At 42.7% G+C, this 144,179-nt stretch overlaps 2 protein-coding genes across 2 annotated transcripts; both read right to left on the reverse strand.

The window, feature by feature from the left end:
- Nucleotides 1-718: 718 nt before the first annotated feature.
- MCUR1 (mitochondrial calcium uniporter regulator 1) lies at nucleotides 719-40,086 on the reverse strand. Its single transcript, XM_065398331.1, has 11 exons — nucleotides 39,979-40,086; nucleotides 32,007-32,189; nucleotides 29,917-30,217; nucleotides 27,744-27,866; nucleotides 26,611-26,714; nucleotides 18,239-18,340; nucleotides 15,446-15,487; nucleotides 12,713-12,784; nucleotides 6,793-6,846; nucleotides 3,132-3,246; nucleotides 719-795 (listed from the first exon to the last, which is right to left on the reverse strand). Exons 1-11 carry the CDS (start codon nucleotides 40,084-40,086, stop codon nucleotides 740-742), a joined length of 1,260 nt encoding a protein of 419 aa, XP_065254403.1. The 3' UTR covers nucleotides 719-739.
- Nucleotides 40,087-89,151: 49,065 nt separating this feature from the next.
- Nucleotides 89,152-89,889, reverse strand: RNF182 (ring finger protein 182). Its single transcript, XM_065400128.1, has one exon. It carries the CDS (start codon nucleotides 89,887-89,889, stop codon nucleotides 89,152-89,154), a length of 738 nt encoding a protein of 245 aa, XP_065256200.1.
- Between the last annotated feature and the right edge of the window lie 54,290 nt (nucleotides 89,890-144,179).

The raw sequence follows: 144,179 nt of genomic DNA on the forward strand, positions 1-144,179 counted from the left end.
AAATGTGAGTTCTTAAAATGCTACGTAAAAAACCAAAAGGTCTTAGAGACACTGCTTCATTACACAACACTTTTTCATGAAACATAATTGTTTGTTTGGACGGCAATTTGGAAAATAAACTATGATGCAAACAACACTTTAAAAATTAGTATAACAGATAGAAAAAATATTTCTTTACAATATATGAATACATTTTATTAACAGAGAGGAATAGTGTGGGCTGTACGTTAATCCAGTAGCGTTTCACTCCAAAGGCCTAGGTCCAAAATTGCCATAAGGTCACTAATGAAATACATTTGGCGATTTTAAATGTATGACCAAATTCTGTTCTGATACATACAACTGGTATTGCACATGCGTATCTCAGCAGAGTCTGGCATAATTCCTAGTGGATTCTTTGACACATCACACAGTCACTACACCATTTAGTGTAACTTGCAGTCTGCTTAACTGAGGCTCTAAAACTACAATAGGAAAAGGATGTTGCAGGTCAGGATTGAGGGGAATTGGCAGAGCTGTGTAGACTATGCCTGGTTTGTGCCAGAGGTAATCTTGTCTCTATATTTATTCCCAGGCACATTTTGGTTACATTTTCAATATAGATTATTTTAACAAATAAATATAAATAAAATAGTATCGACTCGCTTTAAAGTGAAGACTGAATTCTTGAAGCTAGGAGAAAACATTCTTGATTTTCATAAGGCAAGAAAGGCACAAGTCCTTTTAAACAGATGCTTTATTATATCCACAGACGATAAAATCCCAGTGCTACAGTAAGACATGTAAATACTGAACCTGAAAGAAAACACAAGAGTTAGTGTGAAAATGAGAAAAGGCGAGAATACATTGTTAGTTCTTGTATTGCTCCCTCAGGAAGTAGTATTCCAACAGTTAATTGCAAATACAATGAATTTTTACAAGTTATGGCTATATTCTTTATTTTTTATTTAAGAAAACAAGCTATTCATCTCCAGAGTACAAACACAATTTCAATAGGGAGATGACCACAAAATGATAAAACAGAAGAAAGGAAGGAAAGAGGGAGTGAAGGAAAAATGGGCCGGAAAGCTATCAGTAGTATTGAAAAATCCTATCATTGCTTACCATTCCAAATAAGTAAGATCAACATGGCAAGTTATGGTTACGAAATGAGGAAATAAAGATAATATAAATATTAGTAGCAAAGTCCAATATCTTGCAAATGTTATAGTTTTTTAAACCTCATTTATAAAGAGTAGATATGATCAATTTAATTTGTTGAAAAGTTTATCCTTTAACAAGTTTGCCATTCTGTCTTTGTGAGCCCTCATCTCCTTCTCACAGTCACCCTCCAAAAAGTAAAGAGTGTTTTACCTTTGTCTTTAATAAGAGTAGTTACGCAATGCTAAGTGATCACACAAACATAAGAACGGCCATACTGGGTCAGACCAATGGTTCATCTAGTCCAGCATCCTGTCTTCAGACAGTGGCCAATGCCAGATGCTTCAAAGGGAATTAACAGAACAGGGCAAATATCAAGTGATCCATCCCCTACGGTCCAGTTCCAGCTTCCGGCCGTCAGAGGCTTAGGAACATCCAGAGCATGAGGATGCATGCCTGACCATCTTGGTTAATAGCCACTGATGGACCTATCCTCAATGAACTTACCTAATTCTTTTTTGAGCCCAGTTATAGTTTTGGCAATGTGTGTTGAGTGAAGTAGTAATTATTTTTCTTTGTTTTAACTGTGCTGCCTATTAATTTCATTGGGTGACCCCCTGGTTCTGTTATGTGAAGGGGTAAATAATACTTCCTTATTTATTTTCTCCACACCATTCATGATCTTATAGATGTCTATCATACCTCCCCTCCCCCCTTAGTTGTTTCTTTTCCAACCTGAACAGTCCCAGTCTTTTTAATCTCTCCTCATATGGAAGCTGTTCTATTCCCTTAATCGGGTTGCAATCACTTTGGAGGACAGGACTAGAATTCAAAATAACCTTGACAAATTAGAGAACTATTCTGAAATCAACAAGATGAAATTCAATAAAGACAAGTATTAAGTACTTCACTTAGGAAGTGCAATCAAATGCACAACTACAGAATTGACTAGATGGTAGCACTGCTGAAAAGGATCTGGAGGTAACAGAGGTTCACAAATTGAATACGAGTCAACAATGTAATGCAATTGTGAAAAAAAGGCTAATATCATCCTGGGGTATATTAACAGGAATATTGTATGTAAGATGTGGGAAGTAAATATCCCCACTCTGGTCAGCACTGGTGAGGCCTCAACTGGAGTTCTGTGTCCAATTTGGGTGCTAGGCTTTAGGAAATATGTGTATAAACTGAAGAGTGTCAAAAGGAGAGCAACAAAAATGATAAAAGGTTTAGAAAACCTGACCTATGAGGAAAGGTTAAAAAAACTAGGCATGTTTAGTTTTGAGAAAAGAAGCCTGAGGGGTGAATTGATAACAGTCTTCAAAAATGTTAAGGGCTGTTGTAAAGAAGACAGTGATCAATTGTTCTCCATGTCCACTGAAGATAGGAAAAGAAGTCATGGGCTTAAGCTGCAGCAAGGGAGATTTAGGTTAGCTATTAGGAAAATTTTGCTAACTATAAGGGGAGTTAAGCTCTGGAATAGGCTTCCAAAGGAGGTTGTGGAATCCCCATCACTGGAAGTTTTCAATAACATGTTGGAAAAACATCTTCAGGGATGGTTTATGTTTATTTGGCCCTATCTCTGCGCAGGGGGCTGGATCTGATGACCTCTCAAGGTCCCTTCCAGCCTTACATGTCTATGAAAGTGTTCTTTACATACAAATGCCCGAAAGCTGAAAAACTTCAGCACAAGGCATGTATAAATACACAGGACAGTAATCGTACAAACTGAACTGTTCCAATTAATGGATAAGGTTTCCATTACATCACTAACCACTCTTGACAGTTAATCAGATCATTTCTCTTTTAATGTAAATAAATTTAAGCACGATTCAACGAGTAAGCATGTGCCTAACTTTAAGCACACAAATAATCCCACTAAAGTCAAAGAGTCTACTCAATGTGCTTAAGTACCTTGCAGAATCAGGCCTTTAATAAGAGAGCTGAACACAACTCTAACATGAGTGCATATATTTGTCAGAATTCCTTACCTGCTAAGTATTTAATATTATCAAGTTTGTGCGATTCCAACATTGTTTTCAGTCCTGCAACTTCTGTGTCTATTTTCCTATCTGTTCGAGTTAGAGCTCGGTCTTGTTGTGCATGCTAGAAACAAAGCAGAGTATTAAGTTATTTGAACACAATTGAACCTTAAAATAAAACTAAATCTGTTTCCTTTCTGAATTACTTTTTTTGGCTCTCCCTTCACTCTTGCAGATTTAGTACTTTAACAATGTATTAAAAACTAAGAATAAGCCTTTCTCAGGAGGCTTCTGTAGTTATACTCCTCCCTCTAAGAAGTATTACATAATGTTATATTTCTTAAGAAGCCAGAGGTTTCCCTTAGTACTGAAAATTCATACCACCACATTTAGGTGAACACAAGTATAAAACTTACTGCTCTGCTGTAATGTTTTTTTAAAAAAGCTTATAAAACATATTTCCTGACGGATTTATTACAATGGTGACTTCATATCGAATTTACAATTAGCTGTAAATTCCATCATAAAACCCTATTCATAGGGTTTGTCTTTAAAAATTCATGCTGACTATACTTGACCTACAGCTTTTGTGCCTGATCCTACAATCCTTACTCAAGCAAATTTCCAACAAAATAAAATGGGAGTTTTGCCAGAATAAATATATAATCTGGCCCCATTTTTATCTCACTCATCTGTCCACTTCCTTCCCAGCACTAGTTAAGGATGCAACATCAGCATTCCCTTCTTTGCTGTTGGTGATTTGTATCACAACTTGAAGAGGTGCAGATGAACAAGGTGCTGAGAAACTGGCAATATAAATGAATGGTGGACATACTGAATATGTACCAGTCTGGGAAAACAAAGGAGCCTGGGCTACTAAGGGATGATCTGGCTTTATTGAGGCTTGATCCTGGCTGATCTTTCTGATCACTTTGTTTCTGAGGAGAAAAGGCATGCCCCTGGAAGCTTAATCAGGGAAATGAGATGGTGTCCATTCTCCAGGCCTGCGGGAGCTAATGCTAGGAGCAGAATCTCACTATTCCTGTTGGTTTGGTTTGTAAACATGTCCACCATGGAAAGAACTACCTTGATATAATCTGATCAAGTTTTTGTTTGGTTAGCTCCCACTGTTCTACCATTCGCTTAAGACAACTAAGCAAATCAACATGACTGTTGGGCTTGCCACAGATGTACGTGGCTTTGTTGGGCAGACTCAGGTGTTCCAATTATGGAAGAATTTTCTGGAGTTTCTTTTTAGACTTTCACTTTCTGGTCCATCTTGGCAGTTGATATGAGCCTAGTAGTTCTGCTGTCACCTTCCAAGCGAATAGTTGCAGTTCCCAGAAGGCCCCTTGGGAGGAAGCTATTTCATTTCCTGCTTCCCACAGCTCCAGGAGGTTGATGCTGAGCTGGGATTCCTGGGGAGATCACTTGCCATGACTCATGTCCCATCTAAGCTCTCCTTCCTGAAAGTTGGTGTTGGTTGCCATGCACACTACTGGTGCATCTGCCAAAGCTGTGTCCTTGTGATCACTACTGAAGGGACTGGACATCTGAAGGGACTATCAACACGTGGTCCATATCCTGAACCAGGTACCTCCAGGCCTGATTGGGAAGCTCTGAAGGAGATGAAAGTTGGAGTACTCAAAGTACTTTTCCCTTCCTCACAGGCCTTTATCATATGGATCAGCTGAATGCACTAATGTGCTGAGGAATTGCAGCTTGTGTTATGTCAAATTTCTCCTCCGACAGTACCAAAAGACCCAGGTTGGTTTGGAATTCCTAAGGTTGGGTAAGAGAGCTCTTCTGATGATTCACTATGCATCTATTATGTTCCAGGAACTGGATGATTTGGTGAACATGGCAAGCTCATATGATTGCACCTTTGCTAGCAGGTTATCCAGAAAGTGGTAGAACTGGATGCCCTCTTATCTCAGAATAGCAGAAAAATCATTAACTTTGTGAACACCCCAGGGCTGGGCAACAGACTAAAGTACACTGCTTGACTATGATAATTGTTATTCCTGAATGTAAAATATAGGAACCATTAGTGGCAGGAATGTTTTGGAATGTGATTATTCTTGAGATCTATGAAATTTAAGAAATAATTCCCAAGATTTCTTATGCCAGATCTTTAAATCTCCATCCTGAAATGAGTTCTGCACACAGAGAGGTTGAAGATTGACAAGTCCAGTTTTTGGGTTTTTTTTTGCTCAAGGAGCGGGCTGACAGTTCAAAGAGGTGAACATCTGAACAAGAGCCATTTGATATAGTTGTCTGGGTACCACTCTACAGCTGAAGCAGCTGAGGATCTACTGTTAGGCTTGGAGTCCCCTACCTTCCTCAAGGTGATCTCCCAAAGAGTCTCTCTGCCAATACAAACCACACTGGGAGAAGATAGCAAAAACTCCTGAGGAAAGGAATTCTCAGAGAGCTGTTGAGGAAATCTCTGTTTCTGAGTACAGAAGCAGAAGACTGGGGAGTCACATTAATGCAGTTGACTAGTTGTACCTGTTGAGGATGCCAACAGACAAATTGCATGTGGAGGGGGGAGCAAAGAGGCTAGAGAGGATCCTTTTGTTAGGCTCAGATTTAGAAAGGGTAGAAAAACCCAGCAGTTTCAAGCAGTTTCCATGATAGAGACAATGTCACACACAAAAGTTCTCAAAATAACTCAAACATATAAAATATGATAATTGAATTGAATATATTATTTATATATGTTCAGGGTTTTGAGAACATAAAACTCCATGTGAGCTTTGCTTTCATGTGTTTCATGTATTCCTGGGGGAATTCTGCTCCACTGCGTGATGCAAAAGTCACACAGTAATTAATGTTATGCGCAGAATTTCCTTTTCCTCCCACAGAAATGGGCTGCTGAGCTAGGGGGTACTGGACCCAGCAGAGCCCAGCTCACAAATAGACGACACTACCGGGGGAAGGGGAGGGAGCTGGAGGGTTCCCAGCAGCTCCTGTTCTCAGCATGCCCTGAAGGAAGGAGGCGGTGTGCAGGAAACTCCGTACTAGCTTGGGACCCAGCATTGGGCTGTTTCTCCCTCTGGATCTCTGGAGGGTAAGGGGTGTGGGTATCTGGGCTGGGGGGTGCCCCGTGGCTGGGATCTGGGGGGTAGGGAGTATGTGCGAGTGTCTGTGCTGGGGAAGGGGGAGGGGGGCGCAGGTGGGCTCTGGGGAAAAGGGGCAGAGAAACAGGAACTGAGTTGTCGTAGGGGTTTCTTTAATTCTCTACTCCTGGGGGAATTTATTTTGTGTCTGTATTGTTACAGACATAGTTGCTGCCAGGTATTTCGAAATAAATTAATTGAAACTGGCATGATTATGTTGTGTTATTTTGACAAATAAAATACGCAGAATTTTACAATATTGTGCACAGAATTTTACAATATTGTGCGCAGAATTCCCCCAGGAGTATTCATGTATGTACAGCATTATATTTCAGTTACCTGTGTAGTAATGTCATAGTACTATATATAAGTACACAACAAACTATTTAAAACTAGCTAAAAACTGAGTTTTGTACATTTAGGATACCTGAAATATGGACATTTAAATACTACTCATGTTAAAGATTTTTGTGCCTGCTTACAGTACACAAATACAATAAGCCTTATTATATCATTCAACAATCCATTCTTAAATTCTAAATTCTTACCAATGCCACGATTTCTGTCCTTATTTCCAGCAGTTTTTTTTCATTAACTGAATACTGAAGAAAAAAGCAAACAAAAAAAGCATTATTCTCTCTTCTGAATTTCTTCCCAGCTTCACATTAGTACTTTTGCTTAGTTTCCAACATCATTGTTATAATTCATAAGCTGGAATTCAGTATTCTTCTGTGTTTGCCAACAATATTTAGAGTTACCATTGTAGAACAGATGTTGCTCTTTGGAAGAAAAGAAAGTTTAAGCCAAATGTTTCAGCAAATCTCAGAGTTATAAGGGCAGCAGATCTTCTACCAGAAACTGCCCTTTAATTATGGCAATATGTTTGCTGATTGGCAATGGGAAAGGATTGCAGATCTGCATTTAAAAACACACACACACACACACACACACACACACACACACACACACACATAAATACTAGTCTCATAACTGAGGCTAGATTTAAATATTCTGCTGTGTTCACTTATGCATGTCTTAAAGAGGACAAGGTTAGACTTTAGCCACTTTTCTCACCCCTCCACCCCCCAGTACGAAGTTTTAAAAGATAAAAGCAGATTTAATTGTCATATACAGTTGTTTAATCAGGATTAGATTTGTTCCCCACTTGAAATTTTGGAGTGACAATGAAAGAAAAGATGGGTAGCCCTTCTTTTAATTTGAAATTAACACTATTAAAAATTATTGTATTTGTCAAATATACTATGTTTATGTCTCGTGGTAATCCATTAACTGGTTTATGAAACCAGAAGGATGCATCACAAATCCACATAATGTTTTTGAGTTCTATCTGCGTCTTTGATTGAACTAACAGATCATATAAAATGGGGGACGGGGGGGGAGAATATCACATGTTGCAAAGAAAAAGATTACTGCATGCTTGCAATAACTGAAACACATCAGTATCATTCAAGTTCGGAGAGACTCTGGTGAATGGAGAGGGGGACAAAAATACCACAAACAAACATCTTCACTCAATATTTCTTTTTAAACAAGTGATAAAAGGGCAGATTATCTACATCAGAACCTAATTTAAAAGTGCAATGTTTTTCAATCAAAGTTACAAACCATCATGACAGGAGATTGAACATTACAATAGTAAGTAATAGCTGATCATCACTACCTGGTGCCATGCTCAAAAGAACAATTACATTTAAAATGATTCCATAATTTAAGAGTGAAATTATGCACAATACATATTTTAGTAGCTTTAGCTATGTTTAAGGTTGCTAGAACTTCCATTCTAATGGCCCCTTTTTAGTAGTTTATATTTTTTAACTTTTTTGGATGAAATTTTCCAGGTCTGGCCTCTGTTCAAAGTTTTGTTGTTGTTTGAAATTATTCAGATATTTTAAAAAAGAATAAAGACAGAGAAATGCACACTTTCAGCAGTAAAGAAGTCAACAACTACTTGTAACAGCTCTAGCACCTAAGTAGATGGGGGACAGAAAACTAAAAGTTGGCAGGGAGATGGCCCGTAGGTTTGATATGTGTTTTCAGTGGTTGAGTAACAAGCCATAAAAGTTAAAAGTAAAAGTCCAATAACAATAATATTCTTTTAACGTTTTATGGCATTTCCTAGAATTTTAAAAAGTAATAGAAAAAAATCCATAATGTGGATTAATTTGCTAAGCAGCAAGGGCTGGGCTAATGGAGTAACTGGTAGCAGAAGATAACAGCCTACTACTATGTTGATCAGCACTAGAGGCAGGTGGTGCACAAATTTTATCCAGGAGTTTTACAGATATTTGCTGACAAGAGAATTCTTGGTTCCGGAAGGGAGTCTGCTGCAGTGGTTCTGCCCCTGTCCCCCTCAAACCTATGTCTATCCTCCAACCCTTGTCTCTTACAAGCCCCACTCCTCCTAATGCCCCCACCACCCTGACTCATTCTCTCCTTGGCTCCTGCCTGACCCCCTCATTCTCTGCTCCTTCACATCCCTCAGCTTCTTCCCACCATCCTCTTATTGTCCCTCCCCATCCCCATCTTCTACCCACCCTCTGCCTCTGCTCCTATAAATCCCCCTGCCTGTCCCATCCAATTCCCCCCTCTGGTTCCTGCCGCCTCTCCCCCTCCATCTACCCCCCACATTTCCCAGCTTGTGCTCCCCACATGCCTCCCCTAATACTCCCTCTGTTCCTATTCAACTCCGATTCCTGGCTCTTATCTCTCACTCTTTCCCCCATGGATACTGTCCCCCTAGCCTTCTGCTTCTCCCCACCCTCTGGCTCCTGCAACCCCCCTTTTCCCTTATCTCTTCCCCATTCTTTAGCCCTCTGCAGTCTAAATCAGGCTGCTCCTCCTCCTCACTGTCTGGGTACCAGCAGGGGGTACACAGAGCACAGGGGAGAGAGTCTCCCTGCTCTCAGTTCTGCTGCCACAGTATCCTGGAGCAACATTTGCAAGAAAAGTTCTTCTCAGTCTCTGCAGCACTGGACTAGAGCATTCCCCATATTTTTTTCCATGGGACCAGCATTTTTGACACAAAGACCACCCCTTTGCCAAATTTCAAGTCCCCGCTTCAAAACATGGAGGCACTACAACATCTTAAAAAGTCTTATAAGCATTTGTTAACAGGGCAAAACATTGTATTTTTCCCTAATTTTGTCCACAGAAACCGCTGATCCTATTTTTTTAAAGGAGGAGGTTCACTCTGAGGCAGACACCCAGTATGGAAAAATTCAGCCCAAATGGTTAGTTTGGCAGGGTTACCAGCAAAACAGAGTCTTACAATGTGTTGGGCAATCTTAACTAAAGACATCACTCCTGTGAGGTCTATAAATATATTGAATACTACAGTAAATTTAAGCAAGCTGTAAGATTCATTTGAACTAGTTTTATATAAATTGCCAGGATTTTCAATTCAATTATATGAAAGAGAAAAGATCATTCTATTCTACAATACTCATGGCTCCACCTCTTTCGTTACACAGACTTGAGATATTTTCTTGTGCGATAAGAGCAGGTAAAGCAAACTGCCAGAATGTTCCTGGCAGATGCCCTAGTACCAGCGGTTCCCAAACTGTGGGTTGTGGCCTCAAATGGAGCACGCCATCAGCAGGTGAGATTCTGGTGATCCCTACTACATGGAGGGTGCCATTTTGCTCTGCACAGCATGACCTTGCATACACCATACATACGAGGTCACGCCGTGTGGAGAATGCTTTTTTGTAGAGCAAAATGGTGTTGTCCATGCGGGGTGACCTCGCACATATGGTGCATGTGAGGTAATGCTGTGCAGAGGACACGCTTTCTCTCTACAAAATGGCATCCTCCATGCTGTCTGGGGTCCTGGCAGGAAATACGTCATTAAAATGGGATTGTGCCAGCAAAAAATTTGGGAACCTCTGCCCTAGTCCTAGGCTCAGAGCAATGAAAAGCTCCCCATTTGCTCATTTCTCAGCAGCCTTAGTTTGCCCATTCAACTCTGAGTCTTTCTGGTTATATTTGTGACTGTCCCTCCCAACTTCTTTGTGTGGGCTTTTGCCCCACATTTCAGTCAGCCTCTCCTCTTCCCAAACTGGATTCTTGGATGCAGCAGAAGGAAACATTGACTAGCTATTGCAATGTCATAACCTAAATAATGCCCTTCTGCTTCCTATCTTATCACTAGAGAAACTTTCCTAGCTTGCCTTTAAATGCAGAAGTTGAAACCAGATAAATAATAACTGTAATACAAGTACTGTATATATATTTATATTTTAAACCACATGCAGATGGAATATTAGCTCACCATGCTTTGGAAATATTTTAGGAGTAAAGCCACTGGCTAAGCCTTTACTAATTTAAGTTACCTCAGGTATCTTCCTAGGTAAGTGTGCTTTATTTTTCTCTACAGCTTTTATAGGACTCTGGGCATTCAAGTATAGGTCTCACCTGTGTCCAAGTGCATATGCCAATAATGCTTTCACTAATGCAGAAGAAACAACATCTAGACATAAGCACAGGTTGAAGAGAGGTCACAGAACTTTCACCCAGCCCTTTATTTTGGGTTCTCCTCTTTCCTATTATGTACAAATAAACCTTATTTTGTATGTAGCATCATGTTCTCCATTCACCTCCCTCTTTCCCCATTCTATGCCAGAGTTCTGGCCATGCATGATGTCTGCTGACAACAACTAGCAAGCAAGCAGTCTCCTTGAAAGATACAATGCCCTGTATAACAACAGACTGCAATGGAATACATGACTGTAGTTTATAGTTGTCTACTTCTTCACATAAAGGTTGGGGTTTCATCTAGAAAAGCAATGTAGTCTAGTGCTTTAAGCAAGAGACAGAGTCCAGATTCCTGGGCTCTATTCCTGTCATCTTAGGCACAAAGAGTTTGTGATGTGTCCAAGTTAACTGATCTGTAAAATGCATACAATAATGCTTACCTACCCATAGAGATATTGTGAGGCTTGCTATTTAAGTAGTTAAAAGAACTTCAGAGGAAAGGTGCTATGTTAGTGCAAAGCATTATTTTTGCAACATCTGAAAAATCTACGAGTTCAAAAGTTTGAAGGCCTCAGTTTGTTCTTCAACCCAATTCTCTCATGGTGCAGCACAGAGGGCTACTCACAGTACTAAGTCATTGACCCAACCCAGGATAGCTCGTTTGACAACCATTATGAGTACAGGTCTGTCTCATCTTACGCGGGGGTTCCGTTCCGCGGTTAGTGCCTAAAGCGAAAACCGTGTATAGCCAAAACCCCATTGAGTTCAATGGCGGGCGAAATTGCCCGCACTACAGGTATAGTATTAAAATTGTTGTTTTTCTCTCTCTCTCTTTTTTTTTGTTGCCGACAGCGTAAAGTTGAAATCGCGCGTAAGATGCGACAGACCTGTAATCACTTTCAGGGGCACATCTACCAGTTTTGAAAGACTAAAGATTAGCAGTATCTAAAGAAAATAAAGCTTACTGCCCAGAGTAATGGTCAATATTATTCCCTCACTACACATCTATGAAATATAAATGTTAAATGTGATGACTAGGGAAAATAAAATCTGTAGAAAAATGTCATTCAAAAAAGACTATTCACATTAGGCAATATAATTTTCTTTGATTTGCTGAAATACATTTTGGTAACGGCATTTACAGGAGCTTAAAACAGAGTTACATATAATACTCTAAAAGAGTATTATAATAATACTCTAAAACTTGCCAATTTACTGTAACCTTTATTACTCCAGTTTAAGATCATAAAGATTTTCAGTTCTACCAGACACTTGAAAGTCAGAAGTCACTGGATCCATACCAGTTAGGACGAGATAGTGTGAAAATCACTTCAATCAAACTGTTAGCTGACATACTGGCTACGATGTAATTAGTCCCCTATTGGGGCAAGGAGAGGCTTTCAATTTAGGTAATTTAACAAAGTATTTAAACTTAATTTGACTAGATAAATTTACAAAAAAAACATTATTTCCTCATTAATCTTGATATTAAAAACAATGTCAAAATATGATAAAATATTACAAGCGAATGGTGTCATATTATACTACAGCATGTAGTTCACACTATCTTCTGGCCAAAAGACTTCATTGACAACCATGAAAATTACATTCTTGACCAAACAATTTCAAATGGTATTCACATTTTACATACTTCTAGAACAGGGCTAGACAACCTGCGGCAAGCTGATTTTCAGTGGCACTCTCACTGCCTGGGTCCTGGCCACCGGTCCGGGGGGCTCTGCATTTTAATTTAATTTTAAATGAAGCTTCTTAAACATTTTAAAAAGCTTATTTACTTTACATACAACAATAGTTTAGTTATATATTATAGACTTATAGAAAGAGACTTTCTAAAAACGTTAAAATGTATGACTGGCACGCGAAACCTTAAATTAGAGTGAATAAATGAAGACTCGGCACACCACTTCTGAAAGGTTGCCGACCACTGTTCTAGAAGAAATCCATAAAACTTACCAGTTCTTTTACTCTGCTCTTCTCCAGATTGAAGCCTAATTTGTTATCTGCACGAACTTTGATAACTTCGTCCTAGAGAAAAATTATGCAAAATATATCAGGAAATTAAAAAAACCAACAACATTTTCCTTGTTCAATTCATGAGCTAAGTAATGGAACAAATATATTGTGCCTTCCTACTGCAAACCTCAATAAAAGGACTTTTTTCCTGATAGGCTGCATCAGTTTCACAGTATGTGGGGACCTACTTTGCCCCTTCAATCAATGGAAGATACTCATGACTTCTGGGGTGAATAGGATTCCTGAAAGCCACGACAACTAGCAGCTGCTTTTGAGACTAAAACACTGACATAGCAGATCCAGGACTATGTAACATGTCCATCCAATGAAGCTGAGAACATTTCTTGTGTCCCAGGTACTACAAACTTACACGTTTGGAGGCCAGGTCTGGGTATGTGTAAAATTTTGATGTCCCATAGAGATATACTACTGCTCTAATCCATTCAAGGCAGCATATGAAAATATGCTTGCAAAGAGGACACTAGTAATGGTCATCTCTCTAATAACTGTTCGGCTTAAAAGAAAACTACAGATAACTTAAGACAGCTCATGGAATATTTACTGGAAGTTATATAACAGACATATTATATTTTTAAAACTTTATAGAGCTACTTGTCAATGTTTTACTCGCAGGATAGCAGTAAATGGTTCTGCTGCTTCTCAATGACAGCTACCATTTTACTGCTACTTCCCAGAGGAATTCCAGTCTCCAGACTGTGGGTCATAGAGCAAGCTGCTAACCAGACTGGTGCATAGGATAAATGTGAAGACTGATGAATATTCCAAGAAATTCTATGTATCAGAGACATTCAAGCATTTTTACAAGCCACTATATTAAGCTAATAAAAAACATTTAATTATCTTAGTATGAACACCACTTACAGACTGATTTCTGTTTTAGTAATTTTTAATTCTGCTAAATAACTTTAAAATTAGTGACAGATATTTTACAATTATCAATTCTTAATTATAAAATTTTAAGTTACGATATTCTTTTAACAAACCTATCTCACATACTGTGAGAATTTCTACTTGTTTTATATAAGAACAAATAAATGATTTTAACCTTGACTGTTACCCAGAATAAATTTTCATTACATGACTAAGGAAAAATGTAACTAAATAATTAAATTTTATGTAAAAACAAATTATGATGACCTCAAACCTCTATAAAACCTACTAATGAAAAGTACCAGTTTTAGGAAGAATGATTTGGGATAGAGATATTAACGTCTATGTAAAAGGAAATAAATATCAAATGCAACTAATTATGATAGATCTAGTCTAAAAAACAGGGATTAATTAGAAATATTTAAAACTGTATTTTAGAGTGTTCAAAAGTGCACAATACAAATACACAATCGGAGCCTTATTTTAGACATGATGTAATATTATGGAAATCAAGACAACAGGAAGGGGATGGGGTGATGAAAGCAATAATTACAAGATCACATAGTTACTAAGCCTAGATATGTCAACAGCTTGATGGTTTAGTGGAGAAGCATTAGGAGATCAGCAACCTGGGATTGGAAGGGTGTGTCCTCTCTCCAGCTGAGAGGAGCAAAGTAGGGAAGAGTGGTGAATAGGAACCCTGAGACTACGTTCTCAGGGGGCAACCATTTTTCCTAAGTCTGGCTTCATTAACACTGGGAACAATGGGAAGTGGTGTCCATTTTGAAAGAGGGCATTTTTTTTATTAAGGGCATCCCGTAGCTTCACACCCATTGAAAATTGGAGACAGCAATCATTTTGAAAGAGGCCAGTTACTAATGGAATTCTCTGAAGGAGAAAAATTTTCATAGCATCTTCTGAAGCAGCATCAGCTGTCAGTTAAGAAGAACAGCACTAAAAGGACCATTAACCCTGAAAAAACAAACAAACAAAAAAAACCTTTTCATGTAGTCTGTATACTCAACTTCAGTAAAATTTAATTATATGGGAAGTTTGAAGAGAGTTTTCATTTTTCTGTTATTACAATCATTTGGACAAAAACATGGTCTGGCACATGGGGTTAAATTTCGTAAAAAAACTATTTTTAAATTAAAATTAACTCAAATACACCAATTTACTTGCAGATTCTCAGAAAACCAATTCTGTGCCCAAAGAGTAAATGCCGTAAATTTGGGGATGATGCCATGCATTTTCATAGGTAACAAAGTGGCCTTAAGAGCAGAACTCAATTCAGCCTTAACTAGGATGACCAGATGTCCCAATTTTATAGGGACAGTCCCGATTTTTGGGTCTTTTTCTTATATAGGCTCCTATTACCCCCCGCCCCCTGTCCCGATTTTTCACATTTGCTGTCTGGTCACTTTAGCCTTAACCATGGAACTGCAACCGACACTGTCTTAATTCAATCAATGAAATGCAAATAAAGGAAAACAGCTAAGACAGTGAAAAATAAATCCGATTTAAAACATATTTTTAGGTTTTAATAGTTTCAGGTACCACTAAGAATACATACATGAAGCTGCCTTTGCTGCAGTCTCCAGGATTTGGAGATTTCAGTCCCCCATACAAGGTACCTGCAGCACAACTAAGCACTTTAGTAGCAGAGATGAGTAAAAACCTTTTAAAAGCGAACAAGATAGATATTTAAAATGGCTCTCTAAATTCTTCATATTCATTATAGTCATATTGCATCTAAGTAGTAATATAAATAATGTATCTTACCATTACTTGCTTCTTTAGCAGCTGGAGTTCAAGTTTTATTTTCTTAAAAAAAAATAAAAAAAAAATAGAAGTACATATAAATAAAAGTCCTAAGAGTACTGGTGAATCTGCATTACAGCTACTAGCACTGTATTAATGATCAATAAACTATGAATATTTCTAATTTCCTTTTCATTTTATAGATTGTCTAGTCCTAGCAAATGTGAGACAGGTTACAGTATCAATTAGTTATTTCTGCAAAAACACTTTTTAAGAAGCATGTGTATCTACAGCTTCTTTCTGCTATTAACACTCCAGAATTGTTTTTTTAAGGGTTCCAGTTTAATAAATTGTAAGGCTGTCAAGCGATTAAAAAAGTTAATTGCGATTAAGTGCACTGTTAAACAATAATAGAATACCATTTATTTAAATAGTTTTGGCTGCTTTCTACATTTTCAAATATATTGATTTCAATTACAACACAGAATACAAAGTGTACAGTGCTTACTTTATTTTTTATTACAAGTATTTGCACTGTAAAAAAAGAAATAGTATTTCAATTCACCTAATACAAGTATACTGTACGGCAATCTCTATCATGAAAGTTGAATTTACAAATGTAGAATTATGTACAAAAAAACTGCATTCAAAAATAAAACAATGTAAAATTTTAGAGCCTGTAAGTCCACTCAGTCCTATTTTTTGTTCAGCCAATCGCTCAGACAAACAAGTTTGTTTACATTTGCAGGAAATAATGGTGCCCACTTCTTGTTTCCAATGTCACCTGAAAATGAGAACAGGCATTCTCATGGCACTGTTGTAGTCGGAATTGCAAGGTATTTACTAATACCAATGCTAAACATTCATATGCCCCTTCATGCTTCAGCCACCATTCCAGAGGACATGATTCCATGCTGATGACACTTGTTAAAAAAATAATGCATTAATTAAATTTGTGACAACTCCTTGGGGGGAGAATTGTATATCCCCTGCTCTGTTTTACCCGCATTCTGCCATATATTTCATGTTATAGCAGTCTAGCATGATGACCCAGCCCATGTTGTTCATTTTAAGAACACTTTCACTGCAGATTTCACAAAACAGAAAGAAGGTACCAATGTGAGATTTCTAAAGATAGCTACAGCACTCGATCCAAGGTTTAAGAATCTTAAGTGCCTTCCAAAATCTGAGAGGGACGAGGTGCGGAGCATGCTTTCAGAAGTCTTAAAAGAGCAACACTCCAGTGCGGAAACTACAGAACCCGAACCACCAAAAAAGAAAATCAACCTTCTGCTGGTGGCATCTGACTCAGAAAATAATAATGAACATGCGTCAGTCTGCACTGCTTTGGATTGTTATCGAGCAGAACTTGTCATCAGCATGGACAAATGCCCCCTGGAATGGTGTTGAAGCATGAAGTGATATATGAATCTTTAGCGCATCTGGCACATAAATATCTTACGACACTGGCTACAACAGTGCCATGAGAACACCTGTTCTCACTTTCAGGTGACATTTTAAACAAGAGGGCAGCATTAGCTCCTGAAAATGTAAACAACTTGTTTGTCTTAGCAATTGGTTGAACAAAAGTAGGACTGAGTGGACTGGTAGGCTCTGATGTTTTACATTGTTTTGTTTTTGAGTGCAGTTATATAACAAAAAATCTCTACATTTGTAAATTTCACTTTCACGACAAAGATTGCACTACAGTACTTGTACAAGGTGAATTGAAAAATACAATTTCTTTTGTTTATAATTTTTACTGTGCAAATATTTGTAATCTAAAATAATGTACACTGAATACAATATATATGAAAGTGTAGAAAAACATCCAAAATATTTAATACATTTCAATTGGTATTCTATTGTTTAACAGTGCAATTAAAACTGCGATTAATCACGATTAATTTTTTTTGAGTTAATTGTGTGAGTTAACTGCGATTAATCAACAGCCCTAATAAATTGTGTTTCCAATTTATGTATGTTAAACACAGTTCAGAAGCACCTTAAGTTAACAGTCCCATTATTTTTTCCTTGTTCATTCACCTCTAAATATATGAGATTAAGGACAAACAAATCTTCCCTTCTCAACAGCCAACAGAACATCTTCTATTTTGTTTCCTTTAATTGTGACCTTTGGCATAATTGTTAACAACCTACCATGCTCTACAAGGTTTCTTTCAACATCTTTTTGCTCGCTGTAAATATGTTAAACCGCATCTGCCAACCAGATGGTAAAGATTCCTCCTCTTCAGCAGACTAATTTCACTTCTTTGGGCTGACTGACAGGGTCCCTATACAGCAAAAGGATATGCTCAGCTTCTAGGAAGAGGAGCAATGGATATCTGAAATATGCCAGGAGTGTTTTAATTCTGTCCCCAAAGGAGCCTAAAAATCTTATAAGACATGGATTCAACTACAGATTGTATAACTACTACTGGATCAAATTTTTTAATGCTGTAAATGATTAATTATATTATATTACTACTTCTTCAGGTTACTGGGAGCTCTGCAAGCAAATCTCCACACTTGATACTATGATTCCTCTACTCTTGGCTTTCCCTCCCCTCCTCCCAACACAGAGAAGTTTTAAAACACAATAACAAAGCTTGATGCATGGCTTTCCTCTAAGCTATGTGTTCTCAACCTGGGGCTCATGACCACCTTCCCTTACTTTATGGCAAATTGGGAGGGGCATCTCAAAGCTTTTTTCTGTTGTAACATGAAGTCATGGTATGGAAAAAGTTGAGAACCACTTCTCTATGCGGTATACAAAAAAACAGTGCTACTGTAGTTTGCATATGTGTTTTTTACCTCATTTTCAGCTCGGAGTGCTGAAAATTCACTCTTTTCTAAAATAATCATATCCTTTTTCACACCACCAATATGAGACATTATTTGCTGAAGAGTGATTTCCTTTGAAAGAAGAAAGAAAAATTCAGCTCATACCATAACAATTGCAACATCCTAAAAAAGTTCTCACTTGTGTACAAATATAGTATTTAAAATGCTATTATTTCAGTGTCTGTGTCACTTAATTGAGACTTCAGATCCAGCCATCTTAGACTGACCAATTTTCATCCTGGATATGGAACACACATTTTTTAAATGAATGTGGTAACGTAAGATGGCTAATTTAAGCTCAGCAGCTAGCTAAATTTTAGAGCTAGCACAAAACTCTAGCTATTTCTGAAACATCTACAGGTTGGTGGAATTGTAATATCACTGGTAGTTCCTCTCTTCACATTTTCGGCTTTTCTTTCTCTTCCTGCTGCAGCTGTATGTGTGGTGTTGTAACATTAAAGCAACTAGTGGCTCCAGTGATGCAAAGAGCTGGAGAGGATATGGGGAAAGAAGTGCATTCAGACCATATCAGTCATATTGCACCTGCCAGCCGTAATGTCTGCAGACTAATGAATACATGTAATACTACATACTGTACCAAGTCAAATAAGAGAGGGCATTTTATTGTAGGGATGTATTTAACCTAGAATACGAATAAGAACTTGCAACAAACTGCTCTTTTCCTCTTACAACAACATAAAAAAAGATGCACACAACAGCATATGAAGACAGCACTTCAGTAAAATGTTCTTTCCTACTTCAGCCAAATTCAAGATACCAGTTTCAAGAATGCTTACTTCAACACTCCAGAGAATGCAATTTAGGTGCTGTAACTACTCAGGAGTGCTCAACAGGTCCATTAGTCACACCAATACAAAGCAATGATAACTTGTGTTTTTCTTTTTTTTATTGTTACAGCCAATGATGACCATCAACTGGCTCTGGTTATGAAGACGTGTCAATAACAGTAGTACTTCAAAGTTTAATCTAAGTGAAATATTAAACAATGCCTAAATCCTGATGTCTTCCCTGTGTTTATTTTAAATAAGCAGTATTATCTTATACATATTTTCAATTTCACTGAGGACAGCAAACAGGACAGAGAACACAAAAAGTGGAGAAAGGTGGCCTGCTCCCACCTGTTTTACCCTATCTTTCATCCTCTCCAGTTCTTTCTGTAATTGTAGGCATTTTTCTATAACTATACTAACATTAGTTTTTACACCATCCAGGTAGTAATGGAGGTAAATATTTTCCCCCATGCTATATATGAGGATGCTAAGGAAGAGAGGCTATATGACATGACCAAGGCCACAGAGGAAGTCAGCATCAGAGCCATAATTTGAACACAAAAATTCCTTGCTCTCAGACATTCATATAATTTACTAGAACAAACTTTCTTATGCTATTGAGTCACCCCTTGTGACCAAAGGCTAGAGATGAGCTAGCTTCTATAAGCCATTTGCTGGTGGCTGGGAGGGTGCTTTGAGCAACCCTAGCACTACTGATCTACTTCCAGCTGCAAATAGGTCTGGGGTCTTCCCAGAACCTCCCTCCAAAAAAATTCAAGACACATAGAGCTGCCCTGGGTAGCTGTGGAGGACATCAAGAATAATCCATGAGTTTCAGGAAAAAATCATAGTGACAAATAATCATATCCTGTATATGATGGAAAACACTTCAAGCCAGGGGGTACTACCGCACCTCCAGCAACACTGATTCAGGGTCTATTTGAACAGGTACTGGAGGACTTCTTGTCCAAATTTAGCATGGTTTCTAGATTGCTGAGAGACTGCTTAGCAAGAAGCAAAAGCGTGACATGATGACCAGGTCGCCACCTTGCAAATGTGCATGTTAGCCAGAAATGTCACAGAAGTTGCTTGAGATCTAGTCAATGTCTCAGTACTCTATGTGGGGCTAGCCAACTCATAACGCAGGTGAATACAACTGGATATCCATGACAGACTCCTTTGCATGGAAACAGGACTGCCTTTCATTCTGACTGCAAAAGCAATAAACAATTTAAACAAAGAATGGAAAAGTTTAGTCTGTTCTAGATAAAATACTACAGCTTTTCTGAGATCTAGGGTGTGCAATCTCTCCTCTCCCTTATTACGGTGAGGCTTTGGGAAGAAGGTTGGTAAGAAAACTGCTTGGTTGATCTGAAAAGTGGAGACCACTTTTGTACACAAGCTTAGATGGGGACAAAGGTAGACTTTATCTGTGTAAGAAACCATAAATGGAGAATCTGATACTAGTGCTTTCAACTCTCCCGGCTGATGTAATGGCTACGAAAAACACTACCTTCACTGAAAGGTGCAACAGAAAGCAGGACACTAATGGCTCAAAGGGGGGATCCATCAGCTTTGTTAAAGACTAGATTCAGGCTCCATGGTAGAACAGCCTGTCCAAACCCTTTAAAAATCTTATAGTCATCGGTTTGGAAAAAAGGGAGTGGTTATCCACATGAGAGTGGAATGCCGATACAGCCACTAGGCGTAATGTGATTGAGCTAATTGCCAATCCTTGATATTTCAGATATAAAAGATCTATTCAGCATAGGCTGGACTAAGCAAGAATAGGGGAGATCCCTTTCAGCTTCAACCAGACGGAAAACCTCTCCCATTTAGCAAGATAAATTGTAGGCTGGACTAAGCAAGAATAGGGGAGATCCCTTTCAGCTTCAACCAGACGGAAAACCTCTCCCATTTAGCAAGATAAATTGTCCTAGTTGATGGTTTTCTACTACAATTCAGCAGTACCTCCTGCATCTCTCTAGAGTAGGACACCTCCACTGAAGTTAACCACGAAGTCTCCAGGCTTTCAGGCGAAGGGCCTGAAGATTGGGGTGGAGGAGGCAGCCATACTTCTGAGAAATCAGGTCTGTGTGAAGTGGGAGTAATACTGAGGGACTGATTGGGAGGTCCAAGAGATGTGAAAACCAATGTTGATGGGGCCATGCCAAGGCAATCGCTGTGAGACAGGCCTTATCCTGGTTGGCCGTGTACAGAACTTTGGAACAAGAGAGAGAGAGAGGGAGAAAAGCGTACAGCAGACCCTCTGATCCAGTAGTAGAAAAGCATCTGTTAATGAACTCAGCTCAGTTCTGCTCTGAAGCAGAACGGATGAAATTTTATGTTGTGCTTTGTTGCAAAGGGATCCATTTGGGGAGTTCCCCAGAGCTGGAAAATGGACCTTGTTACATCTGGGCAAAGGGACTACACATGGTGATTATTAAAAAACCTGCTCAGGTGATCTGCTAGCATATTCCAAATCCTCAGGTGGTGGGCTGTTTTTGGAAGCATAAAGGTGTCGTTGCAGAAGTCCTAGAGGAGCATTGCTTCCCAACAAAGTAGTGGAGATGGGGCTAGGGTAACCAGATATCCCGATTTTATAGGGACAGTCCCAATTTTGGGGTCTTTTTCTTATATAGGCTCCTATTACCCCCCACCCCGTCCCGATTTTTCACATTTGCTGTCTGGTCACCCTAGATGGGGCTCCCCCCCATTTGTTTATATAAAACATGGCGGTCGTATTGTTGGTTGGCACCAATATTCCCCTTCCCCTAATGAGAGGAAGGAATGTCATACAAGGTAAGCAAAACTCCTTGATGTTTACATGTAGGCTGAGATCTTGGGGAGACCAGAGACTTGCATCTGCAGGGGTCCCACATGAGCCCTCGCCCCAGCCCAGGTCTGACTAAAGTAAGAGATTGTTGAGGCGGGGTGAAAGGAACTTCCTTGCAGATGTTGATTGGGTCTTTCTACCAATCTAGGGAAGATAAGCCGTGACTTGGTATGTGCATTAACATATCTATGTGGTGCTTTTTTAGAGAATACACCTCTGCCAACCAGCCTTGAAGGAGTCTGAGACAGAGTCTGAAGTACTGGACCACATAAGGGAACTCTGCCTTGTGCCTAAACTTCCACCCCGGGGTGAGAGGATAAGCCCTTAAATCCAGAATGAGGTTCTGCATTGCCTGAAACCTTGTTTGCGATAGTAAGGTCCTGGCTGCTGTAGAGTCCACGACTTCACTCCAATGAATTCTGTACCACAGATAGGACTGACTTTTCTGAGTTGATCAGTAGGCCAAGTGCATTGAAGGTAGATCAGATTATGCTTATACTGGACAGCATCTGCGACCTGGATTGACCTCTCATCAGGCAGTCATCCAAGTAAGGGACTATATGACCACGACCTCCAGAGGAAAGCTTCTTCTACTGCCATGCACTTTGAAAAACAAGTGGTGCAGCCAAGAGACTAAAGGGAACCATTGTAAACTAAGGGCTGGTCTACACGGGGGGAAGGGGGGAATCGATCTAAGATATGCAACTTCAGCTACGTCGAAGCATCTTAGTTCGACTTACCTGGCCGTCCTCATAGCGGCAAGTCGACCGCCGCGGCTCCCCCGTCGACTCCGCTTACACTCCTCCTGCCGAGGTGGAGTACGGGCGTCGATTCGGGGATCGATTTATCGCGTCTAGACGAGACACGATAAATCAATCTCCGATAGATCGATTACTACCCGCCAATCCGATCCGGCAACTGCTGACAATTAATCTCAGAAATTTTCTGTGGCTCTGATGAATCGCCATGTGAAAGTAGGTGTCCTTTAAGTCAAGAGCAGCATATCAGTCCCCCAGCTCCAGGGAAGGGATTATGGAAGCTAGAGTGACCATCTGGAATTGTGATTTTTGTAAAAACTTGTTTAACTGCCTTAGATCTAGACTCCCTTTTGCCTTTGGGATCAGGAAATATTGGGAGTAAAGTCCCTTTCCCCTGAACAAAGGAGGGACCACCTCTATAGCTTCTACAAAGAAAAGTGATTGTATTTCTTGTAATAATTCTGCTTCATGAGAGGGGTCCCTGAAGAGGGACGGGGAAGGGGGATGGAGAGGAAGAAATAAATTGGAGCCTATATCCCACTGCCACCATGCTTAGAACCCACCAATCTGTTGTGATGTGGGCCCAATGACAACAGAAGTGGGACAGGCAGTTTGAAAAAATTGTAAAAGAAAAAGAAGGCACTCTTAGAACCCGTAGCATGCTCTTGACCTGCCCATCAAAGTGAGCTCTTGGAAGATGCTGCCTGCTTTGATGAACTGGTGGCTGCTAAAGCAGAGGGCAGTGGTGGGCGCCTTTTGTAACCTCTGCTCCTTTTCCTTGACAGATCTTGGGCTTGAGAGGCAACCCCCGCAAAAATTCTGGACTGATGAGAACAAAAGGTCTCCCGCTTCACTGCTGAGGTGCAAATGCCCAGGGATTTCAGGGTTGATCTAGAGCCCGTGAGAGTATGCAGAGAGTCTTGTCCATCTTTTGTGAGAAGTGCTATAGCCCTTCAAAAGATAATTCCTGGATTGTCTGTTGTACTTCTGTAGGGAGGCCAGAAGAGTGTAACCAGGATGAGTGCCTCATCATGATAGCGGAGGCCATGCCGCAAGCTAGAGAATCTGCTGCATCAAGACCTGCCTGCAGAGCCATTCTGGCAACCAACTTGCCCTCCTCTATCAAACACTGGAACTCCTGTTTCACCTTGTCTGGGAGCTTGTCTTTGAAACTCTGAAACTATATCCCACAGGATGAAATTGTAGCACCCCAGCAAAGCTTGCTGGTTTGCAATATGAAGCTGTAATCCTTCTCTGGAATAAATCTTCCTCCCAAGTAAGTCCAGCTTCTTCTCCTCAATTTTTGGGAGTTGTTGCCTTGTGTCCTGTCTGTCTCTCTTTCTCATTGGCTGATGCCACAACAAGGGAATCTGGAGGGGGGTGATTACACAGTGCTTGAACCCCCTGAAAGGGAACACAGTACCTCCTCTTTGTTCTTTCTGCAGTCAGAGGCAGGGAAGCTGGGGTCTGCCAGAGGACCTTGGTAGGCTCTAAGACAGCTCTCCCTATAAATGAGGCTATTCTGGTTGGAGATGCAGATGTCAAAATGTCCACTAGCTTATATGATTTTTCCCAGGCCTCCTCTGGGTGGATGTCTAAGTCCATAGCCATCCTCCTCAACAGTTCCTGATGGGTCTTAAAATAATCAGAAGGCAGATAAATAGGCTCCACCACAACTGCCTCATCAGGAGACGAAGAAGAGGATGCCAGCAGTATTGGGGGCTGGTCATGAGAGGGATCCCGAATCTGTTCAGAGCAAGGCTCAGTACTGACGATAGGGTGCTTTTGGCACTGATGCACCCAATGACCAATAGATGGAGCCTGCTAAGGTGGCTGTAGAAACACTCTCGAATGAGGGAGGAAGCCCCACAGGCTCCAGAAGGGCTACTGCTATGGCTCCAGCCCCCAACTGTGTGCAGCCCAAGAGTCCCTTCTATAAACCCCTTTCTGGAACTAAGGCTGAACCCATGTCAGGCAGGTGACATACTCCTGATGGTGGGACTGGTTAGGTTGGGCTACACAGGATCCCACTTCAGAGTCTGATGAAGGAGATGCCTCTTCTTGTGACCATGGCAGTGTCACACCCATTGGTACCAGTGAAGAAGGTTCAGAGTCTGAAGAAAGGGGAGCAGAGAAGATCATCTGTGGCTGTCCCCTAGACAGTACCCCTTTAATCGATACTCTGATGGTTGAACCCAATGGAATTGCCTGGTGCAGAGGTTAAGGCACTGACGGTGGCACATTGGGCACTGGTGCCAGGTGAGTCTCTTGAACTGATGATGATGACAGCACTGAGAGATTTAGCAACTCTCTTGCAGCCTCAAATGCTCAGGAGTAGATGGCACCAGGAAGACACTCTGTGGTACCGTGGTGCGAGGAGATGCCAATGAAGGTGCTTTGGGAGCTGGTCTCAGCAGGCCGATACTAGGCTCTGGAGTCAGTAAATTCCCGTTTAGAGGCATGCTCTGGGGAGCGGTTCCTCCTTGAACACACTCCTGTGTCTTTAGAAGAACTCAACCTCTTCACATCTTCCAGTGAACCTGGCACACAGTCTGATTTCCAATGCCTCTTCCTCAGTATCAGCAACACCAATCTGCCTTTCAGTACTGGTAGTGCCAGAGGTGTGCTACTGGCCAACACCAAGGTGCTCGGTACTTAGACCAAGATAGACAGCTCAAATGGAGGATATAGTGCCAATTCGAGCAGCAAATGTTTTAGTCTGGTTGCCCTGCCTTTTTTAGAATGGGACTTAAAGGCTTTGCAAATGGCACACTGGTCACTCATGCACTTAAGGCAGCTGGGATGAGGGTTACTATTAGGCACTGCCTCACGATAAGAATGGCAGGGCTTGAAACCCAGAAAGTATGGTATAGCTCCAGTACCAAGGCCGGTACAGAGACAGGACGCCAGAACCACACAAAACAACATTTTTTTTTTTTTTAAACTGACTACCTATTAAACTACACTAACTATACAACGATTACTATAGTACACCCTCACTATAATGCCCTTCATAATAATGAACCTTCAGCTATAATGAAGCTGGACCCTGGATTCCACTTCGAGGCCTGCTGCAGCTGCAGGAGCTGTCAGCCACCCCCGCTCACCGGCACTCTTTTGCTATAACAACCCCCTGGCTATAATGAACAAATGGCTTGGATCCCAACGTGTTTATTATAGCGAGGGTGTACTGTATTTATAGGATTTGACTAAAAATTGAAGAAGCAAGAACAGGAAACTAATAACCATCATGGGTGATGGGAAGGAAATGAGGGGGGTCGGGGCAGCTTGACCCTTATGCCTATGCATAGGTGTGAGGCAGCAAACAGAACTTGTGATGCCCCAATGGATACCACTAAGGGAAAATCTCTCTGAGAACTGTGCACTGGAGTGCACGAATGCCTACAGTGGAATGGACAAGTGCAATCACTCAAAGAAGAACTGAGAAAACACTTACTTCTTTGTGATAGCAAATGGGTTTGTCCTTCTTGGGAAGACTTGCACTATTCTCTATACCTCATATGCCAGTCAATTTGTGTGTGTCACATACCTCATCTATCTCAGTCTCTTACCTAAAAATTCTCTAGTTAATTACCATTTCAACCCAAAAATGAGGGCATGTATTGCACTTGAGCTTGAAAAGTCTGCATCTGGCCTGTGCACTGAATCACAACAATAGTTGAAATTCAAAATCCATAGCAACACTTGTTTGTGTATTTGAGAATAGGGGGAAAAAATCAGGCCTCAAAACTAAATATAAATCAAGTATCCAGTCTGAAAACACCCAGAAGATATATAGGGATGCTTACATTGTATTTTTAAACCCAAATTTCTTTGCTGTTGAAAATGTAAGGTACAATTTGAAGCACAGTCATTCCTTAAACACCAGGTTATGTTTTACTAGTAGAAACATTAAATTTTGGTTTTCTTTAACTCCAACACCTTCTTGTATCTCACCTGCTGTACTTTGGTGACCATGTCCTTGTAAATCACATCCATGTTGGTGTTCATAATTTTCACTAACGCAGATACAATGATCTCTGATTGCTGAGTAGTGAACCCTAAGCAAAACAAAATACAGCAAAACATAGCAAAATTATGCCTGAACCATTTTTTCAGAGATGTCTCTTTCAAATACTATTCAAAGATTTTTAATAAATTATGGCCATGGCAGAGGCTACAAACATATTCCTCCCCCCATTCGGAACTAATAACGGAACACAATGTTACTGTTCAATTAATTAAATTTAAAACACATGAACATCCAAGGTTTCTCCACCATAAAATGACAACTGCAGTGTAGCTAAATGGCAACTTCTACTGTTCAGCACTATCCCTCAACAACAATATAGGATGCTGGTATTTTATTTATTAAAAACAGATGTGGGTACAGATGAGAATGTCATATTCTCTCTCTCATGCCTGCTTAGTTTTTTTTGAACAAGCATGTTATTGAAAGTTACAACCTTGCTCTTCAAGAGCAGGAACCTGATTTTAGTACACTACTTGTTCAGAAAAATGTAAAAGGTATGCACAATCCAATAAATCAGAACAAAGCTAGTTGGTCTGTTTTAGGTCTACCAGTCTTTGAGACTCTGTAAAATATAACAATATGTAAAGTGAAGTGTATTATGATTTAACTCACTACTGCAGATTTTTATAACAGTTGCAACATTCTACTAAGATATTTTGCAAAACAATAATCCCCCAAGAAGTACTTTCAACATTTGCAGGTTCATAATAAAGGCAGTGATACAATATTATGGATGAGAATTAAAAAAAAATACAGAAGAAGGGCAATTACAAGGTATGTAAGAGTTAATTAAGTGTTATATAGCAGGCCTGGCCAGTTTCTGACCTCAGTTACACAGATGTAAAGCCAAAATAACAAAGGTCAAAATTTGATCTTAATAATGTCCTTTTAAGCAATCTTTATAAAAGCTATCTCACTAAGAATGACACTTTTAAATTAAGTGAGACAGGGAAATAATTGCACAAGTTTAGTACTCTTAAATGATAATGAAATCATACAGCAGAAATAAGTTATAGATCACTCTACATATCTGAATAATTTGTAACAGAAAAGTTACCATTTTCTTCCAACAGGCACACTAAAGCATGGGTGTCAAAGAATAGCTTTCTACTCCCCGATAAGGAAAATTTCCCCTTGACACTGTGAGTTTGTAAAGATGATGCCACAGAGATGCTTAAGTCTACAAAAAACACATACAAGTTAGTGTCAATATGAAATGGAAGTACATTCACTAAGACACTTTTATTCCTGTAAGAAGTTCACTACATGCTTCCAATAACTAAAAATTAGCATTACTTTAATTTGCTATAAAATTTAATAATCTCCCCCAACATACATTATTGCAACTTGCTCAGGATTCTGGAGTTAGACTGCAAAGCACCTCGCAGTCAGCTATTCTGTTCACCTTTTTAATACAGTTGTACGCCATCACCATGGTATCTGAGCACTTTCTAGTAGCGTATTACCCTTCTGAGTAATCTTGCTGAACTCAGTGGGACTACTCATGCATAAAGCCACATTACAAGTAGTACAGCAACGTAACTGCTCTGCCACTGTAGTGTAGACATTTACTACAGCAACAGAGAGCACACCCCCTTAAGACGCAGTAGCTGACAGAATTCCTTCATTGACCTAGCGGTGTCTACACTGGGGCTTAGGTCAGCTTAACTACATCTCTCACACGGTGTGAATTTTTTACGTTCCTAAGTGACGTAGCTAGGTCAACCTAAATTTTAGGTGTAAATGAGGTCTTACTCACACACACAGATGTCTGCTGGATTAGGGTTTAAATAATGCCATCAGCACCTACTCAAGTCAGTGGGAGTGAAGGGCACTTGGTATCTTTGAGGACTAGGTTCACAATCTTAGGCCAGACCTACACTATAAATTTACATTGGTGTAACTATGTCACTCAAGAGTGTGAAAAACCCACATCCCCTGAGCGACACAGTTATTCCAACGTAACCCCAGGTGTAGACAATGCTATGTTTATGAGGGCTTCTCCTGTTAATATAGCTACCACCTCTTGCGGAAGTGGATTACTACGCTCATGTGAAAAGTTCTCCCCTCAGTGTAGTAGTGTCTTCACTGAAGTGCTACAGTGACGCTGCTGCACTGGTACAGTTGCATCACTGCAGTGTTTTAAGCAGAGATCTGCCCTTACTTCATTAGCAGTTAGTTCCTATTATTTATTGAAGTACAGTAGGACCTCAGAGTTATAAACTGACTGGTCAACCACACACCTCATTTGGAACTGGAACTATGCAATCAGGCAGTGGGAAGGAGGGGGAGCAAATACTGTACAATACTGTGTTAAACAAACTACTAACTCTGAGGTTCTACTGTACTTGATGACCCTTCAAACTGAAAATATTTATTCACAATCAGATATTTACCATTGTAAACAAAACTTAAAAACAAACACAGCAGCTATTGTTGCGGTTTGTTTTTTTCGAATGGGGTGTGAGGAGATGGGATTGTCCTGGGAACGGGAGATAGGCTGGAGTGCTGTGGCTACTGAAGAGTTATGAGGTTGACTTGTGATAAAGACGACACCCATTTTATTATATGTAACGACTCCCACCAAAACTGTAGAGAATATATAGTTATGTTCAATTCAAAACTCCTGTAGAAGTGTTTAAAGTGTAATAGGGTTAGTTTTCTGGATTAAGAATAACTGGAAAAAAAGTAAACATTTATTCCTACAACTGGCAGAAAACAGCATTTCCGCAGGAGGGTGCATTGTGTCGTGTGAAGCAACAGCTGAGACCCTCCAGCTCAGTTTTACTAAACGCGGCTTGTCACAACATCACAGGCAGCCGGATGAAGGCGCCTGTACAGTTGCACTGCGTTTGGAAACGAGCAGGCCCAGCCCAGCAGAGCTCGGGCTCCTGTCCTAGGTCTCCTTCGCTAGATCAGACCGGAAGCCGCCTTTGCCGTCAGGGTGGGGTGAGGGCAGCCCGTGCGCGGAGAGCGCCCCGGCCGGGGGCAGAGACCTCCAGCCCGCAGCGCGCACACGGGCTCCCGGCTCAGCTGGCGGAGGGGGGGCAGACGGGGCGGCCTCCCGGCTCCCAGGACAGGCCCATCCCGCCGCTCCCCCAGGGGCACGGGGGTAACTGCTAGAGCCAGGCGGCGGGCAGGGAGCGACACGGGGTGACCCCCCGGCCCGGAGAAGTCCCGCTCCCCCTCCCACAGCCGGGCTGCGGCGCCCGCGAGACCCCCGTTCTCACCCCGCTCCCCGCGCGGGCCGCAATGGCGCAGGCAGCCGGTCCCCGCGGCGGCGGCAGCGCCGAGCCCGCTGATGCCTTTACTCCAGAGCATGGCGCCGGGGGCCGCATCCCCTGGCGGCGCGGCGGAGGCGGTTACTAGCGGGCGCGCGTGGGCCCGGAGCGTGTGGAGGAAGCCCGGCAGCTTCCAGTCTCCAAGGCGACGGCGCGGGCGCGTGGATGTCACGTGAGGTGGCGGAGCGGCCGCCTCCCCGCCCTGGCGGCTGGAGCAGGAGGACCAAGCACAGCGGAAGTCTGACCCCCGCTCGCATCACCCTCCGCCTGAGGGCGGTACTAGGGCTGTCTCCTCAAATCCTGCGCCCCGGCTTCCTAATTCCGGCACCAACCCATTTGGGCATCCAATGCGCATGCCAGCCACGCGGAGGCGTTTCCAGATGACGCTCGGTGATGTCATGGTCTCCCCTTGACTAACTCAGAGGTGTAGGCGTGGCTGAGTCCTGGGGAGTCCCTGGGAGCTGGCCAAGGGAGAAGGCTGCAGGCGGTCCGGGCTACGCCTCCGCTGCATTGGATCACCCCACACAAGGGCGAGCAGAAGAGCCAGCCACGGGGCTGTATGTTAACAGGCGCCCACGTGGGCATTTATGAGCTAATGCAGGGGTGGCCAACCTGAGCCTGAGAAGGAGCCAGAATATACCAATGTATATTGCCAAAGAGCCACAGTAATATGTCAGCAGCCCCCATCTGCTCCCCCCTTCTCCCAGCGCCTCCCACCCACCGGCAGCCCCCGCCGATCAGCGCCTCTCCTCCCTCCCCCCTGCACCTCCCGATCAGCTGTTTTGTGGTGTGCAGGAGGCTCTGGGGGAAAGGGGGGGGGGAGCGAGGGCATGGTAGGCTCGGGAGGGGGCTGGAAGGGGTGGAATGGGGGCAGGGCCTGTGGCAGAGCCAGGGGTTGAGCAGTGAGCACCCCTCAGCACATTGGAAAGTTGGCACCTGTAGCTCCAGCCCCGGAGTTGGTGTAGGGTGACCAGATGTCCCGATTTTATAGGGACAGTCCCGATTTTGGGGTATTTTTCTTATATAGGCTCCTATTATTCCCCCACCCCCGTCCCGATTTTTCACACTTGCTGTCTGGTGACTCTAAGTTGGTGCCTATACAAGGAGCCACATATTAACTTCTGAAGAGCCGCATGTGGCTCTGGAGCCGCAGGTTGGCCACCCCTGAGCTGATGGGTGGGGGAGTTTTGGCACCTGCTATGAATGCTGCCTTGCTTGGTGCAAACCACTAAGGATACTCTGAATTAGACCTTTGTTGTGGGCAAAAAAGCCAGCAACAAAAGTAAGGTGTAACCACCCACCCACACAAAAAGCAGGTTAGTGACACTGTAACAAAGTACTCAGGGAAGGTTAACTGAACTGACTACATTGCAGTGAGTTGCATTGGATCCTGTGGCTTTCATAGGTCTGTCTGTGTGTAGCTATGGTTCTCCTAGTACACCCTGCTGCCACCTGTTACTTACATTGGAAGGTATAGGGAGCAGTGACCATGGAGTTCTAACATTGGAAAGGCTGCTGAGCCTGGGATCTTTGGTCATGTAGGTTAATAATGCTTTGCAACATATAAGCTTGTTGCCTGAATAAACCTGTGATGTTCTGGTGCATTTCCCAATGCACTTCCTGACCCTATTCTCTCCTGCTGCAACCAATCCCTCCATTCTCAGGCCTTCTCCATGGTCATATGGCCGCTCCATATGTGTTCACTGTCAGCAGCCATAGAGGATTGGAGTATCTTGCCTAACATATCCACCCTAGTCCACTTTCTCCTCCTGATACAGGTCAGACATTCAGCAGGAGCGGAAGGGGGACATCTGAAGGCCAACATGCCAGTCTACAGATTACAACATGCAGATATACCATTAGATTTTTAGTCAGAATGGAAAAGGAAAAATATGTTTCAAAAATCCCTTATAGTATTCCCATAAAGACCTTTAATAAGAAATGTGGGGTGATGGCTCCCATCAAGTATAGCATAGTTTGTTGTAAAAGCAGCAGGTGTGTTGGGGGGCAGCACCAGATTTCTTCTTGTTCTCCCTCACCTTTTGGTATCCCTGGAGAAGTTTGTTTGCTTTCATGCAGTACCGCTGCTGATCTCCATCATGCCCCAGTTTCAGCATCCCCTCTGCTATCAACTTGCAGATGTCAATATTTTTATGGTTATTTGGTAACTGTGTTTGCACAGACTCTTCTCCCTCCAGGCCGAGGAGATCCAAGGCTTCTTCCTAGCTCCAGGCAGGAGCACATCTAGTAGTTCTCTGTCTGCATGGAACTGGCATGGTTGGATGCACACAGGAAAGGTCAGCTGGTAGGCATGCTGACCAAGGTTGGGGAGTGGGGGGCAGTCTTCCAATCTCTTTGGCTCCTGAGCAAGGGAATTCAAAACTGTGAGTGGCACAGCCACTTTTGCCAGGACAGGGCCAGTGTGGGACAGCTGCTTGAGGACTGTTAGGGTTGACACCGATAATGCAGTGTCTACACTCACCACGTTATCCTAAGTAGGTTTGTGTCATTTGAGAAAGTGGTGCTATTGCATTGCTGTAAGGGGGTGCTTACAGTGGTATGGGACAAATTTAAGTGTAGATACGTCTCAACCTAGTTGTGCACACGTTGATTTAAGTTAACCTAACTTTTTAGTGTAGACCAGGCTTCACTCACTGGCTGGGTGGGATGGGAAGAGGATTTGGTCTCATAGGGTAAATCTACACTGCAATTAAAAACTGGGACTGTCCTGTGCCATCTGACTTGGGCTCACAGGGTTTGAGCTAAGGGACTGTTTAATTGCGGTGTAGACATTTGGGTTTGGGCTGGAGCCTGTGCTCTAGGACCCTGCGAGGTGGGAGGGTCCCAGAGCTTGGGCTGTAGCCCGAGCCCAAACATCTACATTGTAATTAAACAGCCGTCGGAGCCTGAGCTCAACGAGCCTGAGTCAGCTAGTGTGGGCCAGCCACGGGTGTCTAACTGCAGTGTAGATGTACCCATAATGATCATCCCAGAGGTTTTATAAAAATAGGATTTTACAAAACCTAAGATCAGTATAAATGTAGCCATTTATAGCATGGATTTTAAAGGAAACAATTTATTTTAAACATTTCCCTGCCATTTACAACCCAAGCATTTGGTACTAACATTGTGTGAATATATAAGAATTTGAAAGTTGAACTGGCTATGGCAAAAGTCTAACTGACTTGTCCATTTCACTGTCGAAGCTGACAAACAGTAAACAAATAGGCCAAAATGTATTTTTCCACTATATTGACTTGCCCAAAGTTACACAGCAAGATGATGGCAGAGCTGGGAAATAAATGCAGGTCTCCTGACCCCTCATCTAGTGCCCTGTACAATAACAGCTTGGCTCAAAGATGGAGATTCCCTTTAGATCAACTGAAGCAGTGGCACAGACAAGTAGAGCCGATTGAGACATTTTCCTGAGAAGAATTTTCTGATGAAAAAATACCGTTTTTGCCAAACAAATTTTCTTGCAGAAAATTTCAGCCAGCTCTATGGGAAAGCTCTAGGGAGAAGTGAGTCTAAACCTACTTCCTAAAGAGAGGACATCTGTGTTCTTATACTGAACGGACTTCCCCCTCTATCCCCTACATTTCTATACATTATACAGTTAATGGGCCAAATTCATCCCCCGTATAACTAATTAAGTCAATGAGATAGTTTTTAAACAGGTATATTCTGCCAATTCCCCTTTGAGTCCAAGTATTTTTTCAACAATATCTTCATTGTTCCAATGCTGGGTGAAGATAGCCTCGTAAAAGAGAAATTTATATTCTAGAGCTGCAGAACTGTCTGATCCACGCTGAGACTGGTGCAGACTTAGTTACTAAAGTAGACAGAGAGCCATAATTATTCTAATCTGTAAGCAGTATTTCACTTGCAAACTTTGGTTGGGAATGTATGTCTCATTCTGTTAAATGTTCAGTTTTAAACACAAATGCGGTTAAATATCCAGAAAGAGCGAGAATTACAATCTGAAGGAACCTGTTAAATCCAGTGTCATTTCATTTCTGCTGGCATTCCGCATTTTATAGTAGCTTTGTCTTTTCAGTTGTGCATAGTTACACACAAAATATTGTAAAGTCTTTAATTAGATAGTCTTCTTATGGAGGTGCTGTTCATCATGCAAAGCATCCCCACAACACTACTAACGCTGGACAGCCTGTCAATGGAACTGGAATCCTCTAAACATCTTTGTTTCCTTCTACAGAGGAGAAAAACTGGAGTATCTAGGGGAATACATTGAATGATGACCTTTAATTGTCATTTTGCTAAAGCAATGCTGCACAAGCAGTCACTAAATAAATAGTTTACTTTGTAATTACTTTAACTTACTTTTACAGAATATAATAGTCCACAAAAGTGCTGTTAAATGAAGAGAGCAAACAATTGTGTTAATACATCATATATGTTTTCATTTAAAGGGATGCAAACAGGATTAATACACCTGTTTCACTGGATGCATGGCATTGCATTGTCTGTGCAATTTAAAAAAAAGGAACTTTTAATTGAAAAGAGCTTATCCATCACTTAGGGCAGTGGTTCTCAACCAGGGATCCCTGGGGGGCCGCGAGCAGGTTTCAGGGCGTCCGCCAAGCAGGGCTAATATTAGAGTCGCTGGGGTCCCGGGCAGAAAGCCGAAGCCCCACCACATGGGGCTGACGCCTGGGGCCCTGAACCCCACCACCCGGGGGTTGAAGCTGAAGCCTGAGCAATGTAGGTTTGCAGTTGCAATTGCCCTGCTTGCTACCCCCAAATGCTGGCCCTGGCTTTTATATGCAAAAAAACCAACAGTGATTATGGCACAGCTGGGCTATTGAGTTTTTATAGCATGTTAGGGGGAGGGCCTCAGAAAGAAAAAGGTTGAGAACCCCTAAGGGCAAACATATAAAACATTTATTTTAAAGGGCTATACCCATTGTCCGTATCAAGAATACTCTTCAGAATACATTTCCTTTCTTGAACCTAAAAATATCCCAGAGGTAGCTACATTTCAGTGCTGAATGAAGGGACCCCTGTCGGCATAGGGCCTCATTTTGGCTTCACTTGCATCTGCAAAAGTTCAGTGACATCAATGGGCTTACACAGACAAATGTGTTTGCAGGGCTATAGGTGAGGTGAGAATTCAGCTAATTGTATGTACAGCACATTTGAATCATTGTATGAATCCCACAGTATTAGCAGCGGTAGTAACTTTTGATATTTATGAGTCCGCAGACAGTTGTCTTTTCATCCTGAAGTGTTCAGTAGCTGCAGCATGATATTTTCTTTGATATTTATTCTTCAAAGATCTCTTTCAAAACCCTTACGGTGATCAAAAAGCAAATGTGCAATTATTGAAGCATCTCCTTTCATGTCATCTGCCTGTTTCTAGTGGGTTTCAGAACTTGTATTTGTCAGCAGAAAATGTATGCAAGAACCACTACACAGATGGAGATTGATTCTGAGTGGGTTGGGTTGTGGCTGCAAATACACAAGCATCTGCTGTCTGTCTCAGCAGTGTCCCTTTTTGTCCCCTTCTAGGGCAAGCAAGGTCTTAGATGATGCTTCACTGCTTACTGCCTCATCTTACATTACTTCTAGCCTTCACAGATTACCTGAGGCTACTGACTTTCATCTCCATGTCAGAGATCATCTTATTCACTTCTTCCCCCACTTTGTTCTTCCAGGTCCACTTTTTCCATCATACGATGAAACAACCTTCAGCATAGATAATTGGCATTTTAGGTGTTCAGATCTCTGAAGGCTGTTTCAGAAATTGTACCTGTAGATCCAAATATTTCAGACCTATCTGTTCTACTAGCTGGAGACTAAGGGCTAGCTTCTCTGTTGGACTACCTCAGGGGTGTAGCACAGCAACAGGCGTAGACAGAGGGAAGGGGGCAAAGGTAGCTTTATGCCAATCTTGTGCCCTCTAGATTCTGCATGGCAATAGTGCTGAAATGGCTTCCAGCATAAATTAGAGCAGCCCTGGGTGCTCAGCTTACTGCAGCTGTTGCTTGGCTGTAGAGTAGCCCAGAATTATTGTAGTTCTCATTGCTATGGGCTCATTCCCTTCACTAATGTCCACTGTACACTACTCCTGCACTGGGAGAATTCTCCTCAACTTCTTGACGCTCATATGTGGCATATAAGAGCTGGATTTGGGTCCAGAATCAGCCCCCAAAAGAGACTTCAGAGCAGTTTGCCCTAATATAGTCTGCTTGATAGTGGGTATCCAGGCAAACAATTGGAAGGTACCATACATCACACAATCTATAAAACAGATATTTCTATTATGCATCACCAACCATGACAGCTGGTGAATAGTTTCATCAGTAGCTCAGCTGATCCTAATCATGGCCATATTGTCCTTTCCTGGGACAATCCTCTCCAGCCTGGGCTCTCTCTCACAATGCCTTGCTTGTGACCAGCAGAAAACCCCTCCAGGTGCTGTTATCACTTAGCACAACCACATGTGGAGACCCCACACCCAGCTAGATTGCATGAATGCTCCCAGAGCCACTCATGAATCATAGAGAAAGACACCAGAGCCAAATCCCCCAGTTCCCAGGAATATACCATCTTGCACTGCTCAAGATGAGCAATGCAGATTTATTAATTGGTTCACCACTTCATCAATGGAAAGTGGATAAACACCAGCCTTTGTACCCTGAGCAGATTTGCCACACACTTCATACAAACTCACTGGTAAAGATACATTTGTTTTACTGTTTATTGACTATAAAAGACAGATTTTAAGTGATATTAAGTAATAGGCAAAAAGTCAGAGTGAGTTACCAACAGAAATAAAATATAAGCACAAAGTCTAAACTCTCAACCCTGTTAGACTGAGCAACAACTAGACTAAGTAGTTTCTACCCCCACTGGATATTGCAGTTCATAGTACACAGATTTCTCCCTTTGAATCTGGGCCAGTCCCCTCAGTTGGAGTCTTCAGAGTGTCCTTGTTGCTTGCAGCGTAGATGAGTGAAGGAGAAAGGCCCAGCATGTGGCCACTGTCTGTTTTATACCCTAAGTCCTCACCCAGGCATGTCTGGGTGCATTGCTGAGTCTCCAGGCAAGGTTGAGCAATTCCCCTGGTGTGGCCTCATGCAGGGGAGTCATTGCATTGTAGCTCCCTTGCTGGACAATGGTTGTTGATGGGTTGATTGACATCCCGCCCGGCCGTTGCTTACTTTCCTTGCTGTTGTTGCCTCTGGGGAGCTATCTGGCTGATTCCCCAACTTACTGCATGTTTTAGTGACCACCATACAACACAATTCTCATAACTTCATGTGCATTAATGATATGCATAAATGGATAGAGAAATGGCTTTCATCAGATCATAACCTCTCCCCTGATACCTTACAAAGCATACTTTATATGTAAGATCATGATTATATAAAAATTAGGAATATGGGGGTTCCAGGACGCTCCCCCAAGGTATAAAATGTCACAACCTGTACGGGGCCCCACTGAAGTCAATGGAGACCACCTGCATGGTTCTTAGTACAAGGTCAAGATTTAAACTGTTTAGACAGGCTGTAAAGAAAACAAGATCCATCTTTCTGTTCCTCCTCTAGTCTGTTAAGTGTCACTTTCATAGCTGTTGCACTGAAAGCCTTGAGATTTTGAGACAGGCCTGTGATATTCCACAAAAGCCTGATTCTTAGGTCAAAAAGCCTGACGTTAGGGAGGTATGGCTATGGGACTGCAAGATCAGGGAATTATTTTATTTCACCATCCCTTTTTAGGTCATCCTTTCCTAGTAGTCTAAAAAGTTTACTGCCCATATCCCCTCCGCCCTCCATCCTGGATATAAATAGCAGTGTAGACATTGAGACACTGCTTAGGGGAGTAAAGACACACCAGAACCTTAGACTATGCACCCTACACAGTTATGTACATGCCCAATCAGTGCCTCCCATGTCTACAATGCTATTTTTAGCTGCATAGTAGCCCCTTGCTGGAGCCTTTTCCTGCTGCAATGAAAGGCTCAGCATCCCGCCGCCTGAACCTTTTGCTGCTGCGTGTAGCTACACACTGGAGTGTACATGTACTCTGCTTGTTTTCACTATCGCATGTTGCTCCATGTACCCTATACACTGCCTCAAATGTAGACAAGGCCAAAGGGTTTAAGTTATGCACATGCTTAAGTGCTTTGCTGTTTTAGGGCTAGAGTGTTCAGCACCTTGCAAGATCGCGCCCCAGAGGCATAAGCCAACTATTGACACCTGGGGTTAGGAGGGAACTTCCCCCATAGGCAGGTTATTACATAACTGCACATTGTAGGCGTCTTACGCTTTCTTCTGAAGCTGCTGGTATTAGCCACGGTCAGAGACAAGATACTGGACTAGATGGACCAATGGTGATCTGGTATGGATTCTTATATTCCAAGATATTAAAGAAAAAGTAAATCCTTGTGGGTTTAGTCCTATCATGTAGCCAGACAGACATTTGAATTGTTCAAAGTCTTTCCCCCACTGTGACACACAGGGCCCTTTGCAAAGATTCCCGTTCTTTGCAAACAACTCTCGTCTCAGACCTGACAAATTCACTACATCAGATACACGGCTTACAGGGTATTTGTCTATAAAGGGTAACAAGGTCTCTATTGAAAGCTTGCAATTTATTGATGTTCATAATCATGGTGTGATATATGTATTGGTAATATTTAAAGAATAATGTCACTATATTGAACTATATTCAGCTGCTACTCTGAAAACTATATTGAATATATATGGTCTTAAGTTTAAAAGGAGTCACTAGGGAGTATTATTACTTGGTGACAGCCTGTTCAGACAAGAAGGAGTTGCCACCCCTCCTTGGTTAGGTGGTGATGTAATGCAAGGCAAAGACAGGGCTGGCATAGCCCACAGGAGAGTGCTAACACCAAGTTACCACAAGCAAGACTATCTCAAGCCTGAGGCAGAAGGAACAAGGTGACACATAGTCCTGGGCACCCAGAGAACCATCACACCTCACCTTCCTCAAAAGAGCTGTTTAGATAAAAATGTTGCCATGGACAGGGGAAACAGGTGCAGTTATCCTGAAAGAGAGACACTTTGCACTGTTTTTTCCCCTCCCTTTTTCACTGGAGAAATAGAAGTCAACGCCTCCAATGCCCTTTTCCCCGATCATATTCATTTATGTATGATGTGGGTGTTATTTTGAATGAACAAATGCTGGGATAGTTCCTAACAAAATAAGATACAGTTTTATTACAGAGGCAAGGTGGGTGAAGTAATATCTTTTATTGGACCAACTTCTGCTAGTGAGAGAATCAAAAGCTTTCAACCCACACGGAGCTCTTCTTCAGGTCTGGGAAAGGTACTCGAAGTCACAGCTAAATGCAAGGTGGAACAGATTGTTTAGCATAAGTAATTAGCACATACTGTAAGGGACCAGTCCAGGTAGAGTGGCCAGTTAACACTTTCTGCAGTCATAGGACAAAAAGGAGGGGAGGTGGGTTAGTGGGTTACAGATTGTTGTAAGCCATAAATGCAGTGTCACTGTTCAGTCCATGATTTTTAGTGTCTAGCAGAGGAATGAATTTAAAACTCCCAGGCTCATCTTCTGAAAGCGTTGTGTGCAGGTTTCCTTTGAGGATGAGGACTGATAGGACCATTCAAGGTAGAGTGGCCCCTTAGAATATGTGTTTAGCATAAGTAGTTAGCAATCTGTTCCACCTTGCATTTAGCTTTGATGCTCGGAGTATTTTTCCCAGACCTGAAGAAGAGCTCACCCATCTGGTCTCTAATATCCTGGGGCCAACACGGTTACTATACTGCATGCAGTTTTATGTAATTCTACCCATAGATGGCAGTAATAAACTGCAAAGCTAGGTGAGAATCATAACTGCCTTAATGATCACTAACTCCTACCAACAAATGATTCTCTATGTTTAAAAAAACCCAGAGGAAATTAAATGGCAAAAAACTTCATGAATGCAGAGTTAAGGTTGCCCTTCCAGAACATTGAGTTCAGCAGAACTCAAACTTTTTAAAAGAGGAGGTTACTTACCTGTAACTCGAGTTTCTTCAAGATGTGTGGTTCCTGTCTGTATTCCACTGAGAGGTTACGTTTGCGTGCTGTGCATCCGGAGTTGGAGAATTTGAAAGTAGTGTCCATTGGTCCACGTGTGCTTCCAGACGAGGCAATAAAAAGCGGGGTGGACTGACAGGCTGGGGACCGACTATCTAAGCAGCAGTTCTGCAGAAAAGGACATGGGGATTACAGTGGACGAGAAGCTGGATTGAGTCAGCAGTGTGCCCTTGTTGCCAAGAAAGCCAATGGCATATTGGGCTGTATTAGTAGGAGCATTGCCAGCAGATCGAGGGAAGTGATTATTCCTCTCTATTCAGCACTGGTGAGGCCACACCTGGAGTACCGTGTCCAGTTTTGGTCCCCCTACTACAGAAGGGATGTGGGCAAATTGGAGAGAGTCCACGAGAGGGCAACGAAAATGATTAGGTGGGTGGGGCACATGATTTACCAGGAGAGGCTGAGGGAACTGGGGTTATTTAGTCTGCAGAAGAGAAGAGTGAGGGGGGATTTGATAGCAGCCTTCAACTACCTGAAGTGGGGTTCCATAGAGGATGGAGCTAGGCTGTTCTCAGTGGTGGCAGATGACAGAACAAGGAGCAATGGTCTCAAGTTGCAGTGGGGGAGGTCTAGGTTGGATATTAGAAACACTATTTCACTAGGAGGGTGGTGAAGCACTGGAATGGGTTACCTAGGGAGGTTTTTAAGGCCCTGCTTGACAAAGCCATGGCTGGGATGATTTAGTTAGTGTTGGTCCTGCTTTGAGCAGGGGATTGGACTAGATGACCTCCTGAGGTCTCTTCCAACCCTAATATTCTATGATTCTCTGACAGTCTTCAGTTCTTTCTCTACCGTGAAGTGACCAATCCACAGCAGAGGGGAAGCAGGTGGGAAGTGTAATACAGATAGGGACCACACATCTTGAACAACCTCCCGTTACAGGTAAGTAACCTCCTCCTCTTCTTTGCGTAATGGTCCCTATTGTATTCCCCTAATGGTCGTGTGAAGAACTGCTGTGCTGAAGGAGGCATCTGCCGCCAAGTCCTGCACTAAGATGTAGTGCACTGCAAAAGTGTGCGCCAAACTCCGTGTGACTGCTCTACATATGTCTACAAGCAGAATGGTGGAAGCTTGAGCTCTGTTGGAGTAAGCCCATACCCCTGTGGGGGTAGGTAGGCCTGATAGTTGGTAGCAAAAGTTTAATGCAACCAGAATCCATTTGGAGATTTTCTGGGCAGACAGGGCTTGTCCCCTGAGTCCCTGCAACAAACAGTCTAGGGGACTTCCTGATTGGTTTCATTCTCTGGAAGTAGAAAGTCAGAGTTCACCATACGTCGAGGGAATGGAGTAGACGTTCCTCGGCAGAAGTGGGTGGTTTCGAGACGGAACCAGATAAGTGAATGGCTTGGTTGATGTGAAACTGGAAGACGATCTTGGGCGAATTTTGGGGTGTAGATGTAGGAAGACTTTATCCTTGTGGAACACCGTGAAAGGTGGGTCTGCTATCATAGCTCCGAGCTCACCGACCCGTCTCGCAGAAGTAATTGAACCAGGAAGGCGATTTTCATGGAAAGAAGGGACATGAAGCATGAAGCTAATGGCTCAAAGGGTGGCTTCGTCAGCATGGAGGAAAGCACCAGAAGCATGTCTATGATGCAGTGGAGAAGGGGGAGCCAATGGAGGGACTCAAAGGGGGCTGGGTATTACTAGATCAGAATGAGATGTTAGGAAGATAATCTTAGCAGCAGCATTTTGAATGGATCTGAGAGGCAAAGTGAGTGTCAGGAAGGCCACAGGGGAGAGTTGTTTGGGAAGGAGGATGATAGAAGGGACCGGTCCAGAGTAGGGAAGTGGAGGGAGTGGCAGGTGAGAAGTGGCTGTCAAAGGGCTGGTCTACACCGGGGGGGGGGGGGGGGGGGGGGGAATCGATCTAAGATACGCAACTTCAGCTATGAGAATAGCGTAGCTGAAGTCGATGTATTTTAGATCGATTTACCTTGGGTCCTCACGGCGCGGGATCGACGGCCGTGGCTCCCCCGTCGACTCCGCTTCCGCCTCTCGCTCTGGTGGAGTTCAGGAGTCAACGGGGAGCGCGTTCAGGGATCGATTTATTGCATCTAGACGAGACGCGATAAATCGATCCCCGATAGATCGATTACTACCCGCCGATCCGGCGGGTAGTGAAGTCATACCCAAAGACTAGCAGTTAATTAGCCTATGAGATTGTTCAGCTCTTCAACTGATTCTCTGCTTAACTATTGTGTAGACTAGAGAATGAGTTAAGCAGCTATACAGAAAATCTATTAGATAAAATGGGGGAGAATCAACAGCAATAAGTCAATTATGCAGAAAACTAGTACCAGAGAGAGAGAGAGAGAGAGAGAGAGAGAGAGAGAGAGAGAAGGTAGGTGAGGTAATATCTTTTATTGGATCAATTTCTGTTGGTGAGAGAGACAAGCCTTTGAGCTTAAGCTCACAAGCTTGTCTCTCTCACCAACAGAAGTTGGTCCAATAAAAGAAATATTACCTCACCCATCTTGTTTCTCTAATATTCTGGGACAGACATGGTTACAACACTGCATAGTACCAAAGTGAGTCCGTTAAGTAGAGAAACAGCTATACAGTGAATTGGTGAGTGAACAAATTAGTGAACTAATTATGCAGTGCATTAATTATTCAGAGACTCCCTTTGTGATAAGAGGCATGCTTGAGGGAAATTCATGTACAGCAAATAAACTCCAAAATCATAACATTAATTGGAGAACTAACAAAGACATGAGTGAAACTCCATTGCCCAATCACTGTGTGCTTGTGGCATGCCTCCTGCATCTTTTGCACTGGCTTCATCCCTTTGCCAGTGCTAGGGACTGAAGGAAGGAAGTTTGACCCAGATCCTCAAAAGGTATTTATGTGTCTAACTCCTATTGATTTCAGTTATGTGCCTTTAAATACCTTTGAGGATCTGGACCTTTGTATCTCCCTATTCTGGGGCTGCTGGGGCTGTTTCAGGGATACTGCAAGGATGCAGAATTGCTGGGGTATCACTGCCAAGCCACAGGCCCCTCTCACTGCTTGCTCTGGAATTTCACCTGCTTTTGGGCCTCCTGCATGGGCAAGGAGGAAGTGGCGGGACATAGGCAAGGATCGGTCAGAGCTGGCTCTGTCTCCTGCAGTGGGCCTCCTGCATTAGGAATATTCTGAGGTGTGTATAAGAGAGAATTGTGGTCTTGTGCCAGTTTAAAGTGTGCAAGAAAGCTGAAGCATAGGGTTGAATTCCTCTGTGTGTCTGTCCCCCACCACCTTGCAACCATTCACACTTGTGCAAAGTGGGTGTAAAATGCATTCCAATTGGGTAGTACATTACGCTCACTTTGCACAGGTGTAAATGACAACACAGCATGCAAGGGAGTGGAGAATCTGGCCCCAAGACTTCATTCTTATCTGTAAAGCACCTGTGGGAGTAATATAAATAACTAGAAATGCTGTATATTATGGACAAGTTGTGTAGGATTTTTGCTCTCATTTTTTTCCTGCTGAGGAGTGATTAAAGAGAATTTTAAAAAAAATCTGCAGCATTACATGAAACCACCACATTGGGTTTGTTCTCTCACACCATACCCAGGCAAGACTGCCACTGAGTTCAGTGAGAGTTTTGTCTGAGTAAGGACTGCAAGATCAAACCCATAACAAGCACTGAACTAGAATGCCTTATAGTCATCACAAAGTCCTTTCCAAAGCTTTGACACTAATTAGACTCTTCAGACTGAATGTGACAAAGTCCTTATGCTAAAAAAGTTCAGGTCAACTGGAGCTAAGCAATGCCTACATAAAGAAGAATCTAGCCAAGCAACTAGGGACTTATCCAGACATAATACAACAGGAATGTAAAGAATTTCACATTACAAAAAATTCAGACTGACACAGACAAGAAATATAATTTCAGATGCACGTAGCGTAGCTGAAATTCCTGTTTTTGAAGGCACACAATAGGGCAAAACTGTGTCACTATTAAATCTTTCAGAACTGTTGTGTGTGGCATCATCAGGGATACTGTTCCTGACAGTGCATCATCAGTGATCTACAACTCATCCTGGACAACAATCCCTCGCTTTCACAGGCCTTGGGAGGCAGGCCAGTCCTCGCCCACAGACAACCCGCCAACCTTAAACATATTCTCACCAGCAACCACACACTGCACCATAGTAACTCTAACTCAGGAAGCAACCCATGCAACAAACCTCGATGCCAACTCTGCCCACATATCTACACCAGCAACACCATCACAGGACCTAACCAGATCAGCCACAACATCACCGGTTCATTCACCTGCACGTCCACCAATGTAATATATGCCATCATGTGCCAGCAATGCCCCTCTGCTATGTACATTGGCCAAACTGGACAGTCACTACGCAAGAGGATAAATGGACACAAGTCAGATATCAGGAATGGCAATATACAAAAACCTGTAGGAGAACACTTCAACCTCCCTGGACACACAAAAGCAGATTTAAAGGTAGCCATCCTGCAGCAAAAAAACTTCAGGACCAGACTCCAAAGAGAAACTGCTGAACTTCAGTTCATTTGCAAATTTGACACCATCAGCTCAGGATTAAACAAAGACTGTGAATGGCTAGCCAAGTACAAAAGCAGTTTCTCCTCCCTTGGTGTTCACACCTCAACTGCTAAAAGAGGGCCTCATCCTCCCTGATTGAACTAACCTCATTATTGCTAGACTGATTCTTGCCTGCATATTTATACCTGCCTCTGGAAAATTTCTACCACATGCGTCTGACGAAGTGGGTATTCACACATGAAAGCTTATGCTCCAATACATCTGTTAATCTATAAGGTGCCACAGGACTCTTTATCGCTTTTTATAGATCCAGACTAACACGGCTACCCCTCTGATACTTGACTACAAGTGGACTGATTTTCAAAGGTGCTGAGCACCTGCAGTTCACTAGGACTTGTGGGAGCATGTATGAATGTCAGGCCACTATTATTTAGGTTTAAAAGGCTATCATTAGGCACTCAGGTTTGAAAAGCTTTTGCTTATGTAATTTTCCAGAAGTACAGGAACTATCTGGCACGTCCAGGAACTGAAATTTCCTGAGCCCCAGTCCCTTAAATCACAGGATCAACCTTCCTTTTACAAATAAGAGGGTGACATGGAGGAGGGAAGTGTGTAGACATCACCAGAACTGACTGTCTGCTTGAGCTTTTGACTCCAGGTTGAAGTTGGCATAATCTCTGTGGACATCACTGCTCCTCTGCCCCCTTGCGACTTGCCCAAAAGCTACTCCTATCTCTTAGATGGGTACTCCTCATAAAGACACCAATCTGAAGAAATGTTTCCAGAAAAGGAACTCACAAGGCAGCAAGAGCAGGCTGAGCTGGAACAATCCAAAATGGTGGCCACTGAGCCCAGGTCCCTTGGGGGAAGAAGGAGCAGGAGAGAGGGATCCGTGTCACTAAAGATTTGAGTTTAGATCCTTAAAAGTCCTCTCTAGATGCCAAATTGGATTAAATGAAGGCGAAATGGAGATATGCAGGGTTGCCACCTCTGAGGTACAAAAAACCCCAACCCAACACCCACCCCCCCACATATCCAGGATGATCCTGAGCCCATAAAACTGGACAGTTGGCGATTTCCTGGGACAGATTGCTCAAAAAAAAAAAAAAAAAAAAAAGGGAGGGGGGGAACAATCCTGGGTAAACCTAGACAGGTTGCAACCCTAGGCAAGAGGGACTAACCTGGAAACAGGCATATGGGAGCGAATGGAGGTAGAGGCTTTGCTGCAGAATAGAATTCAAATGCTAGAAAAAGAGAGAGAGACCTGAGGGTGGGGGGGGGGAGAGGAGGAGGAGGGGAGAGAGAATAGCTGAAGTCCCAGCAGTATTAAGGGAAGCTTGTATTAGAGAGAGATGGGCCTTGCCCTTTAATTCCTCTTCACCCATAAGGAACAGACATCTGATTCAAGAATAGAAAAAGAGGGGGCATTAGGAGGACCCTCACAAGAAGACAGTCCAGACTCCCATGAAGAGACAGACATTGAACCAGCAAGCCAAAATGAAGACTGATAATTCGTCAAAATCGAGAAGAGAGATCACCAAAAAATAGTAACAGTAAAATCAAGAAAAAGACTCATAAGGAGATGGACATCCAAGATAAATCTGAGGAAGAGGAAAGAAAGTAGCAAGAGAGCAAGAAACAGAGTATCCATTTTGCTTATGAAGTACTCTGAACTATTTCATAAGGGTATTATTTAAATACCAGAATATAATGGGGAATGGAAATAAGGATTACAAATATGTGCTAGCTGTATGATGGGGGGGGGGGGCAGAGAGAAGAAAGGGCTCTGTAACCACATGCTAAAAATAGGATATAAATGGGGGAGGGGGAAGGGCTGAAATATTGCTTACTGCAACTCCCCTCCCCTCGCCCCCCACTCACATATTGGTCCTTCTAAAAAAAAAAAATACAGTGCCTTGGCTTCACATGGGGTGGATGTTGAGGTCTCCCCAGAGGGAGTTCACCATACCAGTGGAGAAGGCAGGTTAGCCAGATCCATCTAGGACTTTGGTGAATCTCACATTATAAAGGGGGAAGGGAATTTTTATTTTTTATGGTGTCAGTATACATTGGAGGCTTGAGGGGTTTAGGGTGGGGGGGGGAATATGGGGGAAGGGATTGGGGAAATTAAGAATAATGTTCTAATGTTTAACTTGATATGTATATTGAATTTCTTAATTTTACATGATCTTAGAATGAGGGGAAGGGTGGACAGGCTGGTTGGTAACTAGTCTCAAGGAAAAGGTGGGAGGGGAGATAAAGTTAAAAAAATGTAGGGTTTGGGGAGGAAAGTTGGGTAGGGATAATTAAAATAAAAGTCTTCAAATTCAAACAAAAATTTTAGATTAAAGAATGAAAATGGATATTTAATGCTGAATAATATTTTTTGTTCAATGAGTGGAGAGACCGACCAATGGCATAAATACACTTATTTTTTTTAATTTTTTAAAATTTAATCAGATAAAAATCCAATCATTAGAATTAGGGCATTAGATATTTGGCTTTACTTTTTCTTCATACAGTCTTATCTACCAGCTAACAGTCTACATCTCTTATCATGACTTATACAATTACATTCTATACCAGGAATGGCCAAACTTACTGATCCTCTGAGCCACATACAATAATCTTCAGAAGTTCAAGAACCTCAAGACACGCACAACCTGCCCCGCGGGGCAGCGCATGCTGTGGTGTGGGGCTAAAGCCCTTAGACCCCCCCTCCCTGCAGGGCAGAAGCCCCTAGTCCCACCACCCATAGGCGCCGACTCCGTGGGTGCTCTAGGGCTGGAGCACCCACAGGAAAAAAATGGTAGGTGCTTAGTACCCACTGGCAGCCCCCCATCAATGCCTCTCCCTCCCCCCAGTGCAGAAAATTTCCCCCTTTTTAGAGGCACATGCCAAGGATGCCTGTAACAGGGTGGGGCTTGCCCTTTATAGGCTGGAGGGCCTGAGGCCAGTCAACCTTGTTTACTGAAGAAGCCACAATGGGGAAAGATTAGGTGATTTCCCTATAAAGAGGGGAAGGAAGATGGACAGAGAGGGGAGATACTTAGTCACTACGCAAGAGGATAAATGGACACAAGTCAGATATCAAGAATGGCAATACACAAAAACCTGTAGGAGAACACTTCAGCCTCCCTGGCCACACAATAGCAGATGTAAAGGTAGCCATCTTACAGCAAAAAAACGTCAGGACCAGACTCCAAAGAGAAACTGCTGAGCTCCAGTTCATTTGCAAATTTGACACCATCAGATCAGGATTAAACAAAGACTGTGAATGGCTAGCCAACTACAAAAGCAGTTTCTCCTCCCTTGGTGTTCACACCTCAACTGCTAGCAGAGCACCTCACCCTCCCTGATTGAACTAACCTCATTATCTCCATACTGATTTATACCTGCCTCTGGAAATTTCCATTACTTGCGTCTGATGAAGTGGGCATTCTCCCACGAAAGCTTATGCTGCAATACTTCTGTTAGTCTTAAAGGTGCCACAGGACCCTCTGTTGCTTTTTAGGGAGATCAGAGACTGCTAGGAATGAGCAGGCTCCAGAGTCCTGGGATATGAGAGAGACTAGAGGCAGGAAATGCCTAAGAGCGATCCCACAAGAGAGTAAGCTGGGTGGATTTTGTTTTGGGACATTGAGTGTTACTTGAGTTTATTTTATCTGGATAAACCCAGACCCCAAGAGGGGGTGTTGTGAGTTCACAGAAAGGGTGTGTGGAGTTTAAAGAGCCCCTGGATGGGGAAATTGAGGCAGGCTGCCTGCACCGTGACACCAGGCCATGAGGGAATGCTTAGGAGGTGGCCAGCCCAGTGACTCTGCCAATTATCATCTCTTCCTTTTGCCATAGTATTTGAGTCATTTGTCCAATCAATCAGAAATAATCCTAATAATAAATGGAATTACAATAGGCAACAGGGAACACAAATTAGCCTCATATGCAGATGATGTTATGGTATTTGTTGTGAATCCAACTCACATGCTACTAGAATTACAAGGGGAAATCTTAAAATCTGGCCAAGTATCAAGATTTAATGTAAACTACAATAGGTCAGAAACTCCTGGATGTAGGTGCGGGCTCCCATCTACAGAAAGATATAAATGGGTAATTACTTCAATAAGATACCTGGAAATACACATTTCTAAAAGATGTCAAATTCTATATTAATTATACTCCTTTGATTAAGAAGATCAAAACAGATTTGGAAAATTGGCCAAAATACAAAGCTTCATGGTTAGGCGATATTACAGCAATTAAAATGAATCTCTTAGCCCAAAATTAACCCACTTTTCCAAAACACTCCTGGTTTAAATCCTTGGAAATCTCTTATATCAATGGCAATCCATGATAAATTCATCTGGGGAAATAGAACCCAGGGTTAAGCAATGTATTTTAAGGCCATGGCAAAAGGGAGGATTGGCTTTACCAAACATTAAGTGTTATTATCACTTAGTCATTTCAGAAGCCTGATGTATTGGATAACAACAAACCCTAATAAGCACTGGTTAGAGACAGAACAAGCTCATTGTTGTGAAATCAAACTCCACATGAAATTCTGGTTAAAGAAATCCTATAGGACGAAAACCAATAGATAAGCCATCCTTTTTTGAAAGCAACAGTAGAAACTTGGGGTAATTTATCTAGAAAGCTAAGCCCATTCCCATCACCTCTAATGCTCACAGCAAATAATACAAAATTTAACCCCAATATAAATCTGGCAAGTTTTGACATTTGGGAATTTATAAGTGTATCTCAATTTTGCCGGTTGTTTAGAGACAGACAATACATTTAAATTACTTGATGAAATGCAACAACTTGCAAAAGACCATGATATCAATACCTACAGATAGGGTTGCAAACTTTCTACTCTCACAAAACCGAACACCTTTGCCCTGCCCTCCCTCTTAGGCCCTGCTCCCGCTCACTCCATTGCCCCCCGTCGCTCACTCTCCCCACTCTCACTCACTCGCTCATTTTCACCGGGCTGGCTTAGGGGGCAGGAGTGGCGCCAGGGTTTTTGCCACCCTAGGCAGCAGCTCCTCCTCTGAGCATTCGGCGGCGGGGGTCCTTCCGCTCCGCGTCTTCGGGGCACTTCGGTGGCGGGTCCCGGAGTGAGTGAAGGACCTGTTGCCGAATTTCCGCTGAAGACCCGGAGTGGAAGGACCCCTCCACTGCCGAATTTCCGCCAAGAGCGGCAAAATGCCGCCCCCCAAATCCTGCCGCCCTAGGCGGCCGCCTAGGGTCGCCTAGTGGAAGCGCCGGCCCTGTTAGGGGGTTGGGGTTTGGGGGTGTGTGAGGACTCTGGGGTGGGGCTGAGGATGAGGGGTTTGAGGTGCAGAAGGGGGCTCTGAGCTGGGACTGAGGAGTTCAGAGTGTGGGAGAGGGCTCAGGGCTGGGGCAGGGGGGTGGGTCATGGGGGGAGTTGAGGGCTCTGGCTGGGGGTGCGGGATCTGGGATGGGGAACCTTTTTTCTGTCACTGGCCATTGACCCACAGTTAAAAATCAATCGCAGGTCACTCACCCATAGGGGGGAGGGGGACACGGAGGCTCAGGGCTTTCCCCCCACAGCAGGATGAACCAGCGCAGCGGTTCCAGCCCTGCGGGGGACGCTGAGACTCAGGGCTTCCTCCCCGCAACGGGGCGAGCCTGCGCTCGCAGCTCCAGCCCCATGGCGTGCGCCGCTGGCCAGATTAAATTAACCATGGGGTCAGATCTGGCCCATGTGTTATACCAATAAAAACTAGCAGGATCTTATTAAAGGGGACAAGATAAAGATGCCACATTTATTATGATAACAATAGATTTATGACCAATAACTAATATCTTAATCCTTATACACACACACATTATACCTAATACCTATACACACACACACATTTACACACACACACATCCATCAGATGTTCTGCAGCTGCTGCATAGTTACCAGTCCTGCTTGAGTCTGTGGCTTGAGTTTGCAGCTTGGGTTCGTAGCTTGTGGCGGCTAACTGGCCAGGGCACAAGGACTAGCTGGGTCTCTGTTGGGCATGCACCAATGCCCTTCCATGTTGGCAGCAGAATGTTACCCTCCTCCAAAGTTTTCCATCTCACCCATCCTTTTTGTAGGCTTTAGTTTGAATCCAGTCTATATAGGTCTTGCTGTGTCAAGCTGCCTCTGGGTTTGGTGATTGATCACCCGTCAATTGCAGACATGACTTTCAGCCTCCGACCGGGCTTTGATCTTCCTTTTATTGTACCTTTTCTTTTTAGGGTGGATTCTTCTTACTTTGTTAGGGCTCTTGTCTGCATCTTCAGCCGTTGGTGTTTGAACTCTATTTAATCAGGACAGGCTGGGGCTGGAGGTTGATTCCATCATCCATACATACCTCATTCACACATCTAAACTAAACTAATAATATTACAGCAGGGTTTGCAAAAGTGAAGGTTGCAGCAAGCCCTTACAAAATGGAGTAAGCGTTTTAAAATGGGGTTTGAATTACAATATTGCAAACAGTGAACAGAAGTTACAATATAGACATGTATAATGGATGGCAAACAGTGAACAGAAGTTACACTGTAGGCAAGTGTAATAAATGGTGAACAGAAATTACAATACTGAAACAGTGCAAGTCTCAGTGATTTAAGCAAGAATTGGATTGATAGTGAAACTTACAAAGGCAGCTGACTGAACAGCTATGGCTCTTAACAAGCATCTTAATTGTTAATTAGCCAGTTATTGGGGTAACCGGTTTTATGAATGAATATTGTTTCATTCATAAAACTTTACTTATGAAGTTACATTAATAAAGTGAACAATTAAAAACAATTTCATTCATCAGTTCTACACGTGTTCCCTAGGTTCCCCACCCTGATTTACGCATAGGAGCTAGAGGGGGAACATGCCAACTGCTTCCCGGGAGCTGCAGGGAGTGGAGGCTAGCAGGGAGCCTGCCTGCCCCACTGTGCTGCACCGCCAACCAGACAGTCAACACCTGGTCCCCCTACTTACAGATGAGACATTTTTCAAGCCCACCTCCACAAAGAGGCAAGAATCTTGGGGGGGACAGGGACTCCAAAAAAGCTATTCACTACATCCATAAAGTACCAAGGCTTACTCTCCGTTCTATACAAAATAATTGCTACTGTTACTTAGAGGAATAGACTATGTTCATGAACAGATGGAAAGCTGATGTAGGCATATACACCAGAATTAAGAAATGGGAGAATAAATGGAGCAATGGTGCCCACGTCTTGACACACAATAATAAAAGAAAACTACGTTCAAATTCTTTTTAACACCTTAAAATTAACTCAATTTATGGTATAGGGATGGGCAAATGCTGGAGAAAAATATAATGAAATGGGAGGATTTCTCAATATATATAATGGCCTAAAAATTAAGACATTTTAGAAAGCCACTGGAGACACTTTAGGGGAGATAGAAGTTATTTGACAGCTGACACGTGGTATTTTTATTAAGTCGTCTCAAAAACTCAGCATCTTATAAAAGCCAAAAAGAATTGATCACTCATCTCCTAGTTGCTGCTAGAATTACTATAGACAAGTGTGACAGGTGCCTCCACCCACCTCTAATGATGCCTCCTCCTGGTTGCTCTGGGGATTAGCTCTTTCCAGGTGATGCACCCTTCTCTCACAGTTGCATGCTGTCACTTCATCTCTCTCTCACTGGTGTGCAGCCCCACTCTTGCTCTAGGAACCGCAGCATCCTCTTTGTGACTTGGCCCTCCAACTAGGTCACTCAGCATTCCCCCCTTCCAGAGTATAGTCTTTCAAAGTCTGTCACTCCCACAGTGACCCAGGCAGTCTTGCAGTTCACTGCCCCACCCGTGGTTAGGGGAACCCAGGACCACCCTCTTCTCTGGATTCCAGCTCAGGGACCCTCTGATCAGCAGTTAAGGTCTGCACTATCCTATATCTTGCTGTTTTTTCCCCTGAGTCTTTCCTACCTTTCTGACTCCCCCAACTCCTGGGTTTGCCAGCCCAAACTCCCTCCTCTCAGGGAGTAACTGTAGACTACCCTCTAATACAGGGGTAGGCAACCTATGGCATGCATGCCAAAGGCAGCAGGCAAGCTGATTTTCAGTGGCACTCACACTGCCCGGGTCCTGGCCACCAGTCCGGGGGGCTCTGCATTTTAATTTAATTTTAAATGAAGCTTCTTAAACATTTTAAAAACCTTATTTACTTTACATACAACAATAGTTTAGTTATATATTATAGATTTATAGAAAGAGACCTTCTAAAAACATTAAAATGTATTACTGGCACGCAAAACCGTAAATCAGAGTGAATAAATGAAGACGCGGCACCACACTTCTGAAAGGTTGCCGACCCCTGCCCTAATATATACCTAAGCACACCTCCCTTCTCCCAGGAGGTGACTACAGACTACTTTCCTGCAGCCCTACTTTCCTTTGCCTGTTGTTCTCCTGACATATAAGATGGCTGTATGTACCCCTGCAGCCTTCGTGCTCGCTTAGAAGCTTGAGAGTGCTTGAAAACCAGAGGTTGAAAAGGCAGCTAAGTTGCCGGTGAGGTGAGAACTGCATGAGGCCTTTGTAACACTTAAGTCTAACAGTGTTCCTAGAGACTACCGCTAGGCTGGCTTTATAGAAATCCTGCCTGTTCCCACACAGGTGAGCTTCCTCCTTGATTAAGGCTTTCCTCTAAGCCTTCAGCCTAATAGGTTAATTGGCCCATCTGGACACCCCATCACACCAAGTAGTGGAAGAGGAGTGATTCCCTTAAATCTATTGACTGATATGAAAAAAAGGTGTGGGAAATTCTGGTACTAGAAAAATTAATTAATCAAGTCAGATGTTTACAGAGAGAAAGAAACAAAAAGATCACTATTTAGAAATCTGATGGAACTTTCTGGAGTTTGCTGGAAGAGGATCATCTTCCTCCACCAAAACTGGTAGTTTGAGAACTCTTTGAATACTAAAGAAGGGAAAAACACCTTCAATAATAGTCAAAGTTAAACTCAAACTGAAGATATTAAAATAGGAAGAAGGAGAAAAGCTTAATACGGTGTAAAGTTTTGATAGGACAACTAATAAACAGGATACACATCTAAATGTAAGAACAAAACAAAACAGACCTTTGAACCTAAACATGAGAAGAAAGACTAACTGATACTGTCAACTGAAAAGACAGGAGAGGAAGAGTAAAAAAGCATCAACTGCAGTATGTGATCAATATCAGAAGGCTGAAGAAAGTGACTGGTAGCAGGTCTTGTCACTACAGTTTTAGGTACTTCTACAGGTCAGTTTACAATTGTGTAGAACAGTGGTTCTCAAATTTTTGTCCCGGTGACCCCTTTCACACAGCAAGCCTCTGAGTGCGACCCCCCCCCTTATAAATTAAAAACACTTTTAAATGTATTTAATACCATTATAAATGCTGGAGGCAAAGCGGGATTTGGGGTGGAGGCTGACAGCTCGCGACACCCCCCCCATGTAATAACCTCACAACCCCTGAGGGGTTCTGACCCCCAGTTTGAGAACCCCTGGTGTATAATAAGTTTATATCTATTTAAGTTGTAAACTGAGTTTTATAAGATTTCTGTTATAAAAGAATTGATCTGTTAATAAAAATATAATGGTAAGATGATACACCAACAATATGATGTGACCTAGCACCCTTCTTAGGCACTGATTCAGTATTAATTCAGGTCCCAGCCAATCCTGTGAGTTTCTGCATGCTATCTGTATGTTGCTAAGTGCTCAACTTCCAATGCGAACTGAAGGCATTCTCAGCACTTACCTGTCAGGATCTGGCTTTAGAGATTGCAATGGCACCCAATACATCACTAACACCACTTTGTGTATTTTCCTTTTGGGTGCCTTTTCCAAATATTGATTGGACCCATGCTTGTTTAACTCAAGAGTTCTGATGAGAGCACATTGTGAAATGATACATATGTATGTGGGTTTTTTTTTAAACCAAGATAGAAAGGTCACTCCAGAGTTAAAATAAAACAAAAACACACCTAAGGAAGATGACTAATTTTGTCAGGCATTACAACAGAAGTAACTATGGGGCTTGCATAACTGAACCAATATATCTTTTCAAAGTACAGTGTTGTGTTCATGAACAGAAAATTACCCTGAAAATAATTTAATCTTTCAGCAGCACCAATTCCATAAACGATTTAAATTTATTTTTAAAATTATAATCCGTGAAATACTTCAGGATGCAACAAGGAGGGGCAGCACATTATTTCCATCTCAGCAGAGAGCAGAATCTATGACCAAATACAAAAGGCACACAGATAGGATTTATAGCAACAATTTCAAGTGTTGCATCTTTACTTTCATACAGAGTCATCAATGGGAGCATGATATAAATATTTTATATATGCCTTGATTCTAGTCTGTTTATTGCAGTATAATATTATCTCTAATATTGTATATAAATAGACACAGAATGAAAGGTAGGTAAAGTCTATTCGAGACCCAGAAAATCCTGCCTTGTAACCCCAGCTCTGACACAGATTCCCTCTGTAGCCTCAAGAAAGTCACTTGAGATCCTACAAAGAGAACCACACAGATGGACTCCTGCCCTCATACAAAACTCTAGTGAAGTTTGCAGATGGCCCCAATGCTCTGAAATCCACCCTCCTCCTGCTTCTTGGTCTGAGATAGCCCGAATCTGATGACCTTCAGGGCCAGCTGCAATGTACATCTTTTTTTCCAGTCATCTGAACACAGGGGAGAATTATGAGGGTGGTAAATTGTTGGCCTGGAAGGGAAGCTTTAGCTTTTAGTTTGCCTAGTGTGTTTGTTATGGGTTACATTGAATGTTCTCTGCAGCACTTTAGTTATGTTGGAGAGTTACATAATTTAAAAACACGCACATCAAAAGTAAGAGGTGCATAGAGTACATTGTATACACCCTTTTGTGTGTCTAAATCCAATAAATAAACAGTGTTCCTTCCACATGAGACAGTCGTAAGCAAAATCAAGAAAAAAAAGTCAGCTTAGCAGGATTTTTATAATCGGCTCTATGAATTGTAAGCATTTATGAGTTAAAGAATAACAACACATTCTGTACCTTGAAGAGGCCATTTAAAACTAAATGCTGATTAGCCAGATATGCAGAGCTAAACCTAATCTTGAGCCGAGCCAATCAGTTCAGGTCTTTAATTTTGAACTCCCTGACAATTCTGCTTGTGTAAATATTTGTGATCATGCTTTGCGTGTGTATGACCATTGGAAATTTTGCATAGCTGCAGACTGAACATCTGCATACATCCGAATGAAAGATTTAGAGAACAATACTAAGCTTGCAGCAAAATTGTATCTTCGCTGCAGTGTTCGAGAGCTCAGAAAAATCAAATAAAAATTATATGAAGCGAACAATATCAGATTGTGTCTTCAATGGATACCATCAATTTGGACATCTGCTGTTATAAAGTGTTGCTTATTACTGAAGACTTAGAGTCTTATTATTGGGCTCATAGTAGCACACGGATGGAATAAGCGATAACATTATGCACTATGAGGCAGTGGAACAGCTACGTATCTGCTACTGCAGCTTTTGGGCTTCAGTAGCCTTTGAGGTTGCTGTGCCCCTGTCAAGGCTGTATCCCTACTTTGAACGTTAGGGTACAAATGTAGGGGCCTGCATGAAAACTGCTAAGCTTATCTACCAGCTTAGCTCTGGTCCCGCTGCCACCATTCTCAATGGATTCCCTCCCTGGGAAGCCTTGAGAAACCTTTCACCAATTCCCTGGTGAATACAGATCCAAACTGCTTGGATCTTAAACAAGGAGAGATTGACCCTTCCCCCCTCCTTCCTTTCACCAACTTCTGGTGAATACAGATCCAAACCCCCTTTGGATCTTAAAACAAGGAGAAATCAATCAGGTTCTTAAAAAGAAGGCTTTTAATTAAAGCAAAAGGTAAAAATCATCTCTGCAAAATCAGTATGGAAAATAACTTTACAGGGTAATCAAACTTAAAGAGCTCAGAGGAATCCCCTCTGTCTTAGGTTCAAAGTATAGCAAACAAGATAAGCACTCTGGTAAAAGGTACATTTACAAGTTGAGAAAACAAAGTAAATCTAAGACGCCTTGCCTGGCTTTTACTTACAATTTTGAAATAAGAGAGACTTGTTTAGAAAGATGGGGAGAACCTGGATTGATGTCTGGTCCCTCTCAGCCCCAAGAGCGAACAACCCCTTAAACAAAGGACACACACAAAAGCCTTTCCCCCCCCAAGATTTGAAAGTATCTTGTCCCCTTATTGGTCCTTGGGGTCAGGTGTCAGCCAGGTTACCCGAGCTTCTTAACCCTTTACAGGTAAAAGGATTTGGAGTCTCTGGCTAGGAGGGATTCCATAGCACTGTACACAGGAGAGCTGTCACCCTTCCCTTTATAGTTATGACAGCCCCTCATTGAGGGAGAAGTATTTGGCCAGTGGAGTCACGCAGTCATGTAATTACTGGCCAAACCACATACTCCAAAACCCACCAGGTGCAGGGCAAAGGGAGACTCCATGAGCACAGCTCTGTGCTAAGCAAGGAAGTATAATCCCCTATGTTTGCATGTCCTCTCCAACCTATAGTTTCACTGTGGTCAATGTCTTTTGGAGGAGAGGATTTGCATCATATGAATGTCTTGTTTGCAACTGTAGCCCCTTCCTGACATCCATAAGCTCAATATAAAAACACCATGTTTCACCTTGTGACAAATGCTGGGCTTACCAGTGGTGCCACCTAGTGGTTAATTCACTGGGTCCCAGCTCTCCCCAGTCTCTGGCATCCCTCACCTGTAATCTAATCACTTCAACACTGTGGCAGTCTATCTTTGGCTAGACAGCAACTCAGGCCTCCACCCCTCCAGTCACCAATTAGGTTTGCTGTCTTCTGGGGTAACAGAGGGCATGATAGCAAGCACCCTGGAGTGCTTTGGGCTGGCCCTGGCCCCAGCTTCACAGTGGGGCAAGTTCCTGGGTTGCACAACCCTCCTCCCAACCTGGAGGGTATTAGACTCTCCCTCTATCCAGGGTTAAAGGAAGGCTTCAGTTCTGGATCAGCCCCCACCTCCAATCAGGTTCCCAGCTCAGCACTCAGCCTCCCAGGCTTTTCTCAGCCCTCAGCCCAAGAGAAAAAGCTCCTAGTTGCCTCTTGCTTGGGTCTCCTCCCTCGACTCTCTTTTAGGGCAGCTGCTGCTTGCAGGCCCCTCGCTTACAGGAAGGACTTCTGCTGTGCTCTTACTTAAAGTCTCTCAAGGATAGGTCAGTTCCCGCATCCTGTCTGTCCCCTTTTGGAGCTGTCCCGCTCCCTTTTAAGCTCCTCCTCTGGAGGGTGCAGGCTCTACAGGTGCGATGGGGCAGAGTCACCTGGTCCCAGAACTGCTCCATACCTCATTCTGAAATGGATGAACCTTCACTTTTGTAAACTGTTTTGTTTTTCCAAATATGATCAAAAATATATTTGATCAGTGCCCCGTATTTTCTGCTCTGCCACAACTGAAATCTTTGAAGAGTAACTGCAAAGCCAAAATGAAAAGTGACTAAATCTCAGATCAATGTGCTGGACGCTTCCACTGAGCAGCACAGAAATAAGACTCAGCTAAGCTTTGCTAATATTCTTTCTCTTTTGTCAAATTCTCCGACACTTTCTGGTTTGCGAACTCAAACACCCAGAAGGCATCATTATAGGACATTAATGATAACAGAAGTTTCACCTAACCCATGAGGATTCTGGTATATGGGACATCAAAGAAAGATGCACTTGGGGACATCTTTACCAAGCTAGAAAGTGCCTGGGAATTTTACAGAAGATACAATTATTATTTTTTTAGCAAAGTGTAGCTAAATCTTGTTTCTGTGCCGATTGCTCCCCACAGCTTAGTTAGTGATGAAACTCAGCTGATATACTTCAATGTCCAGCTGAAATATATCCAAGGTAGTGCTGGATTCACACTCCAATGTCTGTTACCATTACTTGCCAAATGACTGAGTGCTTCCCATAAAAAACAATTGCACAAAACTATTTTTCATATATATGCAAAATATCCAGTAATTGTATTCTGCTGCTATGTGCACATTATAGATTTTAAGGCCAGAAGGCACCATGAGATCACCCAGTCTGACCTCCTGTATATCACAGGCCATTCAATTGTGTCTGATTATCCCTATATTGAGCCCAGTAACTTGTATTTGACTGAAGCATATATTTCAGGAAGGCATCTAGTCTTGATTTTAAGTCACCACTTCCCTTGACAGTTTAACCACTGGAACAATCACTTTCACCGTTCAAAATTTGTAATGTATTTCTAATTTGAATTTGTTTGGCTTCAGCTTCCAGCCGTTGACTCTTGTTGTGTCTTTCTTTACTAGATTAGAAAGCCTCTTAGTACCTGGTATTTTCTCCCTGTGAAGGTACTTACCAAGTCTCTTATCATTCTTCTTTTTGATAAACAAAACAGACTGAGCTCTTGGAGTTTCTCATTATACAGTATTTGTTTTAGTGCTCAAATCATTTTTGTGGCACTTTTCTGCATCCTCTCCAATTTTTCAAAATCCTTTTACAAATGTGCACAGAAGTACTATACATAGTATTCCAGTATTGATCTCACTAATGCTGTATACTGAGGTAATCACCTGACTATTCCTACTTGCTTATACACCCAAGGATCCAAGCATGAGTCTTTTTTTTGCCACAGCACTGGGAGCTCATGATGAGTTGCTTGTTCACTGTGGTCTCTAAATCCTTTTCAGAGTCACTGCTTTCCCTAATCCTGTAAGTCTGGTCTACATTCATTGTTCCTAGATATATGACCTTACGTTTGACTGTATTAAAACACATTGTTTGAATGGGCCCACCTTATCAAGCAATACAAATCGTGCTATATGACTGCTCTTTCCTCATTATTTACCACTTTGCCACTCTTTGTGTCATCCGTAAATTTTCCACTGCTGATAAAAATGTCGAATATTATCAGGCCCAGACCAGTCCCTGTGGAACTCCACTAAAAACTCCCCCATTCGATGATGATTCCCTATTGACAACAACTTTTTGAGATCTGTCAGTTAACTAGTTCTTAATCCATTTAATTTATGATTTATTAATAAGATATAATGCTAATCTTTAAATCAAAATGTTGTGTTGTGCTATGTCAAACGTCTTACAAAAGTCTAAGTATATAGAGTCTAAGTGTATATCTATTCACTTACCTTTATCAACCAAATATGTAATCTCATCAAAGAATGAAATCAGGGTCATTTGACAAGACCTGTTTTCCATAAAAGCATGTTGACTGGCCTTAATTATCTTCACTGTTTAATTCTTTATTGATTGAATCTATTATCAGCTTTTCCATTATTTTGTCCAGCACTGATTCAGGCTAACCAGCCTATAGTTACCCAGGCCATCCCACTTGTCCTTTTTGCATATTGGCACAACACTAGCAATATTCCATTCTCCTGGAATTTCACTGGATTTAGTCAAAGGTTTGTTAAAAGTTAATGTCAGCGGAACTCTTGGGTGCAAGTTCTCTGGGCCTGCTGATTTAAAAACTTTTATCCATTGTTGATACTGTTTAACATCCTCTTTAGTTACTAATGGGCTGGAAAGAATTTCACCATCCTTCCTCTTTTCAAATGCAGAACAGAAATATTTACTGAACGCTTCTGCCTTTTCTTCATCACTATTAACAGTTTTACTATCTCCAGCTAGTAATGGGCCTATAACATTGGTAGTATTTCTTTTGTTACTAATATACTTAAAAATCTCTTTATTATTGTCCTTGGCCTTGCTAGCCATATTATTTTTAACTTTTTATTCATGTGAATGTGCATTACTCGTTGAATTTTACTTTACAGAGAAAGAAAAAAGGTTTACTTGCACAGCTTAGACGGGAGAACAGACACTTTTGTTATAATACATAACATTAGACAAATGCTCTAGAAACTGTATAGCTTTGCAATAGGGCTACCATATGTCTGGATTTCCCTGGACATGTCCGGCTTTTCAATCTATAAATAGCCGTCCGGGGGGGATTTCTAAAAATCTAAAAATGTCCGGGATTTCTCCCCGGTCGGCTATTTATAGATCGAAAAGCGGCGCCGCTCAGCAGCCAAAGCCCCTTCTCGGCTCCCCCCATCCCCTGCAGCCTTAGCACGCCCCTAGCCCCGCAGCTGTCTTCCCCCTCCTCCCCTCCCCTGAACGCTCCTCCCCCCTGCTCCTCCCCCTCCCCTGCTTCCCACGAATCAGATCTTCGCGGGAAGTCTGAAAAGAAGCAGGGGCAGGCAGGCAGCAGCAGGTAAGCTGGGGCGGGGGGGACGCGAGGAGGAGGGCTCCGGGGAGGCGCGGTGCGGCCCAGTCCGGCCCCGGTCGAGTGGCTCCATCCCCGGCTGGCCCCAACGGCTCCGTCCCGGCCCGGCTCAGGCCCCGGGGCACCGGCCCCAGTTCCGGCCGAGCGCACCGGCCTGGCCCCGGCCCCAGGGTGGCGACCCCGGTTCCGGCCGAGCACGCCGGCCCTGGCCCCAGCGGCTCCGGCCCGGCTCAGGCCTCAGGGCGGTCAGCCCGGCCCTGGCCGAGCACCTCCGGCCCCGGCCGGCCCCAGTGGCTCCGGCCTGGCCTGGCTCAGGCCCCGGGGCACCGGTCCCAGTTCCGGCCGAGCGGCACCGGCCGAGCACCCCTGGCCCTGGCCCCAGTGGCTCCGGTTCCGGCCGAGCGCGCTGGCCCCGACCCCAGCGGCTCCGGCCCGGCTCGGGCCCCAGGGCGGCGGCCCCGCTTCCGGCCGAGCGTGCCGGCCTCAGCGGCTCCAGCCCGGCTCGGGCCCCAGGGTGGGCGGCCTGGCCCCGGCCGAGCACCTCCGGCCCGGCCCCAAGCCCTGCGACTCCGGCCGGAGCGCAACCCGATTCCTGGGCTCTTGTTAAAGCCGACCCTGGTCAGGGGACGGGGGGGGACGGGGGTTGGATGGGTCGGGAGTTCGGGGGGGGCTGTCAGGGGGGCAGGGGTGTGGAGAGGGGTTGGGACAATCAGGGACAGGGAGCGGGGATTTTAGATGGGTCAGGGGTTCTGGGGGGGGCTGTCAGGGGGACAGGGGTGTGGAGAGGGGTCGAGGCAGGCAGGGAGCAGAGGGGGTTGGATGGGTTAGGAGTTCTGGGGGTCCTGTCAGTGGGCGGGGAGCAGTTGGATAGGGCATGGGAGTCCTGGGGGTCTGTCTGGGGGCGGGAGGTGTGAATATGGGGTGGGGGTGTGGATAAGGGTCGGGGCAGTCAGGGGACAGGTAGGGTCCTAGGGGGGCAGTTAGGGTGGGGGGTTCTCAGGAGGGGGCAGTCAGGGGACAAGAAGCAGGGTGGGTTGGGGGTTCTGAGGGGGGCAGTCAGGGGGTGGGAAGTGGGAGGGAGTGGATGGGGGTGGGGCAGGGCAGGGGCGGGGCTAGAGCAGGGCTCCTCCCCCCGTGTCCTCTTTTTTGATTGTGCAAATATGGTAACCCTAGCTTTGCAAAGAAGAAGAAATGCCCAAAGATCCTATACACAGCAGCCTTTCCATTCCATGGAAAACGCCCTGATCACTGCTTCCTACACCTCCCTACATAACAGGCAGCAACATGGTGTACATCCTCACCACCTACTCCTCCATGCTGGGGGCAAACCATAGCTACACATACACCAGCCTGTGTAAACCACAAGATCAGACACAACTGACTAGATTGTAGTAAGTTAATATTCACTGTTTACTTTGTAACAGTGTTGCTAAACTGTTTTTACCTTATGCGTTTGTTTGCTCGTTATTTTTGCTGCCTTTTTTTGCACACCATAAAGTTCTATTTTTGGAAACTCAGAATAATCTTTATTGATTTACACCAACCATTACAGAATTCATAATGGGAGGCAATAACTCACCCACAGACACTCTGTCATAAAAGCACCAGACAACAATAATGTGTCTGACTGTTACAATGGTCTTTTGAGGCCTCCCTCAGCCACATGGTTGGTTCTTCTCTTCTCATAGATTCATACACTTAAAGGTCAGAAGGGAACATCATGATCATCTAGTCTGATCTTCTGCATATTGCAGGCCACAGAACCTCACCCGCCCACCTCTAACCTCTGGCTGAGTTACTGAAGTCCTCAAATCATGGTTTAAAGACTTCAAGTTACAGAGACTTCACCATTTACACTAGTTTAAATCTGCAAGTGACCTGTGCCCCATGTTGCAGAGGAAGGCGAAAAACTCACAGGGTCTCTGCCAATCTGGCCCAGAGGAAAATTCCTACCTGACCCAAGTATGGCTCTTGAATACGTCTTCTGTCTGGCTGTTCAAATTTAGCAAAAAGCTGGTCCACCTTGCCCCTCCGCCCTGGCAGTAGCTTTTCCCCTTTGCCTCACAGATATTATGTAGTACACACAACATGCAGCTATAACCATGCGAACGTTTGCCTCGCTGAGATCCAATCTTGTGCATAAACAGTGAGTGCAACCCGTTAATCTACCAAAAGCTCATTCAACAGTCACTCTGCACTTGCTGAGCCAGTAGTCAAATCTTTCTGTGATGCTGTCAAGGTGGCTGGTATTCAGCTTCATGAGCAAGGGGTACGTTCAGAGCCGGCTCCAGGTTTTTTGTCGCCGCCGAAGCAAAAAAAAAAAAAAAAAAAGGGCCGGAGTGCTGCCCCTTGAAAAGTGCCTAGAGTTGGCCCTGGGTACGTTGGGTCCCTCAGAATCACTACTGGCACTTCAACATCACCAATGGGAATGCAACTGGTTGGGGAAGAATGTCCCTGCTTGCAGCTTTGGAAAAGTCCTGCATTCTTAAAGATGTGAGAATCATACACCTTCCCTGACTAGCCCACACTGATGTCCCCGAAGCGTCCCCAGTGATCCACCAGCACTTGAATCACCATGGGAAAATACCCCTTTTGGTTTATGTACTTGCTGGCAAGATGGGCTGGTGCCAGAATAGGAATATGTGTCCCATCTATCACCCAGCCACAGTTCAGGAACCCCATTGCTTCAAATCCATCCATTATTTCCTGCACATTGCTGAGAGTCACAATCCTGTTTAGAAGCATATACTTAATGGCCTTGTACCGCTGGATCACAATGGTTCCTACTGTGGATTTTCCAAATCCAAACTGATTGCCCACTGACCAATAGCAATCCGGCAAGCTTCCAGAGCAACATGCCACTTGCTTTTGCATTGTCACTGCTGCTCTCATTCTGGTGTCCCTGCACTGGAGGTCTGGGGCGAGCTTGGCACACAGATCCAGGAACAGGGCCGTCCTTAGGATTTATGGGGTCCTATGCAGTATTATTAAACTGGTGCCCCTGGGCTTGCAGCTGGGGAGGGGCGGAGGGGAGGGATGAGGCAGCAAAGGATACCGAACCGCCCGGCCCACCTCACGGAGGTGGAAAGTCACAGTTCCCTGCAGAAACCCCTGTAGCCTCTCCCTCACACAGAATGTGCAGCGCCGGCTCTGTGAATACGGCCCCTGCCTAAGGAGACTGCATTGCGCGCTGGGTGTGCGGGAGCCGACCCGCTCTTACCTGCTGTCATGGGCGGTGGGTGAAGCTGCCGCTTGGGGAGGCTAGCTCCCCAGCCTGCCTGTGGCCCCACCCATACTCCACCCCTGCTCTGCCCCAGGCTCCCCCCCTCTGTCCAGGCCCTGCCCCTCCCCACTGTCTCCCTCCTCTCTTCCCTCCCCCTCCCTGATCACCCCTTTCCAGCCAAATCCCTGAACCTAAATGAAAAAAAATGACATTTGAAAAAACCACTCTTCTGCAATTTCTTTCTAAAGAAAATGGAGCATGTTTTCCACTGCATGCCAGAAGGTCAAGACTGGACATGCAGAAGGTACCTAATTAAAAGCACTAAACTTGGGAATAAAAAATGTCAGTCACAGGTTTTTTGATATACCCTGAAGTTTGTCAGAGATTTATTTGCAAAAGCTTTGTAGTAAGGGCAAGTCAGCGGTCCTGCTGAATACAACATTAAATATTATGGAATACATGATGCAGCTCATCTCTGTTTTACATTTTCTTAATCAGTATTTCTAAGCTGATTTTATATTTTAAATGTACTCTTAAGACTTCATAAAGTAATCATTCCAGATTACTACATATTTTAAAGACATTATTTTAAATTAATCAGTCACAGAGGTTTAGTATGTTCATAACAATGTGCATTGCTTTTAGAAAAAGGGAACACTAATTTACTTTGTGTGATCTCCATAACAATAGACATGTTTATGAAATTTCACCAACGTTAAAAAATATGTTTCCAAAAATTTAGGCATAACAAAGGATTTTATATCTTACTAAGGTGCTGATTTTGCTAGTGGGTTCTCTTAAAACTAGTTCATCAAATAGTCAAAGGAAAGAAAGGGAAACTTGTTTGTCCAGCTATCTGGCTGGAAAGGGCTGTTGTCCCTTTAAGGGTTCTCTTCAACAGGGGCGTGAAGGGAGAAAGGGATGGATGGAAAGGACAGGAAGACTTTGGAAGCAAGTTTTTTGTACTCTAGTAATTAAAATTAAAATGTGTATTGTAGATAAGGGTGGTCCTTTGAAGGATTTATTTAAAAAACTATATGTCTGAAGATCCAAGCATTTAAGGATAAAGATGAATACTCAGATTGTGCAAATCTATGCAAGGATTTTTTAGAGATGTGATTTTATCATCTTCAGCAACACACCAATGAAATATTTTTAAAGCAATTTTTAAACTAAGGTCCTGTAGACTAACATGTTCTGAGTAAATACTACAGTAATGCACAACTGTTTTTGTCAGTAAATACAGAAACTGACAGTATATACCTGGGGGTTGGCAAATGCCTGTTAAATGGCTTCATTACCACTTGAATGGCTCTTTAACAGTTTCAATGTTGTGCTAATAGGTCTGGCAGGCTGGAAGGCTTTTTCACTTTTAAGTTACTAGATCCCCTCTGGAGGAAGACTCACCAGGCTGCAGCAGCTAGCTGTGGGAGCCTGCAGAAAGGATCAGAACAGGGATAGGAAGAGGCCTGAGGGTGCAGGGCTTTAGCAAGAGCGGGGCCCGATTCCTGGGGGCGGGCCGGGCCGGAGCCGCGCCAGAGCCGCGCCGGAGCCGCGCCGCGGGGGCCGGGCCAGAGCCAAGCCGGGCCAGAGCCACTGGGGCCTGCGTGCTCGGCCGGAACCGGGGCCGGACTGGGCCGCGCCTCCCCGGAGCCCTTCTCGCGCCCCCCGCCACCCCAGCTTACCTGGTGCTGCCTGCCCGCCCCTGCTTCTTTTCAGACTTCCCGCGAACCTCTGATTCGCGGGAAGCAGGGGAGGGGGAGGAGCAGGGGGCGGAGCATTCAGGGGAGGAGGGGGAAGTGAGCTGAGGGCGGGGTGGAGAGCTGCGGCGCGGGGCCCTCTTAGCGCGGGGCCCAATTCAGCCGAATCGGCTGAATCGGCCTAAAGCCGGCCCTGGGAGGGTGGACACTAAAACCCAGGGGTGCCCCAAATTTTCGGGTGCCCTATGCAGCCGTGTATGCTGCATATGCCTAAGGACGGCCTGTCCAGGAACGTGGCCTTTCACATCCAAAAGTTCTGCAGCCACTGCTCATCATCCCTAACCTGCATTACAATGCTATCCCACCAATTAGTGTTCATTTCTCAGACCCAGAAGCTCCTATGCACCTTGTGGTGTTGCTCTGTAAATGACAGAAGCAACCTGACATTTTTATTCCCTGTCTCAATTATCCATCCATTGTCCTCATGCATCTCACCTTCATCTGCACACCACCAGGTGTAGTAGTAGTCGCTGAAGTTCCACAGATAAAGGAGAAACTACAACCCTGTATTAGCAATGATCGTGAGAATTGCGCTGAGCAGTGCAGAGTCCATGCTTCTGCCAGAGAGATGGTGGAGACTGAAAAGAAGTGTACAGTACTTCAGGAATTTAAAAAATAGCATGAAAATTATGAGTTGAAGTAAACATTATGGGATGGAGAAAGCGGGATTGTGGGAATTTGACCCCTAGTTCCCAGAAATCACTGGGTGAATTGGTGGTATCCCACAAGCGCCAGGAAAAAGTCCCACAAGGCATTGTGCCAGACAGCAGCATTGGGCATATTGGGATACCTATCCATGGTGCATTGCATTTTCAAATACACTGAAGGGCATATGATATTTATTAGAAAATAGATATTTTCCAGTTCTCCACAACTCTCATACAGAGAAAACTGGATTCTTATATGCTGGGAGGAATTCTAGATGTGTTGTGACTATAGTTAATGGAGAGAGAGACAGTTTTAACATCAAGTGCTTTCTCTCTCTCTTTCTCAACAGCTACACTACATTTTTTAATCTGTGCAGTAAAAAGACTTACTTTTTTATCCTGCAGAATCTTTTATAGATAAAGACATTTAATCCCCCAAGAGTGTAATAAGGAAGCTGCAGACCACTCAGAGTCCAGTTCTGCTCCTGTTCGCTCCAGTGGTGCAGGATCAACATAATGAGGGACAACCTGGCCCCACTGAAGTCAATGGGAGTTTGGCCATTGATTTAAATGGGGTCAAAATTTCACCCAAGGTCTGAGTGGATGCACAGAAAAACCTTCTGGGAGTGTTGGAAGAACAGGGCATTATTTCTAAACGATACTCAGGTTGACATGATGTGCAAAATGTTTAAAATGTTAATCACATTGGCTTTTGTCAAAGACTTAAACTGAGGCCTTGCAAAGAAAGAATGGGATAATATTGAGAAAATAATAAAGCATACCTTAATATAGTAGAGCTATGGCAATTCAAGGCTAACTTCTGTATAGGTCTTTGTAATAGGTGGCTCAGAGGGCCAAGCAGACCTGACTTCCAGCACCTGGAGCACCTGACTTCCAGCCCTTTGCTTCTCGGTCAGGGTGGTAGAGGTGCCTGTTCCTGACCTTAAGCCAGTGATCTTCAGCTTTTCACCCACATCTGGGTCTATGCCCCTAAGAGGGTGTGGTAGGAGGAACCAGGCCTCCTCCACGGGATCCCAGCCCAGGGCCCTGTTGGAAGCCACACTGGCAAGGTCCTCCCTCCAGTGAGTTTAAGTTGCTTCCCTGGGCTACTTCCTACCTATAGATCCATTCAGTTTAGCGCATGGCCCCTATAGTCCAACGGTCAGTCACCTCACACCCCAAATAGTCCAAAGGAGCAGGACACTTCTTGATCTGCACATTCTCAAAGGGGAGGAGGTGGTTAAAGAAGGCGCTGCCTGAGGGCCTTACCTGCTCTGTGGTCCCCTCTCAGGCTCCCTCTTCTTGGAGAAGGGTTCCTCTCTCCTGCAGCCTGTCCATGACCCTTTGCCTGGGCTTCTGAGCATCTTTTAACCTGCTCCTCCAGTCACAGCATGATCGGCAGGTCTGGAGGGATGGGGCTACCTGGGCCCTGTATTGCCTTTTAACCCCTTCGAGCCCAGGGTGGGGTTTGTATAACTCATGACAGTCTTATTCTACACAATCAAAGTTACACAAATTTAACAGCAATACATAACAGCTCAATGTGGAAGAACAGGGGATTGGACCACCAGGGGGAGATGCCCCCAAATTAATTTATCCTGAAAATTTCCCAGGGGAGTGATTCATAACATTACTAAGGAAGTCTTCTCTGAGGCTGCGTCTCTGTGTTATCATATTGGTGAGGTTTGCCTTTTTAAGTAAGTAGAAGAGTAGGAAAACATGTATGCTGTTTTTTGTTGGCAATGTGAATCATTTTAGCTCTTTGGGAAAATGTTGGGACTTAACACTGTGCAAGTGGTAATGGAACATTTTAGCAAAAAAGACACGTACATCGATGATGCACAATTAAACTGACTATTAGCAGTTGGTAGTACAGCTTAAGAGATGCCAAGATCTGGTTTTGGTTACACTGATGTAGCCCCAAAGATGTCCACTGGTGTAATCTGAGATGGAAATTTGGCTGAAGATGTTTACAGCCTCCAAGCTGGCATCTCGTAATTCCTTCCTTCATTTATAAGAACTCTATACTTTAGGCAAACTGTGTTTCATTTCAATGGTAAACTTAGCTTTGAATCCCATATGGCAGCATCCAAACCAATCCTACTTGCCATTGTCTGGAAATGTTTAGAAGTTCTGGAATACTACACGCAACCCTGTAAGAGGAGAATTTAGCACAATGTGCTTATGTTATCTTGCTTGCTATTTTATCTTATATGTTTTACTGATTTGTTTATTCTTTTAATCACATTAGAATACAAAAGCTTACTCTTCTTTTCTTTTCTTACTCTATTTTAGTTTGAAAGAAACACCACTGACCCTCACACTATCCTTATACAAATAACTAGTGAATCCCATAATGTGGCCAGGCCAAAAAGTTTTTTTAAAATAAACTCCACTCAGAGTTATTGAGACAAAGAAAGTGATTCAAGAAACATTTTAAAAAGCCATTTGAAAAAAGCAAACTAGCAAAATGGAGGAACATTGATCAGCTAAATAGCCTTTTATCATTCCCATGTTCCTTTAGATACTCTCTTCCCCTCGCTTTTCATTTCTTAATGATCTATAATTTTTCATCTCCAAGAGTAAGAAAAAAGGTTTTAAAAAAGTGTAGATCAAAAAGATCCCCTATCCTTTAAGCACTATAATAACAAGCAGTCTACAAGTATCAGAGGGGTAGCCGTGTTAGTCTGAATCTGTAAAAAGCAACAGAGGGTCCAGTGGCACCTTTAAGACTAACAGAAGTATTGGGAGCATAAGCTTTCGTGGGTAAGAACCTCACTTCTGCATCTGAAGAAGTGAGGTTCTTACCCACGAAAGCTTATGCTCCCAATACTTCTGTTAGTCTTAAAGCAGTCTACAATACATCTTTCTGGACTGAGGAGAAGCTAGGTAACCATCTTTTGTTCTGCTCCTCATGCTCCATTATTTTCAATCCATGTACCCAAGACATATAACAATTGATGTCACTGAAATCTATTTGAGCTGAATTAGACAATGCTAAGTGCTTTAGAAGTGCCTGTATCTATCTTTAAAGGTCTTCACAGTGAGCACTAGTATATCAATGAGTTACACCTCTTCCCTTTGTCGTCATCTGCATTAATAATGGACTGTGAGCATGTCTCCAGCTCTTGTCCAAAGCTTTTTGTTTTTACACATTCCACATAAGATTTGATGATGAAAAGTAAAAGTTAAATGAACTACAAGCAAAGTAGTCGGTTTTGTTTTATTGGAACATTATTACAGCTTATTTTATCCATTTACTTGTTGATTTGTGAGGATTATATTGCTCTCTTAGAAGGCTGCTGCATGACAGCATTTAACACCTGTGGAAAGAAGCTGTGCTTTGTGCTGCTGGTGTAGTGTTAAAAAAAAAGAAGAAAAAAAAGAAAAGATGATCTAAGAAAATCCCCTAAAGACTCATTAAGAAGCTTACTGTCTGCACATTAGTGTATTGTGCTAAATATATTTGCTGATTTTGATGTCAACAGCAACTAACACGTATGAAAAGCTTATGCAACATCAACGAGGTTAGTAAAATAAAATAAAAACATTCAGTTTAAGGGACTAGATTAAACTAAACTGTGATTAACAGTTTACCACTACAAACAGTATCAAAAGGCAACAAGGAAATGACTGCATTATGTACAGCCACCACTACTATAAAGGTTGTAAAATAAAGTTCTGGCGGTGCAACCCAGATCAGTGAGAGGTTGTGTCACTGTCTGTCCTGTAGCTCTAGGTGCCTTAAATGCTCTGCTGCTGTGACTCATAGCCTGGGCACTAGAAGCCAGCAGACAAGTATGCAGGTCACACCCTGAGTGTCTGTGTGCTGTGCATCTCTGGATAAGCAACTCTGCCTCCTGCAGCCTGCCTACAGTCCTACACTGGCTTCCACCAGCCTTGGCTACTACTTGCACCGTGAACCCAACAAACCCCCATGCCTGAATTTTCCTATAACTATGTGCCCTGAAGTGAGGGTTGCCAACTTTCTAATTGCACAAAACCAAACAGCCTTGCCCCATCCCTGTCCCACCTCCACTCCTGCCCCGCCCCTTCTCTGAGACCTTGCCCCCATTCACTCCAGCCCCCCTCCCTCCATTGCTTGCTCTTCCCCACCCTCACTCACTTTAACTGGGCTGGAGCTGGGGGTTGGGGTGCAGGAGGGTGGGAGGGCTCCAGATGGGGGTGCAGGCTCTGGGGTGGGGCTGGGGCCAAGGGGTTTGGGTGAGGGAGGGAGCTCAGGGTTGGGGTAGGGGGTTGAGGTGTGGGAGGGGGTGTGGGCTCTGGGAGTGAGTTTGGGTATGGGAGGGGGTTCCAACCTGGGGCAGGGGGTTCAGGGTGCAGGCTTCGGCTGGGCGGTGCTTACCTCAGGTGGCTCCCAGTTGGTGGCGCAGTGGGGCTAAGGCAGACTTCCTGCCTGCCTTGGCTCCGCGCTGTTCCTGGAAGCAGCTGGCATGTCCGGCTCCTAGGTGGAGGTGCAGCCAGGTGGCTTTGCACGGTACGTGCTGCCTGTGCCCACAGGTGCTGCCCCCACAGCTCCCACTGGCCGTGGTTCCTGGCCAATGGGAGCTGTGGAGCTGGCATTGGGGGCGAGGGCAGCACACAGAGCTTCCCTGATCGCCCCTGGGCCTAAGGGCCAGACATGGTGGCCACTTCTGGGGAGCTGCGCAGAGGCAGGGCAGGCAGGGAGCCTGCCTTAGCCCCGCTGCGCCACCAACAGGACTTTTAACGGCCCGGTCAGCAGTGCTGACCAGAGCCGCCAGCATCCAAACCGGACACCTGGCAACTCTACCTAAAGTATCCAGCCCTCTCCTGGACCACTCAGAGAAATAATAAGGTTCGCTTGTTCCTTTAAAGAGACAAAAGCACATTATAACATTAACTTAACTGGGATAAATACACCCTGCCCTTCAGACACAGTATTGAGCTGGTTTATAGTAAAAATACTATAACATAACTATACTTCTTGTTATGAGCTAAGTAGTTATACTTAACTCAAGTTAAGTGATGCCAAGTAAAAGGAATAACAGTAGAAAGGGTTACAAGCAAATAAAAGTGAAAATGCATCTAAAAGTCTAAAACTTACTTTAGCAAGCTACAGACTTTGTTCAAGATGGTTTCTCTCACTAATCATTCTTCTTCCCAGCCATGGCTGACTTTCCCTCAGTCAGGACCTTCCACAGAATTACAGGGTGCTGGCTTCCCTTGCCTTCCCAGTTGAAAGATCTTTGCCTAAGCAAGTTTTTCACCTATATTCATTTGCCAGAGACTTCAAACCCTCCTTTGTTTAAGGACCGACCCATCTTTCTCAGCTTGCAAGTGCTCTGGCCCCTTGTGTCTGCCGAGGGATGGATGTCCAGATGGCTTCTCCTTTCTCTTTATATCTTCCCAAACTCACTGTTTTGTCCCCCGACTCAGGCTGACCTCATGCTGTTCTTCCCTTACTGTTGATGTCCCATCCCCAGATGATTTTTATGTAAATGGGGCTTCCATTGTTTTTGGCCACACCTTGCTTAATTTCATTGGAGACAGGTAGATAGCTGTGACAGTCCTGCCTGTCTGGGAGGGAACATGTTTCTCTCTGAGTTTGGTCACAGACTTTAAAGCCTAAAATAATTGTTTCCATATTTCCTCATATAGCGTTAATACATACATGTCACAGTGATATTAATCACCAGTGTGTCATCAGCTTTCAGAAAAGACCTTACTTGATCCACTTGTATAATACAGTAATATTGTGTACAATCAGTTGATTCAATTACTTATCATTTGAGGGTCAGACCCCCTGTCTCTATAGCCCAGGGAAATTTTCTCTCATCTTCTGGGGAGTAGACACCATGCTGTCTTCTCTCCTGCTTGATTACTTTGTTTACCTAATACGTAAACAGACCTTCATTGTCTCTGCCTGACGACCAGCCTGGACAGACAAGCAAATATACATTATTTTGTCAAGGGCAGAATGGGTTTATGGATTTCTTGCCAAACACCTTTTAAGAACATAATTCTAGCCCCTACCCATAACTGGTTGTACACATCCTGTATATACATCATGCAAGGATATTAATGATCAGTGAGTCACTGGTTTTCCAATGGTATCTTACATGCCACCTTTTAGATACAGATCATGATAACAGTGTATTAGGTGTCGTGAGCATGTCATGTCTGACAAGAGCTGCTGGCACAGAATAGTGAAACACAAATGGGCCTCTCTGTTACAGTAAGAACTATTGATGTGTATATTTTTTCTATGGGTTGTTAAAAATATTTAAATAAACCTGTATGTCATGGTGAAAACAGGCCAAATTAATGTTATCCACAAAGGCTCTGATCCAGGACGGCACTTAAGCATGTACTTACATCCATTCCTGTCTAGGAAAGCATGTAAACCTATCCTTAGCTTTAGCATATGCTTAAGTCCCATTGACTTCAACGGGTCGTGAGTAAAGCTGGGTGAAATTTTTCAGCCGATTTTTTTTCTCTCTTTTTTTTTTTTGCTACAAAATGCAGATTTGCATTGACAAACATTTTGTGAATTCGTAACAAATTCACCACCTCCTTCCTATCCTGGCTGCTCCAATTTGGCTTGCAAAATCCAGCAAAAGCAGAGGCAGAGAGACAGCTTGGTTGCCTGTTATTTCTCCACCATAGTAGCCCTCGCGCTTAGGTGGAGAAACTGCACGGAATTCCAGTAGCCCTGAAAAATGTGTGATATTCCAGCTGGGCTGCCAGGAGGTGTGATGAGGTTGCCAACTGTGTGAGTGACATGCAAAATGCCTGATACTGTGAATAGTGTGTGCATTATAATTACAGATGGATGAAAAATGCATTTATTTTCCCTTGTGAATATTCATTCACATTTTAAAATGAATTTACTTTGACCATACACATACCCTTTTGTGTTCACTTTCCATGAACATTGAACAGTTGTTTTACTAGCACAAATGTTTACACAAAGAAACTTTCCAAGTCACATGCACAAATATTTGCAGAAACAAAATTTTCCCTTTGCATATGTGGGTAATTGTGTCTCATAGACTCAGACTTTAAGGTCAGAAGGGACCATTATGATCTTCTAGTCTGACCTCCTGCACAACGCAGGCCACAGAATCTCACCCACCCAGTCCTGTGACAAACCCCTGACCTATATCTGAGCTATTGAAGTCCTCAACTTGTGATTTAAAGACTTCAAGGTGCAGAGAATCCTCCAGCAAGTGACCCATGCCCCACGCTGCAGAGGAAGGCGAAAAACCCCCAGGGCCTCTGCCAATCTGCCCTGGAGGAAAATTCCTTCCTGACCCCAAATATGGTGCTCAGCTAAACCCTGAGCATGTGGGCAAGACTCACCAGCCAGACACCCAGGAAAGAATTCTCTGTAGTAACTCAGATCCCACCCCATCTAACCCTTGGCCCATCACAGACCATTGGGCATATTTGCCGCTAATAGTCAAAGATCAATTAATTGCCAAAATTAGCCTATCCCATCATACCATCCCTTCCATAAACTTATCAAGCTTAGTCTTGAAGCCAGATATGTCTTTTGCCTCCACTGCTCGCCTTGGAAGGCTGTTCCAGAACTTCACTCCTCTAATGGTTAGAAACCTTCGTCTAATTTCAAGTCTAAACTTCCTGATGGCCAGTTTATATCCATTTGTTCTTGTGTCCACATTGGTACTGAGCTTAAATAATTCCTTTCCCCTTCCCTGGTATTTATCCCTGTGATATATTTATAGAGAGAAATCATATCTCCCCTCAACCTTCTTTTGGTTAGGCTAAACAAGCTCTTTGAGTCCCCTTTCATAAGACAGGTTTTCCATTCCTCGGATCATCCTAGTAGCCCTTCTCTGTACCTGTTCCAGTTTGAATTCATCCTTCTTAAACATGGGAGACCAGAACTGCACACAATATTACAGATGAGGTCTCACCAGTGCCTTGTATAACGGTACTAACACCTCCTTATCTCTACTGGAAATACCTTGCCTGATGCATCCCAAGACCACATTAGCTTTTTTCACAGCCATATCACATTCGCGGCTAATAGTCATCCTGTGATCAACCAATACTCTGAGGTCCTTCTCCTCCTCTGTTAGTTCCAACTGATGTGTCCCCAGTTTATAACAAAAATTCTTGTTATTAATCCCTAAATGCATGACCTTGCACTTTTCACTATTACATTTCATCCTATTACTATTACTCCAGTCTACAAGGCCATCCAGATCTTCCTGTAGGATATCCTGGTCCCTCTCTGTATTGGCAATACCTCCCAGGAACTATGTTAGCAATTCTCCAGTCATACGGTACAACCCCTGAGTTTACAGATTCATTAAAAAATTCTTACTAACGGGCTTGCAATTTCATGTGCCATTTCCTTTAATATTCTTGGATGAAGATTATCTGGGCCCCCCGATTTAGTCCCATTAAGCTGTTTGAGTTTGGCTTCTACCTCGGATGTGGTAATATCTACCTCCATATCCTCATTCCCATTTGTCATCCTACCATTATCCCTAAGCTCCTCATTAAAGACTGAGGCAAAGTATTTGTTTAGATATTGGGCCATATCCTTAACCTCCACTCCATCCTCAGTGTTTAGCGGTCCCACTTCTTCTTTATTTGTTTTCTTCTTATTTATATGGCTATAGAACCTTTTACTTCTGGTTTTAATTCCCTTTGCAAAGTCCAACTCTACATGGCTTTTGGCCTTTCTCACTTTATCCCTAAATGTTTTGACCTCAATAAGGTAGCTTTCCTTGCTGATCCCTCCCATCTTCCATCTTCCTTGTAGGCTTTCTGCTTTTTCTTAATCACCTCTCTGAGATCCTTGCTCATCCAGCTTGGTCTACAACTCCTGCCTATGAGTTTTTTCCCCTTTCTTGGGATGCAGGCTTCTGATAGTTTCTGCAGTAGTGTTTGCATGCTCAACCAATCAAGGAACATAAACAAAACTACATTATTTATCGCACTAATTACAACCAGCAGCACAACTCAAAGTTTACATATTTGTGGCCAATCAATTGAGGAAAAAATTCCAAATGATATTGGTAGAAAATACAAGCCTAATTGTAATTCAGATCTAATTTTAATATTCAATCTAGCAATTTCCATAGGATTTTGTCCTTCTCCTTGTGCAGTATGCAGGAAACTATTGAGAATAGACAAGCTAAGAAGTTAAAGGGTAGGAGCGAAGCTCTGGACATGGGTGAAAAATTCTTTAACATAAGTGCTACTGGGGGGTTAGTAAAGACAGTAAATGGAGCTTAGGGCACTTCCATTCTCAAGTGAGAGTCTCAGTTGGGAAGGATGAGATTGGACTGATCTATGGGAATAGAGCAAAGCGCACTAAGGAACTTTTAGCACCTAGCAGCAGGGTCCATTCAGTTAGAGCGCGGCAGGCTAGTGTGAGGTAGATTTACATCCCAGCTTGCCACACACTAACTGTTCCTCTAGACAACCCTTCAGGAAAGATAGCAAAGGTGGGTGGGAGCAGGAGATGGGAGAGAGAGAGAGAGATTCCACTGGCAGAACATTTGGCCCACCATCAGTAAGTGTTTCACAATGGAGAATGCATAATGCAATATAAAGTTACTGAAGTTAGGGTAAATGTTCAGTGCAGTATGCCGGGAACTAAGCACTATTCTCCCATTAACATTAATTAAATGGGAACACAGGGTTAATTCCCTGAGCACTGTGCTGAAATCAGATGCCATAATATCCACACTGCTGTTCTACTTAAGTCACTAGAAGCTGCTTCACACTCCTAGATAGAGCTCGTAAAAGAAAGTATTTTCTCAGGTAGGAAGCTTACATGCTAGTGTTCTGCACCAAATGGTTCAAATAGAACCCATTTGTCTGGGAAACAGCAATGTTTTACATTTGGTAAAAACACCTACAGCTGGCAGGTAGCATCTCTCTCAAAGTATTTCTAAATGTGATCATTATTCAAACACCTGGGAGACCCAGCTATCCCAGGCCTCCCTATTTTGTTGCTATAGAGATTTACAAACCCTTGAAGCAGAGATACCAATGACTTATGTTTTTCTTCCTACAAAATAGGCTGCTCAAGTCAAAATCCCAATCTGTAGTAAAACTAAACCACCAAATAATTTGCATTGAGGTTAATGGCAAGAAGAATGATTTATATCCCTTTATGATTTATAAATAAATTCTGATTTTTTCTGGTTGTTATTGCTCCCTTCCACCCCCACCCCCACCCCCGACTTTTTTTACCTTAGAAATAGCAGGAAAGTCCAGTCTGGTCTTTCAAAATTTTGTGAGAGGACTCACTGAAGGTCTTAGATATGTGGACTGTGAACCCTAAATTGAAGGGCCAGTGTGTTGAATTTAACAAAGCTGTTTTTTCTCCCAAGATGTTTAGTCTTGAGGAAAGAAGACTGAGGGGGGGACCAGATATGGTGTTGGTATTAAATAGGTGTTAACAAATAAGCAAACAACTTTGAACAGTCTGAGTTCAAATTACCTCTCAATTAATAATCAGGTTCATTTGCAAGATACTTCTTTGGCAGTAATTGATTAGATGTATCTTGATTTTAGTAAGCTTTTGACGTAGTCCCACATGACATTCTCATAAACAACCTAGGAATCTATGGTCTAGCTGAAATTATTATAAGGTGGGTGCACAATTGGTTGAAAGACTATACTAAAAATAGTTATCAATATTCACTGTCAAACTTGGGAGGGTGTATCTGGTGGGGTCAGTCCTGAGGCTGATATTATGCAATATTTTCATTATTGACTTGGTAATGGAGTGGTGAGTATGCTTATAAAATGACATCAAGCTGGGAGGGGACATGAGCACTTTGGAGGACAGGATTAGAATTCAAAACAATTGAATTGACAAACTAGAGAGTTGGTCTGAAATCAACAATATGAAATTCAATAAAGGCAAGTGCAAAAGTACTGTACTTAGGAAGGAAAAAAATCAAATGCACAACTAAAAATTGGGGAATAACTGGCTAAGTGGTAGTACTGCTGAAAAGGATCTGGGAGTTATAGGGGACCACAAATTGAATATAAGTCAATAATGCCGTTATGAAAAAGACTAACACCACAGGATGACATATTAACAGGACGATTGTATATAAGAGTAAAACACAAGAAGTTAGTTTCCCACTCCCCTCAGCACTGGTGAGGCCTCAGCTGGCATACTGCATGCAATTCTGGGCATCACACTGTAGGAAAGATGTGAATAAATTGGAGAGAGTCCAGAGGAGAGCAACACAAATGATACAAGGTTTAGAAAATCTGACCTATGCGGAAAGGTTAAAAGAACTGGGCATGTTTAGTCTTGAGGAAAGAAGACTGAGGGGGGACCAGATATGTTAAGAGCTGTTATGAAGAGGACAGTGAGCAATTGTTCTCCAAGTCCATTGAAGGTAGAAAAAGATGTAACATGCTTAACATGAAGCAACTGAGATTGAGGTCAGATATAAGGAAAAACTATATAAGGGGAGTTAAGCTCTGGAATAGGCTTCCCAAGGAGGTTGTAGAATCCCCATCATTGGAGTTTTTAAGAGGAGGTTGGATTTGGACCAACACCTGTCAGGTTTAGGTTTACTTGGTCCTGCCTCAGTGCAGGGGGCTGGACTTGATGACTTCTCAAGGTCCCTTCCAGCCCTACATTTCTATAATTTGTGGTATCTCTGATATCATAATCCTACCTTTCTCCATTGGTCCATAGAGTCTGTCAGGTTTTACTTACACACCAGAAAGAAGCAAAGAGGGCATAGATCCAGGCCAGCCCTTTTTCAGTTGCAGGTCACTTTTAAATAGAGAAAGGCCTGAACCAAAATCCTGGATCAAACACCCCTAACCTTATGTGGTATTTGGGATCCTGCTGTGAATTAGAAAAAAATAGGACTGGGGATTTTTTCTTTAAAAAGAAGGACACCACTATACAAATTACGTACACACATTTTGTTATATGTACACACATTTACTGTTTTACGATGGAAACTGCATCAGTAGCCAAATTCTGGCTAATGCTGGAAAAGTCATGTAATCTCACCCGTTACCAAAGGGACACATATGTCAACTGCAAAAGCTGTGTTCATACATACCTATATTCTGTTTGAAGCCAGCTGTATACACAACACTCTCTCCCATTCTATTCCTGCTAAGAGATGGAATGATTTATGCAGAGGGACTCATTGCCTCATTCAGGCAGCTGCATTTGCCTATGTGCACATGTGTGTGTGGATCATGTTCACATCCCCAGTGATCATGCACCATCACCGCCCTCTGTCCCAGAGGATCTGCAGATTCTCTGCAAACTGTTCTCTGCAACTTTCCAAAGGAAGTAAAAATCAGTGGTATTATCAGCTTTCACCATGTGCTCCCGTTGATGCCTGTACAGAAGGTTTTTCTGGAAGGAACATATTTCACCACTAGCCTGTTTTTAGTCCCATGTTTTTAACACTGTCATAAAAGATCAAATCCAGAAAATGAAGTGCTGCACTCAAAATACACATCAATAGGCCTACTCTGATATTTCACTCTTATGCACATCTCCAGTATCTTGAGTGTATCTCATATGCTCTGCCCAGTATTTTGCTTTTCATATGTTTACAATGTGAGGCTGTGTAACACTTCAGTTTGTGTACACTTCAGTTATGTGTCCATGTAAATGCACACAACATACTATACATTCTCATGTACTAAGAGCAGCTATTTTGTGGCTTTTTTGATTAAGAAGCCACAGCAATACTAAAATGTATTGGACTTGATCTGTTCCTTAAATTAATACAATGAATAACAGGCTAACCTGTTTAGGTCATCAGAAACGCATTTATCTTTTATGATTCTTTGCTGGAAAATTAAATTGTTATTGAGTGAACAATTACTTTTACAAAAGTGCTAAATTATTTCAAATAGGAAAACTTCATTATTTTATCATTTACTACTATACTATAGTTTGTGTGGCTGAAAGACTAATTAATATTTCATTGATTCACATTAGAAATAAAAACAAACAAAAAATAGCCCCAAAGCTATAGGTGAATTTTTTCATAAGACTAGCTAGGAAAAAACACATGAGGCAAGCAGGGCCGGCTCCAGGTTTTTTGCCACCCCAAGCAAAAAAAAAAAAAGCCAGAGTGCCGCCGCCAAAGCAAAAAACAACAACAAAAAACGGAGTGCCACCCCTTGAAAAGAGCTGTCCCCAAAGGGCCGGAATGCCACCCCTTGAGAAGTGCCACCCCAAGCACACGCTTGGAACGCTGGTGCCTAGAGCCGGCCCTGCAGGCAAGCTTCTGGGAATCACACTCCTACAGGCAGGCACTTGTTTTGCATTTAATCTGATAAACCTTAAGGTGATCTTTCATACTGATTGTACTTATCATTAAGGAAAAATCACAGTTATTACTTGCCAAGGAGAAGATGAGTGGAAATTGATTCTGAAGGGTTCAAATACTCAGAATTTAAGTTAAAACTATCTATGGTCAGGTCCTCTATGTTTCCAATTTGTTCACTTTATTCAAGAGTAAAATACAGTGAAATTAGCTTGTCTTTATTTCATTGATCACAGCTTGCTCATTTATTTTTAACATTTTACCAGGCCTCCCATGATGTTTTCCTTAAAGCCTCTCCTACTGTCAAGTTACATTCCATCTACCTGACTTTGTTACATGCTGCCCTTGTCACTGTGACTTCCTCTCTTTTAGCTTCCTTCTGATTCTTAGACCTTGTCATGCAGAGGGTAACTGCCTGCCTGTCTGTTTTATAAAGCTTAGCTGACACAGCTGTATTTAACCATTATTTTATTTAACAATTGTCAGGACCGATGATCAGAAATTTGTTGCTGGCCCACGGAAATTTGTTGCTGTTCCACTGGCCTCCTGGGACAGAGCCACAGAGGCTACTACTTGTTCAGTGGAGGAAGGGCCTGCTCCAGTTGCGTGGAATGTTGAATTAGGCTTTCTGCACCACCCCTTTTTTTCAAGGCTGAGCCTATCTTCAGGAACAAAGTCTGCGGCCTCACCGCACTCATTACCACCTATGACAGCTAAACTCCTAGAAGGGCATCGGGAGATTCCATTGAGCCTGGTGAAGGAAAGCCCTAGGAGTACCTAGGCCCAGTGTACTGTTGACTTCAGTGGGAGCTGCAGGTGCTCAACCACTCTGAAACTGAGGCCCCTAAATGGTGAAGTAGGGGGCTAGTTTTCCTTCAGCTTGATTAAATGCCAGTCAACAGGGGGAAACAAATTTAAAAGGGTCACCACCTGAATGGTGCTAACAGCTCCATCCCTAAGTCTGCCAGGGCGAACAAGAAAAGGACCATGAGGCTTGAAGAAATAAGAGATGAAATAAAGTGGGGTGGGGGGGGGGTGAAAGCTTGCTGTCAAGGGAGATTCTCTCCTTCATCTGGAATTCTAGGATGGGATGATAGGGGTAATGGGGAGAGGTGAGGGCATGACAATGGTAAATGGAGGAGTCATATAGCACTTAGAGATTGTTACTCCTCCCCCCCCCCCACACTCATTGGTCAGATTATTAAAATCAACCTCAGAGGATTGTCCTAAACCTTGTCTGACCTCACGGCCATAAAAGGGGGGTAACTGCAGCAGTAGAGCTGACTTAATGGTAAGTAAGGCCATAGCCATGGGTTGCAGGGAAAGGTTGCAGGCCCCAAGGAGCATTAGTGGGGAGTGGGAAGCTGATTTTAATCTCAAAATGTGCAGGCTGATGTGGTTTTCATTTTGGCTTTAATAAGCAGCCTCTCAGTCCAGCAATGTTTTGGTTTTACTACATTATGAGACCACCAGGCCACAAATTTTATCGAGCTAATTTCCATATCCTCTATATGATAATTAAATATTCCCATGGAATCCACTCCCCCTTTGATGGGTACACCTATTAGAAGAGGCCTATTTAGATAGACACACAGAAAATACATACTGTATAAATGTATTAGTAAAGTTATCAAGTTGCAGCTATCATATCTTGCAGTCTGTACTGCATTTCCTTGCACCACGTATTTTATTAAGTAAATAGTAGGCTATAACAAGAAGTATAGTTATGCTGGACAATCAGATGCATTTTAGGTATTCATACCAAAGACCAAATGCTTTCAATGACCTCAGAAGTGTGCACTATGACTACGTTAGTTATTGCTTATAGAATGTGTATTATCACACTTTTAAAATAACTGGCTAATGAGAGGAGATCAGTAGAGTTATATCAAATACCTGTACAGTCTGAACATTCCTCAGCCACCTTCCTGGTTCTTGTCATTTGAAATAAACAAAGGCTTGTCTAGTGAATTATAATTACATTGACAATGTAATATGTCCATTGAATCAGAGTTTTTACACATGGATCGGATGTCGCAGATATAGCTGCAAAGACATCTTTTGAAATTGGCCTCTTTAAAATTGAACCAGATTTCATATCTGAGTTGTAATGTCAGCATAAGCCATTCTATCATGAAAGGTAATTAATCTGAGGCTACATCTACACTACAGGGGGGGGTCGATTTAAGATACGCAAATTCAGCTACGCGAATAGCGTAGCTGAATTCGACGTATCGCAGCCGACTTACCCCGCTGTGAGGACGGCGGCAAAATCGACCTCCGCGGCTTCCCGTCAACGGCTCTTACTCCCACCTTCGCTGGTGGAGTAAGAGCGTCGATTCGTGGATCGATTGTCGCGTCCTGACGGGACGCGATAAATCGATCCCCGAGAGGTCGATTTCTACCCGCCGATTCAGGCGGGTAGTGTAGACCAGGCCTGAGTTTCATTTTGTGTAGAGGCAAGAGTTTTGCCATGGGTGGTCCAGGTATATACAGCTTTACTTATCAAAAGGATTTGATTTTTATTATGTGTATTTCTAGTAAAGTGACCCATTTTTTAATTCTATCTAGGCAGTGTGCTCAACATCTCCTAGAGCAGTGGTCTCCAAACTTTTTTGATCACGCACCCTTATCAGTAAAAAATTTTTGAGCACGCACCCCCTGCCGCGCAGGCTCTACCATTTTTGCCAAAGCAAAAAAAAAAAAAAGCTCCTCCTGCCGCGCACCCCCAAGGATCCTCTTGCGCACCCCCTGGGGTGTGCGCACCTCACTTTGGAGACCACTGTCCTAGAGGATCAAGAATATTGCCATGTAGGCCCTTGGGATGGCATAACCTTTCAGTATCACTTGACATTTTTCACTCTTAAATCAGGACATAAGTGTCAGCAGTGACTTGCCAGGAAAAACATATCCATTGATACATAGCATCACTTCTCAATGAAATATTAGCCTGGTACCAACTGTTTGCTTATTTATTGTACTATTTGAACAACACAAATATATGAACTATTCAACCACAGTATGAAAAAGATAAATATGACACACAAGAACAGATTTCACATAAGTTAAAATGTTGTTCCAAGGGGATATAAACGGAGTATAGGGATTACATTAAGCAAAGGAAAATATAGGGCTGGATATCAAGAAAACATTTCCTAACAGTGATGTCTGTTAGATAGTGGAACAATCCCACAAGAGAAGGGGTGGAGGCGACATTGCTTATCTAAAACTAGACTAGATAAAGCACTCTTCTATATGGCGGAAGAAACAATGCTGCAGTGGCACAGGAAAGGGACAAGCTAGCCAAATAGGCTTTTTCTATATCTAATTTCTCTGATTCAATGGATTTTTTTTATACAAGCCAATTTGTATAATTTATGGAAGATGTGTAAATAGAGTAAGTGGATTTCAGCTGTAGTTTTGCAAAACACAATATACCATCATTTGAATTTGATACCAAATTAAATTTGTGCTAGCAATTCAGACTGTGACATGATTTCCCTTTGTTTAAGGAATAATATCTAATGCTTTGTAGAACAGGATACATCAATACGGGAATGACTGCTAAGATTGATTAGTGGGTGAAATCATTGTTGTGCAATTGCTGTTGAAATATAAAAATTCAGCCACTAGAAAAATCCAACAGCTTATTCATAAAACTAAACAGCTGTACTTTCATGTATTGGCTAACATTTGACAAAAACCCACAGTAGGTGTATTTTCTGTGCCAGTGTTTCTTAAACTGTGCGGCTCCAACTTTTTATTGGAAAGCTGATGCAAAACCCCAGGGAAAATGGTTTCAGATGGAGAAGAAAAGGAATATATATGGTTTTGCTTACTGCTTGATAGAATGGAATCTCCAATAGTGAATATTTACTGGTAGTACTTGAAAGGTAACGCCTAATTTGCTCATCTGAAAGTGGAAATGAACAAGAAAAAAAATACAACAGGCTACCTTATCCACTTTAAATGTTTTAAAAATATAATTCCAAAATGCCCAATTCCCCCCTCCATTTCGCCAGTGAAGGCTACATTCTTCCCTCCACCACATTTAAAATAAATTACATGGAGGGTACCTAAGTATATTTTTTGTAAGAGGAGGAACAATGCCTGTGACAAAGTCTGAGAAACAATATACGCCAATCTAAATGTATCTGTTAAATGGTACAGTGTATACCTGTCATTCACCTGTACCAACTCCATCCAAACGGAATGATTAAGCCTTCCCCTCTCAGTTTCTATAACAGAAATCAAGACATGGTATTAGAACAGAATTGCCACACAGCTGCCGATTGATTCATATCTTACCATAGAGTGGTAGGGTATGAAGGGTTGTGTGTTCCGGGGTGAGTACCTTCTCACAACCCCTGCAAAAATATCTCTCATAGGAAAGTTAAAGACTTACCTGCTTTGAGTGCCTTTGGGTTGTTGGGAAAGGCTCTTCTCCACCTGAAGAAGGTGAATATTAGGAGTCTTTGGAGCCACTATAAACAATGGCTCGGTGCCCTGAAAGCAAGTGAGACAGAGACCCCTTCCTAAGAGACCACCAACTTTCCTTTCTCATGTCCTTCTCAAATCACCCTTCTTTGATTAGTCCTGTATGATACTTGTCTGTTATGTTTTACACTGTTTTGGACTCATTTGTGCCTTTAGATGATTATAATCTCTCTGCACAAGGACTCTGCTCTTTGTTGGACACACTGTGAAATCCTGACTCCATTGAAATCAATGGCAAAACTCCCATTGTCTTCAATGGGGCCTAGATTTCACCCATCATATCTATTTTACAGTAGCATGCACACTTACTCAGCTGTATAAATAACTGATAGGACAGAACTTGAACAGCCGCTATGTCAAAGACATCAGTTTTCATTTTGGTCAGTCCTGTGAAAAGGGCTCTATCATGCAGCTGAGGCCACAAATATAATACATGCCTTTAAATTACTAAAAATTGGATAGGAAATCAGTCTGATCCTAAATGTTTCTTTTAATTCTACAATCAGCTGCTTTGTCACCGAGAAAGTAAAAATACAAAATAGTAGTGACAGGGTCCGATCCTCCACTGCCATGAACATCATGTAGTTATTTACACCAGTGCAAAGTGGGTGTAAAGAACTATCGAATCAGATTTCGCTACACATCTACTAGTAGCATCTTATAATCACTTTGCATAGGTACAAAAACTACATAATGTTCAAGGCCTCAGAGAATAAAGTCCACAATATTTGGGGCAGCAGTTCTCAAACTGTGGGTTGGGACCCCAAAGTGGGGTGTGACCCTGTTTTAATGGGGTTGCCAGGGCTGGTGTTAGACTTGCGGCGCCCGGGGCAGCCTGAAGTTGAAGCCCAAGCCCCACTGCAGAGCTCAGGCTTTGGCCTTGAGTGGCGGGGCTCAGATTACAGGCCTTCTGCCCTGGACTGAAGCCCTTAGGCCCCCTGCCTTGGGTGGCAGGGCTTGGGCTTTGGCCCCCCTGCCAGGGCCGCCGGACTCGGGCGGGCTCAGGCTTCTGTCTCCCCTCCTGGGGTCCTGTAGTAATTTTTGTTGTCAGAAGGGGGTCGCGGTGCAATGAAGTTTGAGAACCCCTGATTTGGGGGATCTAAACGGAGAGAACAATATGGTAAACTCTGTTGTTAGATGTGCTTTGACAATTAAGTATGTTTAATAACAGAACTGTATCAACAAATACACAAACAAGAACCATGTTAACTTCAGCTCCAGCAGAAATGACTGTTCATGGAAAGTTTAATATTGGTGAAGTGAGATAAAATTGGGAGGTAAGCAAGTAGGGCTTGATTCCGTTCTCATTTACATTGATTTCACACCAGTGTAACACCATTAACTTCAATAGGGTTACTCCTGATTTACTCCAGTGTAAGTGAGCTCAGCATCACAGAGAATCAGTTCACAATGTTTTCCATGTTTATAGTTCTCAGTCATTAAGATAATGTTTTAAACAATGGAGAATGAAAGTAAATTAAACAGATAGTATTGTTCTTTTAACTTTGATAACAGAGCAAATAACTTCTCTCATCTTCTCCAAAAATAATTGAGAGTTAGAACCTCCTGACAATTCTGACTGGATACATTACAAGTCATATAAGAATTTTTATGAGACCTCAAGAACAATAATGTGCTCCAGCTGAGTAGCAGGATAGCTATTTAATCAGTTTCTGCATATTCCCACTTTTTTGAGTGACCTAATATTAAAGTGTGATCTAGAATAATAGTGTACCTTTAACTAGATGTCAGAGAAAGCAAACTTGTAGATTCTGCAGAAATACAATTTAATGGCCAAGCCATACTCTTTGGCACTGTTTACAGTATTACAGTCAGTGTACTTTTTTTTACTTGTGGAGCAGTAGGCAAAAGATTGTCATCATCCACTTGATATTAAGTTATGTTTTAAACCCAAATAGTAAAATATGGGGCTGGAGCTAAGATAATTCATGGGTAACATTAAAATTTTTAAAAATAAATGACAGGGAAAGACACCAGATAGCACTGCAGACACGTTGTACAGTTGTAATATATACATACATGGCACACATTTGCAGAAATTTCTTCCTGTGTCAGCCACCTATTTATTAGAGATATTACATTCAGACAAATTGAACAGGAAAACCCTACAAATATGTAAATCCCTGCCACAGACACACACATTTTCCAAACATTATGTATACTCTAAAAAACTATATATATTTTTTTCTGGGGTGGTGGTGGTGCACATTTCTCACATTTGCCTCTGGTTTGGATACTGAAGTTTATGGATTAGTTATACCATGTGATTTACCTATGCTGTAGATGCTAGCTCATCTGACTACACATGCTTTACTGCAAGCATTAAAAGTGGTAATTTAGTAATACCCCTTTCTAAGAAATATGAAAATATTTTAATGCTAATTATTAGCAATGGATTATTGAAAAGACTAAAACATTTCCTTTAACCATTGAGTACATAGCCCTGTAATCTCATATACTTGAAAAACTATACTCCGCTACATCTTTTGTTCTTGAACATATATATTATTATACACTTCCTTAATGTGAAGAAAAGTGGTACATTTTAATTGTCACCTTTTTTCTGTCTTTAAAGGAATGAAACTGTAGAAGTGATTTGAATCGTCTTCACAAACTGGGCTAATCCGATTTCAATTCACCTAGGGTGGCAACAAATCCATGTTATGCTTTCCTTGTCCTATCTCCATCTTGCAGTACACGGGTTTGCTTTAAGACCCTTGTTAGGCAGTGCATTTGGTCTTTGCATTACTTGCGCCTTTCCCCTTCATGCTGCACTAACCTTGCATGTAGTCCCAACACTATGCTTGCACTGAGATGCATCTCCTTTTCCTTTTTGGCTCTGCTGTGCCGAGGAGAACAGAGCCTTAGTTATGTTCTCAACGAGCATTATTTATTCCTTTGAACGTTAACCACTCCTTTTCATTTTTGTGGTCTTCTACGAGGTCAAAAAACTGACTTTAAAAACCAACCCAATTTTATAGGGTCTGATTCTGTTTGCAACTATGCTGGTAAATCATTAGTAATGACCAAAGTCAATGGTGTTCCACCCAGTGTAAGAGCCTGAGCCTTTGAGTTGCAGATTGCCATCAACTCTAAGGGAAGTCAGGACTGAGCCCTAAATTAAATAATTTATTAGGCCTACAACATTTCCTGACAGTATCCCACTGTGAAGTTGGGAACCAGAAAGCAGATACACGTATCTATCATTTTTCTTAAATTGGCATCATTTATAAATGAGAGGGCCAGTCACCCAATGGAAGAGAAAAGTCTGTCTTGCAGCTAAAGGAACTAAGGGAGGTTCTCTTGTGTATCTACCAGAAGGTGAGAATCCATAAGGTTGGTCAAGTGTCTTACTAGGGGAACTCATGGGGTTAATGTGCTTTATAGAGGTGGAAATGCACACGGCGAGTGAAGGTTTAATGGGACATGGTTAGAGCAATTCATAGGAGAACTTTGAATCGGTGAAGGGAAGTCCAAAGGAGTTGGGCATTTCAGTAAGGAGTGCACATAGAAATAAGCTGCTCATGAGGGAATGACAGGGCCGGCTCTAGCTTTTTTGCCGCCCCCAGCAAAAAAAAACAAAACAAAACAAAAAACCCCGGCAGCCGCAGGGAGCGTGGTCAAGGCGGCTCGCAGGGGGGTGAAGGGCGGCGCCTCGCAGCCGGGCGAGAGGGGCTCCCCCCTCTGGCCTTGGGATGCCTCTCCTGGCCGGGCAGGCAGAGCCCCCAGGGGCTGCAGGAGGTGCTGGCTCAGCCACTCCTTTAAAGGTGGCTCGGCTGGGCCGAGCTCAGAGCGGCGCGGGAGGCGGAGGCCGGTGCAGGCGGCGGGGAGTGGTGCATCCCAGGGAGCCCGGTGGCACGGTGAGCGGTGGGGATAGCTAGTTCCTGCCCCCCCGCGCCGGGGTCCGTGCCCCTGCAGGGCTGGACTGGGACTGGCGGAGTGCAGGGAGCCGGCCGGGGGCTCCGGAGCTGCGGACCAGGCTGCCAACGCAAAAAAAAAAAAAAAAGAACCACAGCAGGGCGGCCAGAATGTGCCGCCCCAAGATTGGCTGGAATGCCACTCCTTACAATGTGCCGCCCCAGGCACGTGCTTTCTCGTCTGGTGCCTGGAGCCGGTCCTGGGGAGTGAGTATGCGTGGTTGCGTCTTGGGGTGGAGTCTCAAGGGGAGCTGCAAGCATAAGGAGAAGTGCATGCATGGTGGGTGTATGGGGGGAAATGTACGCAAGAGATTTTTCTACTAAGACAAGAAGACATCTGGACTCTCTCTATCCCAGGGTGCTACTGTCTTTTAAGTGGAGAAAGGGAAGTCAGTAACCAATTATCTCCAACAAAGATTTGTGCTATAGCAAAGGCTGGTGGAACCTATGGTATCTTGTCTTGTTCTTATAATAAAGAACAAAGAGACTTAATTCACTAACAGACATAACACATGACAAAACAGAACATAATATGGGCTTTGCCTGGGTGGATGCCTAATGTTCCAATGTCTTCCAAGGGCCTGGGCCTGCTTCTCTGACTCATGTGACTAATCCAGTTGAAGACCAGTGCTATTTATCTGAATAAGGGCAGCAGCATCAGGTTAGGCAATTTTGCTTTTTTTCCTATAGCTTAACCTTAAAAACTGACATGTAAATTTTATTTCCATTGGTTAGTATAATGAACAAGTAGAACAAAGCACAATAAATATCAAAGCAAAACTAAAAAACAAAATAAATGGACCATAAAATTGTGGCTACTGCTTCTGTTTAGTGTGATGAATAATAATAATAAATAAGAATACAACAGAGAAGATAAATTATGCTACAAACATGGCAGTATCTTATTTGACTATATTTGTTATCAAGAAGACATGCAGTCCAGAAACTCATGGCATACACATTGGCAAAAGCCATAAACCATGAGAATAACAAGGCTCGAAGGAACAAGGCTGACGAAAACGACCCCCAGGGTGACTTTCTTAGATACCAGTAAGTAGATCCCTAAAGGCAAGGAACTAAAGTATAGCAAACCTAACAACCAAATGAGCACTCGAATTGAGGTCTGGAAGAGCAAGGATGTACAGTTCCACACTGTCCAGTTGTGGGATACAGTTGCAACAGAGTCAAAACTCGTGGGCCTGTAGAATTCCACCACCGGGGTGGAGTTCAGAGTCTGTGGGCTTTCTCTCTGCACTTCCATGATGGTTATAACCAAGCAGTTGGAGGAAGCGTGAGAAGGGCTAACAAGAGATGCCAGCCTTTTGGGAGTTAGCAACAGTTCTGTAGGATTATCTGGTAGGCACTTCTTCCCCTTTCCCCCACAAGCCAAATTCACAAGGATGTTGTTGTCGTCAGGAAGACTACTAACCTCATCATCAGGCAGGCATGTCTCAAACCTACAGAATGGGCACACTATGACTCCCTGAGGAGAGTCCCCGAAGTCTATGATCTTGCAAAGGCATTTGGCACATACTCTGTGACAACACTCCAGCACTTTTGGTTTCCTCTGTCTCTGATTATAGCGGTTGTAACAGATCTTGCACTCAAGCTCATCTAAACCCTGGGACTCCACAGTATCCTCTGGTAGTTGACTGATCATTTCTTCTAATGGTTTGTAGACGTATGATGATGGGAGTAAAAAATAAATGCTTCACTAAGGATGTTACTAGGGCGCCTCTCAGATTATCACATCACCCATATCAGTCAGGAAAACATCATCACAAGTACCAGTAATCTTCATTCATTTTCAGCTTCTGTCAATGACTTTGTACTGTGTGTCCTTCACTCTGTGCCATGTATCCATGTAAACAAGACAATGTGGAGTTTCTGTAGAGGAAAGAGAGTCTAGCATTGTTAGCACTGAATTGACAAGTCTTTTACAGCTTTATCTTCCCAACAACATTTAAAAAGCTCTCTAAAAGCATTCTTAAAATTTTGTGTGTCAGACAGGGCATATACAGCAACCTTGCTGATTATAACATTTTATACCACTCCAGACATTTATGTATCCTTAGTCTCGCGTGTAGCCCCATTGCCTCTCTAACCCCATTAAACCCTTATTGGATCCTCGTTCTGTTAGATTTGTTCACTTATCTAGGACCCTGTTTTTCATTTTTCTCTCTTTACAGCTTACACAGCTGTAAGCGCACCTCTTTTCCATTATGCCTCGAAGCCAAAATCACAGGGCAATGAGGCGTGGGCTTTTACTATCCAGTCAACTGTCCCCCTTAAAAATATATTTTGAGCCCAACCAGTACATCTCCCAAGTGCCCTGTCCCTTTTTTCCTGGTGCTTCTGACTTTCTATGCTGTGATGACTGGTTGTAGACCCCTAACTAGAGAGAAGGTTGTAGGAAGCTTGCATTGCTGCACCCCCTGTACTGGGTGGGGTTTCTGTCATCAGGACCTGCAGCTTGGGTTGTGCTGACATAAAGAAATAAGTCCTGCTATGTAACAGATATTGTGTGTATTATCCTGGCTTCGGGGCATGTGACAGATATTAAATACAAAACATTAACCAATGCTGCCTACATTGGGTAATAATAATTGTCAACCTCTTTAAACCAGTGCAATGTGCCAGAGGGCAAAAAACTTCCCATAATATTACCCCAAATTCATTCACATTCTTGGCCAAAAAACTAAGTTTCACAACATGTTTTGAAGACCACAGCAAATTCATGCTCTGGCAGAGTACCAGAGACAGTGTGTACACAGCTAGCTACTTGCCACTAGGAACACCCTGTCCTAATACTCTGATCCAGCTGAGCTGTGCTTGCAGAGGCGGATTAAAATTTCCCAGGGCCCTGGGCCAGAGCAAATGGGTGGGCCCTCCCCCCACTTCTGCCTATGGCCCCGCCCACAGCCCCACACCTTTCTGCCCCTTCCCTGGGATCTGCCCCTGTTCCACCCACGGTCCCCCCATTCCACCTGCCCCACAACCTGTTTGCTCCTTTCTGTACCCCCCCCCCCCGCCACTGCGGCCCCAAGACCAGAGAAGCTCTGTCCCCATGCCATGAGCCTGGGGCCGTAGCAGGGAGTGAGAACTTCTGCAGGGGACCAGGATCGGGGCTCTGGGGCTTCTCCTGCCCTGCCTGCCAGGTGCTTGTGCCAGAGAGCAGGATTGGGCATGGGGAGTGCCCCTGCTGCCCTGCGGCTTTTGCCAGGGACAGGGTCGGGGCACTCGGGGCTTCCTCTGCCAGGGATGGGGTTGGGGGCCACTGCGGGGGCTTTCCCCACCCAGGAGCTTTTGCCAGGGAGAGGGTTGGAAGGTGCAGGGGGGGCTTCCCCCGTCCCGCAGCTTTTGCCAGGGTCGGGGGCCACTGGGGGTGGGGTTTCCCCTGTTCCACAGCTTCTGCCGGGGCCACAGGGGGAGCTTCCTCCATCCCATGGCTTCTGCCAGGGTCAGGGGGTTACTGGCTTTCGAGAGAAGTCTTTTGGGTATTACTGTGTAGTCCTAATCAAAACTTAGCTCTCTACATATTTTTGTTTTCTGGCCCTGATGAGCGTCTCCAGGCTTCACCACAGCCTAAGTCCTTGTATTTGTATTTGTCTATTAATCTTTAAACTTTATTTTCTTGACCATTAGTTTTGGCAAGGTCTTGATTTTTTTCCTCTCGGGAAATTTATATCTTCATCTTACATTGAGGCAGAATAGTCTCTCTTTTTAGATTCTTCTGTCAATTAATTGTCATCCTCTCAGGCGACCAAACATCTCCTTTATGGATCTCTTATTCCTAATGTACTTGTATTTTGTATTATTTGTCTTAACTTCCTGTTCAAATTGGGTTCTATTCTCCACTTCTAGGTTTTTAAAATTTACTTTCCAATTGTTTACACAAGATACAACACTTTGTTTCCCATTGCTGTTTCGTTCAATGAAATAGAACAAACATAAAATAATAAACTCCTGTGAGAATTTATAACATACAGATCCCATCATTCATTTTCTTAACTTATTTCTACATCTTCTCACTTCATTTGCTAATCTTTCCAAACATCCTCCACATCTTATTGATAAGTTAATTATTATTTGTATTGTGTTAGCAATTGGAGGCATTATGCTAGGCACTGTAAACACATAATACAAACAGCTGGTCCCTGCTGCACAGAACTTAAAATCTAAGTATACCAGGAGACACAAGAGGTGGATATTTTACACCTCTATCCCAATATAAAGCGACCCGATATAACACGAATACGGATATAACACGGTAAAACAGTGCTCTGGGGGGGAGGGGGGCTGCGCACTCTGGCGGATCAAAGCAAGTTCGATATAACGCGGTTTCACCTATAACGCAGTAAGATTTTTTGGCTCCCGAGGACAGCATTATATCGGGGTAGAGGTGTATATCTCACATGACCCGTGGTTACTTTTTGCACATCTTTATTCATTCACACTAGTCTTTTTATTTTACTCCTAGTATCTCTAGATGACCTTTAGTCATACATAAATGCCACGAGATACTAATCCATCAGGAATTTGGGAAACCTACAAAATGGGCACAGTAAGATGAAATGCTGCCCTTCAGGGATCCTAAGTCCCCCAGAAAAGGCTTAAAAAAACCTAAAAAAATTCTGGGCCTTGGATTTATAAAACCTGAGTCTCATCTGGTTTTTTGTACTGGATGTGAGATAGGGCAGTGAATTCATCAATTCACAATTAGGGTTGGTCAAAAATTCTGTCAAAACTGTTTTTTGACAGAAAATTGGGAATTTGAGAAACCAAATTTTTTTCACAAAGAGTCTGCTTGCCGTGGAAAATTTCAACTTCTTGTTAAAAACCCTCAAGCCCCAAATTTTCAGATTTGAACCAAAAATGAAAGTCAAACATTTCTGCAGCAAACAAACCCATTTTCCAACCAACTCTACTCATAATTTTAATCACATTTGCTTGCATACCATAAACATGTATTGTATGCTAAAAAAAGTATTTCTGTGTAGCAAAAAATACAGTATTTTGCTCAATTCTATTCTCTTTATTTGGCCAGATTCAGCACTACTATAAGACATCAAAATTCCACTGAAGTTACAAAAGTAGTAGATTTGGCTCATTATTTCAGATTCCCTGAACCCCTTCTTCTGGCCTTCAAGTAACCCCCCCAACCTCTCCAGGCTCATCATCACAAGCAAGCGCCACACAGACCAGAACACACCAACTCAAAGCGGCACCATGCCCTGCCAGAACAACAGATGCAAAACCTGCAGCTGTATCTCCATGGCTATGGTGATCAATACCCCCACAACACGCCTTTCAAGATTCCTGGGTCCAACAACTGCCTATCACAACATGTGGTGTACCTCATCCAGTGCACTAAATGCCCCAATGACAACAGTGGGTGAAACCAGACAGACAATCACTATGCTCTCGAATGAGCTCACACAGCAAAATGATAAAAAAAAAAAAAAAAGACAAAAACACACTATCACCTGTATGTGAACACTTTTCACAAAACGATCACTCTGTATCTGACCTCTCAGTCCTCATCATCAACAGAAGCAGGCACAACGCTTTCAAAAGATGAGCCTGGGAACTTAAATTCATAACTTTGCTAGACACTAAAAATCATGGTCTTAGAGACACGGGATTTATGGCTTTTTACAACAATCTGTAACCTACTAACCTCCCTTTTTGTACTATGACTACAGGGATGTTAACAGGCTACCTCACCCTGATTGGTCCCTTTGCATATGTACAAACTACTTATGCTAAACTATCTGTTCGACCTTGTATTTAGCTGTGACGCTGGGAGTACCTTTCCCAGAAGAGCTCTGTGTAGCTCGAAAAACTTGTCTCTTGCGCCAACAGAAATTGGGCCAATAAAAGGTATTACCTCACCCACCTTATCTCTCTAATATCCTGGGACTGACTTGGCTACAACACTGCATACAAAAAAGAACAGAGGCAGCCAGGAAGCTGGAGGTTGGGTATGTGTAGCAGCACAGATTCCTGTGCTTATGGGAACTTGAGTCCAGGGCCACACACAAGCACGGCTAAAGAGAGGTTAGAAATCAGTGTTAGTCATGCAAGAAGTTCCCTCTGTATCACAGTTCAGGCATGGTGACAGGGCACTGTTTGTGGGATGCTTGCCCCATGGCTGCTGTGTAGATAAACACAGGACTCCATTCGTCAGGGCTATCCAGCCAGTGCTTTTTACTAGCACTACATTCACACAAATTTGTGTGTGCGTGGAAGTTTATGGTTATAGGTACACTATAGGCAAATATTCATATTAGCTCAGTCATTAATTTGCATAAAATGTTACCTGGAGCTGTGCAAAACTTGGTAGTTATGAAAAAAGTACTGAGTGAATAACTGGCCAAGGAGCAGGGGAAATGGGTACTAGTTGTCTGTGTGGGGCCCATTTAAGGGAGTTTTACTCCCCTTACTTGAGCTTGCTTGCTTAATGTAGACTTTTGTAGAGGGTTGCAGACTGGCAGTGTTCATTTGAAAACTGCTCTGTTCCTGCACCCATTTGCTTGGTGGGGGGAGGAGTGTTGCTGGCTTGCAAGGGAGGCAAGATGGTGATCCTGAAGGGGAAGCAGGGTGATGCCAGGTGCTTAAACTATCTGGTTGAATCTCTTTCTGTGTCTCCAAGAGGTTATGCAACAAAGTGGGAGGCAGCCAAGTTGCTAGCTGCAGGAGCAGGTGCCCTGATGTTTCCCTGTGGGCTGGTAACCACCAGAGAAACCTCTGGTGCTTAGGAATATGCCACAAGTGCTGCTGCACTCCACTGAACATGGAACAAATCATTTTTTGGGCCTACAAGTGGGAACAGGAGCCCTTTCCTATTCCTGATGGAGCTGCTCCACCTCAGCAAGTACTGATAAGGTTAGGGATCTATTGCTACGTTAGCAGAGATCCCCCAGCCTTTCCCAAAGAGTTTCCTTGAAGATCCTCTTTCTTCCAACTGGAAGTCAAACTGGAGGGAGCAGGAGAAAATTTACAGGGGAAATAAAAATAAACGTAATTCCCAGGGGAAAGAATCCCTTACAAAAGCTCACTTGCAAGGAGCAGAGGAAACATCTGCTCTCTTCCATGGGGTCAGGGCAAAGTGTTTCAGCAAATATGCCAGCAGGAGGAGCTTTGAGTTAAAAAAAAAAAAAAAAAGGAACTGGCATCATCTCACTAGTTCGGATGGAAATACCCTGATATAACTATAGTCCAGAGCAGGGCATCCATATTAGAGGAATCCTATTTACAAGAAGTATTTAGACTTCACTACAAAGGCCACACTTTGTCTTTAAAGCTCTGCAGCTGATTTTTTAACTATATACCATCCACACCTATATTATAAATCAACAGCTCCTCCAACAAAAGCTCTTTACAAATGACAACAACCCAGTCCAAAATTACAAAGATGAAACAGCCCGAGGCACATTGCCCTTCAAAAGAAGAGACTTTTTAAAGCTATCAAAATACTTTCCTTCAGAAATCTCACAGAAGCTTTGATCACGTCTAGCTTTCCCAACAAATTGCAACCTCTTCTTCGGTATTGATTGAAAACCATATCTCCTGTAGACCAGTGCATTCATATTCAACCACTTCCAACTATATACTGTCTCAGCAGCCCATATCACTGGATTTTTCCAGCTTGTGCTATGCAGTCTGCTAAAATAAAAAAACTGCTTTACTATTGCTGACATTTGTATACACGACATTCAAAGCTCTGGCAGCTATAGTGTGTTCAACCTGTTTCATGCCACATTTCTGCTCGCATTGGCCAGTTTTTAACAATGAGCATTTGCCTGTCAGCTCTAACCAATGTGTCACTTTGCATTAGTTACAGGATGTGGGATATCGATCTGTTCTTGGTTTATAGTCAACTGTGTAACTACATTGAAAAGTGCCTTAGTGCATGCTTTGCATGATGAAATGATTCTTACTGGGCGAGGGAGAGAAGTGTGGTTTTTTTAATAAGGCTTTCAAAGAAAACCCAAAAAATACTGTGCATGGAAGAGAAAATTTGCAACATGTGCAGCTTAAAGATTTTATTAATATTTTATAAATAGCTAATAACACATACAATAAATCTGAGTCAGGGTCTGCTTTTTACCAGAGGTTAGAAGAGCACTTAGCAGTGGGGGCTCTAAGTATTACTGTGATACAAACAACACTAGAATACAAAATATAGAAAATTGACATTCGGGTACAGGTGCATGAAGCAAGTGAATAGCATATACAATTGTGTTATAGTTACAAAAAGTATAAATACATGTGTTAAACTGTCACAAACCATATGTAATTCTTCCTTGTACCAATAGTCTAGGTGAGATTTTTAGGATCCTCTTCTCCTTACTAATGCACGTGTAACTTAGAGTATATTTATTTTTCTGAATGGGTGAGTGAGTACCTTGGCCTTTGAAAGTTTATAATATGCAGTAACATAAAGGGTTTAAGGTATTGTGTGGTTTAAGGGATAACAATGTAATCAATGGGTAACACTGTTTTTCCGATTCCGTTGGTAAAGGTTCCTTGTGTAGGCAGGACAGACATTACTTACCTTGTTTTGTATCTAATAAAGAGTGATCGTTACCTACTACAGTACTGTACTTTGGCTCGGCATGTACTTTCCACCACATTTTTGCCTATACATGTGCAGAGATCACCAGACTCCACTACATGTAACCTAGTGTAATTTGCATTACTTCTTAATTATTCTAATACTAAAACTATGTGCCGAATAGCAAGTGAAAGTGACAGGAATAGCTGAGGATGTTTATTGAAAACACAATACCCTGCACAACTTCCCTTTAGCTCTAGACAGAGGCTAAGACAATGCAGATACAAATCTTGCAACTGACTATGACGTAGACTGCTCCATCAATGAGGCACATAGAAACCAGCTTTTCCAGAGAAAGATTTTATTTCTCATATATAATTATTAAATCATTTACACAGCAATATGCTAGTGGAATATTTTTATCCAAAATAAAGCTGTGCTTTAATTTTATTTTTAGAATAAAACCAATAAAACACAAAGGGCCAGATCCCGCAGAAGGTGTATATTGACTTTAGTGGATTAATGCTAATTTACACAATTTAAAGATCTGGCCCCAAATTTGTATTTAAAATGGTAACAAAATTAGTTTTGTTAAAAAAAATTATTCAACAATTATTTCTTTTTTTAAAAGACCACTTTTAATTAATTCATTTCCTGTTTACGTGGGCTTCCACTTTTTTCTGTATTGGACAAACTGTTTGGTTACTTTTTCCTGCAATACTTTTTCACTGCAGATGGCTTTCCCTTTATGACCCTGAAATCAAAAGAAATGATCCATTATAATATGAATAAATACTGCACAATAGAAATCATATCCTTAAAAACACAATCATTATGCTATACAGAGAGATAAGACAATTACTTCAAAGAGCAGGCTCAAAGATTTACCACTCTCTTCTCTGGTAATATTTTTTCCACTGGCTTGCTCAATTAGGTAGATAATCTAGGGACCCGTTTTCCTTCTCCAGATTTTTTGCCCTTCAGAAGCTCTGAGAATTACTGTGCTGTCTGTAAGACATTGATTCTAGATGATGAATTGAAAAGATATACAATGATAAATAAAAAAGCTTTCCAACATTTTATTATGTTCATTAATGTTTAATTATGTGATCTGCAGATATGTAAACCATTTATCTTTATGCTCAGCATTAATAAAAAGCCATGTTATTATACTGGGTTTCAGAATGCCTGCCAATTAAAGATGATAACATTGTGGAAGTTTGCCAGGTAGTTTGCTTGACACAATTCATTTGAATGTAACACATTAAAGTGAGTTAAGAAGCACGGGCACAGAAGCTTTTTGGGTTTGGGTTGGGTTTTTTTTTTTTCAAGATTTATTGTCGTACTGGAAAGTATTGGTTAATGTATACAAAATTACACATCACTAAAATACTACAGAATTGTTTCCCTTAGGACATATTTTGTACTTTCTATCATTTGGGAGGAACCTTTGAGTGTGGGAACAGATGCGAACAAATTACAGTTACTCAGTCATGATTTCTTCAGTCAGGTGAAATTACCATCTGCGTCAAGGGAACAAAAAAGGCCTATGTACTGTAAATCCCACTTAAACCTTCAAAATAGAGTTTAAATAGAAATTAAGCAGTGCATGGGCCTTGCGTAGGTATTCTGGTCTGGGGCTATAAATAATTCCAGCATGGAGTGCAAGAGAAGGTGTAATTCTTCCTTCTATTATTGCTATTACAACAGCTTCCCTAACACTGCAATGTTTTACTTGGTACATCTTGCTAATTAGCCACTGAACATCTCTATGTGGAAAAGAGACGGTTCTGAAGCAACCCCCTACATCCGGAAACCCTGAAATTTCAGGAAATTCAGATCTGGTTCTAGATTCGAACTCCATAGTCTGTGCCTGTCTCTAATATGTAAATCAGTGATGGGTGCAAATCAGAAAGTTTGGATATTTGGATGTTTATCTCTAGCTCTCTGAATTGTGATTCAGTCTGTGCACATGAAGTGAAATCTCGATCTCAATAAAGTCAATGAGAGTTCTGCCACTGACTTCAATTGACCCAGGATTTCACCCAAGAGATTTCCAATCCTCTTGTAAAACTTCCAGTACTCCCTGATAGCCAGGCTGGCAAATCCATAAAAACAGCCTGGGTGTGTCCTGGGTGAAACCAGGAAGTCCAGAGCCCTATGAAAATTAAATACAAAAACAATGAACTATGATTGTTTTGATCTCAGAAAATATTCCATTTTAATTGGTTCAAATTTTAAGCAAAGATCTGCGTAAAAATTCTCTCATATTCTTATTTTATCTGAACAAGTTAGCACAGCCACAATATAAAAGGAAAAAACAAAGGAATTATACTTGATGCAGTGTTGATACTGAAGCTTATGTATATTTTGCTATGTAGGTTTTATGTTTTATTCAGAATTGGTATTATTTTTCTTTGCCAAATAGAAAAGAAAATGTGAAAGACAACTGTATTTACTTTAGTTACACAATGCTTACAATTCATAAGTGGCAGAACAACCTACTTCAGATACGAACTTTCACACATGAAGCAACCCTCTCAGTCCTTACCTTCCATCAACAAGCCCTTTTGGAGAAAATCTGAACCAAACTCTGTCCTGATTGATGTGCTATGCAATCTCCATAGCTTCAGGGGTCACCTGAGGAACATATCATCAAACTCTCTAGGTATATTAACATGTAAGATCCGAACTTCAGTTTACTTGGAAAGCATATTTAAAAATAAGTGTTGGGATAAAATATATACATTTTTTGCAATATGCCAATATTTGGTTTACCAAAAACTTGACATTCCCCTCTCAGTTAACTTTACTACAAATGGAATTCTATTGATGGAACTGAGAAGGGGATCTGGTTTATAACTCTCACAAATATGCTAAAAAGAACCCTAATAAATTAAAAATCCAGATGTTGAGAGAAAATAAAATATCATTAAATTCTGCTACTTACTGATCATAGGATAAAGCTAAGATGCGCGCCTTCATTGTGGTCTTCCTGGTGTTTGAGTGATCACGCAAATGTAAAAATAGTGAAGAGGCACTAAGTTGGCCCATGACTACATTAGTCATCATGCAGATGTTTGTATTCATATGGGAATGATCCATTGGACATGCTTTGTACATAAGGGGAAAAAAAGCAAATATAGCAACAATCCAGTAAGTTTGCTTTATGCTTCAAATTTTCTTGATGGTCACTTAATTCGTGAGAGCCCTTGCTGGCAATTATGCCGCACCAGCAAGCTTCATTTTCATCTGATTTTCAAAGGCATATTTCCTTTGCCTTGACAGTTTTCACAAATAATTAAATGGAAAAATTCTGGCTGTATTTTTACATAAAGGATGAGCTAATTAGAACCTAAGTCCTCCCTTGAACTAGGTGAATACTGCAAAAAAGTATCTGTGAACATTCATTTGAATGTTTATTTGAGCCGTTCATGATTGAAAATAGTCTACAGGGAGTATCACAGCAATTCCTGCTCTGTATAGCAGAATTTCAGTTTCATAAACAGAGGCCCAGATTGTTTCCCCAGCATCTGCACATACAGGGGTCCTCCACATGCAGAACTCTCTTCCTCTGCGTGGAAGGGGCACTATAGCCCTTCAGAAGCACTGTTTCCTACACTCACCTTCCCCCATCTCATCCCAGACCTTGCAGGACTCTCTGCACAGTCGGGGATCCACACAAGAAAAACGGGAGGGGGGGTGGTGAGCTGGGAAAATAAAGGGTTTGGGGTAGGATGCTCCTGTAGCCCTATGGAACTTACATAGCAAAATTAATAAAGCTCTAGGCTGTGTTAATATTTCCACAGTCTCCAACAGGGAGCTTGGAGTGAACCATGGCCAGAGGGAATCCCTGTCAGTGCAGTTCCAATGGGAGCTGGGCTGGGGGCAGTGGCCATTAGGAACCAGAGTAACTGCATGGATACTGGGCTTTCACATGAATGGGATTGGCTTTTCCAAAACAGGAGGACCCACCCACTTCCCCACAGCAGGACAATGGGGGATAATTTCTGTGGAGGATTTTCACATAAAAAAAGTCCCCTCCCATGGCTTTCCACACAGGCCCATAGGAAGTACAATGCAGGGACATTTTGCTCTGTGTTTGTACAGCACCTAGCGCAATGGGGTCTTGGTCCATAACTAGGGCTCCTAGGCATTACTGCAACACAAACAAAAATACCATTATAGCTAGCCAAGGATTCCACAAAAAGTTGTGTGATCATTTCTCCATCTATAAGCTAACTTTTTCACTGGTGAAACTTCTGAAGTCCACTCCCATCCTCCACTCCTGTCCTGTAGGGACCTATTCTGATTTCCATTGTTGTGCAATATAGAAAATTAAATTTTTAAATGAATTTACTTCAGAGGAGTTCATGCCCCTTTATTTGTTTTATGTGAATGCTCTAGTGTATGAGTTTATTGGCAGGAATGATCACAAAAATGGCAGATTTTAGGTGAACATTGCAGGGTATTCACAGAAAGGGAAATGCCAACATTCATACTAGAAACCTGATTCTAAGAGTTAGGCTAATCCAGTCCTGGAACAGAAATATGTCATATGCTCTATGTTTTCAATCAAAACCACTTGGATTTTGGATACCAAATAACCCACTTGCAAACAAGCTACAGAAGAAAAAATATTTGCAGAAATTATTATGAATAATTTGGAACAACAGATAAATGAGACAAAACGTCAATCTGTTTGCAGAAATTTAAACAGAAAAAGAGGTGAAACTGGTTGAATAAATCGCTTGGTACAAATGATTTTCCCAGCTGCAGTCTGTGCTTACCTCATGCGCAATAGAATCTATTGCAATGGACTTTTATGCTGTAATGCGACTGGGAACTGAATGCAGATTCCTTTTAAACAATAGGAATGCAAGTGTTAGAAAGGCAGTTTTGGGACTTCCTTGTAACTGCTATAAATTAGTATGAAGCTGTCCAAGTGCTATAAAGTGCTGCCTCACCAGCCCCATGACTGCTTAACTTGACTTGCTTAAATCAAATTAATGATGGAATAAGACTTCTCAGTCTTCAAGAGGACTGAAATTGCATTATTGAGACTTAATATGGTACTTAGCAGTGAAATGTGCTGGTCTTGTCCCAGCTGTGGGTTGTCAATGAAAGAATATTGTATTGACAGCAACTGGAGACAATCCTTTAACTTAAGCAGTAAAGTTATTGCTATGGGATACAATGCTCTCTAGTTCAAGTGAAGGGCAGAATCTTCACAGACTGAACTTGTATATATATTGGTAATACATGGACCACAAATGTTCAGCAACGAAACTGATGGTGGGCTGTTAAGAGACTTTCATGCCATGCCAGAACATGCAGATATGCAGTCCCCTTGCACTTTATTACAACTGGAACCAACACTTTAGTGCTGCTGTTGTTGTTTAGATTAGGACTGATGATGTGATATTCCTGTTGGAGTATTTAATTCTGGGGCTTCCCTGGAACTGGATGAGGGACAGTCATATTATGGCTCGATCCTGCAAACCCTTACTCACCTGGATAGGTCCTAGAGACACGAGCAGTTCCAGTACACTGAGGAGGCTGGCCAGACAGTTGATTGTGGAAGAGATGGGGGAACACCCACTAGATGGAGTGAGCTCAGAATGTCTCCCCAAAGTCCTTGTGGATGGGAAGGGATTGGGTTCTTGGGAGCGACTTTGCTGCTCTCCACTTTACTGATTGCAGTCATAGATGGGAGAATAGGTATTTCAGAGTGTTGGCTGACTCTGGTGGAAAGTGGGAAGAACAAAGGAATTGTCTCCCCTTCTGTCAGCCAATGAAACTCTTCTCTTTACTGTGAGAGACAATACCTCCACCAAAGTAATTTCTAATTAAGCCATGGCTAATATGGCAGTGGAGAGGCATCTCAGATTACATTTACAGCCCTTAGGGATTCCATACATTGTCTCTGTGGATGCTCTCAAAAATCCCTCCCATGCCCTGGATGCCAGTACCACTCCTTGGGCACTGAGCATGGTGAGCTGCAGAGCTCCCTCTGCACTGCATCTGCTGAGTGGTTGCATCACAATTTTGCCATCTGTGATTTCTCAACTGTGTCCATCAGACAATCTGAAAACACGTGCGCAACTAAAAAAATAAAATGCACCTGACAAGCATCAGCCTCAAATAGAATCCACTTAGAAAACAGCTAAGCACACTTCTCACTCTTACCCCATCAGGCAAAAACTGAAAAAGTTAGTCTTCCATTGTGTCCTAAAGGGACCAGAGTCTGTGTCATACAAGAGGAAGGGAATTCAAGAGGTAAATGCCCACCATTGGAAGTGCTCTGACCCTAATTTCCAGACTTGCAAATCTATTACCAAAGGTATGGTTAACAAAAGTGCTCCAATGATAGAGCATATATAGAGCAAAATCCAGACCTTTATTGCACTCCAAAGGGAATTGATACCCAGACTTCAGAAAACAGGTGCTATAGATTCCCCGTTAAACTGCATTGACATCACTGAGCAAGCAGGAACCCACCACACTTTGTACTAGCCGTAGCTTCCAACAGGTCTTCAAAAGGTAACCCCAAGAAGTGCACATTGCAACAAAAGAATATGGAGGTCATAAAAGCCTGGATAATTATGGGCACGCCTGCAATACAGAGAAGTGGTTGAAATTATTTAGCCAATGCAGATGAAAAAGGGTACTTCTAACTATTGACACTACATGGGAATTTGTTAAAAATTAGGGGTCCAGAAGCAAACACAAACGGAGACATTTTTGATAAAGGGCATGCATACCCTTTGACAATGGGTCACTAAACTCTCAAGATGCTTCCAACTACTCATCAGCACCATTTTAATTTGGTCTGACAGTGTTCTAACAAGTTTAGTCTTGTCCATTCTCCTGTTTTGGCAGGCAACGGGACACTGCATGAGAGAAGTGAAAAAGTGACGAAGAACTGCATATCATCATATACTCATGGTGTGTCTCACATATGTTGACCAGGAAGAGTGACAAAAAGGAACTTTGCAGAATCTCTCATAAGAGCATTGTCAGGGCAGAAAAAACAATTGCCTAGCACAAGCTTCATGATCCTCTAGTCTGAGAGGAAAGAGTGGACCCACTTGGTGGTCATCAAGTCCACCACTGCCAAGATCAGCAAAATCTAATGGTCAGCGGTACTGAAGGTTGCTTAGTGATCTAAAATAGCTAAGAGGAGACAATCAAATGGTTAAACGAGTGCAGTCTACGTGTCAGATTGAGATTAAAAATAGTTTAAAAGGTGTCTAAATTGTTCCACTACAATCTTCTCAGTAACCTGGTTCAAATGAGGAAGACTAGAAATATGGCAGGAGTTGGCAAAATTGATATGAAGTGACGGCTTCTTAAACATGAGCCTCAACACTCACTTGTGAAAAAGTGGATCCTTGGCAATGATTTCTTGCAGGAAATCTTAACCAGTAGTATACCCAATAACTCCTTCAGAGAAAGCCATAAGGAGCCTGAGTCTACTAGCTCATAGGTTTCAGGCCAAAGCTCTGCCAGCACACCTAGCACCAAGAATCAGATTCTCAGCCTTTCCCTGCTCCTAAGTGGGCAGCTGAGGAGGCTGGGTATGCTAGCTCTATGTCATTCCAAAGATCCCCTAGCATAATGAGTATTTTGGGGATATGCACGGGGTTTGTGGTTGGAATATGCTGTGCTCTAGCAGTCTTTGAAGGCATAATGGCCTCTAGGGAACCTTTTACTAGCCAGAACTTGGAGCAGCCCTGAGGCTACTCTTAGGCCTGGTCAACACTTAAACCGTAGGCTGACAGCTATGGTGCTCAGAGGGGTGAAAAATCCACACCCCTGAGCGCTATAACTACCTAAATCTTGGTGTAGATGCAGGGTAGGTCGACAGAAGAATGCTTCCATTGACCTAGTTACTGTTGCTTGGAGAAGTGGTGTTCTTACAGTGACAGAAAAATCCCTTCTATCACTGTAGGCTGTGCTGCATCTACCCTATAGGATTATGCCAGCATAATGTCCTTGTAGCATAGACATGGCCTTAGTAATGCTGGGAGCATATTCAGGCCTGAATATCCTCTCAGGATTAGGTGAGAGGAGCAGAAAGGTGGCAAGTGCTCCAGTGTATCTGAAGATTTATCCCTCAGCATGTGTAACCTATCAAAACTCAGAGATGATGTACTTCCCTCCCTCCCCACCCAAAAAGGATTTGCTACCACAGAGGGAACCAATTCAATAAAATCTGATCATTCTTGTCTGCAAAGTAGATAGAAAACGACTTGCAGTGAGAATCACCTGGTTCTGCTTTGGGGCAAGGACAACCTGGGTTCCCTAGATTGTCCTCCACCCAGAATAGTTCTACTAGTCAGGACGTTGTGGACTCTATGGAGTAGATATGAAAGCTTTCTTTGCCTTCATCACAGCCATGGCTCTTTTCTGTCATTTGCATACTACTACACTTGAAATGGTGAACTATTTTCAAATATTTAAAGTGTGTTTTACCACTTAAACATATTTAAAACACAAAAATCACTGAGGCATATCACTGTCTCAGAAATTTCTCCATATGGCCTGCCCAGCAGTCCAACTAGAAAATTTAGATAAAGGGAACATAAAAAGTAATATAAAAGTTTAGAAAGCAGGATCATATAAGAGTTCTTATACTTGCTCACTTAACTGTTCTACCAGGTATTGTCTGAGACCTGATATATTATTTGTCACACAGTACACTGGGTTTTAGTTAAGTGCCTGGTTAATTGCATTCATGGTTAGATGCTGTACAATACAAGAAGAATATGAATTAGAACCATCAAAAATTCTAGATTTCACTCTAATATGGACATCAATCTCCTTAGCAACGTATTATTTTCTTAATAAGTACTCCCAGCAATGTCACTTTTCCTTTTAGAGTGTCACAAAAGAACAGTTTGGTGGAGAAGAAAAGAATGAAGCAGGATAATGAAGGATAATTCTTGCTTGGTCCAAATTAAGAATGAAAAGACACTTTGACAGGGAAAGAAACATTAAGATTAAGATTACATTAAAAAGTATAATTAATGTTTCTTTAAAATAATTAAAGAATACAATGGTTTTAATAAAACAAAACCACCTCTACCCTCACTGCTCTGAGCTGTTAAATGGAATGGTCTGCTGAACACTCCACTGCGTATGATATCTTTTCCAAAAAGTGATGTGCGAATGATCAGCCAGATAAGTGACTTGACTGACCAAACATTCAAGGATGATTTATATATTTCATAATGCACTCTCTTTCAATGTGCTGAATGCTTGCAATTTGCATATATTTATAAGGTAAAATTCACCTCTCTGCAGAGTGCCACGGGGTTAATGCATAGGGGTGCATTTCATCCATTGTATCTCCACACGTCTCCAAACACTGTGCACACAAGTTGCAGTGTATTCAAATATATCTTTTTCCTGGGGTTTGGTTTTATTGACAAAAGGAGCTAACAATGAAACAACATAAAATCCAGCCCAAGCTCTCTCTCTAGATGTGACTGCTTACAACAAGACTAATGCAGGATTTCTCAGCATCCCTCACCCCCCTATTCTCTCCTTCAGTAGAGCCACTCCCACCTCTCTTCTATTTGGGTGGAATTATGTGTTACTTGCAACAGAGATAGATTCAACAAAAGTTATTTAACATTTTCCATCAGATCATCATTTGCTAACAAGTTGAGGTTTTGTTACAACCGCTGCCAATGAGTTGCACTTGTATTTTGCCTGTTTAGCACCAGATCTGTAAGCAGTCTATGGTGTTACATGAGCCATGGAGAGCTACAAAAGAGTGCGTTTTGAAAGGCGATAGAAGATATCTGAGAAGACAGCAGAAGTTTTATCTTTCACTCTACAAGTTTCCATAGCCATCCTGGTCAATTTGAGACATGTCTGGGTAAGAGGATGAGTAAAGACATAAAATTGAGACTCATCTCCAGGGTCCATATATTCCCCTCCCCTCATGCAGATTTGTGAACTGTGCTGCTCAGCCATATTCTTCCCTTAGAAAGGGGAGGCAGTGATACACACAATAGATATGGCTTCACAATACAAGACACTGCAGATCTTTCCCCAAATGTTTTTGTAATTCTCTTAGACCCATACCTTCAGCCAAGCAACAGTGTGTCCCTCTGTAATGACCAGGGCCGGCTCCAGGCACCAGCCTGGCAAGCAGGTGCTTGGGGCGGCCACTCCGGAGAGGGGTGGCACGTCCAGCTATTCGGCGGCAATTCGGCGGATGGTCCCTCACTCCCGCTGGGAGCAAAGGACCTCCCACCAAATTGCCGCCGCAGATCGCGATCGCGGCTTTTTTTTTTTTTTTTTTTTTGGCCTGCTTGAGGCGGCCAAAACCCTGGAGCCGGCCCTGGTAATGACCCCTCTAATAGAGGTAATAAAGTCTGCCAGTGGAAACTTTCAGTAATATTAAACTTCCATGAGTTTCTAACAGAGCCCAATACTGCAGGATCTCTTGCACACTGCTGCATAAATGGGAGGGGGATGGGACACAGGTGAGCCAGGGGGGGAAGAGCAAGCAAATGCAGTGCTAGTGGATCTTATGATATATAGCTCTACCAGCCATTGCCCCCTCCAGAGAGGCATTCAGAAACCAGTGGCCACAGTTTCCACACACTAAACCAAAATACCTATGATCAGAATCAGACAGGTTACTTTTATGACACCTGTTAAAGGGAATGACTGTTTTCTTCAATAAGGTTATCTTTTTAAAAGATTTCCATAGTAAGGGAGAAATTGAACAGATTTTTCTGAAGAAAAGACTCTTGTTGCAAATGCTAATAGTGCTATCTTTATGCAAAAACTATCCTATTGACACATTTCTGAGATTGAACTATGCACCAAATAGAACCTTAGCTCATGTATCCAGATGTGCAATGGCTAATCCTGTAGTCCTCACTCAGGCAAAAGTCCCACCGAATTGAATAGGAAGTAGTCTGAGAAAGGTCTGCAAGATAACCCCACCTGGTGAAATTCCTTCCCCACAATGATACAGATTGAATTTTCTGACTTATTTCAGCCTGTTCAAAAGGAAGGTTCACCCTGTTAATGAGGCATTCCTTCTCTATATCAAGAAGTGATTATGTTTTAGCCAGAGGATATCATGCCACCTGTGACCAAATCTCTAGCTTCCAATTATCCCTGCCAAACTGCACAAAATAAAAACAGTACTGAACACCACTTTTAGTGATGCAATTTATGGTATAATACATCTGTAAATAATTCTTATGTCACGGAGTAAAAGGGTGAAGTGGTTAAAAGCACTTAGATTACAAAAATGGAACTGGGGCATAATGCCATGTCAACAGAACCTCTAGATATTGCAAGCCAGACCCTGTTCTCAGTTAGAACAGAGTAAATCTAGAGTAATTCAATTGAAACCAACATAAACTTTAGCAAATGTCATGTTAGCAAATCTTGCCTATTTTTGTCTTTAAAAAACAGAACACCAATAGTGCCGTCAAAGTAAATAAATGTTATAATAATGGTGGAATATGGTGTTAATGTTTTTACCCCCCCCAATCTCATAGATAGGTTGCATTGAAACAAGGTCTACTGTTTCATTCTGTTGCTTTCATTACATTATTATATATTTCTAAAGGTATGTTAAGAAATCTTATTTTTAGGGATTCATAATTTAGTTAATTTCATTTACATTTGCTTGAAAACATTTTTCAAAGGGCCCTAGCTGCAAACTATATAGCGGCAAAACTCCACATTCACTTCCTGGGCGAGAGGGGTCAGTGCCTGTAAAGCCTGCAGGCTCAAACCCTAAGAAATACTTTGGCTTGTAGCTTTAAAACTCATTTTGGCTCATGTATTCAAAGATGCAGTAGCCAGTCCTCTAGTTCTCACTCAGGCAAACGTCCTACTGGATCGAATGGGAGGCGATAAGAAAAACAAACTAAAAAAAAAACATTTTAACACCCGACATTTTTGCAATCTGTAGGGAATGCTGCTGTTATTGAAAACCATTTTTAAATCATCAAGTTATTAAAGCTTGGCAGCAGGTGTGCTTGTATCTATATTCACTCTGTGAACATCATCATTAAGAAATGGCATCTTAGTCATTACACCATCATCATACAACTCTGCATGTACTTGCATGCCCAAAATGATACACTTGTTTTAATACCTGAGGGTGTGCAAAAGGGGCAGACAGGATCTCTGTGAAAGTGTTTATGAATGCATGAATTGTGGCAGCTCTATTGGCAGAGTATCAAATCTAAAGGACTTACTGATCCAATAGGTGAATGAAGCATTTGATACTCTTGCATTGACATTGTATCCTGTCCAAAAGAGCCATTATGGTATCAGTAGAAGTGACTCATATATTCTATTAATGTACCACGTGAAATCCACAATAATATAATTGCTCTGTTGGGTCTGACAGAGACCTAAGTACAATTCACTGGCAATAGCAGGTTTTAAACATATTATTTGGTAATCTTTTAATTCAACTATCAGAAAATGAAATTTAATACAATAACTGATTAAAACATCATCAATAAGAATTATATTTTTACTGGAAAAAAGCAATGGAATTCAAAGTAAAGGTTTTCAATCCATTTTCAATGTCCTGACTCCTGGGGCAAATTCTATTCTCAATGGCACCCATTCAAGCCCACTGAACTCAGCCCCATTGAGTTAAATGGGCTGCATGGGTGTAACTGAAGACATTTTGTAAGATTTCCTTCTGAGACCCCTATAATGCCTGAGCTAACAGCGGTATCTCAAACTAAAATATAAGCCTTAAATATAAGTTTCTTGGTGTTTGTCAGCTTTAGTTAGCACACTAGTATTATTTTAGCATATTTTTGTATTTATTACTGTTTTTTGGGTCCGCATAAAAATACTGGATAACTCTACCTCAGTTTGGATCAGAATATTTCAACAGTGTGGCCACAGACCACAGCTATATATTTGTACACAATTATTAATTCTTATGATGATTTGCTTTATAGTGCCCAAAATTTACTTAGGGATTTACAGAAATATGTAAAAAGACAAGGCCCCTGCAACAAAGGTCTTACAGTCTAATATTAGAGATGATGTGATGAAAAGAGGACAAACAGTAGAGGATGTGGAGGAAGGAGGACAAGGGTTACAATTATGTGGTGGTTCAGTTTGGGCAGATGCACATTTTGGGATTGTTTAATGAATATTGAGATCTTGTTTTTTTAAATGAACTCACTCACTTCTTGAAGGTGCTCTCACAGAAGTGAGTTTGAAGGGGAGAGACAAAGGATGAGAGTCTGGTGGATGGGATGAGGTTACAAACACGTGTATGGGGGGAGTGGTATGGAAGAAGGTATAGACGAGAGTGTGGGAGAAGGAAATTAAGGGAAGGCGGTTTCAAGGCTGGCATTATTTGCAGAGTGGAGGGAGGCAGGATGAATTCAGTAGAAGAGTGTCAGAAATATACGCAGGGCCAGATGTAGGGCCTTGAATATGATGAAAACTAGTTTGACCTTGATAGGCAAGCCAGTCCTTGGAGTGAGTCAAAGATGGGGGAGGTAATAACATGGTTTGTAAGATGGCTAAGGAAGATGTCAGGGTTTTGGACAGGCTAGAGGAAAGCAATGTGGATATCAAGTCAGCTGGTGAGAAGTGGGTTACAGGAGACAAGGTGGAAGAGAATATAAAGGCATAGACAAGAGATTGCAACATTGGACAGATAGGAAGGTGGGGGAATTTTAAATATGTTGTGGAGGGAGCAATGGCAGGATTTTATCCTAGCCTGGATGTAAAGAGAAAACGGAGAAGGAAGCGTTGAAATTTATCTTTGCGTTGCAAACCTGGGAATGGCCTTGTTGTTGACAGTAATGGAGAATGGTTGAGGAGAAAAGGATTTAGGAGGGAAAATTACAAAACGGCTTTGGTAATCCTGAGTTGGAGCTATCAGCAAACCATCCTAGATGAAATGTTAGTGAATGCAGGAGAAAGCAGGCAAATCTATTTCCTCTGTCACTAGCCTCACAAGACTCTCTCACTAGCAAGAAGGTTCAATTTCCAGCCATACTTAATGACACCTATGAAAACAAATGAGATGTTTTAGGCAGGTGAGGTCACTCCCTTAGGTTTTAGGCCACCAAGCTGACAAATGGTTTGGTTCCTCTCATAGAAAATACCTTAAATAAAAACGGATAGCCATGAAGTGGCAGAAGTGATTTATGGCAACTCCTTTAACATTTGTGAGTAAATCATATTTCCTCAAACAAAACTCATTGGGTTTGTAGTGGAATTGACAGACATGCATGATTCTGAGACATGATTTGATTCTATGTACAACTGGATTACACTCCTGAATGAAAGATATTGTTTGTGACTCCAAGCCCACAAGGTTAGTCTAATACAGCTGGGTTTCCAACAAGACAGGATTGTGAATCCAGGATAAGGGAGTATGGTGCTGCCAACATTTTATAAAAGTGTATGGTACATGTGCCCTGTACCATTTATGGCTCTAAGTTAGCAGTGCTTTGGCTATAGCTGGGGAAGCATTTACATTCTAAGTACCTGATTTCAAATACTTACAAACTGAATAAAGTGTACCCTTGGACTGAAATTTCTCATGTTTCTTTTCAGCCTTAAGATTATGTAGGTAGAAAGTTTAGTAAATCAAAAATTGCCAAATGGGATTTTAAGTGTTAAACATATCAGGTTCTTTTTTGTACTCAGATAATGCAAAACCAATAAACTTTTAAAACTCTGAACTTCTTACCCTTAGTTCTCAATGAGGACATGTGTATTTGAGGCTAGACGGCACCATTGTGACTATCTAATATTATGTAAGACAGGCCATAGAATGTCACCCCGTAATTTCTGCATCAAGCCAGATCCTGTCTGGGCCTTTCAGAGGTGCACAGTCTGGGGAGGGTGCAAGGAACTTTTCCCACTCTCCCTGTGTGACCCTCATAACACAGGAACTGCTTCCTGACAGGGGGCAGGAAGAATGGTGATGAGGTGGAGCAGAGCTGGCCCTTGGGCTATAAGTTGCATCTCATCATGGGGCATAGCTTCTGAGAACCCCAGGATGCATTTTGGACCACATCCTGTGGTCAGCTAAGGCTGGCTTGTGCAGTTCTGGTGGAGCAATGTAACCATAGCATCCTGAAAGGCCAACAATCCCTCACTACCAGGAGCTCCTTAGAGCCACAGACAGCTGGCTTAAGAGAAAATAACCCTGAGACTGCTCTGACTTACACTGTGGACTGGGGGGAAGCAAAGATGGCTTTATGCCACCTCCTCAGCTGTACTGAGAACACCTTGGTCACAGCTCAGAATCCAGACCCCTGCTTTTCTGAGCCAAAATGTCTCCCGATGCTCCCTCAGGAATGGCACAGCTCAGCACTATCCCCAACATGGGACTATACTTACAAGACACAATTGAGCCCTACATTTTTTAACAAGCCACTGTGCTGTGTTTGTATATGCCAGTGGTTCTCAACCTGCAGGCTAAGTGCAGCCCAATGAGTACACAACTGCAGCCCAGCTGTGTGCTAAAGCCCGCACAGCTCCACACAGCAGGGTCTGGGGTTCATTGAAAGAGGGCACTGGGAAAGAAGGATTTTCCTCATTAGGTAAAGGAAAGGGGGGGGGGGGGGAAATCTTGGCCTCAGTTACTGTTGTCCAACCAAGATGGAGCATATAATACACTTGATGCCCCTCTTCTGAAAGCATACTAGAGAAGCTGGGGAGAGCCATGATGTATTTCTCTGAATACCACGTTGATAAGTGTAGCTAGGTTTTGGTCTATGTGTAGAGAGTGCATACAATATTATTAGCTATTGAATTTCACCTGGTATTTTGGGAACCATTCTTTCTTATCTCCATTCCACAATCAATATCCAAAAGGAGAGAGACTCCCCGCACCCCCTGCAACAAAAACCATTGCATTCAGGGGAGACTGGATGTCCTCACATAAATGTTGATTTAAGACTTCAAACAAGAAGGATGGGAAGAATTCCCATGGATTTATTTAAATAAAAGAGAAGCTATGCTTAAACATTAAGGCTAGGACACATTATGCTAAAAGCCAGAAAAAAAATCTCATATTAAATGTAATGGCTTCTCCTTAAAACCTGTCACAATAATAAATGGTGATGACACAGGGCTAGATCTCCCACAGTTTGATTATGTTGTTCTTGGTGCAGGGGGAGAGCAAAGGTGGCTTTAAATTGTCTTTATGGTTCCCTAATCTTTGAGGAATTCAGTTGGGAATGAGTCTGGTCCCCGTGTAAGTTAGAGCAGCCCTAACCTATACCAGCCTGCTCAAAGAGTCCATTCCAGCAGCCAGGCATCAGAATGCTCCAGCAACACCCTTTTACTCTTGGAAACTCGCCTTCTACTGGAGGCCAGGAATGGGGTGGCATAAGAGCTGTAACGGTGGCTCTATACCACCTGAGGATTCCTCCACTGCAGAAATCAGCCATGCCAACGGGGTTCCAAACCTGTTGCTTATGTGAAAGCAGGGTTGGCAAAAACCACTAATACAGACATCTGGAATAGTATCCAGGAAGCAACACAGGATATACGGAACAGGTCACTGATCCCTGCTCATTTCCTTATACATTCAGTTACTGAAGAAATGTTTCCCACATTGCAAGGCAATGATGGTTACTGTTTGCTACCTGGCTCATCCTGTTTCCTTTTACATATGGGTGTATAGCCATACATGTTTCTAACTATTCATATTCATATTGTTGGAGAGGTGTGTCAGGAAAGTTGTAGGGCAGTTGCTTAATGTATGTGTGCCTGTCTACATGGCCTAGCATGTCAGCGTGGATGAGCGATGTGATATCTGATGAGGACTGTACAGTGGTGGGGCTGTGACATTGCCTACTGCTATGAATGCTACAGAAATTGCTTTTCTAAGGCCTGGTCTACACTAACCCCCAAATTCGAACTAAGGTACGCAACTTCAGCTACGTGAATAACGTAGCTGAAGTCGACATACCTTAGTTCGAACTTACCGCGGTTCAGACGCGGTCCACACGCGGCAGGCAGGCTCCCCGTCGACTCCGCGGTACTCCTCTCGCCGAGCTGGAGTACCGCAGTCGACGGCGAGCGCTTCCGGGATCGATTTATCGCGTCCAGACCAGGTAGTGTAGACCTGGCCTATGACTAGTAATTCCTCTGCCTCAAAACAATATGATCTTGGGGTGTGTGGATTCACTTTGGGTTTACATGCATGTCTTCCAGGCCAAGGCTATTACCTAGACAGTGTGTTTTTTCACACCCCTGAGCGAGAAAGTTGCAGCGCTGTCAAGTGCCAGTGTAGACAAGCCCTCAGATCACAATTATATACAGATGAAGAATATGGGGGGTTACAGGGTGCTCCCCCAAGGTACAGAACGTCACAATATATACTACCTGTATGGCCCTGAGGATGTCACATGGGCCGCAGCTGTGTGCTGCTTGGGTCGCAGGTTGAAAACCACTGATCTATTTTAAATCTAAATACACCTACACCTCTACCCCGATATAAAGTGACCCGATATAACACGAATTCGGATATAACGCGGTAAAGCAGCGCTCCGGAGGGGCGGGGCTGCACGTTCCAGCGCATCAAAGCAAGTTCAATATAACGCAGTTTCACCTATAACATGGTAAGATTTTTTGGCTCCCAAGGACAGCGTTATATCGGGGTAGAGGTGTACTATGTTATATTGTCTGAAGTTACCTGTCAGCCTGATTGATTATAGGCATATAATGGGTGAAAAGAGTTAGTAGTTATGTGTACACATTTCAGATTGTAAACTATATCTCTAATCTATCTGGTAAATAGGTATATTTTGATTCAAAATACCATAACTGGCTTGAGAAAGTCTTGTAGACTTTCTGCAAGTTAAAATCTCTCGCTTTATATAATATTGTAATGATTCACAGCATCATTATATTAATATGGTTATTTGTATTTAACAGGTTATAGGACATGTACTATTGTCAACTCCCATTATGAATAACTTAAATATGTTGCAATTGAAAAGAAAAATGCACAAAAAGGCCCAATTTGCAACATGGTCTGAAGATTTAAAGACCCTCCTCAAGCACACGAACCAGCTTTTTAACAACAAGAATGCAAAAAGCAAATCAGCAAGTCTCTTTATGTGCACTACTGTAACACAAAAAAAGTTGAATAGAATTTTAATTTTAAAGGAGTACAATATTAATTCATGTTAATGGAAACCCCAATTTTAATTCTGACAAACTACCCTCAGTTCCCAAACACACATTTCAGCTTGAAGCAAGTGTGTTTGGTTATATTACTATAAACCGCCTAAAAAGAAACTTTAGATGGAAATGTGGTCAGATCCTTAACCACAGCAAAACACAGTGGGATAAATTCTGTTTGCAGTTTATATACCCACAACACCATTGGTGGACTTCCATATAATTGCTCATAACATGCTTTAATTTGCAAGCAGGACCTAGGAAGGGTGAACAGTCACTTTAAGGTGGGTTCACTCATTCCTTTTGGAGAGCTCTCAGAGGATTTCAACAGGCAATTGTTTTTCCTATCTGAGAATTCTCACTTATGGAGTCTCACAGGGGTTAATCTTGTCAGCTCTCTTTTTCCATGTGTACATTTTATAAAGCCACAGAGAGAAGATTGTGAGATATTATAGGCTACTGTGTCATCAATACGCTGATGATTCTCAGTTATGTCTCTCTCTTACAGTCTGGAGAGAGTTGTTTCCATGATCCCCTTCTAGACATCAAATAAGCACATTCTTAACTTTAAGCACATGCTTAAGTCCCACTGAAATTAAGGATATGTTTAACTACTGTCATGTTGTCTGAAGTTAGGTATTGTATATAAACTATTTGGTTTACGTTTAGTCCAGAAAACCTGGATGTGATGCTTGGAAAAGCATTCCTGAGAACTTCCAGGGACTATGACTGCATCCTTAGTTTTGCACACCTATCTGCCAGTTGCCAAATTGGCTTACAGTTTTGGGCTCTATCCATCCATCCATCCCAATAGCATCTGAGTTATGGATATGAAAATAAACAGGTGATTCATTGCTGGTGTGTTCTCTCTCCCCCCTTTGTCTTGTGGTAGTGAGGATAGTTTGTACCAGCGATTAGTGTGTTTATGTTTTATACTGAGGGAAATCTAGGGCATCAAGATGGGTTATTTGATCTTATTGGAGTCATACCAACTCCTAGACAGAAGTGATGACTGGAAATAATAAAAATAATAACAACTAGCTCTTATAGAGCACTTTTCATTAGTAGTCTCAAAGTGCGTTACAAAGGGAAGTAAGTATCATAATCCCCATGTTGCCTAGTCAATCTTAATTTCGGCAATTCCTATCTTTTGAGAGCTTGACTTTTCAACCTAAACGTTTTTAATGCAGTTTTTTTGGTAGGTAATTTCCTATGTTATTAAAACAGCAAACTAGAAAAAACCCCAGACATTCCACCATATGGAACCATATGGACTCCCACATGGTTGGTTCATCAGCAAGATTGGGCATTTAATTATATCTACAACACAGACCTCTGCCACTTGAGCTAACAGAGTAGTTAACGTGGGCCAAACAGTAAAGGGAGACAAAGCACACATTTTCCATATGGGTTTTACAGATATCTGCTGAGCGACAGCACAGAAATGTTGAAACTTAGGAACCCTGCATTCTGTTCTAGATTCTTGGGGGAGTGTATCTAGTGGTTACAGGCCCTTCTGTCCCTGGCTTCTCCAGCCTGTTCTTGTCCCAGTCTCCCCCTCCACCACTCCTTTGTTTTCTTGTCCCAGCCCCTTCTCTCTTCAGGTCCCCATCTCAGTCGCTTCTCCTCCCCCCTTGTCCCAGTCTTCCTTCTCTCTACCCTCTAGGACCAGCTCCTCACCTCTGCATTTCACTCCTCTGCCTCCTCCTTTTCCTGACTGCCCGGGCACCAGTGGGGCGTGAGGGGACTGAGAAAATGGAGAGACGATCTCCCTGCTCTTGGTTCCTGTGCATGGCACCACAGCTGCCCCTGGCTGCCATGAGGAGCAATTGCAGGGAAAGTCATGCTCAGCCTTGCAGCCCTGAGATGGAGCATGCTCAGCAGAGATGGAATCTTCAGTGAATGTAGCTGCAAATCTAACAAACCTCTACTGAGCTTGAATGTGAACTGAGATTTTCAGAGGCTCATAACCTGGCCAAATTTGGGCAGTATTTCACGAGATTGAAAAAACGCACATCCTTGATACAGATGACCACCTGCTAAATTTCAATTCCCTGCACAGAAGCACCAAAGCAATTTTTAGCATGGAAAAAAACCAATCCATTTCCCTCCAACCTTGTTCTGAGAAATGGCTGGATTGTTTTTGTTGAAATTTTCAACAAAAGTCAGCCTGAGGCAGACATCTGGTATGGAAAATTGCAGCCCAACTGGTTAGAATTTGGCAAAGATATAAGCAACTGATAACAGGATCTTATAATGGAAAATGTTGAGCAACCTTAATTTTAGGCATTGCTTCAAAATTACTCTAAACTATTGATATGTACTCCCAAACTTTAACTCCATTTTAGCATAGTTTTTGTCTGGGAATTAATAGAAGGTAGAAAACTGTCCCAGTCTCCCTATAATAAATGTTCCTTTTTTTGGCCAGAAAAAAAAATTGTGGAAAGATACATATGCATAATTATCACATTTTTTATTGTGCCTCAGTTGCTGTGTATCATGCCATCCAATCTGCAGGAAAAATAAGTTATAAGAAACCATTTAGGATGTGGCTTTGAAAATCCAATGTAGTGGTTTAAAAGTTACAGTTCATATGCTGGGGAAGATGCATAGCATTATACATCTTTATATGTGCCTGCAAACACAAGGCATATGTACACATGGACCATTTCTGACTTCTTTGCAGTAGTCTAACATGTAGCCTATACATATCTACCATTTGCAAGTTGCTTTTTTACGCTTGGAAATCCACTGTCATGATTACTGTATGTATATTATGCCACACTAAACTGCAGATGTCTGCCAATAGCATGTTACTGCTGGAACATTAATTTACAATGGGTAGGTACAGCAACACTTCAGAAAGTGTGTAAAGGCCACATGAGAATTTCCTGAACCCTGTACAGTTAGGTCCCACAGCACTCCATAGCAACAACGCTGGGAGGGATGAAGTCACACAGTCTCCAGGGTGCCAGTGCTATGTATCTCTCTGTATGTATGAAACTGCTGCTGGTGTGTACCAATGCCTATGGTGACCCTGTATCACAACTAGCAGTTCCTTGTAATGGCTTCCTATATGACTTCTTGGGCCCTGTCCCCTGCTTCCTGAGATAGTATATGGAATGAGGGACCTCAGGAAGGTATGAAATGGCTTACTCTGCACGGTCCTGATGTGGTCTAAACTTCTACTTCTGCACCTATTTACATAGCAGGTTATGATATAGCCATATTCTCTGTAGTAAATTACCTTGTTCTTTCAGGGTACCAGAATAGTACTTTGGCTTTTCTCTTCTGTCTCCTCTCACATTTCATCGAACACCATTTTTGGAGTTTGCAGATATTCTACATGGAACCATTTCTGTAATGTAATTTGATAGGCAGCGTAACCAGTAAGAGATTTTGGCCTTTCACTTGGGGGTTTACGACAGGATTTGTGTTAAGTTTCAATGTTTTTCTCACCTGGTCCATGCAAGCAAAGGGAGCAGAAGTCCCCTTGTCTTTAATGTACACAACTGACCTTTTACTATCTGATAGGTGCATTCAATTTCACATAGCCTGGAGGAAGGTCTAGAAATGCCATTTCCCATTGTGCTAACTAACCTCAGGTTGCTATTCCTATGCATTTAATAAATTCAGATTTGCTCCTTGGTGTTACATGCAAACAGAAGGCATTTAGAAGGATATGACTTTTTCAACAAAGCAACTGTTATGACACTTTGGCAAGAAAGGCAAACACTTTTTAAAAAAAATATTGAGTAAACCTTTGCACACAGAATATGTAAACCAGCCTACTGGGACTTTTGGGTTTTTTTACTCAATACTTCTGAGGTCTTTTCATGTAAGGTTTAAATGAGGGATACTACAGTGATATACACCTTAGAATTACTTAGGGTATTTAAAATTAATACATATTAAACTATCAGGTAATTTGTTTCTTACAAAAGCAGACAATTTCAGCTTTATACAAAGCATCTGCTGCTTTTGCTCACAGCTGCTAAAGAAAGTTGTGCTTTCATGTCACCATTTCTTCTTTATATTTCTTAGCTCAATATTCTCAAGTCTCTCTCAGTGAAGCGTAATTGGTAGGTTAATTATTTCATTTAAGAGTAACAATTTCTATATTCATCTCAGACTCATCAGTGCCTAGGCTACAATTAGCTAATGAGGGTATTGAAATCCTGAAAGATGAATATTACATTATTTCCTGTGTCTTAAATCTTGATACTGTGATTGTACTCAGAATACCTTGTCCCACTTCAAGTTCCAATCCTTAATTGCCAATCAGCATCTCTACTGCCACATCTTCCTCTGTACATGGTTCTTTCATATACAATCTCCCATCTCTTCCTGTTTACATCAAAGACCACACATGTTTCAAGTACCTGACAGGCTGCACACATGTACTGCTATAATTTCACTCCACTTCCCACAATAGAACACTGCTAGCTAGTTACTTAGGACCTGATCCTGCAAGGTCTGTCTATTTGTCATCTTTGGGAGTTGTTTTCATTCAGAGAGCTCTTTCAATGTCTATTAAATACATTTACTTGCAAAGCAAGTAAGTAGCAGTGCTGAAAAAATAATGCTATTTATGAGCACAGTACAAATACAATACAGGCATTTAACTGTATTGCAAACTTCTAGAGACTGCCTTGTCAATGGCCTTCCTATTGATCCTGTTTGGCACTAAGAGCAAATTCACCTTCCTACTATTCCAACCCTCCTAGCAACTCAGTCCAGACTATCCTTGGTTGCCTAACCACATTTCTGATAGAGGTTAAAAAAAAAAACAACAATCACTTTCTAGTGAAGGTTAATTTGAGAGCAACAAACACATTTCACATAAAACCAAGCTGTAACATATTGTATGTTTACTTCCAAGAGTGTGCAGCAATTTCTTGATTCATTAATCCTAAACCCAATGCTTTAGCATTTCTTGTTTTTCCTCAGGCAATACATTTCAAAATCAGACCCAGTCTTTTCCGAAAAACGAGAATCAGAATATAACAAGATATAACACAGAAGTCCCAAGGGAAAACTTTCTTTTCATTTGCAACAAAATATGAACTTCATTGATGAACATGCATGTTATTTTAAATATATAAATATCATCCCCACTGGAAATGAAAAGCCAAGCTCACCAGTTGCAGATCAGGGAACTAAAATGGAATGAAACCTGAAAGTATCATTTTTCTGTAAGCTTATCTTTCAAGTTGTTGCCAGGACAGTAAGTCAACCTGTCAGACTAACAGAAGAAAGTGACCTCAACAAGCACTGTGAACCCTGGAGCTGCACAATTAAATTGAACCATTTTTATTCCTCCCATACTTGAGGCAAAGTCATAAAACTGCCCATTTCTCTCTAAGCCTTTTGTCCCTCTTCCTTTCAGACGAGTCTTCATCACTGGCACTGAGTTTCTAGTGCACTTCAGAAAAACAAATAAGATTTGACAAAAATCTCAACTTTCCTTCTTTTGCCTTTTACCACAATATTTATGTATCTGCTCGTCCTCTTCTCTCACTACATCAATATTTGTGTGTATTAATCTTCCCTTTCCCTTCTTCCTTTTATTCTTTCATGTGTTTTTCTCCACAGTGGCAAAGCCCGGCAGAGTTTAGCCCCCTCACTCCCTCCATCACACCCATTTCCTCACCACCTCCCCAAATAATCCTGAGAGCGGGCAGGGGTGTGCAGGGGGCTTTGCATCAGACTCTTTGGTGAATGAGCTGCTTCAGGCGGGGCTGCCGCTCGCTCCTTCAAGGGGAGACACTGGTGCAGTAATAAACTGTCAGCAAGTCATTAAATCCCATTGACGCTTTGTGAGCCCCAGCCCCACAATGCCACCCAGAGACATAGTCGACCCCCTGTGCAGGGGATGAGGATGTGGTGAAAGGTGAGGTGTCTGCAGACAGAACCGGGTGCCTCTCTGTACCTGTTTTGAGTGCTGCAGGCAGGGTTTCTTCAGGAGACGGTGCCCTCGTCCTCCCTCAGCCTCAGCAGCAGCGAGTGTCTGAGAGCAGGGAACAGGCTTTGTTACTACTCTGGAGCCCTGGATCAGTGCCGTCGCTATAGAAACTGGCTGCAGCCTGAGGTGACACTGACAAGTGGCAGGGGGCCTGAGCTGTTCATTCAGGAATATCCTGGCCTCCTCCCCCACAAGTAGCCCAGCCCAGGGAGGGAAAGGGTCTGACCCCCTTTGTCCTGGTTATACTCTGCCTTTAGGGGGCCCAACCCAAGGATGTTTCTCCCCATTCTCCCTCCTCTTCTAGGGGCAATCAAGCGCAGAGCATTATTCCCCTCCCACATCCCTTCCTCCAGTATGATGTGCTGGAGGGCACAGTTTGAGGGGAGAGCCCCTTGTTCACATTTTGCCATCAAACTGAAGGGAACTTTGGGATGCTCTCCCTGCTGCAGATGGCTCACTCCTTTCTGCGTGCTGCCAGAGACAGCTCATCCCTGGGGCTCACAAAAGAGAAAATGTTGGTCTTGTAGAAGGACCAGACTGCACCAAATGGTGGGTATTTGCAAACACTTCCCAGGGGAGAAACGCCCTTAAAATCCAGCTACGTATTTTAAACCCCTACCACTTCACATTATTCAAGGTGAACAAGGGGCCATACTATCCATTAGTTAAGGAGAATTTTCAGAACCACAGTATAAACATTTCCAGCAGAGGCTCTGCTAGCTCATTGGGGGCCCCCCAAGCAGGAATATGATGGGCCCCTCCCACACAACACAACAAAAAGCAAATAGGGGACCCCCTTGAGCTGCTCAGGTCCCTAAGCAATTGCTTAATCTGCATATGCCTAGAACTGGCTCTGATTTCCAGCAGCAGCACTTAATAGAAGTGATGTTTCTCACAAGAGAAAAAGTGGGTATATTTTTGTTTAAATGGGTGACCTAATGAATCAGACCCCCAGTGCTTCACCCCTCCTGGAGGCAAGTGTGAGCAGATAAGGATGGACACACACAATACATGGGGTTTATCACACATTGTGCGGAAATTTTTTGTGGGAGTAGCTCATTATTCTTAAAGGGCAGCCCAATGGAGGGTATCACTCATTTGTTATTCTTAATAATAATCATGTTTATTAGGATAATGCAGGGGTCGGCAACCTTTCAGAAGTGCTGTGCCAAGTCTTCATTTATTCACTCTAATTTAAGGTTTCGCATGCCAGTAATACATTTTAATGTTTTTAGAAGGTCTCTTTCTATAAGTCTATAATATATAACTAAACTATTGTTGTATGTAAAGTAAATAAGGTTTTTAAAATGTTTAAGAAGCTTCAATTAAATTAAAATGCAGAGTCCCCTGGGCCAGTGGCCAGGACCTGGGCAGTGTGAGTGCCACTGAAAATCAGCTCGCGTGCTGCCTTCAGCACACATGCCATAGGTTGCCTACCCCTGGGATAATGGCTAAGGACCAAGAATTGGGCCCCATTGTGCTGGGTGCTGAACAAACACAGATTAGTAGATGCTCCCTGCCTCAAAGTGCTTTCAATCTAAATAGCTCAGGCAGACACCATGTAGGGAAAGGACAGACCACCTGCAGAGTGAACTGTGTGATGGCAGCAAATGTCATGTTAGCTCCACTATTTTTAAATTTGGTGTGTGTGTGGGGGGGGGTTAGTTAGGAGAGGATACGCTAAATGGAAAGGAAGGGAAAGGGGGTGAGGCGGACAGGACAGGACAGGGAGGCGAGGGTAAGGGGGCAGGTGTGGAGTGAAGCTGAGGTGAAGAGACTGAGGGAGGGTGAGGGTTGGAACACAGCCAATCAGCACAGGGCAGAGACAGTCCTGTCAGAACTCGAAAGTTCTCTGAATATCCAAAGGTCCCTACTTTGGCTGCTGCTGCAGCAGCTGCTACTGGCTGGAGTCTTTGGCTGGTTCCTCCCTGCAGTTTTGCCCTCAAGGCCACATGGGCATAACTCTCAACATTACAAATGGCTGCAAAGGAGTTTCCCACTGCCAGCAGAGCAGTTCCTGAGCATAGGGGCTGCTGAGCCCAGCACAGTGGGAGCTGGGGAGATCCCAGGCATGTCTGCCAATTAGGATGACCAGATGTCCCAATTTTATAGGGACAGTCCCGATATTTGGGGCTTTGTCTTATATAGGCGCCTATTACCCCCCACCCCCTCTCCAACCCTGAGCTCCACTGCAGCCACTCAGCTGCCCAGAGGAGCTGAGCATTCTCAGGAGCAGTTATAGCCAGTGCCCTCCCTAGCTGTGCCCCTGCCAATATTACACACTGCATGTAAAGTGTGTATGGCTGTGGGTGCCACTGAATGCGGGAAATGTTCTGCTTCAACCACGCCAGGGGTTTTTGGGAGCCATAGCAGGACAATCCTGCATAACCTGGGACTGTTGGGGGGTATGCATGGGTGTGTGTGCAAGGGAGGCACCACCTATGCCCTAGTGCCTCCAAAGTAGAAGAGGGTCTCCCCTGCACAGTTCTGGATCCAGAGATGTGATGGGGGAGGGATGGCACCAGTTGAACCCCCTTTTGCCCCCTCCCTTCCCAGTTTAGCAGTTCCTGCTTTGGCTGGAGTCTCTGGCTGGTTCCTGCCTGCTCTTCCCTCTTCACCAAGACTACAATGTGGGGGAGGCCCTACTTGGATCCCCCAAATGAGGGCCTCTCCTTCACACTTCTTGGTCTAGTGTATGCACAGGTGTGTGCTGGGGGGAGGTACTTTTCCATGGGAGCCTACTGCCCATGTAGGGTGTCACTCATCACCACCACAGAGCAGTGCAATGAGAGCCAAAGGCAATTCATATTCTTCCTCCTGTGCAGCCTTCTCCTCTTCCTCCACAGGGTGTTCAATCCAACCCCGACTCCAATTTATGCAGCATGCTCTCATTTTATTTTCCCCTTTGAAAAGATCTTTTCTTCTCTCCCAAGCAAATGAAAGTTGATAATTATCCTTCTTGAATGAAAGATGGACTTCTCTCTCTTTTCTCCTTCCTTAGTTTATATTGATTAACTGCTCTCCCAAATTTGCCAAATAGAAGAAACCCAACACACAAGATACAACTCTCAAGCTACATTATAAATCTTAGCTGCTGCCAGTGCTAAACTACTGGTGATGACTATTAAGTATCAGCATTGCAAGTCACTGTACATTGATGAATCTGTGCTAAGAGCTGCCTACACATTTCAGACTATACTCCTCAGGAAGAGTTTGGCAAAGACAAGAAAGCCCTTCCTCTCCCCCCATGACTTCCTCACAAAACATGGGTTAAAGCAGAACTTTTGACAGATTATAAAACAATGAACAGCAGCAGGAGGAAAGGGGGAGAAGGGAGAACAGGGTAGAGTTGCTATGAAGGATTGGGGTCACCATCTATCTACCAACCTACCTACTAGGATGCCTGATGAATACCAAACCTAGAGTGAGACAAATTCATCTGATCAGAGGCTGAATGGAATCGCTTTTTTTACATTAAAGAAATACTCTGATCTGAAGTACAAAGTGTATGTTTAGAGAATGGGACATGTTGACCCTCACAGCATAGGTGTTATTTTGCTTATTAATTCCCCATTTGCAGCAGTATTTTTACATATGCTTTGGTCATCTGGAATTTAACTATACTCAATAAAAAAAATTGTTTAAAAATTAGAAAGTTAAAATGCAATCCATTTGAGATTTTACAGTAAAGAGGCCTTTCAAATTAAGACTGTAAAAATTTAAGAATGTGAACATTTGTTTGTAATAAACTGGTCAGTTAGTCTAAAGGAAGAAGCACAATGTCAACAATATAATACCTATTCACTTCAGTTATAAAAGAACTTGCCAGACGGTCTTCTATCAGGAAGATGATTCTAGCCGATGATTTTAACCTATATGGTTTTCACCACATGCCCACAGGAATTAGAATTTGCAAACCATTGCCACATTCCCCTCCTTTACATGTACACAGGAAGGGCTAGAAAAATGATAGAAAAGAGGACACCCTTGAATGCAGTGCAGTATCTGGGCACAGATAACACTAAACTCAAAAGTAGCATTTTCAATCTTCAATTAAATTTACTTTAAAAAGACTGAGACTATTCAGCTTGCAAAAGAGATGACTAAGGGGGGGGGATATGATAGAGGTCTATAACAGTAGTTTTCAAACTGCGGGTCATGACCCAGTACTGGGTCACAGAATGTAAAGCCCTGGTTGCGGCAGCTCTGGTCAGCACTGCTGACCGTGCCGTTAAAAGTCTCATTGGTGGTGCTGCCCGGCTAAGGCAGGCTAGTTCCTACCTGTTCCAACACCACGCTGCACCCCGGTCTGGCTCCTAGGCAGGGGGGCCACAGGGCTGTACGTGCTGCCCCCGCCCCAAGCACCAGCTCCACACTCCCATTGGCTGGGAACAGGCCAATGGGAGCTGGGGGGCCGTGCCTGCAGGTGAGAGCTGTGCGGAGCCGCTTGTGTGTCTCTGTCTAGGAGCTGGACCTGCTGCTGGCCGCTTCTGGGGTACAGTGCGTTCTGCGGTGCCAGGACAGGCAGGAAGCCTGCCTTAGCACCCCCCCTGCACCACTGACCAGGAGCCACCCGAGGTAAGCCCATGCACCAATCCCCTGCCCCAGCCCTGAGACCCCCCCCAAACCCAGAGCCCCTTCCTGCACCCCAAACTCCTCAACCCCGGCCCCACCCCAGAGCCTGCACCCCCGCCCAGAGCCCTGACCTCCTCCTGTACCCCAACCCCCTGCCCCAACTCAGAGCCCCCTCCAAAACCCCAATCCCCCCATCCCCAGCTCCGCTGGGTTGCAAGCATCAATTTTCTTCAACTGGGTCACCAGAAAAAAAGTTTGAAAACCACTGGTCTATAAAATCATGAATGGTGTGGAGAAAGTGAATAAGGAAGTGCTATTTATCCCTTCTCATAACACAAGCACTAGGGGTCACGCAGCAGGGGTTAACAGGCAGCAGGGTTAAAAACAAACAAAAGAAAGTACTTCATACAATGCATAGTCAACCTGTGGAACTAGTTGCCAGGGGATGTTGTGAAGGCCAAAACTATAACTTAATTAAAAAAAGAATTAGATAGGTTCATGAAAGGTAGCCATTGATGGATCTATTAGCCAAGATGTCAGGGATGCAACCCCATTCTTTGGGGGTCCCTAAGCCTCTGACTGCCAGATGCTAGGAATGGATGACAGGGAATGGATGAGTTGATGATTGTCCTGTTAATTCCCTTTGAAGTATCTGGCAATGGCCACAGTCGGAAGACAGGATACTGGGCTAGATGGACCACTGGTCTGACCCAGTGTGACAGTCTATACTATTATGGTCACAGCATTTACAGAATATGGGTAATGTCACACCCAGTGTAGTCATTCTTATGTTCTAAGTGTTAACTATTTAATTTGTTGTCAAGCCGTGAGGTAAGTAAGTTTTCAGATAGGGAAACAGAGGCATGACATTTAGGTGACTTGTCAAGCAGCACAGGAGTCATCAGAATCAGGATTAAAACTCAGGTGCTTCTCATTCCCAGTACTTTGCACAGTTCTCTCAAAATTAGGATGTTGTTTTACCAGAAATGGGGTTCAACTCATGTGGATATACATCACCTGGATCTTAGCCTTAGCCATTTGGCTCTTCTAAAATAAAAGCTTAAAAATGGAAAACATGTAAATTTAATTTTAGCTAACTAAGAGTCTTTTGGATCCTATCATCTATGATAGTGTTAGGAGGCAGTTCACCTTAATCCAAAATATGCCAGGTTGATGCAAACTGTTTGAAGTTACCATAGTTGAAATGGTGCCATTTCAGTGATGTCATTTTTAACATCAGCATCAAATTTTGCAGCATTTTAAGGCCTTGGTTATCTTATGCTTTTGCTCTACAACATTCTCCCCTTCTCCTAACTCTGCAGAAGTCTTTCCAGGGTAAGGTGACCATACTTTTAAAATCAAAAGCTGGCTCACTTATAGCAGCATTTTATTAGGGTCACAAAATACTCAGACAAAAAATGAACATTTAAAAAATAAAATAAAAAAGTGTGCTGGGGTTACCACTGCCAGCTTCTGACTCAGCATCAACATGTGCTTATTTCTCGGTGTGAAGGATTTTTTCCAGTAACTCAGTGTTCTGAGAGACTTCATTATAAAACACTGAACAAGTGTTAACATTCACTTTGTGCAAAAGAACAGCTTTGAAAATGTCCACAGTCTTCTGACTTTTGTCCTCACTCCAAATACTATTAATCACACCAAACACTTATTCAACTGGATTGTTTGTTCCTGGTAAACAAAGAACAAATCCTACTCAGTACAGCAATACATTAAAAAAATAACCAAACAAAAAGACATGTCGACTGAGGAAATGAAAAACTCGGACATTTTCAGGCATCCTGAAAGAAGTTCTCAGAACACCATATAAAAATCTGGTACTGCCCTGATAAAATGATTCGTTATTATTATCATTATTTGGATTGCAGTATCCCTAGAGGCTCCACCATAATTGTGCTAGGCACTGCGCACACAAACAAAACCAGCCCCTCCCACAAACAGCTTACATTTCAAATAAATAGCTTTTTAGGATGGGGACTGTCATTTGCTGTATACTTGTACAGGGCCTAGCCCAGTGTGGCCTTCAGGTGCTACCACAATATCAATGTTAAATACACCTCTACCCCAATATAACGTGACCCGATAAAACACGAATTCGGATATAACGAGGTAAAGCAGTGCTCCGGGGGGTGGGGGGAGCTGCGCACTCCGGCGGATCAAAGCAAGTTCGATATAACGCGGTTTCACCTATAACGCGGTAAGATTTTTTGGCTCCCGAGGACAGCGTTATATCGAGGTAGAGGTGTAGTAATAACTGTATAGTCTCTTTATTCAGGGGGATTGGGTTTTGCCAGTTTTGTGGGGACAGAACTGAAGCATTCGCCTATCACTATGTTGTATCTATTTTTTAAAAAAAAAAGATGCTCACAGCAATCCTGGGAATTAGAGACTAGTCAGCCGTATGTCAGTACCAGGAATATTGGTTGAAAATGATAAGTAAAGAAAAAAAAGCACCTACATAATATGATAGGGACAAACAAGCATGCCTTCTCTAAAGGAAACATGTGCCTTCCCATTCTACTTCAGTTATTTGAGTATATTAACACAATACTGGATAAAGAAAATCAGATAGATATAATTTATCTGGTCTTTCAATAAGACCTTAAAGTCACTCACAAAAGTCTATTAAGGAAATTAAATAGTCTTGGAGAGAGAGAGAGAGAGAGAGAGAGAGAGAGAGAGAGAGAGAGAGAGAGAGAGAGAGAGTGATGTTATGGATTAAAAACTGGCTAAGAGAAAGCAAAGAGTAGGAATAAATGCTCAATTTCAACATGACAAAAGGCTAGCGGTGGGGCATCCCCAGGATCCATATTAGGATTGATATAAAATATATTTATTTATAATTGAGAAAAGGGAGTGAAATAAGGTGGCAAAATGTGTAGATGACAATCTTTTTTCTGCAAACACTAGAAAGGTCTAGGCACCTTTGGAATATCTCAACCAAGCGAAGTGAATGGACAACACAATGGCCAGTGAAATTCATTGTTGAAAAATGGAACGTAATACACCCTGAAAGGAATAAATTAGACTTCTCATACAACTTACTAGGTTCTAATTTAAATGTAACCATCCAGAAGAAGACCCAGACATCGTTGTGGACAGTCAACCCACAGCAGCAGTCAAAAAGCAGACAAAATGATAGGATGTATAAGGAATGGGATAGAAAAATCATACTGAAAATATTATAATCTGCCTTCATCTGGAATACTTCAGTCAGTTCTGGTAACCCCATCTCAAAAAAGAAAGGTGATAAAATGATTAGAAGCTTGAAGAAAGAGTTCTGTATGGAGAGACTGAAAAGAATTAGGCCTGTGTACAGAAGAGATGACTAAGAGGGGATATGACAGATTTAAAAAGTAATTAATGGTATAGAGAAAATAAATTCTGTGTTCCTAGTCAGCACTAGGAGGCTTCCAGTGACGTTGAAAGGGAACAAATTTAAAAGATAAAAGGAAATATTAAGATGAGAGCATCTAGTTACATTAGATAGGGTGAAAGCAGTGATACTCAGACTGATGCTCACGAGCCGCAAGTGGATCTTTAATGTGTCTCCTGCAGCTCTTTGTAGCACATGATATTAAAACCCTGTGCTTTAATTATTAACCAATTAGAATGCTTTTAGTATGTTATTAAACAATTGTAGAATACTTGGCCAGTCAGAAAATTATATATAGTAAATTCATAGATTCATAGATTCTAGAACTGGAAGGGACCTCGAGAGGTCATCGAGTCCAGTCCCCTGTCCGCATGGCAGGACCAAATACTGTCTAGACCATCCCTGATAGACATTTATCTAACCTACTCTTAAATATCTCCAGAGATGGAGATTCCACAACCTCCCTAGGCAATTTATTCCAGTGTTTAACCACCCTGACAGTTAGGAACTTTTTCCTAATGTCCAACCTAGACCTCCCTTGCTGCAGTTTAAGCCCATTGCTTCTTGTTCTATCCTCAGAGGCTAAGGTGAACAAGTTTTCTCCCTCCTCCTTATGACACCCTTTTAGATACCTGAAAACTGCTATCATGTCCCCTCTCAGTCTTCTCTTTTCCAAACTAAACAAACCCAATTCTTTCAGCCTTCCTTCATAGGTCATGTTCTCAAGACCTTTAATCATTCTTGTTGCTCTTCTCTGGACTCTTTCCAATTTCTCCACATCTTTCTTGAAATGCGGTGCCCAGAACTGGACACAATACTCCAGCTGAGGCCTAACCAGAGCAGAGTAGAGCGGAAGAATGACTTCTCGTGTCTTGCTCACAACACACCTGTTAATACATCCCAGAATCATGTTTGCTTTTTTTGCAACAGCATCACACTGTTGACTCATATTTAGCTTGTGGTCCACTATAACCCCTAGATCCCTTTCTGCCGTACTCCTTCCTAGACAGTCTCTTCCCATTCTGTATGTGTGAAACTGATTTTTTCTTCCTAAGTGGAGCACTTTGCATTTGTCTTTGTTAAACTTCATCCTGTTTAACTCAGACCATTTCTCCAATTTGTCCAGATCATTTTGAATTATGACCCTGTCCTCCAAAGCAGTTGCAATCCCTCCCAGTTTGGTATCATCCGCAAACTTAATAAGCGTACTTTCTATGCCAATATCTAAGTCATTAATGAAGATATTGAACAGAGCCGGTCCCAAAACAGACCCCTGCGGAACCCCACTCGTTATGCCTTTCCAGCAGGATTGGGAACCATTAATAACAACTCTCTGAGTACGGTTATCCAGCCAGTTATGCACCCACCTTATAGTAGCCCCATCTAAATTGTATTTGCCTAGTTTGTCGATAAGAATATCATGCGAGACCGTATCAAATGCCTTACTAAAGTCTAGGTATACCACATCCACAGCTTCTCCCTTATCCACAAGACTCGTTATCCTATCAAAGAAAGCTATCAGATTGGTTTGACACGATTTGTTCTTTACAAATCCATGCTGGCTGTTCCCTATCACCTTACCACCTTCCAAGTGTTTGCAGATGATTTCCTTAATTACTTGCTCCATTATCTTCCCTGGCACAGAAGTTAAACTAACTGGTCTGTAGTTTCCTGGGTTGTTTTTATTTTCCTTTTTATAGATGGGCACTATATTTGCCCTTTTCCAGTCTTCTGGAATCTCTCCCGTCTCCCATGATTTTCCAAAGATAATAGCTAGAGGCTCAGATACCTCCTCTATTAGCTCCTTGAGTATTCTAGGATGCATTTCATCAGGCCCTGGTGACTTGCAGGCATCTAACTTTTCTAAGTGATTTTTAACTTGTTCTTTTTTTATTTTATCTGCTAAACCTACCCCCTTCCCATTAGCATTCACTATGTTAGGCATTCCTTCAGACTTCTCGGTGAAGACCGAAACAAAGAAGTCATTAAGCATCTCTGCCATTTCCAAGTTTCCTGTTACTGTTTCTCCCTCTTCACTAAGCAGTGGGCCTACCCTGTCTTTGGTCTTCCTCTTGCTTCTAATGTATTGATAAAAAGTCTTCTTGTTTCCCTTTATTCCCGTAGCTAGTTTGAGCTCATTTTGTGCCTTTGCCTTTCTAATCTTGCCCCTGCATTCCTGTGTTGTTTGCCTATATTCATCCTTTGTAATCTGTCCTAGTTTCCATTTTTTGTATGACTCCTTTTTATTTTTTAGATCATGCAAGATCTCGTGGTTAAGCCAAGGTGGTCTTTTGCCACATTTTCTATCTTTCCTAACCAGCGGAATAGCTTGCTTTTGGGCCCTTAATAGTGTCCCTTTGAAAAACTGCCAACTCTCCTCAGTTGTTTTTCCCCTCAGTCTTGATTCCCATGGGACCTTACCTATCAGCTCTCTGAGCTTACCAAAATCCGCCTTCCTGAAATCCATTGTCTCTATTTTGCTGTTCTCCCTTCTACCCTTCCTTAGAATTGCAAACTCTATGATTTCATGATCACTTTCACCCAAGCTGCCTTCTACTTTCAAATTCTCAACAAATGAAACAATGAAGTCACACTACTGTGGCTCTTTTGGGTAATGTTGATCACTAATTTGGCTCCTGAACCACGGAAGTCTGAGTGTCACTGATTTAAAGAAAGGATTAGATAGCATAAAACATTTGTTAAGGCATATAAACCCTGATATTTTGGAGCATACACCAACCGCTAACTGATGAGGGTGGTGGTGATAAAGAAGAAACTTCCCTGTGGGCAGGTATGATGGAGTGCAGCACTCACCACTAGTCTGGCACCTCCTTCTGGTCACTCTGGGGAGTAGCTCGCAAGGTCAACACCCCTTCCCATGGTTGCATACCGTCATATTGTCTCTCTCACAGGTCTGCAGCTCCTCTCGCCCAGGAACCTCAGTGTCCTCTTCGTGACTCAGACCTCCGGCCAGGTCACTCAGCATTCACCCCTTCCAGGGTACAGTCCTTCAATTCCCTGTCACTCCCATAGTGACTCAGGCAATCTTCCAGTTCACTGCCCCATCAGTGCAGGTAGGGGAACCCGGGCCTGCCCTCTACTCTGGGTTCCAATCCAGGGACCCTCAACCCAGCAGCTCTGGGCTTTCCTCTCCCAGCCCTCACTGCTCCTTCCCTGGACTGCTTCTCACAATTCCAGGTGTCCCTCCTTACCTTGGGTGTACCAGATCCAAACTCTCCTCCCTCTTCCCAGGGAGTGACTGCCCTTTCCCAGCAGCAGTCTCTGTCTGTTGCCAGCTTCCTGGCTTTATGGGCCCCGCCTATTCCTGCACAGCTGAACCTGCTTGCAATCAATTCCCTGCTCCCTGGCTCTCCCTCCAGGTGGAGTTAGTAGGCCTACCTGGCCACCTTAACCCCTTCTAGTCCTTCCATCACAGCAGGTTATTCCATTGAAGCATTTGGTACTGATCACTCTTATAGAAAAGATATAGGACTGGATGGCCACTGGTCTGATCTGGTATGGAAATTTCTACCTTCCCCAGAGATGTGAATACCCACATGGATATTGGTGACTGATGTCTGAAGCAGCAATAACTCACACTCCACACCTGTATCCCCTTGGAGAACATTTTTTGTGCAAGACAGGGTGCTTGACCAATGGCTTGGGGATGGGGGGACAAGGGCAACAGAACAAAGGTGCCAAATCTTCACCAGACTGTTTCCCATAGAGCACCAAGAACAGCAGGCCCACCCCTCATTCCTTTCTATGGATCCCCAATGCACTTCCCTATGATGCAGAGAAATCCCTCAAAGCCCTCCCCTTGGAGTTTTCTGGGCCCCTATCCTCCACTCATGTAAATACTTGAGGTGAGTTACAACTTGGCTGTAAAACCTGGCTGTAAGTGTGATGAACATTTCAGAATGTGACATGGCTGACAGACCTACTTTTTCTGGGTAAATTGTAGCACTCAGTCTTTGGCCTCATGTCTGACAACAACCAAAGGTGCCAACTCAGGTATCTGAGCATAAGCATATCCCATCAGGAGTTATTGTTGTTCCAAATGCCACTTTAAAACCCCCTGATATGGACTGAATTTTAATATACTACTGGGAAAACACGCATGAAAATACAAAGTAGGATATATAAACTTTCTTTAACACCGTAGATCCCAAAGATTACACTTAATATTGATTTAAATAAAAACAAAAACAAAAATATTTGCCCAAGAGTTGAATATTCGGAAGTGCCTAAGGAACCTAATGATCCTAAGTCACCTAGGCTATGTTTACACCTAACCCACCACAGCGGCACAGCTACAGCGCTGCAGCTGCACTGCTGTAGTGCTTAGTGTAGCCACTCCCTTCAGCGATGGGAGGGGTTCTCTTGTCACTGTAGTCAATCCACCTCTCCTAGAGGTGACAGCTAGAGCTGTCTACACTGGGGGTTAGGTCGGTGTAACTACATCACCCAGGGATGTGGACTTTTTGCACCTCCTGAGCGACATATCTGGGTCAACTTAACTTGTTAGTGTAGACCTGGCCTAAGGTCCAGACCAGGAATTGGCAACCTTTGGCCCGTGGCCCATCAGGGAAAGCCGCTAGCGGGCCAGAACGGTTTGTTTACCTGCAGCATCCGCAGGTTCAGCCGATCGCAGCTCCTACTGGCCACGGTTCGCCATTCCAGGCCAATGGGGGCTGCAGGAAGTGGCACGGGCTGAGGGATGTGCTGGCTGCCGCTTCCTGCAGCACCCATTGGCCTGAAATGGTGATCTGTGGCCAGAGGGAGCTGTGATCGGCCGAACCTGCGGACGCTGCAGGTAAACAAACTGTCCCGGCCCGCCAGCGGATTTCCCTGATGGGCCGCGTGCCAAAGGTTGCCGATCCATGGTCCAGACCCACAAAGGTATTTAGATGCCTAACTAGGTTTACCAGATAGCAACTGTGAAAAAACGGGACAAGGGGTGGGGGGTAATAGGCGCCTATATAAGAAAAAGTCCAAAAAACTGGGACTGTCCCTTTAAAATGGGACATCTGGTCACCCTATGCCTAACTCCCTTTGAAATTTCACCTCAAAATTCTGAAATCCTTACTCAAGCAAAATCCTCACTGAAGCCGGCAGGCATTTTGCATAATAATTAAGATTTGGCCCATTTTATTTATACATTTTTCATATGATGGGATTCAGCAGAAGACAAGTAACTGTAGGTTGCACAAGAAAGCAGGAGCTCAATATAGCTTGGAAAAAAGATGATAATATAGCAAGACTACACATATCTGAAGATATTCAGACAGTTGAAAAATTACCCTCCCACAGTCATTACTATATATAAACTTGTGTTATACTTTACATTTCATGTCAAATAACAGTACTTTCACTTTATAGTATTGCACATATCACTTTCACAATATAGTACAGGCTACATGATCCAAGCTAGTCCTGGTACCGTTAGCTCTGTTCAGTGCAGAAGGGTGACAATTTTTCCATGTTATTTGTACTTTTTTTTTTTAACTGAGATTTTAGAGCAGATTGAACCAATCTGTCCTGCCCTTTGAGAGATACAAGCGTGCCCATCTTTTCTTTACAGATATAAAAACCAATTACTGGCTCGCAGCTGGGGTCTGTGCAGTAATTCAGTACCAGCAGTCACTGTTTCCCTTTGTGTTCCCCTCCCACAGCAAAAAAAAGATGGTGGCACAGCAACAGCAGTAACGACCAAAAGAAAAAAAAAGTGTAACAAACCCACTCTGGGAGTCTTGTTGTCACCACTGCCCACCATCTGGTATAATGTTTGGTTCAGTTTTTTCCTTAAAAACACAAACCCAGATTGATTTAAAAACATTTAAAAACAGGGAAAAATTATAAAAATATATATAGATTTAATCGTAGCTCAGCATCTCAGGATCTGACTCTATATTTATCAGTGATGTAAAAATTGGTAGAATTTCACATTACACTTTATATTATTGCTTTTCTTTAGGTACTCTGGTTCCCAGTGGGGTATGTGTGCCATGTGATGCAGAGGTGTTGCTAGGGTAATATTAATTACTCATTGTTCAAGAATAACAAGAAACTGTAATGGCCATAAACGGCCTGATCACACTTTCTTTCTTTAAACAAGTACTGTTGTTGTTGTTATTATTCATTATTATTATTATTTTCTTTTTTGGCATTTAAACAGAGGTTCTCTCTTTTATTGTTCAGCTTCCTCTTATTTTTTTCCCATTGCGTAGGTACATGAGGCATTAGCTCATTGCGTACAGGAAGACAGCCTTTGTAAACAGAACAATGCAGAGTATGGGTCTCTGCTTTGGAGTGATCAGTGTATGCTGGATAGTAATTTCCCTATCTGAACTGATGGCACTCCATGACTCCAGTAGTTAATAATTACAGTTCTAAGACCAGTGCTGCAATATAATACACTGAATTTTTACATGATGTTTGTCTTACAAAAATATCACAGAATGCCTTACAGTAAGAGTCTGTCAGAGGGCTAAAGTGAAAAGGAGGGGGACTAAGACAAGATTTAAAGAGAGGAAATGATTCAGTGGCTTGAGGGGAAGTTGGGGGAGGGGAGAGAGAGTTTCAGATAGATGGTTCAGAAAAATGAAAAGGCTACTCTGAAAGAGAGTTTTAGATGAGGCTGATGTCTGTATATTTTAGATTTAATTTTGCCCTTTGATTTTTTTTTTTGTATTAAGCATATGAGTTCAATCCTTGAGGGGGCCACTTAGGGATCTGGGGCAAAATCAGTACTTGGTCCTGCTAGTGAAGGCAGGGGGCTGGACTCGATGACCTTTCACGGTCCCTTCCAGCTCTAGGAGATAGGATATTATATGATGATTTACCAGATAAGCACAGAACACAAAGTCACACCTTTCCACATGACTAATAAGCAGCCATTAAAAGTTTCAGGTGGGTGTTTCCTCCTTTTCCCACAACTAATTGGTAGTGTATGTAGATAGACCAATGACTAGACTTTTACTTTTCAGCTCATCTTTAAGGGCCAGAATTGGGTTTAGGATAGTTAATCAAATTGACAACCTGTGTGTACTCTCACTCTCAGTTTTTGTTTAAGTTGCAGGCATCAGAAGATGAAGAATTTTTTTTTTTACTAGTTCCAGAATTCCTGTGAATCCTTAGATACTGAACCCAAAGGGTGTGTTATAGAAGTTAGTTGTTTGTAATGGATGATAGTTGTGTCATAGGAATTTTGCAAACTGACTGTCATTTTGAAAAGAATAAGATTTTGGCTATTGAATGACTGATACTCAATAGTCCATGAAGGATTTTCTTTCTTTGCTCTCCCCTTTGAGGAAGACACAGCCTATTCATCTGCAGTTAGTGGGAGTCAGAGTCTTTATAAAGCTTGGAGATTACTTAAAAATCAATTGAGCTCTTTCTAGGCCATGTCTACACTACAGGTGCTACAGCGGCATTAGCTGCAGCACCTTAGCTATGCTGCTGTAACCGCATAGTGTAGACATAGACTACAGTGATGACTGGGGTGTTCCCACAGCAACAGAAAAACATCTTCCCAAGAGCTGGTAGCTAGGCGGAAGGAAGAATGCTTCCATTGACCTAGCTACATCTACACCCCTGAACTCCATGGCTATGTCAACCTAACTTTTAAGTGTAGACCAGGCCTTAGTCAAAGAAATCGATGGGGAGTTAACTTATTTAGATAGAAGTGGGAAGTGACCGGTATCCATATAAAGCACCAGGAGCACAGGGATAGGGAGATAATTAGCACTTCATCTTTGTGAGATCATGGACTCCATAATTTTCATGTTTCAATAACTGGTCAAGTTAAATGCAACTTGATGGCACTTCTCTGTTTGGCTGTAACATGATAACTTCTGAATGACGCATCTGGTCAATTCCAAAATTTCAGGGAACATTCTAGACATCAATGGGCAGAGTCTTATCAATTTTGGTGTAATCTAGGGAAAAAATGGGGGACACACAGAGCCAGGAGTGGCGAAAGCTCACTAAAAGTGGCTGGGGCCACTGGTGCCCGAACCGTGCCCTGCCCCCTGTGCCACCCCTTCCCCCGAGGCCCTGCCTTCGGGCAGCCCCTTCAACCCAAGCCCCCATCCTCACACCTCCCCTTCCCCCAAGACCCCTGCACTGCCTCTTCCCCTCCAAAACCCCATCCCCTGCTTGCTCCTGTCTGCCCCCTCGCCCCTGTCGCTGGCCCTTACGACTGGGAAAAAGTGATGGGACCATGGCCCCCTGACCCCTCCATTACGGCACCCTGTACAGAGCCAACAGTTTCAACTACATCTGTAGTTCTCTTTGGATCAAAGAACTGATTGATAGAAGAAATTAACACATTCCAGCATAACAATACTCTTCATCATAACCCTGTCCATGTCCCAATTGAGTTTAAAATATTAATAGCATGAATAAAAAGAAAGGAACCAATAATAAGAATTGTGGTGGGAAAGGAGGTATGGGAGGAAGGAGGGATTCAGGCATGGGGAATTGTAGCATGGGGAGGAAAGGGGAACTCACACAGAACCCCTGGCAGGAGTAGGATGGGTGGCACTGGTATGGGGGAAGCATCAGAATTAACTTGAAACAAAATAGCTTTTATTTTGGCCCTTTTGAAACCTTATGGGTTACTGAATTCTGTTACCTGTCCTTAAAACATGCTCAGCCCCAGGGGTGATACTGCAAGCTATTTTTCAAGGACACTGTTGGATTTCCCCAAAGCTTTTGGATACCTACATAGCCAGTCTCAGATGACCAGCACAGCACCTTATTCTCTTGGACATACAGCTGGCCACTGATACTCATATTTGTGACTTGCAGACTTGATTACTACAACAAATTTTATCTAGAAAATAATCCACACAGCCTCAAAAAGAGCCAACTGGTGCAATATGTAGCAGCTCATCTACTTAGCAACCTAGATAGCAGCAAACACATGAGCCAGGTATACCACTCTCTGCCCTGGCTCCCTATTAAATGTAGAAGCTGGAACCAGTGTAGAGGATGGGCCTGGGTTCCCCTACCAACCACCAGGAAGTGGCAAGGGTGTTGGCAATGCCAGCCAGACAGCAGGTCTGGAAGGACTTAGAATTCCCCGGAAGGGGAGGACATTAGTGACCTGGTTGGAGGATCAAGCCATGAAGTGGAAAGTGAGCGTGGCCGCAGAGTAAGACAAGATGGGGGAAGACACTACCAGAGGCAGAGTGCAAGCCAGGGGGAGCTAATTCCCAGGACAGCCAGCAGGAGGTGCTGTTAGTGGTGAGTGAACCCCGTGACAATGTATTATAAATATATGCTATAATCACAGAAGAAAAAAAAAAAAACTTTTATGTCCTATAACTGGAGTATGAGGGCTTCTTTACTGCAAGGAAAAGTCAAAAGGGACTTTTTTTTCCTTTTAATCTCCCAGGGCTTTGTTTTGAACGCATCAATGAAGATTCAAATATTTTACTGAAAGTTAGTACAACTGATTTATGAAAAAAATGTCACAATCCCTATGTAAAGTGACTTTTGTATGTCTTGTGAGTGTTCAGCTATCTACTTCCAAACCCAATGAGCTGGATAGAAAAGGATGCACTAGAGAGGGAACATATCACCTTAGAAAACTCGTTGCAAGTCAAACACTGTATTATATATTACCAGATTACCATTTATTCCAACCCTTTATTTTCTGTCTATTTCCAGTTACTGATCCATGAGAGGCCCATCCCTCTTATGACTCCAGGACTGCTTACTTTGCTTAAGAGCCTTTGGTGAGGGAACCTCGTCAAAGGCTTTCTGAAAATCCAAGTACACTATATCCACTGGATCACTCTTATCCACATGTTTGTTGACCCCCTCAAAGAATTCTAATAGATTGGCGAGGCCTGATTTCCCTTTACAAAATCTGTGTTGACTCTTCAACAAATCATGTTCATCTATGTGTCTGATAATTCTGTTCTTTACCAGAGTTCCAATCAGTTTGCTCAGTACTGAAGTTAGGCTTACTGGCCTGTAATTGCCAGAATTACTTCTGGAGCTTTTTAAAAAAAATTGGTGTCACATTAGCTATCCTCCAGTCATCTGGTACAAAAGCTGATTTAAAGGCTAAGTTATATACCACAGTTAGTAGTTCTGCAAGTTCATATTTGATTTCCTTCAGAACTCTTGGTTGTATTAACTGTCTTTTTGGTTGGGTAAGTTCTGCAATGGCTTAAACGTTGAGAGAATGATTCAGAAACGTTGCAGGCATGGAACTGCACACATTCTCAGGCTTGATTTGAACACACAATTACCATTATTCATGCCGTTACCATGATTGCACATACAACTTAGGTAATCATGTGTGCAAATCATCAATACAGCATTTAACTGGTTTTTGTATGCACAGCTTCATTGTTGTGCATGCAAATGAAACACAAAAAGATGTGTCTAAACTGTTTGACAATTAGGCGCTTTATGGATTATCTTTTCAATGTAGGGTATCAGAGGAAGCCAACAATCTAGGAGTGAATCTGGCCTTGAATGCTCTTGACAGCTTGTTGCTGGTTAGATCACCTGGAAAATTTGCTTGGAGCATTACCCAAAATGCTATTTCTTTTTGCCTATGTATATGCAACCTTAAACAGCATTTGTCTGTGTTCTACCCAGACTATGGTCAGACAGTATGCTGTTGCCATCTAGAGTTGGTTTGCCAAAACAGATTTTATTTTTAAAATGAAAATGACTATACTAACCCTTCAACTTCCTTATCCCAAAACAAAACTCTTGTTACTTAGGCTAGGTCTACACTGGGGGGGGAGGGGGATCGATTTAAGATACGCAAATTCAGCTACGCGAATAGCGTAGCTGAATTCGACATATCCTATTCGACTTACCCCGCTGTGAGGACGGCGGCAAATCAACCACCGCAGCTCCCCCGTCGACAGCGCTTACTCCTCCTGACGAGGTGGGAGTACGCGCGTCGATTCGGGGATCGATTTATCCGTCTAGATGAGATGCGATAAATCGATCCCCGAGAGATCGATTTCTACCCGCCGATCCGGGCGGGTAGTGTAGACTAGCCCTTAGAGTCCAGTCCTGATGGACAAAGCAGACAGTAATGTGAGGAGAAAGTCAGGTCTTCTCAGTGTGTAGAAGACAGTTAAATCAGCATTTGTAAAATATTGTGCAATACAAGACAGCAGGAGAGATGTAATAGAAAACCAAATCCCTGCCAAAAAATATGAATGCGTGTATGGAAAGGCAACTTGTGATGCTATGAATTTCCTGTAGCTAATTATACCTTCCAGATTAGATTTAGGATTCTGCTAGAAAAGCATTTCCTACCCTACCACTGCTTCTTGACATCTGTTGATTTACCATTCCAATAATGTAGCATCATTGATAGTGGGTATACCAACCTCAGTATTAAAACATTCTGCTTTAACAGTCAGCAATTAAAATCTCACAGCTTGTGTTGCTCCTGCAAAATCTGAAAGTATGTATGTGTGGCGTATGTAGCTCTGTCCTGTAATGGTTATAGATTTGTTTTCTGCATTCTGCACTTTTAAATGTCTAGGACTTTGCTGTCTGCAGAGGCAAGTGCCATTTAGTGAGGCAGAGTTGGTGCAGCATGTTACAGAGGGAAGACACACACTGTACTGTCTCATGGAATTTGACTTTGATTCCCCCTTGATTTGTTGTTTTCCTTCACCTAAAACAAGTAATTCAGACTGACAGCATATGGAAAATAACATGATGAACCTGGTATTCCTGGAAGAATATTACCTTTCTCCCTTCATCCCTGAAATATATCTTGGTCCTTTTCCCAAGATGAGCAAAAAATAGATTTTAGAGTCTGAGATGTAGCTAGCTCCCTGAAAAGCCATAGGATAATCCTTCGACCTGAAAGCATCACACCAAAGCACAAGAAACAAATGTCATGTTCTACCTCATTTTGGGTGGCTTTGACATTTTCAAAGTTTTGCTCAGATTCATGTGACTCTAGTTTCTCTTCTGCTTTAGTTATATGTGGGCTAAATGACACGGCTAACAATACCATATTCAGGGAGATTTCTACAGGGGATTTCTCATCCAACAAAAACCACAGAGTATCCCACAACTTTGCTTACTAGCCACAAATGGAAAGGAAAGATCACAGCTTTTTCCTGCCCACCATGATCTCGCCAGTGTGCATAGGGCCAGACTGAGGATATTGAGGGAAATTAGGGAGAAGATTCTTTGGAATATACCCCAAACTTAACTAACCTAAGTTTAGATACCATATGTGCTTGAGGTCACCCAGCCAAAGAAGTGGAGTGCTTGTACCAGGGTCTGTGCATAAGTGCCATCATTCTTAGATCAGTGGGACTACTACTTGTGAAGTAAGGTACTGTGCAGTGTGAAGAAAGGAAGCAGATATAAGTTCAGCCATTTCAGAATTTAATTTAGAAAAAGTTTAAAATCACATAAGAAATACAATTTTCAGAAAAGGCAACGTTCGTGTTATTGGTATTGGAGACCACTCAAATATTAACTGTATGGTGAAGATTGCTGAACAATTTATTGGAAAGACTTGGCTATTTTCCAAATTAAATTTTCAATACTACTGTATCTAGGAATCCAGATGTTATCCTCTGCACACTGTTGAAGCAAAACATTCCAAAATGGCTATTTAAATGTTTTGTAAAAGTTTAATCAGAAATCAAAAACAGTTTCCCAACCATCAGGCTCTTTAACCTTTATTACAATGTTAGAAGAGATAGTTATAAATTGCTTTATTGTTTCTCTAACTGGTCTGACCAGAGAGGATGATCTTTGGATCGAGATACTCTCCAGAGTATACTTAACCCATGTCATATGAAACGTGCAAGAAGAATCTGTTCTTTTTCAAATAGAGACAAACAAATCAAACCCAAATCAGTATCAAATGTAGATCCTGTTGTATTTTAAATAGGACCAACTGAAGAGAGAGTAATGTGGGATCTATTACATGTCACATAAAGTTCAGTATTTACCATGGAGTCTAATGCCTTAAAAATGAATAAAACCGGGGCAAAACAATATAGTCAATCAAAAGCCCAGAATCATTAACAAAGCACAGACTCACAGAAACCCCAGCCCTTTCCAATCTCACAATAACAGTATAAGAAGCAAGAGTAGGAGGGTAGCAGTGACAGTGACAGCTGGGCATGGAAGGGGTCAGTGTCAGTGAGGTTTTACTTTTTAGAAAGTGGGCAATAGCGACAGTTTTGAGAGATTTGGAATGAGATCCAGTAAAGAAAGATCTTCATCCTGTCTGCCTGAGGTATTTATATAGCACCAGCCACTACTGTATATGACTCCTCCGGCTACCTCTCCACCCCTGTGGCCACCCTCTCCCAGAGAAAAATATCAAGGAGTGAGACGTAATACCTGCTTTCCCAAGCACTGGCCACTTCTTTTCCTGGCTCTGGCTATTGAGCCACGAGGACTGACCAGACCCACCCAGGACAGATCAGTGGGTGTCAGCAATAAAATCTGCACTTCACACCTTCAACCATGCAGCTCTTAGCTCCTCTAGCTGCTGCTCCATCCCTGTAGCTGGCCCCACCGAAAAGCTATCTGCCAGGGTGAGTTTTTAAATTTGCTGCTTCCAGGGGCGGCTCTATGTATTTTCAGAGTAGCAGCCGTGTTAGTCTGTATCCGCAAAAAGAACAGGAGTACTTGTGGCACCTTTCTCTAAGGTGCCACAAGTACTCCTGTTCTTTCTATGTATTTTGCCGCCCCAAGCACGGCAGTCAGGCGGCTTTCGGCGGCATGCCTGCGGGAGATCCGCCGGTCCCACGCCTTCGGCGTGCCCGCCGCCAAATTGCCGCCGAAGCCACAGGACCGGCAGACCTCCCGCAGGCATGCCGCCGAAGACAGCCTGACTGCCGCCCTCATGGCGAACAGCAGGCCACTCCCCGCAGCTTGCCGCCCCAGGCACACGCTTGCTGTGCTGGTGCCTGGAGCCGCCCCTGGCTGCTTCTCCCCAGCACTAACGTATCATTACAAACTTTAATGGTCTTTTATTTATTATAAATTCCACTCAGCACCAGCTGGAATATCTGTTACAGGAGCATATAGCAAAACAAGAGTTTCTGAGGCCTGGTCTACACTGGGGAGGGGGAGAGGGGGTCGATCTAAGATACGCAACTTCAGCTACGAGAATAGCGTAGCTGAAGTCGACGTATCTTAGATCGAATTAAAATTACTTACTTCACATCCTTGCGGCGCTGGATCGACGGCCGCAGTTCCCCCATCGACTTTGCTTCCGCCTCTCACACTGCTGGAGTTCAGCAGTCGTCGGGAGAGCGATTGGGGATCGATTTATCGCGTCTACACTACACGCGATAAATCGATCCCCAATAGATCGATCGCTACCCGCCTATCCGGTGGGTAGTGTAGACGTACCCTAAGGTAGGCACCCACCCACACCTTGTGCTTGTTGAATGGCTCCTGATGGTGAGTTTGTGATAACTTAATCTAAGGTTATCTGAGGATGCAGCCAAGATGGTGGCGATAAACTGTGAAGATACTGTCTTCAGCTAAGTCGTGCCACTCACCTGACTGCTGGAGAAAATTTTGCTCCATAATCCATCAGAAAGAGCAGGTATGTGATCACCCTTGATCCACAGCATGCTACAATTTTCCCTGCCTTTCACTGAAACATGGCATGAGCATGATTACATCCTGTCCATGTTATTGGATCCATGGCTCAAAAATGCTATGTCTGTTTTCTTCTTCAGGGAATAGAAGGACCTTAGGTCAATATGCCCAATGGCCTTTGATGGGACACTAGACAGGGTGGGATCTGAGTTACTACAGAGAACTCTTTCGTGGGTGTCTGGCTGGTGAGTCTTGCCCACATGCTCAGGGTTTAGCTGATCGCCATATTTGGGGTCAGGAAGGAATTTTCCTCCAGGGCAGATTGGCAGAGGCCCTGGGGGTTTTTTGCCTTCCTCTGCAGCGTGGGGCATGGGTCACTTGCTGGAGGATTCTCTGCACCTTGAAGTCTTTAAGCCACAAGTTGAGGACTTCAATAGCTCAGACATAGGTCAGGGTTTGTTACAGGAGTGGGTGGGTGAGATTATGTGGCCTGCATTGTGCAGGAGGTCAGACTAGAAGATCATAATGGTCCCTTCTGACCTTAAAGTCTATGAGTCTAATACAATCAGAAGGCGACAGTAGATGAAACAACCCTGCCCCAAAGTGCTTACAATTTAAAGGGGCCAACAAAGCAGAGGGAAAAGTGTACAGCATCCAAGCAAAGTAGCCAGGATACTAAGCACGTCAACTTAT

This window comes from Emys orbicularis, chromosome 2, assembly GCF_028017835.1.
Source record: "Emys orbicularis isolate rEmyOrb1 chromosome 2, rEmyOrb1.hap1, whole genome shotgun sequence".
Taxonomy (NCBI): domain Eukaryota; kingdom Metazoa; phylum Chordata; order Testudines; family Emydidae; genus Emys; species Emys orbicularis.

Excerpts from the sequence above, each read along its gene's own strand:
- MCUR1 (XM_065398331.1), bottom strand. The coding sequence starts at position 40,086 with ATGGACACTACTTTCAAATTCTCCAACTCCGGATGCACAGCACGCAAA. Across the intron at positions 15,488-18,238 it reads CACTCCGAGCTGAAAATGAG|AAAATAAAACTTGAACTCCA; the intron begins GTAAAAAACACA and ends TTTTTTTTTAAG. Across the intron at positions 6,847-12,712 it reads AGAGCAGAGTAAAAGAACTG|TATTCAGTTAATGAAAAAAA; the intron begins GTAAGTTTTATG and ends TTTTTTCTTCAG.
- RNF182 (XM_065400128.1), bottom strand. The coding sequence starts at position 89,889 with ATGATCAGTCAACTACCAGAGGATACTGTGGAGTCCCAGGGTTTAGAT.